This window comes from Anomalospiza imberbis, chromosome 12, assembly GCF_031753505.1.
Source record: "Anomalospiza imberbis isolate Cuckoo-Finch-1a 21T00152 chromosome 12, ASM3175350v1, whole genome shotgun sequence".
NCBI classification, from domain to species: domain Eukaryota; kingdom Metazoa; phylum Chordata; class Aves; order Passeriformes; family Viduidae; genus Anomalospiza; species Anomalospiza imberbis.
The window spans coordinates 9862037-10006215 of record NC_089692.1 but is presented as its reverse complement, the minus strand read 5'-3'; the positions used below and the strand labels follow the sequence as shown (position 1 = coordinate 10006215).

Genomic DNA, 144179 nt, shown 5'->3' with positions numbered 1-144179 from the left:
AGGCTTGAAACTCCAATTCTAAGACATCATTCCTGAGAGAAAGTGTCACACAGCCCCAGATATCACAGTGTTACTCACTACAGGCTGGGTGATAGTAAGGCTTGGCATTATCACCTGCTTGGCTTCTTTTATGTGTAGAGATATCCTGGCACCTGTCTTTTCACAGCTGCATGATTTGCTTCCCATCATGTCACGATAATACATTTCCCCTGCCCGTGTATATAATTATCTTTCCTAGTATTTGAAGTTGTCTAGTGTAAAACATAAAGTAGAAACACTCATATTGTGCTATCAACAATCTAGAAAAAATGTTTCTGGCAACTCTTGCTTAATTTTTAAGATGATTTTGCTGATAATTTACAGCCACTGACATGATTCTTTGATCCCTCCCCTTTACACAGACACACAATGCATACACCCACACATTTTTCCCTCTTAGTTGATGGAGGGCATAATTTTGACTCTGAAAATCCATTTAGATATAAACTACAGAGCTCTGTTCTATTAAGAACTGTGCTGGTAACAGTGAGTGAATTAAAAATTAATTCACGCATTCATTTCAAAAGAGTGTTTAATTAGTTGATCTTACATTATTAGCTATCAAAACATAGAGTATGAGTATTCATTCATAGCTACAGAATTATTGTATTTTGCCTTCTCTTTGGCAGTTAATTTTGAGATAACAGGTCAATGTAGGGATAAACAAGGGAACATATTTAAGGGATTGGTTTTTGGAATTGTAAACATTTATTTTTCTAAAAATATTTCATTATATTTAGTTCAAAATCACAGATGTTTTTTGTCCTCAGACACTCTAGTTTTCCACCCCAGCATTTCTGTTGTCTCAGTTTAACTGCCTGGGTAATTCTTAATCTTGCTGTGTTACATTCAAAATCCACAGTGCCCTTGAGAGTCTGTCCAAGTATATGTTTTTCTTCTAATATTGTAGGTTTTTTGTTTAATTGGTCTTTCAAGTGACAGATTTTAAATCCAGAACTTCAGGTTTGGCCGGAAAGCCCCTTCTCCCTGCATTCTGTATGACAATCCCAAAGAAAAACTGGCTGGCAGAGTTAATGTCAGCCTGGGCATACCAGTCTGTGAACATGCACCCATGTCACGACTGCCAACAACTCAAGCTTCAATTTTGCTTTATTTATCAATTCTACCAGGAGACAAATTCATTCCAGCACAAAGGGCACAGTTACACTGACATGTTTCCTGAATCATTGTGGAGGTTAAGTGACTCATGGACAATTAGGTCAATATTGTATTGAAAAATACTATTCTTTTTATCCTGATGAGTGATCCTATAATCATCTACAGAATTTTGAAGCCAGAGAAGCAGACAAAAATAGTAGCAGTAAAAATAAAGTAAGAACTTTCTTTTAGAAAGTTAATTCTCCTTCATAATTCCACTTCTACAGTAGATGCAGTGAGACACTTTTAAAATTTTGTGGGAAGGGTTAAGTATTTAAAATATCCTAATGGTACAATGAATGATCTCCAAGAAAAAAAAATGTAGAGAAGATGTTTTCCAGACCCGGCCCCTTTCTCTTAAATTCCACAAAGAGCACCACTGTTAGAATGGAAAATGAGTATTTACTTTGGAAAATTGCTTGCTTTTTGAATAAGTCATGTTGTTCAGGGTAGAATGGAATAACCTACATCATAAATTAATGCTGTTAAAATGAATACTTGATATGAATCCTGGGAAATGTTCTTTGCCATCAGTGTTTAGAAAAAGTAGGAGCTGTGCAGAGCCAAAGCAATTTGCATTGCTTGAAAACACATAGGTTTCCCACTACTGATGAATTAACAAACACTTTGAATCAGCTCCATCTTGTAGTGTTGTTAAAGTTTACCTAAAAAGCAATAGTGTGAGAAGGTACAGTATGTGATTTGGAAGTAAATCAATACTGAAGTTCAATGAAGAATTGTAAGTTAGAAGAGCAAAAAGAAATGAAATTCTGTGGATCTAAACACCTGTTGTATATCACTGAGCACAGGCTAACAAAGGTTGCCTAATATACAATTTCTGTATAATTGTGAGGAGATGTTTATTTTAGTTTGGAATGTTCTATATTCCTGCTAGGCCAAACTGTCATTTACAGCATCTCTCCAGTTTTGGATGTCCTTGCAATTTTTAGCCTTTTTTTTTCTTCTGATTCCATTCCATTTAAGTTATTTCTCATGCTCTTCTCTTGCTATTGCCCACAAAAGTGGCTCACTTCTTCCCAGTAACTGAAATGCTCTGATTCAAACACTTTTGTGTTTTGTGATAAATTATTCCAGCAGCTACTTATTGTCTTTCCTATAATAATTAGTGTTTTCAGAAAAAAATAGTCTTTAAGTTAACCACTGTAAATTGTGTATATTGGCCAAAGAGCATCCCTGAGCACCACTACTGCTGAAAAGAGACATGTCCAGTGACCTGTCTGGGCACTGTGACAGCTTTTAGGAAGGAAATGTAACAGACCTTTGCTCTCTGTGTGCAGGATCACATTTTTCCAGTTTTTAAACAAAGCAATCACTGTACTATCTAGTATGAGAACTGCCATATTGGACTGTTCCACAATCAGCATTTAAAAATGATCTGATGACAGTAAAAGTAGCTAATAAAGATGGAGGAGGTAAAAACAATCTCTGCAAGCTCCTTCCACATGGAATCTCTCCTCAGCTGTGGCTGTAAATCTCAAGCAGGTGTAACTGAGAAGCCCCTGAGTTTGCTCCCTGAGTTATCCCCTTCCCTTCAACTCCCTGACCCCAGACTTGTCTTTATTCCCTGGGCAGTGTAAACTCATACTTCCAGCTTTATAGCCATGAAGAGTAATGTTTGAAACACAAGTACGTAGCAATTACTGTACTGAAGGAAAGCTCTAGATTTGCTGTCCAGCATTCTGACTAATAGGGGTCATCTGTGAAGTGCTCATTATGTTTGTCTTAATATCTAAAACCCAGAGTTTTAAACCACTTCAAATAATTCTTTGTCAGCATTAAGTAAAATTCTTTGTTTCAACCCCAGAGTACCTCAAGAATTTATCTATGTGAAATCTATTCCTTCTGTGAATCTTGTTTAATTTATGGCCTTAGCAAAATGCCATGGTAAGGAGTCCCAAAATCTAATTATGTGTTGTGTGAGAAAAATTATTTTCCTTTTATCAGTTCCTAATTTGCCCCACTTCAATTTAATAACTAACTCATTTTGTTGTATTATAGAAGAGAAGAAGAAAAGCTCCCAGTTGACCTTCTTTATAGCTTTCATTACTTCTTAATACACTTTTTGTCATGCCTGTCCCTATTTGTCTTCTTTTCAAGAAAATAAACAAAATAAGTTTAAGAGGTAATTTATCCTTATCTAAGAGTTTTTTTTTTTTCTTCCATCATACATGTCCACTTCTGTGGGCCCCATTTCTTCAATACCCCTCATGAGATGCAGAAAATCTCCAGGTGTTTTAATGCACATTATTTCATTCTTTTCCTCATATAGTAAAACTTTCTTTTATTTGTATGAGTTTCCATTCCCACTGCAGGCATGCTTCAGGTCTTCACAATATTGGTTGGATGCCTTTCCTGGCTTATATCAGCTCAGAAATTGCTAAGATGAATGACTAATTCCCAGTGCCTCCCCTATGTACATTAATTTTCATTTATCAATATTGAATTTTTTTGCAGTGGCTTTGACCCACATTATTAAGCCATTTGAAAAACACCAATAGCTCTACCAAACACCAGCTTTTGTCATCCTTTAGCAATAGTAATGTTTTGTCAAAATAAAAAGACAAAGAGATTTGAATTGTGACACAGTTATGAAAAATTCTCAATTCTTTCATAACTTTTTAACTGAGACACAGAAGGAATATCTTTTGTGGGATTTGGACACCTGCATTCTGGGACTACGAAAAAGGGCTCGCTCTGGCCTTACAGTGATGAGATCCAATATGGACTTTCCAGTCCAATTTGGTTTGGTTAGAGGGACCCCAGGTTTCTAAAGAACCATCTACTGCCATGACCTCAGGATTTCACTGGAATGGCCAGATTGGACTTTATCTCTGAACTGTTTGTGAGGTAAATGAGCCATTGGGAGGTAGTGATTTATTGCATATTCCACCACATTTCTGTATTTTTTACCCCCAGCACAGTGGCTGACAAATTTTATTCAAAAGCCCTTGAAAGCAGAACTGGGAATTTGGTGTTGAGCTTTGAGTGTGTCCTGATTAAGGGCCCTTTCTGAGTTTGACATCCTCTGCCATTGTTCCTGTGTTCTGCAGTTGGAGTGCCAGGGGAAGGGTGCCAGAGTATCTTCAGCACGATGGTAGAAATTTGCTACAGCTCAGCAAGAAGGCACTGAACTGCTTACAAGTAGTCCAAGAGCCCCTTCCTTGTTCATATTTCATGTGACACATAGATTACCTTCTTGACTACTTATATTTCCTAGCTCTTAATGCTGTGCTATTTGTCTGATGTGCATCTTAGTCAGGATTCAGCATAATTCTTATGAATTGATTTAACAATCTTTGTCATGTGGTTATTGAACTTAAGAGGTTTAAATCTATCTGTCACTGAGCTGCACTGTTCCTTATCACTTAGCACTCTTTTTCTTCACCTTCCTCGACTCTCTAGTGTCACTGGTGCATTTTTGGCACTAAATCTGGCCCTGCTGCTCTCTCGACAGCCTCATTAACTTTACCCTGAGGTGTGGATTTTTGTTAGTAGCCTTTTCTGAACTCAATCTCATCAGTAGATCAATTGTGCTCTGAAATGGTGCTTGTTGTGATTATTAAAGCTGGAGTATTTATCCTTTTGGTTTTAGGGACTTGGGTGCAAGTAGAACTTGTTCCTCCTGCTTTACAACCTCCTGACATAAGCAGTTATTTTTAGGTGTGTAACTTAGCTTGTGAGCATCTGATGTATAAGAACTGCTTACAGAGCAGGAGTGTGTAGTTACAGAGTGTGTACCTGCAGTATATGAGTGCTCCCATGAATTCCTCATTTTATTCTTCACTGACACTGTATCTGCTTAGTTTCAAGGGCATTGCAGAGTGGCAGTGGGGGTGGGATGTAGAAGGCAGCTTGCTGCTGACAATTCTGGCATAAACATTCTTTGAAACAGACATTATTTGGATACCAGGCTGAATTTTCAGCGGTAATTAACAGGTTGAGTAACCTCAGCAGTTGTTTATAAAGTACCTGCAGAAGTTGTTCTCTAGAGGGTGGGCATTTTAGTATTGAGCAATTTATATTCTGGCAGATACACTCTGTGAACAGCACTTTACCTGATCCAAATTCACATTGAATTAAAATTGGGATAGGTACAAACAAGTTCCCCATAAAAGCATTAGAATTATTATGAAAGAACGCTCTCTGATAAATTTGGAACAAAATGAGAATGCTAAAAATTACAGGTTTTATATTTCACATATGCACTTTTCTATGGCAGAAATATTGGTAAAAATGTTTTAATTAATACACCTTTTCTCCAGAAAAGTGAACTTATTGCAAAAGAAAAAAGCATAGAAAGCATGTTTTGAATATATATAACTAGATACTATGAGCTCCAAAACATGCCAAAATTTGGCATGTTGCTAAGGGCATTATGTAAACATTTGTATATCCAAATCATGTAAATCACTACAAAAATAATTGTTCACCTTGTTTTTCTGAAACGCTTGAAGCTAGTTTCGTAAACTAGGGGGAAATAATGTTCTAGTACACAAAATGGTAAGAAAGTTTTTGGTATCTTTAGGCGAGATAGTGAAAGACTGTCCTAGTCAGTTTGTGAAATGTAACATAATTTTAATTTACTTCTCTGACTTCTCTCTGTTTGGAGGCAAGATAGTGAAAGACTGTCCTAGTCAGTTTGTGAAATGTAACATAATTTTAATTTCCTTCTCTGACTTCTCTCTGTTTGGACTCTGTTTGTGCAGGTGGAGGGAAAGTCTCCCTACAGTAAAAAACCCAGAACCAGAACATAGCAGTGGCTGCACGTGTGCTGTTGACACCTTCACCTGGCCTGTCCTGTGGGTTATTCCAATTTGAAGCTAAAAGAGCTAAAGCAGCTGGGTAATTTTAATGTAAGAGAAGGCAGCGAGGTGGAACTGCATTTTTAAATGCTAATAATTACATTTAATAGATTTCAACTACCAACTGGTATAAGTTAGGTACAGTGCTGCTGCTGCAAAGGAAAGAAGAGCTGGCTAAGTTACAGCAAACCAGGCACTATGATGTGTTTCAAAAGTGTTTCCATCAAACCATCCAGATGCAAGCAGATTTCACTATTATCACTTATTCTACCGTGAGCACTAAAGAAGATAGCCAAATGCTCCAAGATGCACCAAGAAAGATCATGGATTTTTTCTTTCAAGTTTTTTTGACTGGGAATAAAATGTACTTTAGTGTGCTTGTATGGAAATGTGTATAAAGGAAAGGAAATGGAGCAGGATGGATTTGTTCTCAGGAAATAAGGTTGGATGTGAAGTCTAATAATGTTTGTTAAAATATATAAAAGTGTAATGAAGAAGGTTTGAAAGCAATCAGAGGTGTTAAAACAAAGAGCTTTCCTATGCATGTATTCAGCAGTACAGAGGTAATAATATGAACATAAGTCCTTAAACCCAGTGGTGTTACTAGAGAAAACACTACAGTGTTTTCAAACCCTAAAGTTTAGTTTCTTGGTTTGATCTGTTGTGTTGAAATATCCTACAAAGGTGCTACACTGATAAAGAGATGCCCTATCTGTACAGGTAACCCAGTATCACTTACATGCTATCTGTATTAAAAGAAAATTATGCTGTGTGACGTTGCTGAAGTTGTATTGGTATAAAATACTAAGCATTTAGACTTAGAGCAGTTATTCAATTTTTGTTATTCTTGGGAATCAAAGGGAACATTGCTGTGTCCTACCTTAGGTGTGTCTGGAGGTATAACTGTTAGAAGTATCAAAAATCCCCATGCTGGTATGGAAACAGATTATAGTCACATCCTTGTTTACCCTTTGGTTCCTAATAGGGGAGAAAAAAAGGTTACAGTTAAGAGAATATTTAGCAATGAGTTGAGAATATGAATGGATGTTTTAATTTCATTTTATTGGTATGCAGTGGGCTGACAGAAAAGGATGCTGAGAAATACCCATTGTCACATCTTGGGATAACTCATCTCAGTCTATTATTTTTATATTCTACTACTGTGCTTTAGTCCTTGAGGAAGTGCATGTGCTGTGGGGGTCCAAAACATGTGGTTTCATACTGAAGTGCAACATGGCATTGTTTGATGTGATCTGTTTCTTCTTGTCATTCAAGCCCATTTAAAGAAGATGTGTAATTCTGCCAAGCCTGAATTGACTGGTAACACTCATGAATATTTATCATGTCTCTGATTTGTTTTTTTTCAATTTTATTCCACATAATATTGCTGCTTACCAGCTTAGTGGTGGTGATGGTGTTGTTGGCAGGAAAAAAGTAAAGACCAAATTATAGACAAAACCAGATTTCTGACTAGACCTTAGGAACTGTCTGTGTCCATTTTGGGCAATCTGGGAGGCCTGAAATGATAGCTGTGAAATACTAACATAACTTAGTGCAGGAGGGGCTATTGTAGAAGTCCATATATTCACCAGCAACCTAGAAGAGAGGAATAAGAATCAGTTCTTTCTGGCAGCATAAGGACTATGGTGCTACCCTATAACTCTGGTCAAGGGACAAGTTTAACAGAAGTTAAAGGAAGTACTCACTCATTTTATGAATGATCCACATGTAGAATTCATTAAGGTGTTGTGGAAACTAAAACCATAAATGGATTCACAAAGAGGTAACACAAGTTCATGACATAATGTCCAGCTGTTATTAAATGTGATGGTCCAGATTAAGTCTTCATCTGAGAAAACTTTGCTTGGGAGGAATACTTTGGAGAGGATGCTTCCATACAGCCCCTGCTTCCTGGTCTGCAGTTATTTCCTCCTGGTTAATGTCAAGGCCAGAAATACTATCCTAGTTTGCACCTGTAAAGATACCACTTTGGAGGTTACATGGCTCCTTTACTTCAGGAGGTTGCAAATTTGATAATCCTTCAGCAGTCACTGAATTCCAGACTCTTGGGTCCCAGGCTATTGTTCTGGAGTGTTTTAACCATGCATGTATTGTAAAGATTCAATGTGTGTGTTATCTCCCTCAAACATAGGTGCAGAAGCTTATAAACTGCCATTCTGATGTTCCTTGCCTGGGAAACTTGCCCTCCACTGCACACATTTGGTACTTGTACATTATCTTTTGGCTTCCCATGCACATGCCCATCTGTTCCCATGGCATTGTGCCTGCTCACAAGATGGTGTGCCAGCTTCACTAGACAATGATGCCAATCAAATAAGAGTTGCTGTAAGTGCTTTCTTTTCTAAAAGTAGCCCCTTTCAAGTGAAAGCAGTGCTATAATGGTGCCACTTGTCTCCTTTTTCCTGTTTACACCTGCTGACACTTATCCTCCAAGATAGTGCTGGAATAGTAAAAGAGAGGAAGAGATGCAACATGGGGCAGCTCAGGGTTGTCAGAAAATACAGAATCACCAGAGCAAATTCGAAAAGGCTTATTAAACATAGAGCACGCTGATCATATTGATCAGGGGGCAGATCCAAAAGAAGGCAGAAAACTGTAAAGAAGGGCTTGAGAATAAGTGTACTGCTGGCAAACAAACAAACAAACAAGCTTTTTATATGTGTTACTTGTGTGTGTGTATACACAGCTTTGCTACGATAACCTGTAAAGCTCAAAGGTGTAAATGTAGGTAAACCTCTTTATTCTGTTGTCTGTTAGTGACAAGTACCTGTTCAACTCACAAGAAACTGGGAACTAGACCTAGGAAAAACTCTGACATAAAAGTCAGATTGTTTGACAGTTTGTTATAAGATGTATAACCAGCTAGGACTGGAAAGAACCTTCGTTCTCCCATTTGTTATATAAGCCAAAATTAATTCAGTATTCCAAATCTGAACATATAATGCCACTTTCCATATTTTCTGCTTTCATTTGAAAGGCTATCAACCCTGAGAGAAGCAGTTTAGGCACAATGTAGAATATTTTGATATAGTCTGCAATGCTCTGAGAGGTGTCAGTATCCAGAAATTAATCTGAGAACAAAGCAATGATAAAGATTGATTTGAGGTAACAAATATTTTCTTAATTTTTGCCATTTAAAATGTTTATGGACTATAACTGGGTGTGTGTTAAGGTAGTTCTGAAAACTCTGATCAAATCATAACCATTTTTTAGTGTATCATCTAATTGTTTCTTTCAGAATGCTTGCTCAGCTTGGTATTTTCCCCATGCCAAAATAGAGGTAGTAGCACCTTATTTTTAAATAGTGAAGTCAAGAGTTAATTACTGAATTTGCATGGCATATGGTAAGAAACTGTGAAGCAGTTCCTGAGGTGCACAAACCTTGCATTATTAATCCATGGAATTACTTGGGAAAAATTAATCTTAACAGAAATAAAGAATGACTCTCAGTGCTTACTTATGATGATCATCTTGATACTTGAAAACCCCTTAATAGCCCATTAGCAACCCATTATAGTGATCTTTCTGCTAAGGTGACCATCTCCTGTCATGACAGATGTGATTACACACAATACATCTCCAGGCTTTGGGATTGGTTTGCACTGATCCAGGATGCTCACATCCCAGTGGCAGACAGACAAGAAACTTGGGTTATTGTTTCTAAGAACAAGCTGGCCAGAAACAAAATAAAAGTTGACTAAAGGACAGCTAACTTTCCTTTACTGATGTAAAGCACAGCCTAGAGAAAAATATATTTTCACATTCTCAAATGTATGAATAAAACACTGAAACAGAAGAGTAGTGATTATTACCAATTAGCAGCAACTGAAGATACCAGTCTGTGCATGGGATTCTTGAAACTTTTGAAATTATTTTCATACATAGTTTTGTTTCCTAATGGAATATTGATGCTGCCAAACAAAATAGGAGAGGTATTCATACGGAAAAAGAGAGTATTTTAGGGTTGACAGACAGTAATAAAGGTCAAAGATTAAACAGTCACAGAAGATGAAGTGAGCTGCCTAAAGTGTCCAGAAAATTAAATATCAGATCTAGGAAAATAATCCGGTTTCTGAGATACAAACATGTGTCCTATCTGGGTCAAACCATTACCTTTGGAGGCCAATAGCTTGGACAATGTCTAATTAGCTAATATTTTGAAGAGATTGGACATGAATAAGCAGTTATAGGACCTAACACCTGTACAGACATAAAAAGGTAATAGTCCATGATCTTTTACCAGCTCTGTAAAGAGAATTACTAAATTTTACATTCCTAGGGGGAATTTATTTTGAGGGTTCCTGATATTATATAAACACACTCTTCATGGCTAAAGGTATTTCATGATGTGAGAGTCCTCTTTAGTAATAGAAAATACATAAATCTCTATTATATGAAAAAACCTGAAAGCCAGCTTTCAAATTTCCCTCTTCAGAGAACAATAAAAGTCAATCATTGACCCAGAAAAGCTCAAATAAAGCTTTACTTAAAATTTACAACCAAACAACTTACATCAAACATTTTCTGAGGGTGAGAGATGTGAGTGACTCGTTGGAAAATGAAATCTAGACTAACCCTTGGCCTTTGCTCTCTCACTCGGGCTGCTGCTACCTGCAGCTGTTCATTTGATGCAGCAGCATCTCCATTCTGCAGGAGAGTTGAATCCATTGCATACCAGCATTATTGGGACATGGGATTAACACACTGTAAACAAGATTTGTCTTATCACAACTTGTAGCAAGAGTCTGCTATGTAGAACTGTAAATTGTCATGAAGCTGTCTCCTTAATCCTTTCTGCATTCATTTTTATTAGATTTCTTACTGCTTCCTTCAATCATGTTTGCAGATTATTAAAAGTAGGAGTTTGGGGGAAAAGCAGTCTTTTGAGCTGTCAACTCTGACACTGCTGCACAGACAATGCATATAAATAAAACCCCTCCTAATGTTTGCTTTGGTATATTCTGCTGTAGTATCATGTGTAATTGTGCTGTTAGCTGCAAGTTCCCAGGTGAGACTGGAAGTGATTTTGTCTCCTTTATCACGACTTGATGACTTTTTTAATACTAAAGGAACACTTGTGTATTAGCATGTCAGGCTGGAAAAACTATCAGGTTGATACTGAAATCACTTTGGTTTGTTAAATTCTTATCTTCATTTCCATTTTAACACTTCAAATTTTCGGTGTTTGTCAGCAATAAAGCACCTTCAGCAATGAAAGTAATGGAAAGAACAAGGGAATTGTGTTCAAGCAGGGGAGGAAGGGGAGGCTTGTTCGCACAGAGATAAGGGAGAGATCCCTGGGGTACCACGCTATGGTCAGGGTTCTTCTGTGTGAAGCTTTGGGAAGCCCTGATTTGAGTCAAGAGAGGAAACAGCACACCTGTGTCTCTGGCCAGCCTCTCTTAAGTTCAGCACAGTCACCTGGGTTTATGTCTGTTTGCCAGAGCTGTTCATGACCTTGTAGGAGCTCTCCAGGCACTGCCCAGGGAGAGCACCCTTCCCTCATTGCACCCGTGCATTCCTCCTGCCCAGTGTTGCTAGTTTAGCCTTTCCATTAGTTTTTCAGGACAACGTGATAGTGCTCTCATTTCAATTTCTCTGCCGCTTCAGAATATTTGCTTTTTTGATCAGATGGCCCAAGTGCCTTCATAGTGCTCATTTCCCACAGCAGCTAGCTAACAAAACTCCTCCTATTCATTATAGTTCTTTTTCTTTCTAATTCCTGCATAGCTTCTTTAGAAAGTAACAGCACCTGCAGCCCCCCTGAAACCTGAAAAAAGAAGTATTTCTTCTTATTTGCTGTTTTCTAAATGGGTTTCCCATTCCTGATTCACAGCTGTCCTTTCTCTAGGGTAGAAGACCACCACTGTAAGCACCTTTTCCTGCTGTGACTCCTCAGGCTGCATTTCTTTTGAGCCCTGTCAAGGGACTTATATAAACCTCCTTATGCTGCAAGTAGTTAGAACATCTTTTATTGTTAGCTGTTAGGAGTAATGTTTCAAAACAAAACCTAATTAATCACAGAAGTGAGTAAAAGTGAATAATGAAATGGAGATAAAAAGTATAATTCACAAAAATGCCTAATTATTGTCAGTTCATTACAATTTTCAAAATCTCGTATGCATCTTAATTCACATGTGAAAGTTGGGAATGCAGCTCCTCCATCACTTAAATAGTTTGGGAAATGTGTACCAGTCCTTGTTTCTTCCACTGAATTTATTTTATGCTGAATACTTTATACACAGATGTCTGTCATAGAGCAGACTACCACAGTGTTGGATTATTAAGTATCAGCCCAATGTTATTCTGGGCTGATTGAAATGCTTGACATTGCCTGAGAAGGGGGAAAAGAGGGTTTCACTGTGCTTTGCAGGTGTATGTTTTATGGTAAATGATATTCACATGATTTACATTAATTTATGGGTGACTGAGTGTGTCTAATGGTGTCAGGATAATTACAGGGAAATGTTTTATGGTTTGCAAGGAGCAGAGCTCTGTTTTCCTTCATGACTGAGGCCTGGGTATGAGAAGATAAATGGCTCTGGTACCAGAACACATCTGATTAGACTCATTATACATGGCTTTACACATCTTTGAATTCTGGCTGACTTTGCAAAACTGAAAGAGCAGCATCATGTCTTGGGGTGCCCTCAAATAAGGAAACCTTTTGAAAGAGGCATCTTTACCTGCCCTGGGGAGTTTGAGCAACAAGAGAACCAGAGCTTGCTAGTTTCACTCAAAAGGACATTTCTCCAGTGGTATGATACCTTCACTTTTCCTTGGTGCTTGAGATAAAAATTTGCCTTACTGCCTGGCTAGTTCCAAGGAGGTTAGTACAGACTAAACCAGGCCTGTTCTCCCAGGAAATAGCAAACCTCAGGCAGAATTTTCCGCCAGGATTTGAGGCTGGTGCCATACTGGATGGAAGAGGCCAAGAGATGGGGCAGGAGCTGGAGCAGGATGTTTTCATGAGCCAGTTATCCCACAGATTTGTGCAACCTCGCAGAGATCTAGGACATAGATCCTGGAGAAAATGAAGAAGAGAACAAGCACAGATTTTTGTCATCCTCTTTCTGCCTGCCCTAGTGTGCGGCCCAGGCTTTAGCCCCAATCGCTCTGTGGTCAGATTTAGACAATGTGCCACAATGCCTTCTCAGTGAAACCACATGGAACACATTTGAGAAGCTAATCTTATCAGAAGCTGCTTTTTGAAATTCATGTAATAATTGAGCCATTTGCAAACTTCCCCACTGGTTTCTGTTTGCTGTTCCACTCAGGCGCACTGGGATGGATGCCCTGTGGGCAGGTTCATCTAGCATTAATTCTGCAGTTGAGCAAAGGGGAATTCAAGTAATAAGGCAAGGAGACAAGGGACTTAGGCTAAATCAAAAGTAGAAGTGCTGTGTATAGATGTTAAAAAGGGAAACGCCGTGGTCTTCAGGGTGGAAGTGAAAGGAATGAAAGGACTCAGTGGCAAAACAAATATCAGTGGGAAAGTCTGACTTCATCTGATTGCAGTAGTGTTAATGCCAAATGTTCCCAAGACTCAATGCCAGTTAACAAAAAATAAAAATAATAATTTAAAAAAATAAAATCACACTCACTAAATGAAAAAATAAGTTCTTGTTTTCCCCCTATTTTCTTTTCATGTGTACAGTATAGGGACTAGTCCTGTCACATTTTTGCCTTTTTTCCCCACAGCAAGTGAAGTCCAGAAGTATATTTTCTCATTAAAGTAAGATCAGTGTGTGCAGCAGGTTCTTGTTGTGTTTCTGAATCTGCCATGGCCCTGCAGGGTGATTCAGATTAGCAGTTTTCCTGCACTTACATGCTTTGCAAAGCAGGTTGAGAGCTGTGGGTGTGAGGTACTAGAGACCAATCATGTAATGTGGTGAGCCATATCCAGAGGGCTTTCTTCTGTGCCAAGTCCCTGGTAGGTCCTGTTCTCTCATGTACACCAAGGAATCACAAGAAAAACTGGGTAGTTTTTACTCTCATCTCTCCTAATCCTTGGTGTCATTCCTCAAGCAGTCTGCACATCTACTGGCACAATGCATTGTTTAACATTTACCTCTTTTGTGTTTATATAATCATTATCTTGGCTTTCAGTAGAAGTTTATGCCAGTGCTCTGCTCATTTGGAAACTATTTTTTTCATTTCATTTTTCTTCTAAAATAATTTATTTTGAAAATGAAATCCATATTTTGTATTTCCTGGCTTTCTTTTTTTTTTAACTCTGCCCTGGAATATACATGCTCCTTCCTAGTATATTTGTGTTTTACTTTCTGTAATCTGGGAAGAAATTTGGAATAGTATGCATTCCTCCAAGTTTTTTCTTTTAAGTTTTTGCTTGGATTTGTTCTTTTCTTATCATGCCTGAAATGTGGCAATAAGCACTTTTCATAAGAATTTCAAAGAACACCACCTATGACTCAATAATATTATTTTCTATTCCTCAGCCTTTTCAAACTGTAGGGTTTAAGTTTTCATGCTGGAACTTAAATGTTTTTAATTAAAAGTAAGATATCAAATGTTTTTGAACCTGCTTCTTTAGTTCACTGATATTATTGGTGAGGGAAGGGCTTTGCTTCCAAAAAAGCCCTTGTCTCACCCTAAGTAAAATTGCTCATAGCAATCTTAAATGTGAACTACAAACTAATAGAGTTTCTCTGTAGCAACTGCTGTCTTTCCAGTGTATAAGCTGCATTCTGAGATTTGAATATGTAAAATGACTAGGTCAGGCTGTCTTGAGGATATAAAAATTATTGGATGAAGTAAAATTTTGCCTGAAATTAAATTTGCAGAAAATCAAATATCTGTTGTTTAGTTCTAAGCAGATGTTGAAAAGGTTTTCCTGGATGCCATCCTTCGTGATAGTATGTATTTTGATCTGAAGCCAAGTAAAAAATCTGGATGCTAGTCTGGATCTGGAAATTTTCTTTAAATAAGCATATTAGTTAAGTATGTAAATCTGCTTATCATCACTTAAGGAACGTTGCCAGAGTAAGAAACATCTGGAGCTCGATATCAGCTAACTTATTAATTCACATTTTTAGTATGTTGCATCCAGAGTATTGTAGGATTCTGTTATCGCAATTGCTTAAGTCAGCTTTATCTTAAAGGCAATTAGCTGTAAGTTCTGTTGTTTACATTTAGACTCATACGAAATCCACGGAGTGTAGTTTTATAGGCCTACTCACTCAGCTTCCCAGAGCTGCTCAGAAATAGAGCAATGCACACTGTGGTACAAGTAACTCAGAGCTAAAGTAATCATGGCTTTAAACACCAGTGCTTGCTTTCATGGGAAACAGATTCTGGACATAATTGTTACTGGTTAGCATTTTGAGCTACATGATCTGCTTTCTTTATCTGAACTCACCACAGTCTAATTCCAAGAAATGATTATTTGACCCGTTCTTGGTAAGAACATAAGTACAGATGTCAATAAAACCATGAACCTTACTCAGTTTTATGACTACATTTCCCCCGAAGCTCAAAAAAGATTCTCAGCTTTTAAATTTACAGCAAACCATTTGTATAATTTTTAGCATTTTCAAAACTAATGGACGCTGGGTGTTTTATAGAGTATTTCTGCTAGCTTAGGTGATAGGTTGTATTAACCCATGAGAGGTACCTTGCAGTTATTGAAGTGAGAATGGCTAATGACTGTCCCTTTATACGTGAAAGGTCTAGAAAATAAAGGAAGCATGTAGTTTAAGGAAATATTGTTTATTGGTGGTGAGAAAGTAGTATAAATCTCTACACAAAAAAAACCCAAACAACATTTTGAAGCTAAGTCAAAACCTTAGAACTGCACAAGCAAGATGGAATGTGCAATTCTAAATAATTATAGTGGAGTCTGCCTAGTTCACATACTCTTTAGCTATGCAGTTAAGGTGACTCAAAAAAAGTGCACATAATTGTGAAACTTAGCTAGCAACACGCACTTTAAGCATATAAATGGATATAAATACCCCTTTGTTTCTTTTTTTCCAGTGCAATTTAATGATAATGGTACTATTAAATTAGAATTCTGCAGACCTGATGGAATTCAGAAAATGCACCAGCTCCAATTAATATTCTAAACAGATCCAGCCCTTTCTAGGAACTTGGTAGCAGTCTAAGGTAATTCAGGTTTGTGTATCTTAAAATTAAAGATTGTCTTAGCTGCATCCTCCTGCAAGAGGATATTTATGTTTTGCATTTACTCCACAGGAGTCAGGCCCAAACCAAAGCATTCTGTGAATTAATTTTTCTCAAGTACTGTTCATTGCAGTCACAGTCCCTTAGCTGTGGATCAAAAGTGTTGGTCTTGTGTCCTTGAGCAGATTAGGTAACAATTTATGACTGCATACTGCTTGATGTGGCATCTGCTGATGAATTTAAATGCAGCCTTACAGACAGACCATAATGATCAGTATTACTACTTTTAATAATTTGATTAGATGTAATGGCTTTGGAGCAAGGATTGCTTCTCTGTTGTTTGTACTTGTCATTGTGGAAGGGAATACTGATTCAGAGTCTGATTTCCTTGGTGCTGCCATAAAATGAAAGCTACATAACAATATTCATAGTCATTTGGAAATATAAGGCAGATGGGACCTTCAGCTTATAAAGATGATTTTCTCTCTTGTTCTTGCTGTTGCTCTGACTATACAAAGTTACATTAGGGGGTAAAGATTTCAGTTTTTGATATATAAAAGGAAAACTAAAGTATCTTACTGCGATTCCCTGAAATAATTTTAATATTAACTAAGCAAACAAAGCCCGTGTGTATGATCTTCTGTTACCGTTTAAATTCTCATTATGTTTCAGGGTTTTAATAACCACAATGTACCTACTGTGTGAGTTAAGCTGTTCCAAATATTTTTCCTGACTCAAATCAATTAAGAATATTGTGTTTCATTGTGTACTTATAAATACAGCTAGAGTCTCCCTCTAGAGAGTGTATGCAATAGAAGAGACAATTTTTGGAGGACAAGAAATTACTAGCATAGTGTTGAAAAAGTGTTTCCTCCATGAAACATAGAAAATATAATCATTTTTATTATATACAGTAATTATACATTGCATTACTCAGCTTGTTGTGTACCTACTTGTTTTATGTCCTTATACTAAGTTATGTTTCTATATAATAGATTCTAATTTTCTACTGGTCAAGATAAGAAAACAACACAGGGAGTATAATAATAATAATATATATAAACTAAAAATAATATTTTATCATACAACAACGTTTCCATTCACTTATTTTTTAAAGGAATCTCAGTTTTGGGCTGAGAGAAACCTATCTTGTGTTATTTCAAAGTCTTTTTCACATGCATTTCAGCATTGGAAAGAGCAGTGGAGTCAAAGTAATCTTCATAGTGACTTGAATATATCCAGGCAGAAGATATTTAACAGGAGCATTACTGCTATTTTCTGTTGCGATTTTATTTAATTAATATCAGTTCATCTGTGCACAGATGACATACTGGGTTGGGTTCATAAGAGTCTGTGAATCCATTAACTTCAGGTGAGACACGGCAATAATCACAAGCTGAAACTTGTTCTCTGAATTGGATTACACTCATGTGTAGGCTTATTTCTACCTATGCTAGTTTGGGCCCTTTCCTCTGTCTTTTGTGTTCTCTTTCTTAAAAAAAAGTGAAAAATCTTACCCAGATTGTAGGGGAAATCTTCTATATACAATGTAAATAAACATCTGAAAAGAAAGAAATCTGTGATATAGTTCATGTCTGTTCATCTTTGAGTGAAAGACAAGAATTGAATGCTGCTGTCCTTGCTTTTTTGTTCTTCTGGAAGAAGCATAGTAGAAGGTGAGTCATGAGTATGCTACAGGAAACATGCAGCTCAGTAGTGCATTCTGTTTGGCTTACTGAAATTGTACTGTTAGGAAAATCCCTTTGCATTGGCAGAGAAAGCTCTAAGAATACTTTTCCAGCCCCTAAATGATCAACTGTGTGAGTGTAAATGATCACCAGTGTAGCTTTTAGGCTGAGAAGTTGTGACGTAGGTGTTCAAATGACTTCCATGGAGCACTCAAAAGACAATCCTTCTAATGTCATTAGGGGTTACAGATTATTTGCTGAATGAAAATGAAAACACTTTCACTTACAAAGAACACAGAATTTCATCACATTCATATACCTTGAATGAGCCATTGAAAAGAAAGATATTTACTGGAATTCAGAAAGAATTTTCTTGAGTTCTTACAGCGATAATATGTCCCCTTTCTCTGATGCGTCACTCAGCAGGTGTCAGCACTGAAAATGTGGGCCTAAAATTTTCACATGGACTTTTCTCCATTATACTATTATTTTTTAAGAACAATAAATAATGTTTTTTTGTCGAATCCAAAGAAGAAATTTGTTTTGACTGTAGAATGTGATTCTGGAGAGGAACAGCATGTATTAGCCAGTGAATCATACTTTTCAAACAAAAAGCAGCATACAAGAAAAGATCAAGGTTTATTATGCCTCACTTACTATAAAAGAAAAATGTAATGGCAGATGCAATGTTAGCAAATTCATGGTGCTCTGTTCACTTTTCCACAGCAGATGAATGACTGTAATTGATGGACTGGTCAGACAGACTAAAACAAAATAACATTTGTCTTTGACATATCAAGGATTCACCTGCTTTCTTTTTAGAGAAAAACATGAAAGCTGGAATGAAGTTTTATTGGAAGTGATGCACTTTCATTGTCAGTAACAGGCAAATGAGTAGTGGAGTGACAGAAGGTAAGCTCTATGTTCATATTTAATATTTTATTGCTAAAAGGCATGGATTTTTTCTGAGTAATTCAAAATTCTAAGAGCAAGATTGAGCAGGACCCAGTGTTTAGCAACAAGTGAGGAGGCCAAATGGTTTTTCAAAATTTAGTGTGTGGAACTTAACTGCTCAGTATACCTCAGAGTGTGCACTATGGACTCAGCAGTATGGAAAATAACCAGAAAGTCCTCCTTCTACCATATTTTCTCCTTCTTACTGGTTTGTATTTTTCTTTATGATATATCTGATGACTCCTGTTTTTTTTTTGAGGGGTATTCATCAATATGGTTAAAATATTCTGGAAAGCCAAAGGTTATCTTTGTACCTTAGGGGAGAAGAGCCCATTGACATTGGTAGACAAGATCTTTTGTCCATTTGCCTCCTTCCCATCCCATTTTTTGTCCCTTAAAACTATGTGAAACAAGCAGAAGATATGATTAGTGATTTTATAAATATAATTTTGTCTAAAAAAATTCCAGTTCAAAGAAGGACTTGCAGAAAAAAAACCCCCACTATTCTAGTCAATACTTATTCTTCTCCCCCCAAAAAATTAGAGTGCTTCAAAAAAAGAAAGGACAAGGTTTTGTTTGCTGCCATGCTATCTAAAGTGCATGGCCTTTGCAATAAAGAAATCCAGTATATAAAACAAATTTTCCAATGAAAGCTGAATAAACAGTATTGTGTTTAATTTGCAAACTATTAAATTTGTGATAATGCTATTTAAACACTATGGTTCTGTACTGTACTTATCTGATATAATTCTTTCTTTGCATATGACCATGTCCTTTCAATATGCGTTGTCACATCTTTGATAAAATGGAGTTGAGAGTCATGACAAAACCAGGAACATCTGGGAAACGAGAGCAGAAAAGCTGAGTGTCAGATAGCAATCAATGGATCACTTAGGGCAATTATGCTTAGGAAATGAAGGTAGTGCAGATGATGTAATTTGCACATGATCAGGCTGGTGAAGGGAGTCAACCCTGCTCCCCTTAGGCTGTTATGGAGATGCCTGTGCAGATGTCTGTCCTGGAAATGCCACAGTTCAGGAGGAGCTGTCAGCTCCCTGAGGAACCGCCCACTTCAGATGCGGCAGAACAGGGCAAATGCCCCCTGGCAGTGCCATCCATTAGGACAATCTGTGTAAGCCCCACTCTAAAGAAATGAGCGAACGGGAACAGAACAAAACATGAATTGTAAAGCACAGAGAAGTTCTCCTTCCAGTCAGTTTAAGCTTCCTGGCTCAGTCCACTCTTGACACCTCTCCAGTGACACATCACTTACACTCTTTTACCAGGTCTGTCCTTTCCCATTTGTCCAAGTGTTTTGGCTTTTTTTGTCATTTCAACTTAGCCCATTTTCCTTCTCTACATTTTCTAGTGCAATTAGTTGTGTGATTTTGCTGCCTTCCTTTTCACATCATGTCAACTTATCACTTGTCTATATTTCTCTTGCCTCAGCTGGGCACATTTCTCTTATGCAACAATTCAGCTTTAAGCTTCCCCTCCTCTTAGTGCTGCCCCCATTATTATTTATTAATGCTTTGCACAAGTCTTCACCAAGAACTTTGACTTATCTTAAAGACTTTCAATAATTAAGCCCCACAATAAGCCTATAAAGGATGCAATTATATTATCTATTTACCAGATGGCTAACCAGGAACAGACAGAAGTTAGCTAAATTGCCCTGGGTTAAAAGTTGGGGAAAGACAGCACTGGGAATAGAATCCAGTGTTAGTTGAGTTTCTCTGCCAAAAGCTTGTAGTACTACAAAGTGTGTATACCAGCTGTTGGGGAATCACTGTGCTGGCCCAGAATTGTCCTGCTCTAGCTAAGAGCTTAAGATCTATTATTGAATAGGTTTTCAAACTCAGTCTTTGCCCTTTTCTTTCCTAAGGGGACAACAGAAACATCTGAACTTGTAAACTTAAAATGAAACTCTGCTGATGTTTTCCCGTCCGTTCTGTAGTAGTTCTGTAACTGAGTGAGGTCTATGCATAGCTGGATTTTTTTAAAAGTATGTGTATTATCAAGAAAACACTCTGAAAAAGAGAAAGTCATTGTTTGTCTGTCTATCAATCTATCTGTCTGTCACAGTGCGAGCCAGTCAGACAGCCTGCCCATAGCACCAAAAAGCCATGCTGGATTTTTTATCTGTGCGACCAACCATCTGGACTACATACTGAATTCTCTGCCACCATTAAACAGAGGAATCACACTTTGTAAATAGTGAGTTTAGGAATTTTTTTCCAGAGCTACTAATTTGGTGAGGCTGGCAAATTCTAACCAGTCCTTGTAAGTTTAGGTCTTGATGTCCATGTTCATCCTACTGTCATGTGTATGATCTTTGATATGTAGAACATTGAACAGAATAAAACTTATCGACCATTCCAGATGCAGGGTTTGCAGTGTATTTATGAAAGCATTGACATGGTGCTCTAACAATTTTTGTGAAGTATTTAAGGATCATTTTAAGTCTTTGGGATAATTTTAAGTGTTACAGTGGAAACTGATAGTCCTTTCACGATCTTTTCACTGATCTTGAAATCTCATTTTAAACTAGACATGCCTAATTTTCATGCTGGGAATTAATCTCTGAAGAACAGTCCTTATGATGGACAGAAGTACTGATTCTCTGCTGCAAGAGCTGCAGCCAAAGTGTGATCACTTCTAAAAGGTTGGTCCCGTCCCCTGTGGAGGGAGAGCTGTTGTGCAAAATATTGTCATTAAGTTGGAAACATGAAGAAATACCTTTTGGTCATTTTGCCTTGAACTACCTATGGATTCCTGGGAGCTTTCCCATGTGAATGGGGAAGGCAGCAATCTCCAGTTACTCTCAGTACATTTCCAGATCTTCAGGCACGTATACATTCCAGTGCCCAAGGTGATACCTTCCCGTTGGACTAGTTACAGTGTCTTGCATAAACTCACTGGAGTTGCAGAAGATCTTTAAGGGCCATTTGAGATTTTTGTCATGAGGAAGATTAAATGCTGAAATCTAGATGGCCTTTCTACTTTGGGGAGGAAAAAAAGCCCATCCATACAAAATTGTGCTCATTACTGAGGAAAATAAATTCTTGTCTGTCAAGCAAATGGCCAGGCTTTAGAAATGGTTAGACTTGCACATCAATTACTAGGGAAAAACAACACCTGTGTACACTAATTACTTATTTAATGGAAGGTTTTCAGATATAGGGTCAAATTTTCCACTTGCATCAGTTGTATGCCACAGAAATGTCATTTTTTTCAATGGAAAAACCCGCTGATTTACACTGGTAGGTGTTAGAGTAAATCAGTTGAATGGGGTATTATGGTGCACAATAGGAGTGTCATTTTAATAAACAACATCTTTAACTTTTAAATGTATGCTTTATATATTCTTACATGATTGATGTCCCTTTAAGTACTGTTTGAGTTAATTTGAGTGCAGTTTTGTTTAGTCTTTATCTCATGTTTGTTGACTTTTTACTCTCCTTGCTATGTCAAAAACATTTTGATGCTATAAATAAGAGCATGGATTAAATACATTCTTTGTGACAAGCAATGTGCAGTGCATTCACTTCTTTCTTCTAGAAGATAGATTATCTTTTTCATTATTTTGAATCTGCACTCTTCCAGTATTCTGAAGATCAGTAGAAGTACATTTAGACTCAGTTATGGAAAAATTATGTTTTTTATATATATATGTGTATATATATATATATGTATATACACATATATATATATTCTGCTTGTGACAGATGTATGCTTGCACCTGAAAATATCCACACATACAAACTACAGTTTTAAGAAGTTGCAGAAACCATGGCTGTGGGTTTATTTACTACAGGAGTAGTATATGATGCTGTGGTACAAGAGCTTGTGTTATGATGAGATTGCATATGATTCATAGGTTAAATCAATTCGATTTAAAGTATTCCCTCTGGCTAAAGAGGTGGGTGTGCAAAGGATCAGACTGGGGAGGTCATCATGCATCAGCTGTAGCTCCCTGTGTCCCGGCACTTGGGGAGTTGTGTCCTAATTCCCACCCCCACCAAGCATTCTGAAACATGTCTGATGTCCTGGCAGGTATCTTTATGGTTGTATGGATTGGGCCAAACCTCTTACAGGTGTAAGTTGACTTGAATGAAATTGTGTGTTTGTATTAAGGGAAAATTTCATGGATGGTGTGCACTGCACCCATGGCAAAGGGAGACTGATGGAGTACAGTACCAGTTCACTTAAATAAAAGTAAGAATCAGACAGGAGGAAACATCAAGAGCAGTTGGACATATGGTCTAGGTGCACACAGAAGACCAGACAATATCATTGTATATTTTCAAGTGGTATTTTTTTACCAAATATCACATTTAGCCAGTGATCTGCAGGAAGGAGTAAGACAGGAAGAGTCTTTCCTTGTGTAACTGTCCTAGGGCTCAAAAAGCCCAGTGACTGAAGTCTAGTCTCATCTCAGGCAATTCTATTTGATATTTGTCTTCATTATTGAGCATGCTTCATATTCTCTTCCTCGGCTCACTGAAGCTTCATTGCTTCATTTTGTGTATCAGGAAGCCGGACAAAGCTCAACTGGCAGCAGGATTTAGACTTTTATTAAGTCAGATAGAAATCATCTCACTCAGTAATCTGGAAAGATGGTGAGAAGTCGTGAGTTTGGCAGGATGGTCTTTTTTAATTACTGCAGATTTCTGATCTACATTTCCCTGCAGTTTAGCATATTGTTGTGAACTTGCAATGTGAGTGTCAAACTCCCCTCTAGTGGTTGGTACACAGAGAATAAACATTGATTTAGCTTGATGACATGTATTTAACTCTGGACAGAAAAAGATGACAATTCATATGAGATTCTGATGGTTGTACATAGTGAAATTTATTTATTTGTCTTTCTTCCTCTTTTAATGATTTAGTTACTTCACATGTTGAAATACTGTAATTAAAACATGATTCATTGTCAAAGCAAACAAACAAACAAAAACAAACAAAAAGAATGATGGCATTATACTCTGCAAAATGCGAATGTGCCACCTATTGGTGATGCCTCTGCACTTCTTGATTGCTCTCCAGCAGGTCAGTGGCAATGTCACCACGAACAATGCCAGTTGTCCCATACCACACAAAAGGGCTACGCACAGCTCTGTGCCTGTTTGTATTAATGCAGTACTAGTGCTGCAATAATATAAAAGCAAGAATTGAGCAGTAAGTGTGAAATAAAGAACTGAGTGTTAAAAATGTGCAAAGAATAGAGTGACTCATTAAGTGTCATTATGATTAAAGAGTTCCATTTCTTGCTAACAGAGTTCTCAGCAGCAGATTGTGAAACCAGAAATACACTCTGCAAGGCAGAAGTTTTTTGCTATGTGTGAAGAGGAAAGATATGGTGAACTTGTATGTTTCTCAGCCATCTGAGCTGTAAATTTGCACCTCTACAATCCTCTCAGAGAATCTGTTAATAACTTTTTGGAAGCTATTCTGCTTGAATCCTATAAGGCAGTAAGATTGGATCCTGCCTGCACAGGGTCCATGCATGGAAAGGAAGAAGCCTCGGGACATCTGACACTGTAAACTCTGTTGTGAAAGTTTTGTTTCCCACTTTTCAAAAGCAGCCTTCATTCATCCTTTATGCATATTCAGAATTGTATTTCTGTTGAATAAATATTTCCTACAGGTGCCTCTGTTCTTCAGTAAGAGCCAGTGATTAAACCCGTCTATGCAGAAGTGGAAACTGTATTTTAAATATGTGGTCCTTCTAATTTGATTTTTCTTATAGTTTATATAGCAGTTACCAATTGTCCCACTCTCCAAGATAGTATTCAATCACTGCTTATGTTACAGTACCACCTCTACTTCTTTTCATTTAGTAGAAAAAAAAAAAAATCAATGTTATTAGTTTTCTCAGTCTAAAACCAGCAAAACCGGTATTTAGTAAAACATTTTGAAATGCATTTTTGCTCATAATCTTGCTAGTTCTTTATAGCATAGTTTTGGTGATGTTTTGGTGCAGTTTTTGTGCTTTGTCTTTTTTTTTTTTTTTCTCTTTTTTGTTAGTGGCACAGCTTAGTGAAAGGACTGGCTGCAATAAGCTAAGCACTGGTGTGTGACATTAAATGTACACACTAGAATGTAAGATGTCATTGAAAACAAAACCAGTTCTGGAGAGATAAGGCAATAGTGAGAGCTAGCATACAGCAAGCACAATTAAAGTACACCACAGTGTAATATTTGACTAATCATCTAAAAATATTGATTTTCCTTAAACTTGAGATTTGTCAGAATCACTAAACAATCCAGCAGCCTAGAAAAAAGTCAGAATGAAGAATCAAAAAAACACATTTGAAAATATGGGGTATGTTGTTATACCCATAAAGATTGTAGAGCAATAGCTGTGTCAGGTCCACTAAAAAATAATATGCTTTCCGCTTATGTCTTAATGTAAGAGCTTCTTTTGGAGCAGATGTTCTGGGAGTGCTCCCTCCCTCCTGCAATGACAGAAGCATAGCAATGCTCCTAGAGAGGTTTACCTTTCAGAGCTGACAAGTGTTAAAAGAAAATGGGGGGTGCGAACAGGTTTATAATCTACATCACAGATATGTGGGAAAGGGTTTTAAAATACACTGTGTAAGGAAGAGGAGAAAAATCAGACACATTAAATAAAATCTATATAAATAGTAACAGTGAAGTCATATAATGATCTTTAGCAAAATAAGCCCCACTAAAGCAGGCCATGAGCAGTGAGAGCTGCTATTTCTTATGGGATGCAGTGATAAAGAAATTACATACTTATTTGAGAGGAACATAAATAAAGATTAATAGGTTAATGAGTTATTTTCCTTTCATTACTATACTATTGTACTTTATTATAATTGCTTTGCACTCATTTAATTAAATTTGAACTAGGGCCAACACAAGATAATTTGTTTTCCCTGTACTAAACAATGAGTATGCAGATTGGAAGTACTGAAGCAGTAATCAGCCCTCTGTTTGCAACACTTTTCTACTCTGAGTAGACATTATAATTGATAATTTGATTGTTGCAGCACTCTGTGCAATATATTTTAAAGCAACATTAACATAATGGAAATTATGTTGTGTGCCTAATCCAAGCTTTTCACTGTGTAAGTGTATGAATCCCATTCTGTAATGAATTAGGGCACTATCCACCAAACATGCCTACAACCTTTGCAAGCCACATTTTGGAACAGAGCTATCTCCTTCTAGTCTCCAGTCAATGTCTTCCCTATCAAGTTATATCACTGAAGTTGTACACAAAAAGAGCTAAAATAGCTAAGCTAAGCATTTCAATGAAGCTTGATTTGTTCTGAAATAAAACTTTCATTAAAACTAAGTAGGTATTTTATAGTCCCTGTATAATTTTTGCATTATTTCCAAGGAAGGTGTTTATCCTGTCCATTAGATTTTATCTTTTCATTGTCTCTTTCCACCTTCTGAGAACCCCACTAGCAAAACAATGATGTGACTAAGAAGCTGAGGTAGGACTTTTCAATGCCTGTAATATAAACAAAAGCTACCTCATTACATTTTTATTTATATTGAACTTAGGAAACAAAGCTTTTTTTTTTTTTTTTTATTTTTTTTATTTTCTTCAAGAATGAGAGGAAAGACTGAGGTTCTGTTTGATCTTTTCTTGATCCCAATCACATGCCCACCATGCAGTTTTAATGCATTGCTTCCTGTTGTCCACAATCCCTGCAGAGGAGTTGGTGTCTGCATGTCCTGACCTGATGAAGTCCTGAGCGTGGTGGACAGTCCTGAGCACTTGTGTGCCACCTCAGCAGTCACCAAGGTTACCTTGCCTTTCAAGTTTGGGTCGTGAAAAAGAAGTATAAAAACAAAGTGAGGTGGACTCTGCCAACTTTAACTTTATTTGTTTTCTGTCAAAATAAGAGTGGTTTTGCTTGCGTAAATATTTGAGTCACCTCATTTAATATTTGCCTGAAGTGTCTCTATACTAGAAAGGTGAGTTGTGGGTTTGTAAAATAAGTTCAACTTGTTTGAGAAAAGTGTTGTAGAGGAGAGTATTTCACTTACTGTCTTTTAGAACTGAGCTTGCAAAGTCTCCTATGGTCTTCCTTATGCAGGGAATCCTACTGAAAATAATCCTGATTAGTATTTTAGAGAAGTCATGATGAGCTTAACTGTGCTGCTCACTGGAGAGCAGTGCTAATGAGTGTGGAGTGGCCCAGGTTGCCTGCACAGACTTCTTTTGTTCTCCACCATGTTTCCAAAGGAAGTTTTTGAAGGAGATAGGAAGCCTGACTGGCAGGCTTGACTTCCCTTTTTTCTCTTCTGGTGTGTAATTCCATTTCCTTTTGCTGACAATTCTTTAACATCATTATAAAGCCTAATATATTAGGAGAGATGCCACTATAATACTCCTGGAGCTGAAAGAAAATTAGAAGTACAGGAGAAATGAATGGTATTACAGATATTTAAAAAGGTGTCAGAGAGTGCTCCCTGCACCCCCACCCAGCTCTAAAACCACTGATCCTCTGAGAGTTTCTCTCTGTCTGTCACTGTGGTCTGACACTACGTGCTTCCACTTTCATTGTTTTGGGATTTCTGCGGCTTTCCAGCCATGTAACAGCACCTCGGCGAATCTGGCCCCAGATAGTTTCTCTCTTACAACCTAGTTTTCACTAAATAGGTCCCCAAGATCTGTTTGGGGTGCAGAAGTAATGAAGTGGACTTTGTGTGCATGGAAGGAGATGGAGCTGGCTGCCCATGGTGAGGCCCTGTGTTGGGAAGGAGCTGGGACTGCAGATCCCTGCTGGAAAAAGGGTGTAGGGCAGTTCCTCTCAGCTTCATTCAGAGCCTGTAGGAGGTTTCTTTCCTGCACTTAGTAGCACAAAGACAGAAGCCTTTTGTAACTTGTCTACTGTGAGGCCTAACCAAAGTCCCCCGAGTCTTAATAAAGGTTGCAGTCATCCTCAGTGTGCTCAGTTTTGCAATAAAGGTTGGTGCATTCCAATAACTTCTGAGTTTTCCAGAGACAGGCTTTGCCTGAGCAAAGAGACACGGGATCCATGACAGACAGGGCATCATTTAGTGTTCATATCAAGGAGTGGTGGGATTTTTCCACACCACCTTAGAATCTGTTACGGTGGATTATGCCTTCAGAAAAACTAATTTATAATGTCTCAAGTAGAAAGTGGATCATAAGTGCTCTGTCTTTTTATACAAAGCCACTGCTGTCAGCCCATAAGGCAAATCCAGGGAGGCTTCTGTTTTCCATTTACTGTACTTTCCAATTGATTGGTCAGTGGTGTGTATCCTTTTTCAGTTTCTTTATTCCCTCTCTTTCAGACTTGGGATATCATTGCCTGAAATCCTTAGGGTAACATTATAGATTTCTTTTTATTTCACACAGAGACCTTTAAACATACAACATGCCTGAATCGCCCCTCCATCTAGCTTTAAATCAGTCTGGGTGTGTAACTCAAATCACAGATTGAATGCTATAATATTGCTTCTTTACACAATTTAAAAGCTTGGACTAAAAAGGGAACAACCCTTTTTGTAGGTGTGCATAATAAATTTAGCATGACTAGAGATGTAAGAATGGGAGAATATTTTGGTATGAGGTGTTTTAACTAGGTTAAAAGCTGAGCTAGGTTCATAGTGAAATAGAAAAGTGCAAGAAGAAAGAAAAGCTCTGAAAAGCATGAGGGGATCATGGAAGGGTATGGATGGAAAATAAAATAGGAGATTTTCAAAGCTGAAGTTTTGCAACTAGAGAATTCTACCAGCCATCCGGTGTGGATATTTATTTGGGATAATAAAATAGCAGTTGAGACTGTTGAAATGCATATATCAATCATCTGTAAGACAAAGCAGGTGGGAAAGATTGAAAGATTACAGAACAAAGGGGAAAGTGTAAGTAAAAGGAAGAAAATAAAAGAAATCTGTGTGAAGGCTAAGATAAATAAGGGATTTTCTGAATACACAAGAAATGAGGTCACTGGAGAATGCAGCTGAGTTTGAGACATTGCAAAGGTAACCTACCTTTGGTTGAGAAAAATATATTTTTCAGATATTAAATTCTTTAAGTCAGTTTTCTCAATGAAGATAACAAAGGAGAGACACTGAAACAGAAAAAGGAGTTAATATGGACTCTGAATACTGACAAAAATTAGCACTTTAAAAATCAACCCAGAATTCTGGGAGAAACTGAAACACTCAGGAGGAGACATGAACATGCTGACCATGTTATCAGAAATAGTGCCTGGCTAGAAATGCCTGAAGAATTGAAGTGTGGTCCTGGATGGTGAGTTCTTACCAGATTTTAAGTCATGATGTACAGTTTGGATAGTCTGTGATTACAAGAAAATAGTTCTGTACACAGTAGTTTCTATTATCCTTGTGTTCTGCGGACTTTTTTCAAGTTTGCAGTAGGTAGAAGGGCACCACCAAAATGAGACCAAGGTGAGGTTGATGTGGAGGAGCAGTGGTGAGAGGCCACATCCTCACTCTGAGTCAGGCTATTTAAACACAGTGAACTCTACTTAGAAGAATAGAAAGAGCATGAGGCAGATGGGAGAATGGGAGATGTATAACATGCTTTCAAAGATAGCCCTGAGCAATGGAGAGCAGTAAGACTAAAGAATTCTCAGCAGCAAAACAAAACAAAAAAAAAAACAAAAAAAAAGGAGAAGTAAAAAAAAAAAATCAGTTCATCAAGGTGTGAAATACAAATACAGAGGCTTCATGTAGCCTGATACTGGTGAGGCATGACAGTAACATCATAATGCTCAAAAGACCAGTTTTAATTATCTTTTAAAAAAGTTATTGTACAATTGGAAAAGGTTCAAAACCAATGCTAGTTTGGTACAAGGGCAGAGAGACCTTAGTTATTTGTTAGAGAAAGCAGGTCTATAGAACAGAGGAAATTAGGAGGTCATCTCATTGAGTCAGAGATAATTCTGAAGGGAATAGGCAGGATAAATGCTACCAGGTTAGTTGAACTCTTTTGAGATGCAAGAACAAAGGAGATGGACTAAGAGAAATCAATGACCACTGTATTTATTTGGAATTCCTTACACAAATCGGGAGCAATTGTATATATAGAATATTTCACTAATGGCAGCAAGAGGAAGAAACAATTGAAAAAATAATGTAAAGGGTTAGTGTATCTAAAGTTTAAAAATCATAGATATTTAACATTAGCATTTACAATGAGCTCTTTTCTTTGCAAATAATTAAATATAACCTTTTTGCAAGGCAGCTCTATTGCAATAAATAATAAAATAAGGCTGAAAACCTTCAAAATATACATTTTAATTTAGAGGTGGTTATATCTCTGATAATTGGAAATTTTCCTGCAGTGATTCCCCACCAACACAAGTAAATTGTGTGTTAAAAGAGGGAGTAAACACTACTTTAGTATATATACTTCTATGTCTACCATTTATCCTGTTTGAAAACAAATACAGCAGAAGGGATTGTGTCATCAGAGGAGTTACTTGATTTTTGGTTTTGGTTGGGTTTGTATTTGTCTTTTTTTTTTTTCTTTAATTAATTTAAATTTACATCTGTGCAGAAGAGTACACAAATGCACACACCACACACACACACACATATATTTTTGTATATATATACATATACACACACACACACACATATATTTTTGTATATATATACATATACACACACACACACACATTTTATATATATATATATATATATATATATGTATATGGTATCATAACACAGAAATTTTCATTCTGTAGTTCTGAAGTAAAATTGTGAGGGCCCTTCAGGGACTGATGCTTCCCAAGAGCCTCCCTGTTTAATCAGGAGCTCCCCTCTTCTCTAACACAACACTTCATGGAAAAGTGCTTACTGAAATGTGGGATAGAAAGGACACAGGAATTTTTTTTGCCAGTGATAAATAAACTCCTGTTCAAATGTAAAAATGCAGCATTCTGTCTGTACATGGACTAACAAGTGCTATATTTTGTTATATTAGGACTCCATCAAAGGCTGAGATGAAGCTGTAACATCCTGCCTGGAAATGAGAGCCTTTCAACCAGAGTGATGATGGATCATCAGACTCACTCTATCAAATGGAAAACTTAATCTGCAATAACTGAGGCTCAGGTATGATGCAGACCACGTCTATTCACCAGTGATGACCGCCTCTATAGAAGCTGTCAGCAGAGGTCCCTATGGTCTGCTGAAACCTGGAGCTTCCCTTTTCTTTCAAGGATATGAACATGGACATAAATGTAAATTAAGAGTAAAAGATGAAGCACGTTGAAGGGTGGAGAGCGGTGTATGGTTGTGAAGGTGAATGAATATTGAACTGCTGTACATTGAAGCAGTTAGGAACATTAATTACTCTGGATTTTAAGTATTAGAAGGGGAATATGCACTATATATGTACTTCTAGGATCTGTGTCTGAGAAATTAACATATATCTGCATAACCCTAAAAAGCCCCTATAGATTCAGAACCATTCCTGAAACTTGCCTGGTTTGTGTTTTGCTTCGCTAGGCATATAGAAAAGATAGGATTTTCCCTTCTCTTTCTCAGGCAAAGTGGGTTCCAAAGTGGTTCAAATCCAGCCTGAAGAATGAAATATTCCTGAAAAGAGAGGGTATGCTGTCTGAAGAACAGATCTCTGCCAGGGCTGCTGCTCTTCCAGGCACATCCAGGCTGGCTGTAAATGAGGTTGTTCAGGCAGTAATGTAGCCACAGCAGCTCAGAGCTGCACAGGGCACGCTGTTTACCCAGTTTTTCAGCCATGGAACAACATTCACATCAGTGAATGCAGTGGGGACATACCCAGAATAAGAATGTGATTTATTCTTTCAATGTGAGAAGCAGCTATATGTTCAACAAAGGCTTTCCTTAGACTAATGGCCAAAGTAGGCCTCAGTGCAGCTCCTCTATAGACTGAGAAGAAAGGATTGTTTGTTGAGGCCCAACTGTCCCCAAAAACCAGTCTGCTGAGTGGATTCTGTCATGTATGAGTTCTCTGCTCGCTTCATTGTCACGGGTGTTTCCTCAAGCCTGCCATGCACAGCATAACTGGGGAATTTGCTGCAGCAGTTGCTGATAGTGCAAATAATTCAAAGTCCTGTCACAGCTTGGAAAGAACAGATGACTACTAGAGAACACTTTAATATATATATAAGATATTGTTTACCAGTGGAATACAGGATAATGTGATTTTTCTATAGACCCTCTCATTCTCAAGGAATGGCAAAGCATTTAATGAAGGAATGAGTTAGAGTAGTGGTTGTTCAGTCCAGAGCAATGGCTGGTTGAGCCTTTCAGTGCAAAATCATTATGTGCTCAGCAGTAGCTCACAGAGCCATGGCCAGTAAGGGCTCTCGTGCTGAGACAGGGACACTGGCCCTGACACTCTCTTTGTCCCCTCAAGCTGTCTGTGGTAGTGCTTGCTGTCTCCTCAGATGGGTACCAGAGGAAGAAAGAAGGAAACTTTTGTTAATTCTGAGGTTTTCCCCAGTGCCAGTGCCAATAACTTTGACCATGTGGCGCCTTAAATTGTGAATTGCAAGAGCTGCAGTTCGGCGAGCCCTGTTTTTTTGTAGGAACTCTGTTCTTCACAACTATTTTCTTGGTCAGCATGTATCTCCTGTATTCTTGGGAAAAAAATATGTGCTCTCCTACTCCAGTGTGGGTAGCTACCCTTCCTGAATTGGTGAAACAGCCAAGGAGTACAACTACACCATTTGCTTTCCAGGGAGACTTGACTTCAGCTGAATTTCAAAGCCAGTTACGCATGTGCTTCATGTAAACTAATGCTCCTGAAAATTGCTGCTTTTTAAATCCAATTTACAATATCACTCATTTTGGATGCTGCTCATTTCAAGCCTTTTGAAGTGCTGTTTCTATTTGCTTATCTCTAGCACTGATTTTTGGATGTAACACTGCTGTGTTCTTTGTCTTTCTTAGTATTTGGTTTAGGTTGTCATTGCGAAAAGATTACTCCTCTCAGCAGTGAGGTCTGTCTCACCCAGGTATTGCAAGGACGTTCAAGGATGTGGTGCAGAGCAAATGGTTGTGCTTGAACAACCCTCTTGCATGTTAGAACTGCACATTAGCATGGTTTTGGTGCTTGTACAGTTTGCAGTAAAAATAAAGGTGATCAGCTGAAGAAGGCAGTGTAAGCTGTGTGTAAGTCGTGCTCTAAGCATGAGCCCTGTTAATGGATCCCCAGCTCTGCTCTCCCTTTTCCAACCCTTGCACACCATACAGAGGTGGATCAGCACAGATCCACAGCCCGTCTCCAGCCTGGCTATTTGTTGGACCATGTGGAGCCCCAGAGCAGGGCAGAGATTGTGACTTCATGCTCCACAAATGCAGAATTTCTGCTGGTCGGGCTCAGCTCTCAGAACCTGTTTGTCATGCGGGTTTTCTCAGATGGAGCCTGTCATACAGGGCCTCCCAGCTCAGTGTTTAGACACGTGAGTGCTCTGGTTTCAATCTGTGTGGACAAATGCAGATTGATTGAGAAGACAGTACCCCAAAGGTCTCTGATTCAATCAAACACTTCAACACATCCCTACCTTCAGCCATGTGGAGTATTTAGTTTTTAATGATACACACATTTGGACTAAAGCACAAGCTGCTTATGAGACTACATGAGTAGAAGGAGAGGCTGTGTTGATCAGCTCTTTATCTGCTGGAAATGATTCATTCAGGTCACCCTTTTACTGTAAAAGTTTGGGAGCAGGAGTGAGGCATGCCAAGAGTTTAAAGGGCTGGAGTGGCTCCATTGGATGCAGAATGATGGAAGAAGGGTGAGAGGGTGGGGAGGAGAAGGGCCACTGTCCTCTCATGCTCCTGATCCTGGTCATGGTCCTGCATGAGGTGGCTTTTGCTGCTCTGGCTGCTGCTCTCCTGTGTGTGAGACTGATTTCTCAGTGCCTCTCTGTGACTGCCATGCCTCCTGTGGCCCTGCACTGGTGGCTGTCTGTGTCCCTGGGCTGTGGCTGTGGCTGTCTGAGTCCCTGGGCTGTGCCCATCACCCTGGGCACTGCAGGGAGAGCTGCCCCATCCCCACTGCTACCAGTGAGCTCTGGGCAATAGAGGAACTTGCAGAGCTGAGGCTGTGATTGCTGGGAAGGGTGTTGCTGTACCTCAGCAGCTGGATGGATGTCATCGAAAGTGAGAGAAGGGGAAGAAAACCCACAAAAGAAGTTTTGGAAAAATCTTTATCAAACAATGCCTGTTGTGGGAACTGCTTTCAGTGAGATGCAAACGCATTTTCCTTTCATTTCTGCAACGGTTCTGAGCTGCTTCACTAATAACAGACTTGTTTGGGAGACTGACATGATGGGAACCAGCACTGTAATTACACACTGCTCTTTTTGTGAGGGCTGCCATGAAAACAATGCTGTGTTCTCATTTTCTCCAAAGACAAGCAAGGAAACAAATTTCTAGCACCTTGCCCTCTGTTGCAGCTGGACACAGTTCCAGACTGACATGAATCAATTAAAAGTGAAAATGTAACCCATAGAAACATTATTCAGTAAGCTTCATATAAAAGAAAGCATTTCTACTTGCCTAATTAAGGGATGAGATAAAAAGTATATATTTTTGGCAGTAGTTGTGGAAGTACTTCGCTTTTTTTCAAAAGTCAGACCATCATAGCACAAACAATTAACAAAAGAAAAATGTTTCCTTTTCCTGGAGTTGGCTAATTAAAAACTTTCTCCCTTATCAATTCACTGAACACCGAAGGAGACATTTTGTGGCTTTTTAGCACCTGGAATGCCATATTTATATTTCAATTGAAGAACTGTATTATAGTGAACTGCCATACACACAGCTTACCTGGATTCTCTAAATAAAGCAGTGATAATCATAATCATTGCTCTCTTGACTTTGTTTCAACATTCTTTTTAATGCAAATTTCCTAATCTAACTTGTAAAACATTTAATATTTAGAATATACTCCTTTAAGATCCATCAAAAGAGGCAAAGCCGCACAACAATGCCTGGTGCTGGAGCATTGTGAGTCTGCTACAAAGGAATGAGGTGATTCTTTCTTTCAGGTCAGAAGGTCAGGCTTCACTGCATTAATTTTGCTGAGTCTCTTTGTTATTTATAACAAACAAGGTCATTTATTTTCATTTCCTTGTTTCTAATTGCATGCATCTCCTCTGGAGTATGAACTCTGTAAACAGGTGGCTGAAATGCTGGGGAAAATACTTGAAGCTGTTCCAGAAAAAGGGCATGTCCCACACTGGTAAAGCAATTTGATGAGTTAGAGATTTAGTCATAGCAGGATGTGCACCTGCTTGAAAGCAAACACACTTCTCTTTGGCACACACAGATACATGCAAATTAAAAGAGATTATTTCACTCTGAATGGTGGGTTGATATTTGATCAAATTTAACACTGTATATTTTAAATAAAGCCTTGGTGTATATTAGTGAAATACAATCTCTTTTCAGCTGCTTTTGATTTTTTTTTTCAACTTCTCTTTGAGTATTACAAATGAAGGATATTTCTTCACTAGCTGAGCCTACAAAAAGAGTATGTCTCTGGAGGAGAACTTTATCAGGGGATCTTTATGATGAGAACTACCTACATGCACTGAAAAAATGGGATAATGAAAAGCTAGGATGTTTGACTGACAAGGAATAAACCAGATCTTAAATTTTTTATTCTAAAATGAATTCTCACAAATTAAAGGGCATTCATTGGATTGATAGCAGTATGTCTTTTTAATCCTGTAAACCCCACGTTTCCAGGCAGCCCAAATGGAACTCCTAAATATATTCATGGGCAGCTTTTGCATAGGTAGTTATTGAATTTGCATTTCAAAATACTGGCACTGCAGGGCTAAATCTGTGTCTGCTTTGTCCTGAAAGATGAGATACACTGTGGACTACCTTGATTTTAGGGGTATTTGAGAATATAGCAGGAAGCAGTAATTGTCTGCCATGACTGAGCTTCTGTTGGTGGTTGAGAACAGGTCCAGGGCTGAATCTGTAAGGGAAACAGAAGGAGATTTCTCAGCAAGGTCTTCCAGTTCCCCAGAGAATGGGAGGCACCATGCCCCATGTCCACAGGCTCTGCACTGAGCTCTGGAGTTTAAGAAATGTCTCTGAGCAAGGGGAAAGCGTGGGAGGAAAGCTGGAGAGAAGGATGTGCCATGCCAAGAGAAAACTGTTTTGTCTCTTTTCAAAGATTGGGCATAGAGGGGTTGTTTGGAGGAGGCTCTGCAAGGGGCATGTATCCTTCTGCTTAAATTGCCCTTTTCTGCAGATTGTTTCCAAAGACTGGGGCAGGGAGGGCAATTTGGTTGTAAGGACTATGCTAGAGCTTTCATTGTTTAGGATGCATACTGTAGCCTTTCTATAAGAAGATTACTGTCCTGGGCTTTTCTTTCCATGCATGTAAAAACATACTTTGTAATTTCAGGGACACAATATCATTAAATGGTATGTTTTAAGAAAGAAAATATTTTTTATCTCTAAAATCAATAAAAATCCAAATACTTTCTTTAGCAAAATATTTGTTTCTTGAATGTAATTATAAATGTCATTGTACATTCTTCCTGACTTCAATGCTTATCTTGAGGAGTTCAGTGAAAATAAATTGTTTTCATGAAAGCAGAGAAGCCATTTGATAAACACACTGTCTCAGAAAATTGTTCCTGAAGCAGAGGTCATTCTCTCACTTTAAAAGAAGGAGAATATGTTTTAGAAAACAAGCTAGACAGCAGAAAAAAGCATTTTTTGTTTCAGACAATTCATTTTAAAAAGCAATGTGTAAATCACATGGAAAATTCTGCATTGATTATTTTGACTGCTGTAGAACCATGGAATAAATGAAGTTGAAATAGACTTATATCAAAGAACATTGCATTTAGTAGCAAGTCGGAGTGTTATTTTACTACTGATTTTTTTTTTTAGATTTGGTTTTGTGATCAAATGTTTTATTAAATATTAGTTATTCATGGTAATGTGGACTGATTCTTTAAGACCAGCTTGGCACATACTGTTCATGAGCTTCAGGGAATGGTCTTGAAAACTGGTATCTGTCCTTTCAACACTGAAAACTTGGCCACTGAGGCATACAAAAAAAAAAACCCAAACAAAATCCCACAACCAACAACAAAACAAACAAACAAACAAGAAACCCCTCAACTCTATAACTGAACATAAATCCCAAATGAAAGCATAGCAGTTCATTTAGATATGTTATTGCAGTCCCTAATTACACCTTCAGAAATCTGTTCCTTAATTTTCAGTCTGATGAATTTATGTATGTGTCTAAGTCCCAAGCTCTATTGTACAAGTACTTATAAAATAATGCTTCATTTTTTAAATTCTCAGCTAGAATTATGCTGCTATTAATATCAGAGTTATTAATGTGCTCTCAGAAGACTACATCATTAATTAGAAGACCTAAAGGATAACTAATGGGTCCTTTGGAAGACTACTCCCAGTTATTGTATGGATCTGATCTATCCAAATAAAGCAGTATGTCTACAGCCCTATTAATTTTATTTTTAATATATCTTCACATTCCCTAGCATTGGTCACTAATTATTTAATGTTATAACCTGTGCTAGTAGATGGTGTGACATTAATACCATTGTAAGTCACTGTAACATTTGAAAGGGCTTTGATGACAGCAGCATTTTTAAATAATTACTTTTGTTTTTAAGGCATGACTGTGAAACTGTACATTGCTTTTACCTTGTACCTTGGCTGTGTCTCATCAAGTCCTTCACTGGCTTCCAAGAGATGACCAAAACCCACCCCTTCCACAGCCACCAACAAAGGATGTGCATTGTGGTCACTGAGGGTGGACAGAGCCACCTCCCCAGCTCTGGGGACAGCCACTGCTGCTCACCTTCCCCACAGGGAAGCTCTCAAGCATGAGTATGCCCTTGAGTTGGGGATTGTTGAATTAAGCTCACAAAATCTCAGAAAGACATGTCATTTATTGCTCCAGAAACATCCCCACATCCTTCTTTAGGTGCTTTATATTGCATGTATATAATACATAAAGTGTGCACCTGAAATGTATCAGAGGTCGTATGTGTGCATTTTGAACCATTGCCTAAAAGAACATTGGATGAAATTAAAACTGAGAAATATGCATGAGTGAATTTGTTGCAGATACAATGATTAAATGTAATCTTTCTTACCTAGAAAAACTCTTCAGTATATCTCACTAAGACTTTTTCATTAGTTCTTTCAGTAGATTTGGTTCTACTGTAAAATGAAAGTTTCTGCCTATCACATTCCTCTAGACTAACAGAGAGATTTAGAGAAGAATTTGGATTGCTCATGGTGAGCATATTTTTCTTTCTTTAGACATTGTCCTTGTAAATTCCCTGTAAAATGTAGATGCCAGTGGCTTTTTTCCCCTCATAATAGTTCCAGCAGTTTATATTCAATAAATGTATGAATGAGCTGGAGGAGAAAACCAGAAACATACCGCACAGCTTTATATCAACAGATGATATAAATTATATATATGTACATATAATTATATATATATGTGTGTATACAGCACCAACTCTAACCAAGTTTTCCTGTCTTGCTTTAAAATGGCATCCCTGAAAGAAAGGAATGCACTGCATTAATTTCTTCTTTTCAGTTAAAACTTTTATTCTTTAATGCTAATCTAGAAGTGACACTGTTCCGGTCATTGTTCTCCTAAAGAAGTGAATTTTCATATTACTAGACAGTTCCTTTACTGTTTTCAGTGCTGCAATCAGTTTGTTTTTCAACGTGGTCTTTATCCTACAATAACTGTGTACTAGTATGTGAGGATACTGTAACACTGCAGTCAATAGCAACAGGATATTCCCTCTGCCAAAAAGTAATCCTATATTGTCCGTTACACACAGGTTTATTTTGGAAGGTTATGGAATACTTTCTTTAAAGCAGTAGAAATCTTTTTGCTGTAACATAGTTCAACAATAGTAATGATTGTCTCTGCTCTCTAAACAACTCAAATATCTGGTTTTCTGGTAGAATATTATTTGAAATATTGTATGTGATTTGAGGTGGTAAAATACTTCAGGTAAACTAACAGACTTCAGCAACCCACAGAAACATCAAAGAGGCACGTGTAAATCTTTGAAAAGTTTAATAATTTTATTTTAGTCCCAGTTTCACAAAGTAATGTATTTCCTAATTTGGGCCTGAAAGAATTTTCACAAACCAAAATCTTGCAGTTGTGATTTTTTTCCCCCTTGCAGCAATCCATACTTGTATTTTGAAATAATCATTTGTATTTTAAAGGAATGATTATAGTTTTTAAATAATCCTTTGATCTGCTGTTCTCTAGATGTGGCAACTGAGACAATGAGAAGGTAAATGATCATCTGGCAGGCAAGCACTAAACTCCAGCTCCCCCAATTGTTTGGCTTCTCCGATCTGTTGGCTGAAATTCCCTCCTTTACTGCAGGAAATGTAGTCAGTGACTAATAAGTGGTTATTGATCTCTGCTTGAGATACTTGCTAAGAGATGTAGATATCAATGAATATTTGATCTGACTTAATGTTAAGAACAAAAGTCTTTTCTTTATTGCCTCACTTATATGGATATTCATGCATGTGTGATCACTTCCAAACACCATCTGACTCTACCACCTGATGAGAAGGGGACTTCAGTGAGATAAATTCTAATGAATTAATATGCTATTAATTGTACTTTTTCTTAGACAGAAGTCAGTAGTGTAGTTGTTGCTTTGAAGGGTTAGTCAAAATATTATTGATTCTCAGCAGCTGTACTTGGTAAGTAGAATATGGGTCTAATTCAGAACTCATTGCAGTCAATTAAAGGGACTTTCTATTGATTTCAGGAGGCTTTAGACTCTTTTCTAAGCCAGACCTGCTTGGTGCTCTTTCTTTTCTCCTTCTGTATTCCATCCTTTTTGTTTTGTGCCCTTCCATCCTTCACATGTGCTCTGGGGGGAAGAGGCTAAGACAGTCTTAGCAGGTGACAGTAGAGATGTCCTATTCCTCCCTTTCCTCTTGTTCCTCCCAGTACTTACAGAAGCCAAAAGACAGTGTAGGAGACTGAAGGAATAGTGGGTTCTAGGATGCTGAATATTTACCTTTCTCTCTTCCTTTCCTTTCTCTTTCTCCCTCTTTCTTCTACCTTCCTCTTCTTAAAGCTGAACCAAAAATTTCCAGCAAGTACCTTATTGTGTCTGAATAGGTTAAAGTTTGCTGAGTTAGAGTTTGTAAAGTGCTGTACTTCACCTGGATTTTTTAAAATTTGCCAAGCACCTTTTTCTACTTAAGAGTTCTAAGGTTTGTGGGTAAAAGTTATTGAACCTCCTGAGAATTTGTGTGTTTCTTCCATTCACTGCCCAGGGTAAATCCAACTACCTTCCCCTAAGCCTGTGGAGAGGGCTGGGGCAATAGATGTGCACCCTGCACTGTGCAAGCGAATGTCAGCACTTTGTAATGTTGGCTCTGCATTGTAAAACTGGAGCAGAGGGTTTCAGTCCAGCCTTGGTTCGTTCCATCCCTTCTGCCTCATTTTCCTGCCCCTCCCATGCTTGCTGTCTTTGCCAGTGGGTGGGAACTGTGTGGTCAGAGACAGGGGGGGTTGCTGAGGTGTGGTGCTTGTGCAGGACTTGGCTGCCTACCTGAGAATTTGGGTGTTAAGAGATCTGGTCTGTTCGCTCTTACCTCTGAGGTTTCTTCCTGACCCTGTGGTTTGCTGGAGTAAATCTTCCAGTGCCTTTGTTACTGAGCCTCAGATACTATTTCCATGTTACTGATCTGACACAGGGTTTCCAAATGCTCTAAGGATACAACATCTGGGGGAGGAAAAGAAAAAAAAAAAAAAAAAAGTTGCAAGGCTTGTGTGGGAATCAGCCAGGCTTGGAAAATTAATATTTACCTGTGCAAGTTGAAATGTTTCTGGGCAGCAGTGAGAATTTGTGCAGGCACTCTTTCAAGTCTGTATGTGACTGATTCACTCAATACAATTTCTGTTCTTACATCAGAAAAGCAGTTTGAGTGTTCTTAATGGCTTTTAAAATTGAATTGTGATGATGAGTCAGAAGAAAGTATAGCTGAAGATGGAACAGAGTCACCATTTCTGTGTTGCTTCCTGAATCATAATTGTTGGCATCAGTAGGCATACATTCAAACTTTATGAAACAAGGCTTTTGGAAAAGTTTCATTGAAACTGAGGCTACTCAGGACCAGGGAAATTACTGGAGTACCCCACTTACTGTAGATAGATACTTGTTTTTATTAAACCAGCAGGGAAAAAAAATACTCAAAATTGCAAATACTTCATACTTTCATCTACTCTGAAGCAGATGTTTCAAAACCATAGTTTTACCAAAGGACCTTTAATAGAATGGCCTGAGAGAAGAATTTGTTGGACTCCTTTCAAGCATCATGTATAGAAGGTTATAAATACTTTGGCTCATTTTCCACCTTTAAGGTACTCCTGAGATAAATACATTTAAATGAATTGTAATAAAAAGAACATAATGACATCATGTATACGGATTAAAAGTGTAGCAGAGATTGCTCAAGTTTATTTATTTAATATACTACATTGAAGAGATGTTGAGAAAGAAAAACACACACTTGCCTAATTCTTTAGTTGTACAATTCTCTCTGGTACAGTATCACATAAACCATAATATTTTATTTAAAAAGAAAAATAAATTAGCATATATATATATGTCAGTTTCTCTTCTTTTCTTTAGATAATTTTAGATCACTTATTCATTTCACTGCAGTCATACTAGATCTGCTAAAGACTTACTTTGGACACTAGGTAGAGGTGACAAAGGTAGATTGTAACCAGGAATTGTAATTATTTTATTGTTGAAAATATTGAGGTTCTGCTTTAGTTTCATGATAGTATAAACAGAGCTTTTCACTGAATAATATTTTGGGGGTATTTTGCCTAACATGAATGAAATCCCTTTTTTTTTTTTTTTTTTTTAATGCTGACTGAGTCTGTTTTGATTTACATTCACTTTCTGAGCCAGTGATGTCAAAACAGAGTATTTTGAGGTATTACTGTTGTGGGTATTACTTTCAGAAGGAACTCTGTTGGAAACAGCAGAATACTTAAAATCATCACTACTTCCATCACCATTATTTGCTCATCTCCTGACCCCAAGTCTCCTGACCAGTGGCAGTAGGTGCCATTCCCTGGAGCCCCTGCTCTGCCTCCCACTGCAGCTGGCCCTGCAGCAGAGGCTGCTGCTCGAGCAGGGGACAGGAGAGGTGAGCGGGGCTGTGCCCAGGCAGTGCCCCTGCACTGCCCATGGATCACACAGGTCTGCAGCCTTGCAGTGCCTGCTTGCAGTGCAGCAACAGGACCAAAACCAGACTTGGAATCATTTGCTGTTCATTCTTCACTCATGGAGTCTTCCTCTGAATTCAGTGGAAATATGCATTCAGATTTCATTAGAAGTGTAGTGACCCAGAGCTAGGCAGTGGGAAATAGCTGTGTTCATAGAGGAGAGCAGTCAAGAACTTGAGGGCAACAATCTGTTCCTACACCTGAGAGTCTGCTTAATGTAACGTGTGCACTTGGTTAAAATTCTACTTTTACTTTCAGCCTCAATTGAAAGATGTTTGCTGTGCCTGTACACTACCGCTTTTCCATCACTGTGTTGGAGAAATGCTCTAATGTGATGTTGCATTTTGAAACAGTTTCATTGTCTTTTTCTGAACAATTTGTTTCTCTCAGGAGCATAAGTAATTTTTTGCCACAGATATGGGGTGTGCCTGTGGGAATATTTTGTGCTGTATGTGCCTTAACCACTCCTCTCCTAGTAACACAGTACATTTTGCAGTCTTTTCCCTTCAGTTAAAAACAGTTGCCATAATGAATATGAAATTGGATTAGGTATTTGATAGTGTATGCCTGTTATCTTTGCTATCGAGGCATTTACTCATTCATACACAGTTTTCTAGAAAGTTAAATTCTGAATACTCTATGGAAATACAAATATGTATCTGTACTATGTTGAATTCTGCTCTTAGTGCAAAATACCATGCTAGAGATGTTTGCTTCAAAGTGTGATACTTCAGAATCAATAACCTGAATAAGGGTGATCTGGCATGTCCTATGCAACCAGGAGCTACTTTTGCCACTTGTGCCACAAATATTGAACATAAGATTTCTAGGAATAGAATTGGGAAGGTATTCCTTTCTACATGATGTAGCTATGGAGTGTTTTACAGTTTGCTCCCATTTGCACTGTTTTTAGACAGTGAAGAATCATGCCTAGAGATGAAGTATGGGGCACTAAGCTCCTGAGGCAGACATCAGAAGTGGGACTGAGCATGGGCCCAAGGATGTCTGTCCTTCAGAGAAGGTCTTGCTGCTGTTGTACAGTTAGACCTTGTATACTTATATATACCTTGTATACCACAGCTATTTTGCAGCCGAATGGAGGAAACTTCATGTGGGGTGTACTTTCAGCTGCATGAGAACTGCCCAGGAATCCAGCCTAGACCCAAAAGGCAATCCTCTCCCTGTCACAGAAACCTTGACTCCAGGGCATGTTTCCATCCTTCTTCCTTGCACCTTGTCTGCAGGGCTCAAATTGTAAGATTAAATGGCCTTGTGCTGCTTTAGTGTTTTCTCCAAAAGTTCTGGAGCAGGTTTACAGGTCAGCAAAGCTCCAGCAAGGGACCAGATACAGCTGGGCTGTGCCTATGACTGACAAAACAAATTTGGGTTATTAGCAGGTTGCTTTGACTCATCACCTGGAGACTTTGAGAGTGTGAGGAGGTTTCTGTGAGGCAAGCTACTGTGTTTTAAAGTCTTGCTCTTGACAGCAGGTTAGAAAAATCTCGTTTCTTCTGCTACCTACATAACGCAGCAAGGCAGCGGTGTGAATCAATAAAGTGCATTATCCAAAAAAAAAAAAAATTAAAAAAAAAAAAAAAAAAAAAAAAGGCGGAAAACTGGTGGAAGCGGTGAAAGTTACTCACCTGGAACCTTCCGGGAGCGAGGACAGCCATGGGCAGGGCGGCTGCCGGCCCCGCTCCGGCCCGGGCGGGCGAGCGGCGGCGCGGGCGCGCACCGGGCGGGGGGGGCTGCGGGCGGCGGGAGGGGCGCGGCGGGGCGGGGAGGGGCGCGGGCCCGGCCGCTCCGCCCGGGAGCGCTGCCAGCGCGGCGCCGCTCGCTCGGCACTTCGCCCCGCAGCGCGCCCGGCCAGCGCAGCCCTTTTGCACCGAGTCCGGGGTAGCCGCCCCCTCCTCGGCAGCGCGGGGCGGCCGCGGCCCCGCCGTGCCCCGCTCCTCCAGCAGTGACGGTCCCCCCGCCTTTGTCGGGCGGGCAGCAGCGGCGGCGGCGGCCGGTCCGTCCGTCAGTCCGTCCGCGCCGGGCGCGTGGCTCCTTTGTGTACAGCAGCTGCTCCTGAATGCGGAGGCAAAGCCTGTGGCTTGGCACTGAGCTTTTAAAAAACAACAGCCCTCCCTCCCTCCTTCCCTCTCCCCTGCCCTCCCTCCTTCCCTCCCCTCCCCTCCTCCCGCCGAGGTGGACGGGCATCCACCTGGGGTCCGCTGCCCACCTCTCCTCTCATCCTCCTCTCTTCTCCTCCTTGTTTACCTGCACTTTTCCGCCTTTTCTTCCCCGCTGTCCCCGCCGCCCCCCGGCCCTCGCTCGTCTCCGCTCTCGGGCAGGCTCGGCGCCCCGCAGCTCCGCTCCCTCGGCGCTTTGCCCGTGCCCCTACCCCGGGGAAGGCACTTGAAGGTGGATCTATTAAACCTCCCGGCGGTCTCTCCAAGTGGACCAAATCTCCAGCATGGATGTAAGATTTTACCCGGCTGCGGCGGGCAGCGCGCTCCCCGGAGACCCCTCCAACCTGGACTTTGCCCAGTGTTTGGGTTACTACAACTACAACAAGGTGATTATTCCCGCGGGTGTTAATTCCTCGTGCTGCTGCCCGGGCCGGTTGCCCGCGGACCGGACCTGGGGCTCCGTCGGGGCGGGGAGGCTCGGGGCTGGGGGATGCGCGGAGCCCGGGGCGGGTGCGCCCGCCGCTCTCCGCGGGGCCGGAGGATGCCCGGCCCCGGAAAGTTGTGGTCGGCGGGGCCGGGCGGCTCCTCCTGCCGCGGCTGCCGCGGGGCTCGCCTCGGGGAACCTGCCTTCGGGCCGGTGCTCGGGCGGTTCAGAGGGGTGCGAGCGGCAGACAGCTGGGAAGAGCTCGGGCAGGCGATCCTGCTCCCCGTGACCGGCGAACAAAGGCGCGTCCCGAGCGCGCAGCGCTCGCGGTGGGCTCGGGACTTGCCGAACTTTCCCCGGGCGGCAGCCGCGGCGGCTCCCGGCGCATCGGGCAGAGCGCGGTGGGCTCGGATGGCCCTGTGAGGAGAGGACGGAGCCTCCCTCTGCTCTGTTCTCTCGGCTCAGCGCGGCTCTGTTAAGGCCAGTTCCTAACTAGAGGATTATCCAAAGGGGAGGATTATCTAAAAGTGCATCAGCTGCTGGTACAGGAGGGGAACTAACGCTCCGCTTTGGCGAGGGCTGTCACAGAAGTTGCAGTACCACTTCTGTCTATTCACACCTCTGCGGCATGTGCAATGTTTGGAGTAAACGTTACAGTCAGAAGCAATAGTCATTTCCCAGTGCCTTACCTTCATTTACAGATATATGTTTTAATAATATGGGGATGATTTACCACAAGTTACCCAAATCTGGGAAAGGCAAAGTTGAGAATGACACTGAGAGTCATGCTATTTTGAAAAAGACTTAACTGTTTGCACTGTGATGTGTCAATAGCACATTGAGCTATTAGCACTGGGCCCTCACACATGCACATAAAGATCCCTTTCACTCTGTGTTTTTCCTGGTGCTATGTTTGTCCAACCTCTGGGGCCTTTTGTGAGGCACTGTATGAGATGCTGGGGAAAAGAAGGGTGCTGCATGCAGCCTGAACTTACGTTAAATCCTGGTTTTTTTTTCAACAATCCTTTCCAAACGAAGAGATGAACTTTGCTGAAATACAAAGCTCACTTTCAGAGAGAGAAGTAACGTGCGTTCAAATAGATCCAGTAGCTGAAGAAAACTTTCTCCTAGAGAAATCGCGTCTGGGTAGCAGTCGTGGGTGCAGCCCTGTGTGGCTCTGCAGGCTGATGTCCATCGGAGCGGCGCTGCAGAAGTCCGGCAGGCGGGCGCTGTCCGGCCCGCGTCCAGCCGGCCGCGCCGTCCGGCCCGTGTCCACCTGGCCGCGCCGTCCGGCCCGTGTCCACCTGGCCGCGCCGTCCGGCCCGTGTCCACCTGGCCGCGCCGTCCGGCCCGTGTCCACCTGGCCGCGCCGTCCGGCCCGTGTCCAGGCGGCCGCGCCGTCCGGCCCGTGTCCCCCTGGCCGCGCTGTCCGGCCCGTGTCCCCCTGGCCGCGCCGTCCGGCCCGTGTCCCCCTGGCCGCGCCGTCCGGCCCGTGTCCAGGCGGCCGCGCCGTCCGGCCCGTGTCCAGGCGGCCGCGCCGTCCGGCCCGTGTCCACTTGGCCGCGCCGTCCGGCCCGTGTCCACCCGGCCGCGCCGTCCGGCCCGTGTCCCCCTGGCCGCGCCGTCCGGCCCGTGTCCCCCTGGCCGCGCCGTCCGGCCCGTGTCCAGCCGGCCGCGCCGTCCGGCCCGTGTCCCCCTGGCCGCGCCGTCCGGCCCGTGTCCCCCTGGCCGCGCCGTCCGGCCCGTGTCCCCCTGGCCGCGCCGTCCGGCCCGCGTCCAGGCGGCCGCGGAGCGGCGGCGCCGCCGGGCGCGCGCGGCCCGCGCATGCGCCCCCGCGGGCGGGCGGCGCGCGGCTTTGTTAGCGCGGTGCGGGAGCGCACTGGGCCGTGAATTAGAGATGAAATGTCAGCCCCGGCTTCGAGTGCTGCTAAGGACTCCGGGAGCTCTAAAATGCCTCGTAAATGTCCCCTGTTGGCTGATAAGCCGGCTAATTTTGGAAACTTGCAGCGCTTACTGGCAGCCGGCGTGTTTACTGTAAATTTCACTTGTTCTGTGACTTTCCTGTGTTGTGCACGGCGAGCACTTAATTCAGGCTCAGGTACAGGTTCCTCTATAGGCTCTTTCTGATTTTTTTTTTTTTTTGTACGTCCAAAATTTTTAATATCTTCTGAATACTGGTAGTTTCATGTGTGCATTAACTTGCTGCTAGTGCACAGTTATCTATAACCTTTTAACTGTATTTCCCATCGTTGTACAATGAGAACAGAGTGTGCATTCAGAAAAAGTCAAAAGTAACTTACTTTTGGCCTATTCAGAAACACATTTCAGTCGCTGTGCTCCTGAACATAATTTTGGCAAGTACCTTGTAGGCCAGGCTTCCAGTCTGCAGCAGAAAATATTTTAATTAGCAGAGTACAGCTCATGATGCTTGTGTCTTATAATAGATATATTTGTATGCAAAAGGCCTGATCAGGAGCAGGCTGACACACGCAGAATTGTGTTGCTGTTGCTGTGAGCTCTTCATTGGCTCAGCTGGGAAACCAGCAACGTGGTGCACAGGTGTTTCAAGGACAGAAGAAGAATTTGTGAATGAGTTCCTAGAAAGGATGGTCCTAACTGTGTTAATCTAATCTCATTTTCTGCGTTGTTTATAATCTGTAATAGGAGTCATTGTAAGTTTGTGGGTTTTTTAATTATTCTGATAAAGAGAGTACATCTGTTTTGATATCTTGTCTCCCTGCTTTGCTTTCCTTGTCATCTGTCCTTTTCCCTGTGTTTCTAAGGAAAATGATCTGTTAGGTACTGAGATGACCAGAAGGCACTGAAAAAAAGGGCTGAAATATTTACTCTGCTGAAGTAAATGTGAGAACTGCTATTGATTTCACTAGGGACAGTATTTCACCTCAAGTCTTTCTGAAACTCATTTGAGTGTCCTGCCCACTCATCCATGCCTGCTTCATTGTTAGGGGCTGAATCCGTATTCTCCTTGTGACAGTGACATTGCCTGTGACAACTGCCGGGAAGCAGCGTGATGGCAAGAGTAAACAGACTACGTGCTTGTAGATATGTGCAAAAGCAGAATTATTTTTGTGAAAATATTCTCAAGATCATTAAGATATAGAGTTGATGGCATATGGCCTGCCTGTGGAAAATTGTATCTTGCATCATAGTGTCTAAAAATATCAAATACAAAGCCTTTTAGTGCAAATACATTGCAGCCTGTGAGACAATGCTACCTTCCACCTGCGTGCTTTAAACAGAATTTCCCAGGACTGTAGGGTTTTTGTCCTTCAGTGGATGCAGCACTGAGAGGAATGTGGCAGACTGACCCGTGAGCCCCCAGGCTGGATCTCAGGGTGCCCTGTGAGGAGGGGTCAGAGGTGGGAGGGGAACTGTATCCTGAGTCCTGGGTTTGGAACCAGGCATGCTGAGGAGCTGTGCTGGCCCTGACCTGCAGGCAGCCTTTGGCTGGATTTCACCCCAACTGCTTTCTAATTGCAACGCCGTGCTTTTGAAATTGGTGCTCAATACTGGATAAGAAGACCTAAGGGTGAGGGATGTCATCTTGGGGATTTTTGGAGAAGATTTGGTGTTGAGTACATGACAGGTGTTTGAAATGGACTGATGTACGTACACATCCCTGCCACCATTGGTAGCACAGCAGTTTCTAGGAGGTTCATTGGGCTTGCTTTTGGTGAGGTGGTGCAACATGGCATGGACATGTAGAGGGCAAGAGAGGAAACACGGGCGCAGAAGTGCAGTGATTTGTCCAAGGTTACACAGTCGGTCACTGACATAATCAGGGCCACAACCAAGGTATTCTGAGATTCAGTCCAGTGGTTTATGCTGAATCTCATTTACTCTAATAGGATTACTTACATGTTTAAAGTAAAGCATGTGCTTAAGTGCTTTGCTGGATCAGGGCCATTTTTGATAAGTTTTCAGCCCTGATGTGAGAGTACATTACTTGACCCTGCATGTGTCTGGTGGTAGTTCGGGATAACAGTGATCCACTTCTGCTTCATGGAATTGCATAAGTGAAACCATGGTTTGCCTGCTTCTAGAAGAATCCTGCTGCAGTATACTAAAAAAAAATTCACTGAAAAGGAGCTATAAAAATTACAGAAAGTTGAAAGAGACCAGCTGTTGTAAAACATTCTGCTTCTGTTTTGAGCCCTTTTATGGTTCTGCAGATGGAGAATGATTTTGGACATTCAGTACAGTTGAGTAGCTTTTTCTAAACAAACTTTTTCACTTATTGAGTAAATTATATGTCTTGTACTAAAAATATTTAGGGAACTAGTATTCATCCTGGCATACACTTTTTTTTTTTTTTTTAAGGAGCTGTAGTTCTTATAATGCCATTTGGAAAAAATGAAAACTCCAAAACCTAAATACATACAGCTCAGTGCTTGAGTTATCATATTAAATTCCAGAATCCTTACTTCATTATTTAGCTGCCTGCATTTTATAACGTTTATCTCTACTACACAGATTTTTCTTGAAGGATACAAATTTCAAACATACATACCTTAATTTAGGCACTACCATACATATGAGATTGTCAGAGCTTGATGTTTTTGGCTGGAATATTTTTCATTTTACAAAGGAAGCTCAGGAAGTTTATCTTGTTCTTCCAGAGGTAGAGCAAAGACAGCAGTAGTTTAGTAGCAGCTAAACTGGGGCTCTAAGTCATTCCTATTACAGTGTGTTGTTAGGAAAAAGTGGATTACAGTTATGCAAATAATTTAAAACTACTCTTCTTGCAAATGTAGTGTGGCTCTATATGCATAGGTTTTCCTCTCCTGCAGCAGATGGTGAGAGACAATGGGTGCATGTATGTTGCTAAGATAGAAAGCTCCATGCTCACTCATCAGCTGCCTTGCAAATATGCTTGTTTACATCTGGGCTCTGCTCTGGTGCAGACGGGGCAGTCTCTGCTGCTCTGTGCTGGGCTCGTGTGTGTATCCACAGCCTGACCATGACAGAGGTGGCCCCAGCTGATGGGAGAGGGCCACAAAACACCAGGGAGCTCCCAAAAATTAGAGATGTGTAGCAGAGACACAACCACTGGTCTTGTTGGAGACAGTTAAGGCAGGGGATTGTGAACTTTCTGTTGCAGTATCGACTCAGTAAATTACATTTTATCACCAGTATTTTCCACTGAGCTTCTGGCACATGTGGCAAGTGTGCTCAACTGCTTCTTTCCCAGAACAGCCAGCCCCTGCCTTGGATACCTCAAAACCTCAGGACTGTGTAGGCAACTACTGCTAGGGAGCAGAAAAGTTCCCAAAATATTTGTCTGTCTAGTCTAGCACGAAAATTGTTGGATATATAATTTCTAGTCCCTGGAAAAGGAAGTGAAATGGTCATATGAGTATGTCCACCAGAATGAAAATTACAATTTGTATCATCACCCCACCTTACATTATGCTGTTTTGGAGGCAGAGTCACTCCTGAGGTTTTCTAAGAGCTGGCTGTGAAACAGGAAACCCCTGTATGCCACACCTGTGCAAGAACCTGTGGTGCTCAGAATGAACACCTGTAATGGGGATACTGATTGGATTGTGCAGTGTACAATTTTTCTGTTGCTCACATAATGCAGCTCCTATACTGAATGTACCATTTGTTGGTTGAGAGTTGATTGTATAAAAAAATATACTTTGTAGAAGTCAATTTTTAGAATTTTTTTCCTGATATTTTCATTACAGTGGTTTACAACCATATCAGTAAGATGCTTGCAGTAATGTACAGTAATGCATGAAGAGTTTGAATGTAATGCTTAGGAGATATTTAGAGTACTTAAGGTATGTGTGGAAATCATTAGTGGGTGGAGCTTTTAAAATAGTGATATTTTGTAGCAATCACAACTCTGGGGTGCATGGGCTATGGACATGGAGCTCCACTTTACACCTCTGGCTCTGGAGTGAGGAAACATTGACCAAATCCACTGGGGTGACAAGAACCTCATTCCCATAGCACCACCCATAGCATACCACGTTGTACTTCACAGACAGGTACACAGTCCAGCCTTATAATGAATTATCACAAATTTATAATAAAATCAAAAATAGAAGCACAGGAAATAACAGCCTCTATCCTTTGGCAGATACTCAAGAGGAGGCTCTCAATTGTGTGATTCATTTGTTGCAGTTTTGTGCAGTGTCTGACAAAGTGAGGTCAGTCGAACTGTGACTTGTGGTTTGTGCTGCAGCTTTTATTAAATTTACAGTTTATGCATCCTTATATACTTGTTGAATTCTGATACTCCTTAAAAACCTAAGTAATGCTATTGGACGATGATGATCAAATTTAAGAGGAGAAGAATTTGTACAGCACTAATCCTACCTTTTTATCTGTAATCACTTTTCTACTGCCATAAAATTGAGTACTGTTATACAGACCTAATGGCAGGGTTGAATTTTCAAATGCTTCACACTCTTATCTGATAGCTGTTCTGTACTGTTACCTGTCTGTGTGATGTATTTATAGAGTGCCAGTCACCATAGTATCTTTGTGATGATTGCTACCAAAATTGAGAACTCTGAGGTGAAAATCTAATCAGGACTTTAGATAACAATGTCACACAAGAGCCTTCTGGTCTTTGCCTCTGTGCTCTGTTCAGATGAAGACTTAGATGAGATCATGCTTGCTGCCACGTTATTCATTATTTATTTTTGTAAAAAAATTTCTATTTCACATCTTTTCCACTGATGTTAGCATGTGTCAAAACAGTCCAAATCCTGTTTTGAATGTATTCTCTCTGTTTATACCTGAAACAATGTATTCAAAATCACAGGCATTACAGGGCTGCTGAAATATTAAAAACAAAAGGGGAGACTCTCATTACACAGCTGCTTCTGCCATGGGTAACCTTGAATATCCAAACAGATGTTTTCATGAACTTCTTCATTCACTTCATGGTAATGGGCAGATTAGCTGAAAATATTATTTTCATCACATTAAGAAAACCTGAGTCTTATGAGCAGAGTGTTGGAAGTATGATTGACCAGTGCTGCAGACTGAGTTGTGCTGGAAAAGGTGTGCTACTGCAACTAGGCAATGTTAGTTTATAATTGAAAATTAAAACTGTTTTAATCCAACAGTTCATCTAGTTTTCAGTTTGTTTGTATAGTTCGTGTTCCAGCTCTTGGCATCAGTGTTTGCTGTTTATTCCTGCACAACCAGTTTGCCCAGCAGCCACATTTGGTTGAAAAGCTCCATATCAAGAGGGAAAATAAAAACAATCCATTCTCAAAAACTGTAAGTTGGAAGTATCCCTTGTATCAAAGTAGTTTTTACATCCATAGAAGACCCATTAAATGTGGCCATCTTTCACTTACTTACATGTGCATTAGATCAGGCCTGACCTTGGTATTTCATGGAGAAATTTTTATCCATTCAGTGTTTTATTTTCACTGTTTCAAAGTAACAGCCCTTCTTACTGTCTGGGTCACTAGAGCCACATGTTATCCTTCCTGGCCAAAGACTTGTGAGAGCTGAGGCTAACATGGAAAAGAGTGGGTTGTGGCACAGGTTAAAAACAAAGGGTGTTTTGGGATGAAATAGCAGGACTTGGACTGGTAACCTCTGAAATAAGGGATCAGAGGTCTCAGCTACTGGCTGGGATGAGAGCTGCAGAGGCAGCAGTGCAGGGATCTCCTCACTTTCCTGATCTGCTTTACCACGTATGTAAGTGATGGTTAGGTTAAATCATTATGTTAAAGCAGAACATTTCTCAGACAGATACATTTGCATCTGGATTTTCCTTCTCTACAGTGAATATTCTGAAGAGTTCTGATCAACTGGGCAACCTAACCAAAGGTTGGAAATACATAAAATTATCAGGATGGTAGGATTTCTGGAAAATGAAGTCTATGTTCAGATGGGTGAGATCACTTGAGGTGAGGTGTCTTCATCTCTCCCTTTGATTTCCTTAAGAAATTTTGTCAAGAGAAGCTCTGCTGTGTTTGGCATTCCAAGTGGTTATAGTTAGTATTGTAATTCTCTAAGCAGTTAATATGAGAGAAATTAGATGGGAACCTGAAATCTAAATAGTTTTAAACATCCAAGTTAATAAAGTAGGAATTTTTTTTTGGTTGTTTTGGGATGTTTCATTTGTTTTTGTTGTTGTTGTGGGGTTTCTATATGTTTTTTGCAAGGAAACAACATGAGCTTTATGAATCATCCTTTCTATCCCAATGGGACAATGCCTGTATTCAAAGTCACTGAATTATATAAAGGCTTGTAGGTTCAGGACATATTTAAACACCTCAGTATTGATTAACTGTCTAATTTTGATAAGAAAATGGTCTTAAAAGCATGCAAAAATCAATTGCTGAATGTTGGAGTAGCTTATTTTCAGAGCAGATCATATTTATCTGCCATTCTTTTTATGCTATTCTCTTTATGGTTGTAAGGCTTACACAAATAGTTGAATTTGAGAATGGTTTGGGATGTGTATCCAGTACTTGTTATTAATAAAATTTGTTATTAATAAACTGCTTTTGTTAAACTATACTTTTATCAGTGAACTGTTTACCTGATGGGGATTAGCATTAGTCCTCTATTTGCATTCTTTAAATAAAGAAGAATTTTATTAGGTAAAGAAAAATAATAATTTTGTTTGCTTTAATAGGTTAATGCTGCTTCTTTTGTGGTTTCCTGAAAAGCATGTGGCTGAAATGATGATGATGACAATAGGTGGTGACCATGTAAATATGAGGCTATTGTGCTATTGATCTTTTGTAGCAAAAAACTTGGTAATTGTGGTTTCCTACCACAACCCAGCATGGTTCTTTTTTCTCCTGTTGTTTTGCTTGATACAGTTTGAAATGCATTGTATACATTACATTTAAAAAAGCCTATTCTGTACATGCAGTAGAAACCCCTGAATTTTACTATGCATTCTCTGCTCTTTTTCACAGCAGAACTTGAAGTAAAAACAAGACTGATCTCAAAACTACACTGGACCATAGATGTAAATACACTGTGAGGTACAAACACAAGAGCTTAGTATGGATTTGCACTACAAAGCAATCATGAGAGTAAATAATCTGTTTATGCCTATGTGACTTTCTGTTTGTGGTTTTATGAGAGTGTCCAATTGCTGTGTTGCAAATGATAAGATGAAGTCATTTGTGTCAATTTATTTTGTCCTTCCAAATAATTTGCAATTTCAGGATATTGTTAAATAAAAGTATCTAACAGATGCTTCTGCTGTCCTTTCCTCCTGACGTTTTTAAATCCTACTTAGAGCTATCTTTATGCTCCCGTGGTGGTGCAGCTGAGACCCAAGGAGAGCATGTGGAGTGGTAAATCAGATGTTATGTCACACAGGGCAGCCAGGCTTCCTAAACAGTGGCTTGCATCACTGCTTCCATGATAGAGATCTACCTGCTGTTTATGACAGAGCAGAAGTGCCTTTGTTTCGTTCTCATACCTTCATCTAAGCCTCTTTTAACCTAATAGCTCTGTGCTGGGGTCTTGGATGATGCTGGTAAGGTGCTTTGGGTATTTGTTGTATGGCTTCTGTAATTGTTGTTCCAAGGATGTGACAAGGCCTCGGTGTGTGCAGTCTCAGTTCTCAGGGTTGTCTCACCTGGCTCCGATTCCAGCACTCTGAGTCAGCTGTCCCTGTGTGTCGGTGGCTGCGGTGCAGCGGTTCAGTGCTCCCTGCTCTCCCTGGCCTGCCTGATGGAGGCAATGGCTTGTTCTGAGATCTTCCCTTCCTGGAATCAGCTTTGTGGGTGCCTTTGCTGTGCGAGGGCTCTTGGAGTGTGCTCTGCCTCAGCACATTCCTTGGGTGGCTTTCTGATCTCCCCGTGGCTCTGCCGCCTGCTCTGGCTTGGGCTGGCTGACTGATGGCACGTACCAAAACCCTGTGGGGCCACCACAACTGGGACAGAACCACCACTGTATATGCAGCTCAGACTGAATTAGGTGAAAGACAGGCAGCTAATCTAGGGCTAAATATGACTCAGAGCAATTAATCAGCAATCATATGAAAGGAAAATATGTTCATGAAATAGCTACTCAAGCAGGCAAACAAACAGCACTTCAGTGTTGTGCATACACAGGTGTGTGGTATGTCCAGTGTGCTGCTTAGAGATCAATCTTGCTCTTCTGCCTGTGATTCTTCACAACAAACAGCTATAGAATGGTAGTGTGAGCTTCTGTGTTTATTTTGCCTCAATCTGCAGCTATAGCTTGCCCAGTTTAAGTAGAAAACTGTTTTTCTAAATTTAGTTGGCAAACAACTTGTGATAGGATAGCAGCCTTTTTCTGTCTTCTCTGCTAGAAAGTGTTTGAGTAGGGATGGTGAAGATTGGCTTTGACTTCTATCAGCACAAATATATTTCTGGTGATAACATATCATAGGAGTATGCTGCCTATCTCCTGTATTCTTGTCTCTAGTAAATAGCAATTTTTCTAGGGAGGTTTCAGAATTTGCCCTTCTGTTAATAGTCTGGTGGAGAGTTTACATACCAGAAAATAATCCTGATTCTTTGCTTGAAGACATATTAAAGGGCTTGGTTTTTTGTTTTTTGTTGTTGTGTTTTTTATTTTTTTTAAGGTTTGTGTTGGGTTTTATAAAGAAAATTGGCAGCTATTGCTTGTAATACATGTAACTAATAAATGTGAAATTGAAAACGTGACTCTTGGACAGCCACACATTTTTAAAGCTCAGACAATGTGTATTGGTTTGCCCCAGTTCTAACACAGTTCCACTGCTTGGAAAATGTGGGGAGGGGCACGTTGCTCCTGCACAGAATACCTACATTAGGATACAAACATCTTCTTTGGAGATCATGGGGCTCCTTATGATGGCATGTAACATTTGGATTGCTAACTAACTGAGTTCCATTATAGTGCATTCTGCATCATATTCTGTGCCATTTGTGTGTTTATGCAGAATTATTTCTAAATAGAAGCTTTTAAAGTTATTCCATCATGAGGCATAAGTGAGAGACAGTGATAAAAAGCTTGATTTATTATGACTAACTGCAGGTGAACACTGTTGTTATTCCTCATTCTGAGCGTTTCTGTGACTCAAAAAGAGCTCCATTAAAATACCATGACATCAATGGAGTATTTTAAATGCATATGAAAGGATAAAGTCTAGAAATCATAATAGTATCTATCCATATACTTTTAGACTAAATAAAACATTTGTAGATCTTCTGAATTTCATTTGTTCTCTGTGTTGGTGAGACCTGATATCAAGGATACATTTTGCTTTCTGTTCCCCCAGATGTAACCTTTTTTCTTTTAAAATAAATGTGAACATAGAAGAAGGAACAATATCCATGGAGGGAAGTTATTCTGTACCTTCAGGCTCATGAAATCAGATTGATACTTTGCAGCTGCACTGAGCAGAACCAATGCACCACCAATCTGACACAGAATTTTAACAATTAGAAATCTTTGAACTTCTTCTTTTTAATGTTTTTTTTTTTTTCCCAATTCTTCTTATTTTGCTCATTCTTAGAGTTTTGCTTCATCTTCCACACTTCTGTGGTAGGAAGCAGTCTGTGCATTATATGTTGCCAAAGGAAATGGCCATTTGTTGATTTAAAAAGATATAAAAAGGGATGTGAAACACCTTGAGGACAAAAGGGAATAGTGCCTTGGGAACACTGCTAAATATTTACAATTGGAGGATCAAGTGTTTTCAGTCTTTCTGAGATCTTAAACTTCTTTCTTTTGTTGGCAAGAAGCAGGAGTAGAAGGGGGTGAAAATACATGTTTTTCCCATTTAAAACTTTCCCCTACATTTTAAAGAACTGATCTTGCCTTCTCATTTGATCAAAAGAAAGAGACACGTTCATCTTTGCTTCTCACTTCAGTTTGTTTATGGCATCCAAGCAAAGGAGCTTGTATCTGCAGCCTTTCCCCCCAAAACTCAAGTATCCAGGGGTCTTTGAATGCAGAAGTAAGAAATAAGATTTTAGATGATTAATCTCAGTATGTATGCTAGAGCAAGGCCAGTTGCTTATTGATCCCAGCTACTGAAGTTTTCCCTGTGAAGCTGATTTATGTTTATCTGAAAAAAATAATCAATCAGTGAGACAAACTGAACTTCATGTAAGAACTGATTTAAACATACTCAGCTTTTTCTTTCTCATCCTTACTTTGTAAGAAAATCTTCTGTGGACTCAAAAGGAGAGGGTGCAATCCTGCTTTTGCACATAGGAATGTACTCTCTTTAAACAAGACAGTTCTATCTGCTTTTGAATTGAGCTTCATAAACTTGCTGGGAAAAATTCAGCTCAGAGGGTGTATTTTGAAATAGTACTTTTTGGGCACTGAACCACTCATTTCCTGAAAAGATAAAGCCAGTTCTTTGTACCTGCTGACAAGACAAAGGAATCAGTGCTGCTGCTGTGAGGACAGGCTGTAATGTTGGTAAGTGTTAACTCTGGCTGGTGGGAAGCACCACTTCAGATGGGCCTCTCACCCTTACCAGAAGCAACACATTGGCTTCACTGGTTTTGTAAAAACATAATGATTATTGTCTTTTCTCTGGCTTAGATACCAAACATAAATGAAGGAAAATGCTACATTCAGCTGAGAAGGTGTAGATAATCTTCATGTCTGAAGCATGAAAGAACTGACACACAAGATTGCATGTCTGGCAGAAAAGTTTTTTTTTTTAATGCCTTATACTGGAGAATTAATTTTTCTTACGAGAAGAAGACAAGAGCCAGTATCTATGGCCTAACAGTAATAATGGAAAATGAAGGGTGAGAAAGAAAATAGTGTTGTTCCAAGCATGGCTGTATAAACACTGACCATGAGCTTAGATTGAGAAGGAGAGGAAAGCCTTTCTTTCCAGAGGGCTGAGCTGCTGAGGCAGCCTTTGCATAGGGAAGCAGCAGCAGTCACTTTTAAGGCTCAGGGTTGATGCTGAATGTCATCTGGCTGGGTGAAACACAAGCCATGGGGTTGGCTGTACTTTTAGTCTTGTTTAATGTTGTTTTAGGTTTCATCTTTACATTCATCTTTACATTCCTAAGTATGTGATACTGAATTTTTCTTAAGCACTCTGTGAGTCTAGAGTGAGTCTGTGAGACTGGACAAGGCAACCACAGATGTGATAGTCACTTACACACTTAATAATGACTTCAGAGAATTGCATAACAGCTAGTAAAGAAAATTCATGTCTGAAGTCTAATTGTATAGTGGAAAACAATTAGAAATGAGATTTATAGATGGTGGATAGTTATCTAGTATCTCTTAATGAATGTGGAGAGACTATTCAGTTCTTCCTTCAGAAGCAGTGAGCTTTTCCTTAGTGGTGATGAGGAGGGAGGGAAAGGCCTTTAAGCATCTGAGGTGGTGGAACAATCCACATCTGGAATCTTGACAATCTCTAGAGGTGTGGTATTAAATCATTAGATAGTTTGTCTTGATGTGCATCTGCTTCCTCACCTGCATGCTCTGCTAACTGGTAGCTGTCTCAGGTTTTTAGAACACAGCATTCCCAGGAAATAAGCTTTGTACTGGATCCTGTGGTGTTGATTATTATTATATTTTTAGTTCAGTGTAAAAAAAAAAAAAACCAGCATACTTACTTATCTACTTTTTTAGGGAAATTTCTACTGTCCTCTATTGCCATCATTAACATAATATCTTTCTAATTGATGTAATAACCTTTTTTTTTTCCCTGTATGTCCTTTTCCAGGCCTGTTACATGATAGAAAAATGTGGGCATTGTGTTTTTTCATTTCAAACAAAGATTATCTGTTGGCTTCTTGAAATGGTCCTCTGGTTGGAGTATATAAAATTGAAACTTCAAGTAATTTTCTTTGAAAAATCACATGAAATAAGAGTAAAGCTGCAGAAGTTGTATGTCAACAAACAGTATCTTGAGAATTTTTCAGCTGGAGTGGAATCAGTTTAGTTATTGTTTCCAACAGAGAGGGCCCAAGTGTGTGGCACAAAGAGCTGGTAGAGCACAGATCTCTTTGAAAGCCTCTCATTCATAGCACTGGCTGTGACACTGATGTTTTTGGAAGTGATCATTTGGCTGAACTGGTTTTGTGTTTCAGACTCAAAAAATCTGTAGATTAATCTTAGAAGTTCAGAAAAAATTAACAATAGGAAATATGTGCTAGTTGTGAGGTGTTAAGAATTAGATGGCTCCTTCTGAACACTGGTAGCCTCATGTTTAGGTAGCTGATTATTTGCATTTGCAGCATGATTTTGTGGGAATTACTGAGCTCTGAAACATAGTGTGAAGATGTGCTGCTTGGTTATAAGGCAGTTTAATTGCAAAAATCTTATTGTCAAATTTCATTGCTGCTATTTCTTAATATGTCCCAAGCCAATTATATTAATTTTGTGCTATTAAAATGTGATTAAAAACCAGTGTAGATTTTTTTTCAATAAGATTCTAACTTTTTATTTTTTTGAGGAGTAGGTTGAAATAGTTGAAAGGTAAACTTTAAAGCAAGTGACTGTAGCTGATGTAAAAGTTTTCTTCAAAACCTCAATTGTCCAAAGTAATTATTCTTCCTGCTTTGGCTGCTAAGTACTAACAGTGGGATTTTATTTGTTTATGCTTGTGCATCAGCATGGGTAATGAAGTATTTTATCGGGGTGAAAGAAAGATTATTTTTCTTGTTAAGTGGACTTTAGAAAAGGGAATACATGGGGCTTTTGTAGCATCCCAGACCCCTGAAGCTCGATGACAAAGCATTTATCTTTGGCCTAATGTGTCAAACACTGATTTTACTGTAGTGGTTTGAGAGATATGGGCTGGGGTCTGACTGGCAGGGAAGCGCATCTCTTAGCAAAGACCAGTGGTAGACTGAAACATAAAAACCTAAACATAAAAACAGGTGAGAGCCTGCACAGTGGTCAGTACCTGAAACACTTGCCCTGTGTGATCAGGAGCTCAGGGACCAGGGCTTGACTAGCTTGGAGAAGGAAAGACTTCAGGGGACTTGACAGCATCCCCTGTACCTGAGAGGAGGTGAGGCAGGCTCTGCACAATGGTTCATGGTTGGAGGTTGAGTTGGTAACAGGCACAAGCTGAAATGAGAGTTTCAGGCTGGATGAAAAGAGAAAAAAAAAAATCACTTTGAAGATAACAAAGTATTGGAAGAGGTTGGCCAAAGTCCTGGATGGTTCTTAAGACCAGACTGAAGAAAAGCCCGAAGCAAGAAGTTTCTCAATTTGGTGTGGCTGTACTTTGAGCAGAGGTCAGATTAGAGATCTCCTGATGTTCCTCCTAGGGCTGCACAAGGTGAATAGGCAGCAAAGATCAATTTGATCCTCCTTGCACTGCTGTAGAAAAACAGTTCTGGAAGGGTGGCATTGCCTCAGCCTTTGCTTGGCAGGGCCATGCAGTGGGAGAATGAAGCACTTGTTTCACATCCAGGATAACCATCTCTGCTCTTCTGGGGAGGAGTTGGCTCTCAAGGAGGAGTCAGCTGGTCACTGTGACCTGTCAGACCATGGTGATTTAATACCGCTGCCTGGATTCCCCTGCCTTTGTAGATGCATATTAACTCATGACATCCTAAAACAAACCACTTTTGTCTAGCTCCATGTAACCTTGCTGTAAGGGATTTCTAAAATGGAGCCCATCAGTTTGGTTTGGCAGTTATTAGTGTCGGAAAAAAGTGTGTAAAGACTTTATTTGAAACTCCAGTCTGGAAATGGTGTCACTGGTACCCGTTAGCTTTTCATATATGTGACTTGGCTGTTGCTTCTATAATAAAGTTTTAGAGTTTCTTCTTTCCTTCTTCAAAATTCCATCCACATGATAATTCAGTTTTTGTTCTCTATAGTACTCTTTAGAGAAATTCATCCAAAGGAAGGTAGTTCAAATATCAGAATTTCCTAGAAACCCTGTTGCTTTTGATACCCAGAAAAACAAATCACAGCAGCAGCACAAATTTAGAGATGTAAAGTAGTTTTCCTAGAAAATAAAACTTTGTTGTGCACAGCATTCTTGGAAGAAGGTTTTTGAAGGAAGCTTTTAACTTTAGTAGATGTTAATTACTGCATTCTACTTTTCTACTTCCTCTGTAGTTGGTGCCAGGTGCTGGTTGCATGAACTGACGAAAGTGCCCGTGTGTGAGGGGAATAGGGAATGTGCTGAACTTTAAAATCATATATTGGAAAATTTGGTATTTTTCAAAGTCCTAGTTCCAACCTAAATGTTTGTGGTATGTAGTGGTACCCAAAATGTTCATTGTAGAATTTTTTGGATTTTATATTTAAGACTCTAGAAAAGAACCTGATTTTCAGAGGATGGATGTTACAGTTATGGCAATGAATGAATAAAATGCCACATGCCAAACCCATCCCCCAGTCACCACCTGTATTCTAGCAAATTAAGCCTCGACCGGTTGGTGCAGTCTGAAAATAGGAAGTGTGAGAATCATCATGGTAGTGATTCAGAACATTACTGCAAGAGAGTGGCCTAATAGAATTGCTTTGTTGGGTAGGAAAGGACAGAACCTTAACACTAAAATGGAAAATAACTCATGGTTGTCTTCACTGTCATTAACACCTGCTCCAAACACTGAAAGAAGTAGTAGGTTGAAGAGAAAGTATCACCACCTTTATATCTTAGTACATTTCAAAGGAACTTTTTTATTCTTAAGAAAACCTTTTATAATCACATCAATTTATTAATCAGAAGTGATTAGCTTTTGCAGTTTTAGAGATTTTAGTCACAGAAATCCCATACCCTAGAGAACATGGACCAGGAGTTTTTACTTATGGCAAAAATATGGTGCTGCCTTTGTGGAAATGGTGCTTTCCCTGTGTTCTTTTGTATTAGTTAATAGAACCTCCTTGAAAGAAAAAGGATACTCATCAAAGAATGTTTTATGAAACAGAAAAAGAGAACTCATAAACCCTGTTGGATTCCAAGAGTTATTACATTTTACATCATATGCAGTTTATTTTTCCAGATGCCACAGTTAAAAATAATGTATTATTAATATTACTTGAAGGAGTCTACAGATTCATAATAGCACGTGACATGTTAATATCCTCTGTGACATCCTACTGGTCATATCCAACTGTGATAAACAGTTGTGTGTGCTATAAAAGTGACATCTATTATAAAAATAAGGATAATGCAAAAGGATACAAACAATCTCTTAAATTTGTAAAGACTGTAGCAAATCTTGAATGTTAATTTGAAGAAAAAAGTACATGCTAATGCTAAGTTTATGCCTTCAGTTAATAGTCCTTTATTCCTTCAGAAAAAAATCAAGCAGCTATACTTTAAATGAATTTAATGAACTGCAAAGTCTGACATTTTCACTATAAAAGTCACACTTCATTTAATGAAGTAGTTAAATATTGATGCTATATTAAAATACAGGCTGAATAAAAATGACAATATGGTTTTCAAAATAAGAATTTGAGCTGTTTTTTCTTGTTATATTGAAAATTTCATGAACTGAGAAAAGGGAAATACAACAGAATATCTCCATAATAAACACAAGGCCCTTTGTTGAAACAACATTAAAGTTGAAAGACCCAAACCTGTTAAAGTAAGGAAATCAAGTCACCATACTCTGACATCAGCATCTCTGTACTTAAACACTGACTGTTTAAATGAGTGGAACCAACAGTATTTTCTAAAATTTTCAAAAATTCTTGGAAACAAGGCCTGTGCTACAGGTGATACATAGAAGGCCTAGACATGTGTTTACCCAGGATCAATAGTTGAATTGAGATCACACAAGATCACAATATAAAGTAATCATGCCTTAAGTGCTATGATTTTGATGGCAGTGTTCTCAAAGCTGCATTTCCTGTGTTGTGGCTTCCACACATTTCAGTTGGTATAGTTTGAATTTTCAACCTAATTTTTATACCTGCACTTTCACCATAACATTGACTAAAGAAGTATTGCTGACAAACGTGGCTGGGGTGTTTCCCAGCTCCAACACTTACATGGTGGTAAGGGAAAAAGAAAACAAGAACGAATCTTAGCATAGATGTGAATGGGACCAATGATTGAGTGATGGTATGATTGTCTTCACTTTGATGGATGGAGTTATTTTGTAGTGTACTTCATAAAGCTATACCAAGTCTGACATCAGGCTTCTGTGTGTAGTAAAACACTAAGGATGACATCTTTGGCTCATTGAAGTCAATGGCAAAACTCACATTAATTTCAGCCGTCTGTAATTTCATTCTCAGTAGCTGACTTATAAAACAATGGCAAATTGATTTAGTACATTTTTTTTTCCCCTTGGGAAAGAGCTCTACTCTATGTAAAATGATTTGTCTTTTGACTTTCATGCTCTTACTCTGAAAATACGAATTTTAATTCAGGATAAATACAATCTGATTTCTTTCCCATACCTGTGAGCATGTAAACGTCAAAGGTGATAAGAGAAAGTGGAGCTATTTTGAAAGTGGTAGGTTGTATGTATAGTTATATACACAACTGCTAATTGAAACTGATGATGAGGAAGGCAGATTTCCAGTGGAAGACTGGAGAATTCTTTCTGTGACTAGCAGTTATCAGGTGTGGTCTCTACACGTGTTAGTGGAAATCTGGTTTAGGTGTTTGGGTTTTTTTTTTTTTTTCTCCTTACATGCAAACAGTTTTTTCCTTAAAGCAAAAACAAAGAAAACACTGCAATCTGAAGTTATATAAATGTATTTGTATTTGGAATACATGCTGTATTTGTGTTTATGACAGTGATCTTCAAAATTCTTCATAAGCTGCTACATCAGCATGTAATAGCATAGTTATGTGTCCTGGTGTTTTGGCACAGCAGGTTCTGAAACATGAGCTATTTAATAGAACATGAAATTTTGTAGCCTATTATATAATAACAGTGAAATTTACCTAGAAGTAATAGAGCATTGAGAATTTCTTCCTTCTCAAGACATCCTTCCAGAAAGTGGAAGGAAATGGATGTCAAATACATGTTTATGCTCTTCATTGTCTTAAAGTAGTTCAGGTTCTGCAATAGCTGTGGCTTTTGGTGGCTGATCTGCTTCCTGCCTAAGGCAGTGCTCCCAAAGAATAGAAAAGAGTGAAGCACAGCCCCAAAGAGAAACCTTTGGTGGCATGTTTAGGAATCTATGTCCTTATGTAGGTAAATCTTCAATGGAAGATCTGTAAAAGGTACTTGAGAAGGTACTCTCATTTTGCTATACTGCAGAAATTCAGTAGTTATGTATTAGAACCATAATGCTAAAACTGTGGCAGTGCTGCTGTCTTTAACAGTTGTATGGGGAAAATGTTTTATTAAACACTAATTTCACTAGTTATTTAAGAAGTAGCTGGCTTTGCACACATTAATCTCTTTTTCTTTTTAATTCAAGGTTGATGGTCTAGGTCTTACACATTGTATTTATGAATAGGGCACTCAATAACTATGCAAAATATCTATTTCTCTCATGGGAATCTGTGCTTTGATATGTTCTGATCCTTATTAAATTTAAACAGGATCAAATTTATACAGCTTTGGCAGAGATTTATTAAAATACACTGAGTGGACAGCTTGTGGGAGTGCAGTGTGCTGTAATAACATATGCCTCTTACCAGAGAATAGTAATTATTGAGAATCAAATAAATCTGTAGGAGGTTAAGTATATATGGAAAAGATATCAATTGTAGTTTTCTGCAACCAGACACCAGTACTGTCTGAAGATTTGTTGCTGTATAAAGAAGTGAACCACCTTTATAAAACCCTAAATATTCAAAATGTCATTTACCAACAAAGCTAATGTTCATCCATTCTTCAAAAAGCATTAATGACATTTGCTCAGTAGCATTAAATTCATTATTTAATGCTCTTCATCTGCATAAGAAGCTGTTCACATTTATACCAAAGATTTATTAAAGGTAATTGAAAACTGTTTGTAACAAAGTTCTGTAAATTTCTTTTCTTAGTCAGAGTCATCATGCCCTTGGGAAGGAAATATAGAATAATAATTGCAGATTAAATAAAGAAAAAATGATGTTAAAATATATTATATCATGTCTACCATTCATCCAGAGTTCGACATTGGTTTGTTTAAGATTTGATTTAAATTATTGTATGTGATAATTTCACTAGGCTGAGAATTGAAAAATTTACAGGTGTGCCAGAAAAAGGAGTATTTTCTGGCATAGCTTTGGGTTTGATGAACCTCCTGTTATTTTGTGGTACAATTCTTTGGAATTTCAAAGCTGGAGACATGTAAAAATGGTGATTTTTCTCACTAAGCATTGAAAAAAGACTAACCAACCATCGGGTGTGAGGGCAAAACCAAATATTCTATCCATCTGCACTGCCACCGTGGAGAAGATTTCTGATTATGGTTAAAGAGGAGAATTTGGTGGAATGTGTCCTAGTGTGGGTCATGGGGAGGTTGTCCTCAAAAACACAGCAGGCAGAGGGCTCGAGTCTTTCATGGTTTGGTTCTTCCAAACAATTTTCCTTTGGAAGACCACAAAAGAAGTGTCTGATGCTCCTCTGGTTCCTTAAGTTACATGTGGAGTTTGCTACCTTGTTGCTACCTGTACTGATTAATTTAATGGAAAATAGATTTGCTTTTGAAGCAGCAGTTGAAGATCTGTAGTTTCTGTGCTGTAGTAATTAGTAATGAGCCATTATCCTGATTTTATGGGTTAAGGGTGTTTGAAAGGCAGCAGTATCCAAACAGACAGTTCTGGATGTGCATGGGTGTGAGGCAGCACTAAAGTGACCTTCGGGCTCTGGGCTTTGCTAGTCATGGTTTAAGCAAATAGAACTTCATTTGGACTGTTCTACTTCCATTTCTCCCTGTGGCATGAAAGATGTGGAGTAATTTTAGCAGGAAATGTATTTCTGAGGGTTTATTGTGTGAAGAGAGGGACTTTTTAAAAGAAAATGCATTTAAATAGAGATTATATTTGATTTAAAACTACTACCATCGGAGTCCCTTTGCATTTTATTATGAACATCTAGTGAAAGCCGTCTAGTTTCTTGGTAGGAAATTTAAAATATATTAATTTTGGTAAAACTTTTTGTAAGTCTTCATGCTTGAACAATGGTATCTTTTTAAAAAAATTCTCTTACATTGATGTGGATGTGATATAAATCTAGCTCACTCCTTATCAAATTCATGGTGGTTCTTTTATTAGTCTTTTGTCCTGTTCTTCTTTCATCCTACATTTCCAAATGGAGTTTAAGATTTTTCTAAGTAAACTTATTAAAGCTGATTACTTCAAGCTAGGAAGTGTATTCTCTTAAAATAACACATGTTCTGTTTCTGTCCTTTACAGAAGTGAAGAAACACTGTGTATTTGTTAAAATAAAAGGTTATTTGGGTTCCTATTAGGATCCTATGGCTTGGGCACTGTTTGTGGTGCCTGTCCCTCACTGACTTGTTCTGTGAAAGTAGAGATGATGATGATGATGATGATGATGATGATGATGATGATGTATAGGGACCTGCTGGTAGTGTTTTGAAGCTCAGTTCCTGGCTGTTATGTTGGGCTCTGCAGGCATTTCTACACTTTCATGCATATTATAACTGTGCATAATATATTTTGGCATAGATGAGGGATATATGGTGTGTTATATCAGCAGGTTTCACCACAGTCCTGTATAATTATAGTTCACCAATGAGGCATCTTTTGACACTACTGAAATTTTTGTTTCTATTTGTGATTATAGTAGAATAAATGTGTAAGGAGTAGGAGCAAATTCTTTTTCTTAAATTCACGAGTGTTTTGACTCAGGACGTTTATTTCTGTGGAAAATTTTCATGTTTAAGTCTGTATGGAGTCAAGTCATTGTGGAAGAAAACTGGGAATCAGATGAGCTGCAGCCCTAAGAAAATGTTCGTCTTATCTGTTATATATGTATAGGTCATGCTCTTCATTGTCTAAGCCAATTCAAGAAAACACAATGTTTTGCAACTAATTCCTGTTGTGTTTTCTTTGAAATGTACTGATTTCCTTTGGTGTAATATAGATGGAGATTTATTTGCTTGTAAACAGACATAAGACAGTTTCTAGCTCAAGCACAGGAAATTTATTGTTATAAAAGATAGCTTTATTTGTTAAAAGAAAGCAGCTGCATTACACTAGTTTGTATTTACTTTTATTAAATGTGATACGTGATACAAAAAAATTTAAATATTCCAGAGTTTAAACTCTTTTTTTAAGGATGCTCACCTCCTGAAATTATTTCCTCTTTTAATGTCTCAAATCAAATGTATAGACAGAAACTATTGGGCTATGATTTTGTTCATTCATCACAGTAAATCAAGTTGACACGGTGGCTTATAAAAGATCTTCATCTATATTGATATCTTAAGGGTCAAATAGTCATATTGCTTCTTACTTTGAATTGTTGCTACTGGCTATATGCTCTTCTGCAGGCCCTGATAGAGGGGAAGATTCGTGATTGTATTGAGGGGATTATTAAGGATTTAAAAAAATGTACTTTTGCATTTTTGACTAAGATTTATCTTGACTGCAATAGTTAGATGTTTTGTATAATGCAGCAATAAAATTTGTTTGGAGATGTAAAACAATTTAAGTAATTTATGCATGTCATGGATTTGTGTATGTTCTACGAAGACAGTGTAAGCTAAAGGCAATAGCCTTGTGCTGTTGGAAGACAGCTAAATAATTGTTCTGAAATGTCAGTGGCTGTGACATTCCAAAAACACTGACATTCTCTTGAGTGATGTCTATTTCATCTCAGATTCACAATGATTAATTAATAGTGCTGAGCAAGTGAAAGTTTTAATTTGAAGATAACATATGAGGTACAAGATATTAATTGCTCCAAAGATAACATGCTAATTAAAAGGTTTATGCACAGTCATCTAAGGTTAACTGTGCATTGAAATACTTGGAATAGAAACCTAATTATAATCTCCTATCTGAATGGTGCATTTTTTGCAAAGGTAGCATCTTTTGTGCTTTCTGATTTGTTTTTCCTGGAGAAGAATTCTTAGTGCAATGTTCCTTTTGCAATGAAGGTAGTTCAAAAAGGGAACAGGCATTGTAAGCCAAGGATTTAGAGCAGTATAAATAGTTCTGTGTAGAGTATTAGTTCCAAATGCAGTTGGGAAGATTGTCTCCAAACAAATAAAGTCAGTTTTGAAGGGAAAACGCCAACTTCTCACATCTTAAAACAAAGGAGTTGTTTTTACCTGTTAGAGTCTTCACATTTAGATAAAGGAGTCTGTCTGTACTGCTGTCTCTTGGGCCAAGCTCTGTCTCATTCTCTTAGCAAAAAAGGGAAGGAGAAAAATGCAACTCCTGTGGCTCTCCTATGATTTATTCTGCTGCAGTGCAACTTTCCAGCACAGCAGTTTCTACTGTTCCTTCCTCTGTCCTCAGCAACCTTTTGGAAGTTTCAGCATCACCCTATCCAGCTGACAGGAGTGAAAGGGAGGCTCCTGGCCTTGGCAAGCTTTGGCTTTCATCTGCAGGAACGTGGCATGTTGGAGCTGGTCCTGGCCTGAGGAGAGCCACTGTGCCAGCAGCCATGTCAACAGATAACACATGTCATGCAAGTGCCATGGCTTTAGATACAAACATTATCTCACACTGAACGTGCACGACTTCTTATGTGCTCTCCTTGCAGGGCTGTGCAGTGGAAATAGACCTTTTTGTTCTTCCTGGGTTCAAATAATGCCAGCAGCTTCACACCAGAATAAAAGTAAGTGGTAGTGAAGTGAGCTTGGAATTCGTGCCTGCATGAAGTAATGGCTGTGGACATTGACTGTGGTCTCACACCAGTGTTAACATTCATTCTTTGTTGGCTTGAAGGGAGCAGCCATTCTTAGGCCCCATAAACTATTTATTACATTCACTAACTCAAAGTGCAGAGGTAGTATCACTTTTATTTTAAATCATCAAGTTGAATAATGGCAAAAAGTCTCTGTTCAAGAGAATTAAGCAAATATTTAAAGAACATAAATCTTCAGTCTTGGCTTTCTCCAGTGTTACCATAGGCAGCAGCAGCAGTTGCTGCTCAGTGCATATATATATATATATATATATATACACACACATATATATATAGGGAGATATTGAATTGCACATGAATACTGCATGTATAGCTAAGATAGCTTCATATTCCCTATATCCTGCATTGCACAACCATCCTTGTACTAAGGAAAAAGAAGTTTTAACTTAATTGAGGCAGACAGATCAGTTACTACAATAAAATCCATTAGTTGCTTCTTATGAGTGCTGATTCTGTAGGGCAAGAACTAATTAACCAAATAATTTTTCTGCCATCTAGAAAGCTAAATGTTTTAAAAGTTTATATCCTAGTATGTTGGACTGAGGTGTAGAGAGAAATTGTCTAAATCCAGAAGTATGAGCTTTTAAATTCCCTGCTTCAGTTTTCTTTGCCCTTCAGTCCATAGGAACCTGTAATTTTTCTCAAAAATTTTATACTTAGAAAAAGTTTCTGTGTTCTACAGGTAGCCAGCAATGCCACCTTATCCTCAGAGATTTTGGTGCTTTTGGCTTATTCCCCTTGCCTTTGGAGCAACAGTCCTTTAAGTTTTCCTATTTACATTTTATGTAAAATCTATACCCTGTGATGTTAGAAATGTCACTGTTTTCATTAATTGCTCAGGGCCAAGAGTCACAGAGAACTTAAGTAACTTGATCAAGGTCATGCAGACTCAGGTGGCAGAACCAGGAATTGTACATGTATTTCTTTAGCTGTAATTCCATCCTTCCTTTCCTAGTGAGTGTTTCTTAGCAAGATGTAGAAATCTGCAGGTAACTCCACTGAGATTGTTAAATGTGTATCAGTGGCTTCCAGAGAAGAAATTAAAAAGCTGCCTTGGACTGTAATCAGTAAAAGTCCCCAGGCTGGTTACGGTTCCCTGGGCTCAGGAGATTTCACTGTGGTGTTACAACTATTTTCCCCTGTCCCTTGGCACAGGTTGGGGTTTTGCTGGGTTACCCCATTTGTGGCTCTGAAGCCTCTCTAGCTCTTCAGGGAATCATGTCGAAGAAATAAATAAAATAATCTGTCTTCCAAGAGTAGTGATTCCAAATCAGTCCTCACAGATGTGAGAGTACTTCTTGTGCCAGAAAAATTAAAAATGCATAGGAATATGTTCCTTTTGGTTATTGCTCAGGGATAGAAACACTTTCAGATATGATTTTAACTTAAATGGCACTTACCATTGTTTAAAGAAAAAAAAAACACAAAATGAGCGTACATAGACATAGAGATTCAAATTATCAATGTTATGTAGGGTTTCTCATTGGGTATTTGTACTTTTAGTAAAGTGCATTTACTTGGACTGGACATTGTTTAGGTGCTTTTAATATTCTTTTTTCCTTCTGTTTTCAAGAACAGATCTTAGCATCTAATAAGTTGCAAATTAATTTCTTCCAAAATAAAAAGAGAGCTGAACTACCAGATTTTTTGTTGAAGCTGTAGAAGACAAATACGTTACCCTTTCAAAATAAAATTGTTAGTTTATGCAGTTTTTTTCTTATGTAGACTTCAAAATACACTAAGCCCTATTAGAAAAGGTAATGTTCATGAATGTTTTCTTGAAAAAATACTGAGGTGTGTGTTCTACTTCACATTGCATTAAATTGATTTCTTGGCATTCAAAATACCACTTTTTTTCAAAGCAGCTTATTTGTAGCATCTGGTTTTTTAAAAATAATCCATATTTCATACTCAATGACATCTTGGGCCTTTTCAGCCTGGAAATAGCTGAATAATAAAAATTGTATGTGTTTGATGCTTCAATTCGCCAAATGCCTTAATTTTCCATCACTCACATTGATTTTTATTTTTTTTTAAACAGAGTCGTTCCAAGTAAGAAAGATGCTATTCTGTAGACAGTACTTACCATCTTTGCTAGAGAAATGAGTGTAATGACTTTTGAACAGAATGCTGAAAGTGCTTATTTGAGTGGAATGGGTTGAATTGTCCTATCCCATTGAGCAAGTGATGGTGAACACATCGTCACCAATTGTGGTGTGGCAAATTCCAGGCTTTGAAAATGGAGTCTTTAGGGCAGTTTACTTGATTGTGGTAACAGTAGATGTTGAGACATTTACTTAATGGCTCAGTCTTTCAGTATTTCACAGAGGTTATTATTTTGGATTCATTATCTCAGAGATCATTATTTCATTGTAGCAGAGGTTCACATTGCATAGTTTGGGAGATGATGCTTCAAAGTTACTGTCTTGGCAAGTCATAAACAGGTGTTTTGGTTCAAAGCTGGAGGTTGTGCTGCATGAAGACACCAGTCCAATTCCCTGCTAACAAAATATGCAAGGGACAAAGGACCTTTTCTAGCAGTTTTTGATCAACTCCATCTAAAGTGCTGTTATGAGAGTTACTGAATACACTATGTCAGTGACAGCCCTGGAAATGATCACCAGCAACTCCTAGCACAGCATGTCATGTTAAAAGTATTCTACAGCTAGTGTAGAAAGTGTTAGGTAGGAAAAAAATCTGAGAACAGTTTAAACAAGCTGTAACAAGAGCTAAGACAGATTAAGCTACTACAATAAACGAGGAAGAGATGCTCAATAAAATTTTATCCTGAGGACAACTTGGTTCAGATGCTAATATATTACTGCCTCTAAAGGGAAACAGTGTATTTTTTTTTTTTTTTTTAATTTTGTTTAAATGTAATAAACATTTGGCTTAACTAACTGGATTGGCGATTCAGGGCTGATTATTGGGGAGGAAAAAAAGGAACCTGAATTTTTAAGTGTCATTGTTACAACTCAGTTGTGTAGACAGAAGGTGGTGTGCACGTGGAAAACATCATTGCTACTCTTGGGGAGTGCAGCAATGCCTGCCTGCAAGCAGTTGAAATAGTGGACAAACAATTGTTAATATCTGGGCTTCTCTAAGCCATATCTGTGAATGAGACTGATGCAGATGGGCTGAATTCACTCTTCCTTGTAGCCCAGGTTGTTCCAAGCATGCTGAACCTAACTTGGAAAGAATTCTTTCCTTTGCAGGAACTGGAAACATGCTAGGTATAGCTCTCATGAAAGTCAATGACTTTCTAGGCACAATGCTATGAAAGTGCTTAAATTTTGAATGTGTCCATTGAAGTCTTTCCTTGCAGCTTTTTTTATCGATGCACATTTCATAACTGATTGGGTTCAGTGTCATAATGCAGTATCACAGTATTTTCTAAAAGAGTTGATGTGTGAAAGGCCAATTTTGAGGAAGGAAAGGCTGTTGTTGTGCATACATAATGGTTTGAAAGTCCAAGACTTCATGATATGTGCAGTTTGTTCTGACAGAAGTTAGTATTCACTAGGTGACTAGTTTGCCTTTTCCCTTGAATGTGCTACTTTTTCTTTCTAATGTTATAGTTACTATTAAATGCTCTCCTAATGACCACTTCTGATGCCCTGCTAGCATGGCAAGCAGCTCTATAGTCCACTTTAGGTATAAATGAGTTTTCTGTGCTTTTTCTCCTTGATGTCAGCTCGTGTATTGTAATGATAAAAAGGAAGAAAAAAGCCATGACAGCTTATGTTTTTCTGCTACCTTCTGCTGAATAGTGCTTGAAACATTTTACAGAAGGGACAGGAAAACTTATTCCTTTATTTGTACTTGAATTTTCTATTGGAATATCTGTGTTGGAAGGGGACTTCAAGGGTCTTAATTTTAATGTCTTCTCCAACAGTAATAATTTATCTCTTTGAATTTTGTGGAATTATTGTAATAACGTCACTCCTTGTCTAAAATTTCAGATTTTTGCCATTGTTATAACCTCTGCTAATAAAAATGTCCATTAAAGTGTCAGAAATATTTTAAATGCATGTTCATGCTGTGCTTGAAATCCTGCACATCATTTTCTTAACTAAGCCGTTAACCTTGATATATACTGTTTCTTTGCAAATCTTCACTTCAGCAATTTGTACATGTCAAGTTTAACCACTGCACAGTACCTAGGAGTAAGAAAACCATCTGAGTTTAGTGCTGTCTGTACACACAGCTCTCAGTGTCTCTTTTGACACTTGATAGCAATCGTGCTGCTAGATATGTTTTTCACTGTATAATGCAGAACACAGGTCACCTATTCTAATCATGGCTTCTCAGAACACAAATCCATTAACCTGTAGTGATAACCCTGCTGCAAAGACTCGACACAAACAATGCTGCACTGTGAATGATAGAGTTCATGACTGAACTGCATTGGAACGGCATTCTGAATAAAGTTAAGAAAGTAGCTTAGAAAAAATTCATGAAATTTAAGATGAGTTGCCTGTGGTCAAGGCACAACTGCTTACTGAAGTTTCTACTCAAAGAAAGACTTAATTCCAACTAGAATATTGTGCTAACGTGTGCATAGCCTAACGCAATGTAGAATACTTTTGCTTCATTTTCCGAAGGTCTTTGGCAAATACTTTTACAGGTTGCTTCAGTGTCACTCAGTCTTGAAGAATTGAAGATCTTCTTCATCACCAAGAGCCAGGGAATAATTCTGGCATGACAGATGATGGTGTTGGTAAAGCTGACATTATCATAGCACATTGTCATCACTTTGGTTAAGACATTCCCCAGCACACACCAGCTACAGATGAAACTATGCTTCACTTCTTTGACTTTTCTTCTTGGAATATCTGTTGTTTGCTTGTTTGCTTGACTTTTTTTTTCCTCTCAACTCCAACAGATAGGAATTCTCCATCTATCTATCTATCTATCTATCTGCCTATCTGTCTACCTATATCTGTCTTCTTGGTAACAGATTAATTGATTGTTTTTTTTCTTAAGTCTTCTGACACCTAAAGTTAGTTTCCCTGGCATACCTTAGACTTTCATATACATTGTATCTCTTGCTACACATAGGATCATCTTTAAAGCTGTGTTGAGATCTCTCTCACTTTTTTGTTAGGAAGTTCTTTGAAAACTGCCTCAGTCCCCTCTTTTCCCTTGTATTGTGTTTTGATTTTTATAGCTCCCAGCTTTGGCAAAACAATTTTTTTTCAATCTTGTCACTATCAGGCACCCTTCAGGAACTGATTACAGTAAAATATTGAAAAGTCATTGTCATCCTGTAAACAGAAACTCCATTTACAGCAGTTTGTTTCATTATTTACTTGATATTAATCTTTTGGAGGAAGTCAGACAAAGAGAATTGGCAGATAATGGACTCGTGGGTGATTTTGAAGACCCTTGGATTTACAAGCTCATCTTTCCAAGTTGCTTTGTGCTGAGAATCAGCTCTCTGCAGCAGTTATAGACTGACCCACTTGTGAAAACCCCCTGTGTAGATCTCTGTCATCACAGAGACATTTGTTCATTCTTGGGAATAATGTGTTCATTCAGAGAAAATGACCGAGGCCATGTCATCAGTGAAGGAAACGTGACAAACCTTGAGCTTGGAATTGATGCAGTGCAGCTGAAATCTTCAGCGTCTCAGACAAGCAAGACAAGAGCCCATCCCATTATTTTCTTTCCAAAGAGAGGCTCAATGTGTGTTGATAAAGGCATTTGCAGTCACAGATGATAAGGCAGATAATACCAGTACAATGTAATACTGGCTCAGGTGAAACCTCATGCCACTGATGGCTTTCTTGTGAATTGTCTGTGTCTCAGAAAAGCCTGGGGAAAGTCTTGCCAGGGATTGTTGTGCAATTGCTCTAATGCTGATGTAGGAACATGTAATAGTGATTAAAAAGAAGCTGAGATCAGCATTCCAGCTTAGACTCAAGCATTCCTTGTATGGTGCATGGAAGCACAACACCTTATCAGCAATTACTTATTACCTGTAATGTCTTTTGTGGTCAGGAAGACAAATGTACCCACCACCAATACACCTGTGTGAGGCCTTGATTATAAATGGCACATCTCTCAGTAGTTTTTCTTGTCCATACTTTTGGCAAGATTTTCAGGTTGCCAGCAACATTTCTGATACTTGCAGAACCCATTGAAATTATGACAGAGGATAAGATATTTGATTGCTTTTAAAAAGATAAGTAAAAATTGTAGTGGTATAAATCCAGCTTAGCATGACTGAAGTACCTGTCCATGAATGCACTCTATTTGGTTTGTATGAAAGTAATTTCTGTTCATGTTTTGGTGATCGCAGTGAAATCCATCTCAACCCTGTATCAGGAGTACCTATCTTCTGTTTGATTCTGCAGTCTTTACTTGAACTCAGCAATGTGTTCCTGGATGAGTAAGTCCCTGGTGTGCTTAGCAGCTGCATGGAACCACTCATGTAAGACCTGATCAACATGAAAAAGGGTTGAAGAACTTACTGCCTAAAAGAAATCTATGTGGGTATATTTTAATTGCTACATTACCATGACAGTTTACAATATTTATAATTCTAAAGACTTCTTTGAAACCAGAAAGATAAGCTGCTTGTATGCAATAGAAAAGAGTCAATACATCAGATGCTTGTCAGATAAACATTGCAGAGCTACCCTAATGAAGGTATTGCAATTGCATGAATGTCTGAGATAGTTTTAATGTCAAAAGCTTAATGCCTTTTGGTGCTTTTAGCCTTTCTGATTTCCCTAAGTGATCATAAAGTTATGAAGTTTTTTGAGGAAGTTGCTAAAAATCCTGTTAGGAGCTTTTTATTACACTGTCAAATTCATGTTGAATTGGTATTCATTTTTACTATTACAGAATAATCAAATTTGTGCTGTTACAGTTGAAAAAGGAAATAATGAGGATGTAATGTAACACTGCTAATGTGATGAAGCTTTCTTACTCTGCTGGGTAAAGGATGCTCTGGCTGCCTGTTCCAGCTTTCTTGAAGCAATGATTGAGGGAGGAGGTGGAGGGCATTCCATTTGTGTCATGAGGTTACACACATTCTGATTTCAACATGTAATTGTGTTTTGATGGCTGAAAGGGTGATGGTTTGCCCACTTGTGCCTTCTGCCAGGCTGTGGTTTGGTTCTGGGCTGTAAAGACACAACAGCCAATGTGTTCCTGCTTTACTTATGACAAGCAGCTCATGGTTCTCTCTCCAGAAGAAATGGCTCATATATTCTTTTATGTTCATCTGAGGGTTTTTTCCAGAAAGGGAGTAAAGCTTTTAGAGTGCATTGTTAAAAACTCCAAGCAGCCCCCTAAAGGTTCAAATCTGACAGGGATGTTAGGAGGCAGGTCAAGTGACTGCCTAATGAAGATGAATGGAGAAAATTGCTGGTACAAGAATCACGTGGTGGGCGCTTAGCCCAGGTTGCTGAAAGTGTGATGGAATCTCACAGCTTCATTTATCAGTGTCATATTTGGGCTAAAAGTGAGCAGTATTGTTCTCATTTCTTCCAGATGGATAGGTCAACTTTAATATTTATTGCTCTTGTAGAACATTTGTTTGATGTATTTCCATTAGCTAGGCAATAATAGAAAAGCAGTGGAGAGAAACATAAAACAGCTTCCTTCCTCTTCAGCTGAAATATGGCATACCCTAATGTGTAAATATTTCTGAGACTGCCACAAATTTTTAAATTTTTTTAATTTATTGGATGACATGATCATATATATTGAGGAATTAAAAAAATAATAGAAAAACCACATTGAGGAAATACAAAATATTTGACTTCTGGTTGTGATTGTTAATCTTTTAACATTCTGTAAGCTTATAGAGCCTTTCAGGAGAGGCTTTTGCTTAAGAATGTCAACGAGGGGGAGAGAGAAGGCACAATAACACTGTGTTGGAAGGACTGTTATAAGTGTAGTCTAGCAAAATCAACTTAAAATATTTGATTTTTAAAAGGGAATATAAAGATGTTTCTTTCTGTCATCTTTTTTTTCTTAATTTCTGTTGTTAATTACTTTCTCTATGATGGGAAAAGACTACCTAGTCTGGGTTGGTATAGAATTTAAAATAAATAAGGGATTTAACCATTACAAAATGGTGGCTTATAGCTGATAGTGGTACCCTGTAGTTACTGCTAATTTTTTTTCCATTTATAGGAATTGGGTTCAAGGTGTTTGACATATATTTTTTTATACTGTGGAAGAAAACTTAGCTGTTTGTGAAGCAGGTGTTGTGTTAAGTGCAGTGCAAACATCCTAGCCATATGTTTCTATAATTTAAATTAATTTGGTACAGTCATACTGTTAATCTTTAGTGACTTGTTGATTGGCATTTTGCAGACATATTTCTGGAAGGCACCCAATACCATTTTCTGTAGCCTTTCTGGCAGTAGCAGAGAGTAACATTTCCACAAATTGGAATCTTGTACAGCTCTGGGAAAGGAGCCAAGATTTAAATTAGACAATAACCTCTGCTCTGTATATAGCTTCTATTCTTCAGCTGTAGGGAAAGTGATTTGTTTAATACAGTCAGCTCTGTAGCATATAATAGACTGATATATGAGTCACTCCTTGGCAATGTGTGTTTCTTAAATTTATATAGATCGAACAACTAGTTGGTAATGTACTTAGTTACAGTTGTGCAAACAATAACTATTAGCAGAGCTGAAGAGACCTAGAAAAAATTGTGTTTGCTTGGTGTTTGCTGAGGATTCTGCAGAACTGTTGGATTTTAGAACAATCCTTCTCTTCAGATGCAGATGATACAGTTTCATAATCATGAGTATTCTTTGCGCTTTGGAAAATCAATAATAAAGCTAATAATAAAGATTTTATATCAGAGTTTAATATTTTTAATGTTTTGTATATGGACATGTGTTCCTTAAAAATGAAACTTAGCAGCAGTCTGTTACAGCTACGTAATTACATTACATTTTTGTTTTGCCCTTGTATATTTTTTTTCTCCTTTCATGTAAAAATCTGTTCCTGTCAATTGATACCTGTGAATGCAAAGAATTCTTTTCTTTCCAAACAGCAAGAATATTTTCTCAAAAGGAGAGCTCTTTACACCATTCAGTTCATGTTTATTTAAAAGCTTAAAATCTTTAGAGCAAATCTCACTTTTTGTCCAACAGAAAATTGATTTTGCTAACAAAAGTGGTGTGGGCCTGTAAGAGAATATTCAGAAATATGCAAATAAGTACAGATAGAAATCTGTGTGAGCAGCTGAACAAAGCAATCAAATTTTCCTCACTGAAAGTTTGTTTAGCTCTGCTGTGAATGTTTTTGAACAGAATTATGAACTACTGTTAGTGAAATACTTCTTTTTGTAGGAAAAAAAGGGGCATTCTTTTAAATCAGAATTATTTTTAATACTCTACAATTTTTCTGCCAGGTCTTATATTTAAAAAATAAAGCACATTGTAAATATTGAACAATAGACAGATATATTTCCTAGCAGTTTATAATATGCTGCGTATTCTGGGTGGGTTCCAAGCAGTAGTTAGTATAAATGATATGCCAATCAAAATTATTTTTGCAACTATAACCTGTTATAATGCAGTCTCTTATCTGAAACCTCAACTTGATATAAGCCAGATCTCTTTTCTTAAGCTTTAACTGTTACATGAATAATTTCCCTTGTCCTGAACTAATCCTGCTTCTGTCCTGTAAGATTCTTGCTAGTGCATGACAGTGAAATATGATTTATCTAGAGATTATATAAATCTTAATAATCACTACTTGCATTTGGTCACGTGTGTTTCTTTTTCCTTATTCAGGGCTCAGTTGTACACAGAATTTTTGATGTACTTCAGTAAGTCAGGTTTGTACATCCAGCATGTCCCTTCCGGGCCATCTCTCTAATGCTTCAGCTTCTTCTCTAATGATTCAGCTTGTAAAAGATGACTTTTTAAAAAAGTCCCCTGATGGCAGTGAGATGAATATTTTAAATTTTACCATTTCTATTGGTGAATAGGTGTGTGATTTCACAGTGTGCCGTGTTTGCCACCGCTGTTAGTTCAACACATTCCTTCATCTACTCTTCATTTCTGCCCCAGGTGAAAAAGAATCTTTAATTGCATTTACCTCCCCATATTCTGTGTTTCATTTTTTGCAGTGGGACCTGAAATAAGTTGTATCAGCATAAGCAAAGGTGTACTGAGTTATAGAGCAAATAACTAGATAAGCAAGTGGGTGGAGGTTTGAAGCATGATGCATGCTGAGATATTCTCTGGCACTTGAGGTCACTTAGCATCATTTCTGCTGGTGGCAGTGCTGACATCAGGAGTTTGAGTCACTGGAATGTCTTTTAGTTTGATTTCCACTGCTGCTGATACAACCATTTTATTGTTACATGGCATATTAGCCTTTTTTTGGAAGCAGAAAATGCTGTGAATCTCCTTTGTTGATGATGGCCATTCTAAATGTTGATGATTCTGTTCATATGACCCAGGAACTTCTGGTGTGGGGACTGTGTGAAATTATCACTTTAAGATTTTGATAATAAATCTATTAATGAAGTTGAAGGTCTGTGATATTCTCAAGCTGAACACAATTTCATATCTTTGAAGCAAGCAGGAATTACTGAGCCAGTAGCATGGGCTGTGCTTCTGAGGGGAGGAACAGATTGGAAATGGGCCTGAATTTCCCTAAATTTACGTTTATGAAGGAAAACACAGGAAGAGTGAAGACTATAGAAACAGAATTTACAATTGAGAATGGTGAAGGGTTTATTCTCCTGAGCCCATTTTCACACATGCACGGTGTAGCAATATGCAAAAACTTTTTCCTTGTCTCAGAAGATGATATATTTATATGTTGACATGAAAATTGATAACCCTTTTATTTTCTTATAGTACTCATTTTAGCTACAGCTGATAATCCATTTAGTGGAATATGGCACAAAACCAGCACTACCATCTGAATCAAATGGCACAGCCTGATTTATGCTGGCAAATAAACCTTCAGTGTTTTTCTCCCTGGTAAATGCCACAGCAGGTTTCTGTTTTTCCTAGATAATTCTTATTCAAATTATTGTTTGAATTTTGATTTGATGAGAGGTGTGAGGGTTTGGGGGTTTGGTATGTAAATAGAAGCAGAGGGGTTTCTTATAATCAGTGCTTTGTAAGGTTGGATTACAGCCCTGAAGAGTTTCCTGTGTCCCTTGGAATCTGTTCTTGGTGGTTTGGGTGGTGCTAAAGAAGGTCCCATGTGGAAGTGTGTGAAGGGTCATCACAGCATGTTACCCAGAATTTCCCATGGCTGTATGTGAATTTAGACATGGGAAGCTTCCATGTGCTGAAGAAGGAAAAACTGTAAGATTGTGTGGAGGACAAAGGAAAGAGACCTCTTTGCTCTAGACCTCTTTACTGGTGGTCTGGAATTATGAGATTAATTTAAAATTCATATTTGCTGTTACAAGTTCTCCATTTTTTCAAAATATGAAAAAAATGGCATTTATATGAAAGTGTGTGTAAAAATATGTCCCTTGAATTATTACTAGATGCTCTCACAATCATGCTTAACAAGGTATTACAAAATACTATATTTTCTATTTAATTTTGAAAATACTTCCTGTCTGTGTTAATCTTTCTTCAAGTTATTTTAATCTCATTTTAATCTCTTATGTGTTTCAGTTTATCTTTTCCTTATCTATCTGATAAGCTAATTTTTATTATCCTGCTCTGATAATCGTCTTACTATGCTTTTCTATGGGTCTTTATTCCACACTTTATCTGCCTCCTAGTACCCAGCACTTGCACAGCATGTCATACCACTTGTATATGTTTTTATTCCTCTACAAAGCATATTATGTATATTGTATTTGACAACTCACTTCTTCCATTAAAATACATTTATTGTTCTTCACCAGTTTTGAAAATACAGTTGAGCAACTTTGTTTTGATTACCAAAGGAAATCTCTTTCACTGGAAAACCGCTATTATTCCAAGGCAGATCAGGCAAGCAATTACAGGCAAAACCATTAGTGTGAGGATGGCTTGGTTTTGGGATTTTCTAAACCTAAAATCACCGGACAATTATTATCAGAAACTGTTCTAGATGCTTATACAAATGAAAAGAAGTTATTTTTCCCAACCTTTGTTAGTATTTTCCTCTTTTGATAGCAAAAAGCTGCCAGAACATCACATGCTTTTGCCTTCTCCATTACATTAACACTGATACTGTGCAGCATTTCCCAATTCAGGTAGAAAAAGTGACTGAGGAACTCTGTGGTAGAGCAAAATCACCCCAGCTTGGCAGGTGATGGAGCAATCAACTGAATGGATTTCCTGTGATTTGTTCTCTCTGTGAACAGGCAGAGCAATTTGGATGTTTTGTGCTTCCTTGCATGGTTTTGCATTGTTTCATTGGCTCACTAGAACTGGACATGGGATTTGAAATTCTGGACCTTCACACAGCTTTGATATCACAGAAGCAACACAATGTCTATGTTGTAAAACTTGGCTAAAGTTATTGTGTGATCCAAAATATAATATGGTAATGAAACAGCTGTAGCCCTGCGTGTTTGGGAAACAAAACCCTGAATATACAGGATTTTGTGAGAGAGCCCTGACTCCAGGACTCACTTCTAGTGCCCAAAGATTTCTCATCTCTGGGGAATTTTCCATTCTAAAAGTAGGATGGAGTGGTAGGGTTCAAGATATAAAATAAAATTGAGAGAACTCCCAGGAGTTTGCAGTTAGTTGTAGCAGGCATCTGCCTGGTTACAGTGCAAAGTATTACTTGGTTCTGTCAGAGTGGTTTCTGTATCAAAAATACAATCTCAGAGACACTCAAAGAAATGTTTTTGGTAAAGCTCAGGTCATGTCATCAGCTGACAAGAAAAAAAGTGCTACATGTATATAAACTTTTGACTTTTCTGATTTGACATCCAGTTGTCATGGCTTGGAATTAACAGGTATCCCTAGGAATATGTTGCATAGTTTCTAACATTTAGACAAAGGAAGTTCATGAAGAGATTACAGCTTTTATGCATCTACTGATTATGATTACAATTCATGCATCTACTTTGAATTCAAGCTAAAGCTACATCTGATCATTTTAAATTCAACTAAGAAGTGTTCAACTTCTTGCACATCTTTGATATGAATAGCATGAGACTGAATTATCTCAGTCCACTAAAGTAGGAGAATATATTCAGAGTGTGAGTTGTGAGCTGTGGAACAGCTTGGCAGCAGAAATGCCACTAGGATCTGGTGTCTCTCATACTTCAAGAAAAGACATGCAAGAATTTGCATGCACCAAAGCTCATGCTTGCTTACATCAAGACATGAAGGGTAGTGCTTGACTTTTCAAGTGAGCTTTTATTACCATTTTAATTTTATATTTAAAAACTTTGGTTTTTCTATGGCATCTGAAAATTATGAGAAGGAATTACTGGTGTGTTTTTTAATATGCACTTAATTCTAACACTAATTACTCATTAGTATTTTGACACACCAATGCTGAAGATCACCTGAAGACTTGAGAGGCCTGGTTTTGTGATGGTGCCAGGTATTTCCAGCCCGGCATATGTGAGATGCTTAATAGAGAATCTCCATATTTTAACATCTGGAATTTTCCTAATACAAAGGTTTGACTGGAACTTTATTCTTTTTTTTTTGTCATAAATGGAATTTGCTGTGTATCCTTTGTGTGTCATCAACTCTCAGCTGAACCTCAGGGGGTGCAATCAATATCAAAAGTAATTTCTGTGCCCACTTTCAAGAAGAAACACAGTGACCCAATTAAGTGAAAAAATGCTACACTGTAGTAATGGATGAAATGCAATTAAAGTAGGTTACTTACCTACAAAATAAAGTTTCTGCTGCCCAAAATGTTGCCTTTAGGTTGGAATGAAACAGTGGGAAGCTAAAGATGGATAAATTAAACCTGATTAGTCTCTGTGGCATAAATTAGGAATACAAACCACCATGAGGGATTATTCCACTCTTAAATTTAATTCTCCTGGACTGTTATTTCAGAACATTGCATCCAATTCCACCTTGAATGTTTAAATAAAGTCAGATACTGCTGAAGACTTTCCAGAGGCCTCCCTGCTGTGGGACTTGTAATGCTACCTCAACTAAAAATAGTGGAGAAATACTCCAGGTTTCGGGTTGATGTGAAATAAAGGAACAGGAGGAAGTGATGTGTTATGTGCCTGTTTACAAAATACATCAGTGACCTATGTTGTATTAACACATGTAAGTTTTCCAAACTGAAAAATCTCATCACCTGAGGAACATTTGAGGGTGACTGACACCATCTCTGGTGCTGGGGTTGGGGCATTTCTCAGTGGCTTTCCTCAGTTTCTCCTTGGGGCACGTGCTTAATAAGAGCAGTTACATCCCACAGGCTGTCTTTGCAATAGACTTGCTTTGTACAGCCTTGCTCATGGTGAAGTAGAGTTAATGGAGATTTTTAAAAATGCTATTTATCTATTTGGTTATGATTAGTGCTTCTAAAGTGGAAAGTATTTAATTTCATTAAAAAATGCAGGAACTCATGGTATCAACATGGCTAAGAGTTGAAATATTTAAGATTTTGTACATGTACTGATTTTAGCCTGAAAGTATCTTGACTGATCCTCCATTATGATTATTATAAAATGTCTGCATCTGCTTCACCCTTTCTCTATCAATTTTATATTTAAAACTTGATATAATTTGCTAGTGTAGTAGAGCTGATTCAGTCTAGAATGGAATTTACAATTTTCACTGAAGTGAGTGAAATTTGATAGAAGATTGTAAGAAAAGCTACTTACAGCCCGAATTGCAGTATAATCAGATCACTTTAAATTCGTGTGCGAAAATGTTACAGTAATCTTGAATATAGTGATGTAAAAGTATTTCTTGGGATCCTAAGTATAAAATGCTGTCATTATGCTAGGAAATGCTTAGGTTCAATGCTTAGACAGTTTATATGAAATAAAGGGGAGGTAGACATGATTAACAGCTTGATTGTATGATTTTAATGCCTCCAAGAGGGAAGTGAAACAGAAATGTTAATATGGCAAAACCTGTTCTGTGTTTATGCATTTACCTCCTGAAAATACCCAACCAAACAAAACTCCCTGTAGGAATATCCCTTGCAGCTGTTGAACTGCTGGGGGTGAAGGGGTGCTCAGAGGTGTGGGAGGGGAGTTGAAGAAGGGCCCTTGATGCTGTCCTTGGTGCCTTGGGGCTGCTCCCTCAGGACCTCGTTGGCTCTCAGGTCCTGGTGGGGGCTGGAGGACTCCTGTCCCTGAGCTGGGCATGAGGCAGGGGCTGCAGCCAAGTCACCAGGGCTCCACGTCACCAGGGCTCCACGTCACCAGGGCTCTTGCCTCAACCTCTGTGGGACTAGGGGACCAGATAGAAGGGGCAGCCCCAGCATCAGGGCCACAGACATGGTTTGGGTCCTTTTTTCAGATTATTTTGTGGTTGTGTTGGGGGCCATTGTGAGAAGCTGTTGATCTTCCATTTGGTAAATGTCATGGAGAAAAGAGACATTTCCATCTTCTCACAGGACCATGAAAAAGCTCAGTTGTGCTTTAGCCTTGCGTCATTCTTTAGAGCAGCTGTGTAAAAAGAGCATATTGTAACTGCCATATGTCCTCAGATGTCATCAGAAATGAAATCTTGTGTAGAATTTCAGCTGTTTAAAATAATGTAAAATGGGTGACGTGAAAACTGCATGTGTAAGAAGTCCTTTGCTCATGTGGAATCAAAATTGCCACAAAATTGTAGAAAAATACATACAAACAGGAGCAATATAAGTTCTTTTTGCATCTTAGCAATATTTCCCTTCCATGACATTTATGCCTAATCTGGTTTATTGTAGCAACAAGTATATGCTCATGAGAGTGGTTGGGAAAATAATTTTGTAGTTCATCACTGCAAACACATCTAGGTTAGAAAGCAAAGCAAGAAAACACATTCCTTAAATTCTTCAAATATTCATATATTTTTAAACAAAGACTTAAACTTCAGTGGCCTCTTCTTGGCTTTATAACTGAGTATCTTAACATCTGGTATCTTTCTGTGTTTCAAGCTTCAGGCAACAACAGGGTGTGATAATAGGGAATGTACTTCAGAACTATGGGAAGTAACATCTGTAGATCTTGTAAGATCTTTTTAATGTGAAACGCAGTGGGTTGGTCTCAGTTTGATATTTGTATTATCCTTGTACAGAGGAGAAGTAGTCTTAGCATATGTAGGAAGACACAGAGGTATACCCAGAATCTATGTTTGAGTGTCCATTTTGTTATCTTTGAATGCACAGCTGCACAGACTGTGGACAGACATTCTTGTCTACAAAGAGTCAAAATAGTAAATTGAAACTCTTTGAACATGTAACAGCAAAATTGTTGGTATGTTTGTCTTGGAGAACACTATCAAGATTCAGACTAATTTTATAACACCTTAATCTTGTATTAATATTAGGACCAGGACTGCTCCTTGAACCATCTTTTAATATGCATGCATTTAAATATGGAATAAGTAGCATTAAAAGTCTGGCATACATTGAATTGCCTTGACTTTCAGTCAGCAGAATAATACTGTGCATACTCATACAAAGTTACTTCTGGCATATAAAGGCATTTATAGAATGTGTCCTTTTTAAGAGATCTGAAAATGTCTAACATGAGACCATTAAATATTCCTTTCACTACTGTTCCTGAGACTCGTTCAGTATCACACTTTGCAAAATATTATTCAGTTACAGCTTTTGGCTGTGGAATTCACTGAAGGAGTTCATATTAAAGTGTTTGGCTGGAATCACAGAGATTAAGTCAGTGCTTTTTATTGTTATTGTCAAAGTTTTTATTTGCTGGCTGAAAGCTTTTAAAGTAACTTCAAATGTTTCCATTCTAATTGCTTTCCAAAAATTTTAAATCTGTACTATCTGCAAACAGTGTGTCTGATGGATATTGAGACTATATAAATAAAATATAAATGTCTGTTTTTCTTTCGGATCTTACTCAAGTATTTTATCCCACTAAGAATTTTTTTGGCTCTAAGCAGTTAGAGAATGTATATGTGTACATATATATACAGGCATAGCCTCACTTATATAAGGAAATATATATAATAATTAGTGTGGCAGATGTTTGAGACTCAAAAATTTGAATCTAAATGGTTCCCTGAATTAAAAGCTGTAAGATTTTAAATATCAAAAGATCGTCACATGTATCATTCTACACATGATTATGGACAGATTCAATAATTAATAAAACACTAATGAGATTATTCATTTGCCTAAAATTCAGGATTGAGAATGTGACTTTAAATTTTTGTGCTCCTGTATGTTGGCTTGTTGATCATCAGTGATGTAGTTGTAATTAAATGCAGCTTTCTGGCATGATTCCCTATAGGAACTCCTTTGGTTTTCTACAGGGCCTGCAATCCCTCCAGGTCATTGCAGGATCCTGATATGGTGTGATAGAGAATCCTGATGGGGAAGAAATGGTGAGAAATAACTGCTGTATAGCAGGTTCTGGTGGCCAAAGTCACCAAGGCTGACACTTCTTGGGTGGCTTTTCACAACTCCATGAAGACATGTCCTAGCAGATTTCTAGGCAGAACCTAGAAGGAAATTAACACTCTTCCAGAAGACATGAACTACTGAAAATAAGAAAACACTGTAATCTGTCTCAGAAAGCAGATTGATACTGTACTAGTCTATAAAAATAACTAATTTTAAATTTGTTCTAAAATTTTGAACAGAAAGTCCCAAGTATAAACTTGGCATATATAGTACCTGTTACTTAGTGGTCCAGTATTTCATGAAAGTGTTCCAAAATGGTATCTCTTGCTGACACAAGCACTGTCCCTACCCTTGTGTGTTCACACACAGAGCAGTTTGCTCTTAGATGAACTGGGATACCTTATGTGTTCACTGACATGTGGTCAGAGGCTGACCCAAATGTCTTCTGCCTGTATCTGGTCCAACTCTCTATCTCCTTTATGCTCAGTGACTCAATCCATAACCTCCTAGAGCTGCCTGTTGGTGAATTGTTGGCATCCTGCCAGAGGAGTGAGTCCCAAAATTTCTTTGGGTACTGATGCAGTGTCAAAATCAAGGCTACCATTTTGCATTCATCCTGAGATAAAATGTCTTCTTCATTTGCAAAGGTTTAAAACAATGCTTCATTCACTTACAATGATATGAATACCTAACAACATTGCTGGTGTAGCACCTCTCAATATTGTGCCTCATTTTTTTCTAGCAGCAAAATCAAAATAGAATGCTTGTATTTTATAAAATAATATGGATACTGTCTACTGCTTCTGAAGTATTGAAACTTCCATGAATGACTTGCTCTTCCAGAAAAGAACTCCCTGCTTCTCCTATGAACACATAGTAATTTAGGAGTAAAGCCTCCACAGAGATTAGCTGGATATCGATCTAGAACAGAAAGGATTGGAGAATTCTTATATGTTTTTCTATGTTCATTGAGAAAATAATTTGTGTTTTCTGATGAGAACACCCCCAGTATTTAATTTAATACATCTGGTGAGGACACTGCTGTTCATAGATGGTGATAGTTAATACTATAAAAAAAAAAAAAAAAGAAAAAGTCCCCTGTCCCAGCCCTCCTCCCACTCCTTCTACTTCTGCCAGAATAATTTTAGTGTATATTGTTTTGTTTGGAATAATCAGGCTGAAGTAGCATTAGTCCAGCTTCTCATCTTTTAATTACAGACAGTTTATTGTCTATGCTGTCCCACTTTCTGCATGGTTCCCTACCAGCCAGCTAGACTTAGCAATCTCCATTAATTTAATTTGGCATTTCATTCAATCAGACAGGCTGTGAACATGATGAATTTTTTTTTTTTTAAATAACACAATGCTCATTCTTAATTGATGTCCTTATCAGACATTGTATTTGCCAGAGCTGTAATTATTGGTCAGGCAGCAAAATCAAATCTGCCCAAATGCAGTGAAGATGTTCTCCAGTGAAATTATTAAGATACTGTACTTAGACCTGCAAAGTAATTTAGTTTTGGTCTGTAATTACATCTTTTGGGATTGTTATCTTTCATTTTACTCATAAGGGTAGTGTAACCTCAGAGGAATTAATTTGCCAAATATGAAGATAAAACTGAGATTCTTGCCATAAAATATATTTGTGCTAGTTGGTATTTGAAAACCACAAATATGCTAACACCATAAAAGAATGATTTTATTAATGGCTACATTTTTAAAAATATGGGTTTTAATTTTACTGCAGAAATACTGCAAGTGTGATCATTTGAGGGTGCCATTTTCCATAAGCAGTAAATTGGCATCAGAAATAATAGAATTTGGATGTGTAACTACCTAAAATACATACAAAGGAGGCCATGTAGTGCTGTGACAGAACTGGTTTAGAGCTTGTTCTACAGGCAGTGAGAATTTTGACTACAAATACTATCCTGACAGACTTTAAATGTGTATTTTGACTAGACATTAACTAATAATTATGAAGGGATGGCTGGTGTCATGATAATTAAGTCCGAATTCTGTTTTCCAGGAATGGTTGGGATAAGGTTTCCTTTACTTTAAAAAAGTAAAAAATGCAGCAGGGAGTGGATTCTGTCATAACTGTACATTTTTTAATTTATCCTCAGATATATGATATGTAGTTTTTCTTTGAGTATAGAATTGCAGTCCTTCCTTTTAAGCAAAATTTAAGTTGATGGATTAGCTATGAGTAGATGATAAAATGTGTTTCATTCCTGTTTTGGATATATTTTAAGTTTTTCATTTGGGACATTTATTCACGTTTCATGGTTTTGTTATCCTGTGCTGGGATAATAATCTTTCCAATTGTGTTTCTTCCTTGGGGTTGCACTATTAAACAGCAGTATTGTAAAAAGAATTATTTGGCATATTTAACAAATTTGCCTGCTGAACTAAATTTTCTTTATGACTGTAAAAATATTATTTTAAACATTCACTTTTGTTCTGTTGAGATGCTCAGATAAACGTCTGTGCTCCTTTATGTGTGGTTTTATGTAGCTTATGTATTTCTGTATTTGACTTGAGCAAATGAATAGTTGGATGTGAGTTCTAACATTTTTCAGATTAGAATTCTGCCATAAGTCAGTCGATTTTTAAAGACAGGTTGTAAAAAATACTGATGACTGAACATTGTAAGTAAAATGATTTCTCCATGAAAATCAGTAGCAAAATTCTGATTAACTTTTATAAGTTCAAAATGTTATTCTTTGTGTCCATAATAATAACACCTTCAAATGTTATTTGCTTTAATCTCGAAGCTTTTTTTAAACTATTATAGTTTTGTGGTGTGAAGTTCTCTTTTGTCTGTTTTATCTCTTGCAATGATGAGTCAGTCACAGTTGCCAAAGAGCCCAGAGAGTGGCCACAATTCAACATTTGAGATTTTCTGAAGACTTTTTTAGACTCAGTGGACATTTAATCACTGATTTTTATCCCAAGCTGCCAAGGGTTTTCTGTGGCATTCATCGTATCAGAATTCTGCCTTAAAACAACTGCTCATTAATCTCAGCTTTCATAACCAACCACTTTTTAAGTGAGTACAAAGGGTAGTTTGAAAATCCAAATAGCATTGTGTTGTGCCAGTTCCAAGTGCGTTATTCCTTGATTTACAAACAAATAGCCTAACATTTGCCCCCAGAGGTTTGGTCTGAGGAAACACACTTGGTAGAAGTGTGGCAGTGATACAGTTTTTATATCCCCAGTGCTGGGCAGGAGTTGATTTGGTCTTCATTAGGGCATGTGGTGAGGAGGGAGAGGGCATGAATTTCCCCCTTGCATTACAGATATACAGCCTTGCTAGAGAAGCTGAGTAGACCAGGTGTTTGGCTTCAGGTCTGGCAAAGAGAAGAGAAGAGCTTCAACCAGCTATTTTAGAATGAATGAGTTTCCTGGACATGCTTTATACAAATCGTTAGTAAACCAAGCATCCAGTCTCATTCCAGTCTTCCTGTCTGTCCAGAGGGATTTCAGCAGTGCAAAGATTCAGGTGCCCTTCCAAAATACAAGAGCAGGGGGTTGAACTGTTGTAGTTTTAATGCAGTGATTTGCATGAAGCATGGAAGCTGTGATTCACAGCAAGTTCAGAAGAGGCTTTGTTTGTGTGCAGTTCATTTCCTGAAATGGGCAGATGCGTGTGGTTTCCATGGGTTGGTGGTGGCAGTCAGCTGGCTACTCCCACTTAATGTGTTCATCAAAACTGAAGAGAGAGTTTGAACTGGAACCAAATGAAAAAAAAATGTGATGCAATGGTGTGTATTGCCAAAGGAAGCTGGAGACATTTTACTCTTTCCTAGTTACAGAGCAAGGGTGCTCTGAGTTCTTTAGATGAAAAAGTTTAATCAAAACCTTGCTAATTGCTCTGGCAAAGTTCTTTGCAAAGCATCCCAACACCATCCCAAAACAGAGACAGCTGGACTAGGTGCTGCATCTTACTCTTCTTCTGTCCCAGGGAAACTCGACAGGTGGGAGCCTCTGGGAGTCCACCTGGGCCGGCCAAATTGCTCCCCTTTAATTTGGATCCCTGCTGGCAACCATATCAATGCTCTGAGTTGTTTATGTTCCTTAAGAAAATAAATGGAGAAAAATATTGTCTGTAACATGAATCTTTTCACAAAAAATTATTTTGCTAAAATAGGCAAGAACCCGTTGTTCTATTTAGAATGATTTATAACTGTTCCCAGTTGATCACAAAGTGTTTCTAAATTAAAAGCCATTAATTATAGCCTTATATAGATACAAAGATATGCAAGAAGTGCTTTGTAATTCCAGCTCTGCACTTCAGGTGAGAGCTTTTTAAATTACTTGGACCATTGGAGCCACCTGCTTGACTAAATGCTGAGGGCCCTGTGTTTCAGTACTCATCAGTGCATTGCAGTGTTAACATTGTTACTGATTTTTCTTATTTCTCCAGGGCAAATACTAATTAATGGATACAATTCACAGCTGATTAGCTGTAGTTTCTTCAGTAATTACATTCGCAGACTAACTGTTCAGAAGAGGATTTCTAACCCAGTTCTTATTTCACTCTAAGCTTAATTTGTTTTTTGAATTGTTTAGGTCCTTAAGATAATAACCATTTTATTTTCTTTTGTTGTTATAGGTACCATTAGATAATATGAAAATTTAATCTTAGAAATACTCACTGATAATTGTTATGTGCCTTCAATGGATTTCTAGTTTACAGACAAAAAATAAATGTGAAGAATATTAGTTGTGATCCATACCAACAAAATCTGTAATATTCCAGTTTCTGACATCATTGCCTGAGTCATACACAATGGGGTCTTAAATATTGTAGCCTAAGAACAAAATGACTTGAAGGATATGTACCTGTAACTTTTAGCTTTGACATTTTTTGTTATATCATTTGCTTCCACAGTCTTAATAAAATGGAAAATTAAATTGTCACTCTCCCTTTGTTTTACTTTAATAAAACAAAAAAGAAGAAAACCACCCTGGCAATCAGAAAGCCATAGCTGTGCTGTGAGCAATATATGTCCATCAAAACAATGTAGAATTTTACTCTTCAAGGAAACAATCAGCCACTTTTCTGTTTTGAGGCACTGGAGCCCTTAGGATGCTAAGGTCATGAAAATAGGGTAGGGTTTGTCTCCAATTATTTATCCAGTGTTAGAGTAATGCTTGCCTAATGTACCTTTGCCCTTAGGTGTCCTTTGAAAACTTAATTTCTTTTTTATTTTTCTTTTTTTTTTTCTTGGTTTTTTTGGTTTCTGTAGAAAGAACAGCTCTGTTTGAGCCATTTGAGTTTTTCATGTAAGTCATTCTTATTTTGCGACTAACTGACATGAAAAATTCTATCCTGTCGATCGCACTGTTGAGCTGAAGTAGTGTCTTTGAGCAACAAATCCACACACACATCCCCAAGTGCCAAAACAGTCATTTGAATGTGCAATTTTACTTGAATTTTTAAATCTCCAAACATGGGTGACATCTGGGCTTTTAAAAAATGGATGACATTACTTGAGTATCTGCATAGCTGGGGATAACAGAGTTTTAATAGCTATGAGGCAGCCTACATATTGTGCTAAGGCCTCTGTTGCTTAACATGTGTTACAGGTTGAAAGATTCAGAATGATAAGTGCAGAAATGGAATTTGTTACTTCAGAATAAGGGATCACATCTTTTATTCCTTCCCTCCTCTGTGAGTGTCTCCTAATTTGGTTGATGTCCTCTTTAGTCAATCTGACAATTCATCAGGTACACAAGACTCCAATTTCTTTTTTTTTTCTTTTTTTTTTTCTTTTTTCTTTTTTCTTCTTTCTTTTTTCTTTTTTCTTTTTTCTTTTTTCTTTTTTCTTTTTTCTTTTTTCTTTTTTCTTTTTTCTTTTTTCTTTTTTCTTTTTTCTTTTTTCTTCTTTCTTTTCTTTTTTCTTTCTTTTCTTTTTTCTTTTTTCTTTCTTTTCTTTTTTCTTTTTTCTTAATCTCCTTTTAACTTTGTCTTATTGCCAGAAGTGGATGTTTGAGTTTTCAGGGTAAGAGCCTTTCTTGAAAGGATCACTGGTCCCTCCAGTGAGAAACTGGAGAGTCTGAAACATTTCACTGCTAAAAACAGTCAGGCAGAAGTACAGCTGTAGCAAATAGAGCTGCAGCAAAGTGGTTTTCCTTTCAGGACAGATTCAGCTGCTCTGAATGCACACCAGAGTTTCTTGCTTGGAAAGAACAAGCTGTGCAAGTGCATGGTCACCCATCCCCACGCACTGGTTGCAGAGCTTGTGTTGGGAGTGTTTGCTGTTGTGGGGCTGAGGAGGGGGGGGCAGGTCCACCAAGATCTGGCAAGATAAGATAAAACAAAGCCTTCCTAAAAATATTTGTTTTATTAAACTAAAAAATGGGCGTTAAGGGAGGAATGCTCAGTGTGGCTTTGGCAGCAGTGATGTGGTAGGGACAGCACGGGGGCTTTTCCCTCCCTCAGCACTCTGCCTTGCGCTGTGCTCTGTGCCTGGTAGCAGCAATGTGCACATGGGAAAGCCTGTTTTAGTCTAGGTGCCTGACATGCCTGGTGTCTGTTCCTTGAAGCAAAGACTTTGGATGCCTCCCTCCTCTGGGAACATGTACAGGACTGTTTATATGCCTTTGGAGGTGCTGTTCAAGGGCATAAGGCACAGTATTATGCTGATAATCTCTGTCTTGTCTGTGTTCAGTCTGTAGAAGTAAAAGTACCTGTCTTCCTCAACAAATGTTCATACTGGAGAATTTGGAGGAAATGACTGGCATCGAAGGAAATGCCTTGTGATCACTGGCGTGTGGAATGAGAGTTGCTCTTCAGTGGGAAGAAGGGGCACTGGGCACATCTCGGGGTCTCAGTGTCAGACAGTTTCTCTGATTTGCAAAATGTTCTGGTGTTAATGTTCACTGGGAGAGTGGGAGCTCCACTGGAGTGAAAGATAAATAAAGGCGGATTGTTTGGCTTTTCAATTTTGTGGAAAGAATGGGACTTCAGGAACAGCATTGCAGATTCTCATTCTTCCCCTTACTGGCCTTCAGCTCTTTGGAGCCAAGTCTGCTTGGAGTAGGAACACAGCAGCTACAGCAATCCTCCGGGTCAGGATCACTGCCAGAAATGTTATAATGTGCATCAAAAAACATGTAGTAGAGTAGAGATGTCTTTCCTGGGGGTCTCTTCCTAATGGATTCTTAATTTCCAAAGTCACCTTTAGGTCTTTGGGGTGGCTTTGCTGCATGGGCAAAAAAGTTGGAGAGATACACATGAATATCTTCCTTGTAAAGACTGGGGGATGCAGAGTATGTGTAACAATAATAATAGTAATAATAATAATGTTGTTGAATCCAATTGAATTCTGACTTCAAAGAATATCTGCAAATACTTTTTATCTGTTTGTTGTTTTGGTTTTGTTGTTTTTCTTCCCCCAACCTTTTCTATGCCAGTGATGGGGTAAAGAAAAGTTTATCATGGCATACATTAAATCCAAATATTTATTTTTCTTTCAGTTTGGAAACAATAACAACTACATGAACATGGCAGAGGCAAATAATGCATTTCTTGCTGCAAATGAGGTAGATGTTTTTTTTTTATCTATGCTCATATTCTGCTGTTTGCGGTGATAATTTAACAGACTTTGAATGGATGAAGAGTGAAGTGCCGAATTTCTGTGTGTTTTATGGAGCACAAAATAAAGACTTTAATGAGAAAGAAAATAACCTGACAGCTCTCCATTACTAGTCAATTTAGCTGTCCATAAGGCTGTTACTTACATAGCATGTCAATAGAAACAAATCTGCTTTATGTATGGAAAAAAAATATGAACAGAAGGAAACAAATAAAAGGCACAGTAGGTGTACACTTTGAAAGCAAGCTTAGTAATAGTCATTACTAGCTAATGTTCTAATTTTTGTTATAGATACAAATGGTTTAATTTAGGTTCTCAATACTTATACGAGATAGAAAACCTAAGCCAGCTCTGTTGCCTGAAGTTTATGTGCTACATCAAGGAATCTTTTGGAAAACCCAGAGGCTGGGCTGGTGGAGGCTGGCTGGATTGTGGAGGTGATGTATTTGATCACTGCCTTTGAGAATGGGAACCAGAGAAAGTGTGGGAACTCCAGGCTCCATGTATCTGCTAGGTGGGGCCACCTTATAACCAGTTAAAAGACAATGAACACACTAATCCTGACCCCAAGTGCAGACAGAAACTGCCTTTGCTCATCCTTGAAACCCAAGCTCTTACTCCGTGCACTGTCTGGTGTGTACACAGCAATATGGAGAACAAGAACTGTTTAGAGGGTGCATGTCATAAATGATCTTCCCAACATGAGGAAAGTGTAGAAAACCAGGCAGCCCTGATTTTTGTGTTGTAAGTGGGGACTCACTCACAGGTATTCCTGTGCACTTCTAAAACAGTAACCTCAGAGAAAATAAGCAGAAAGGTGTAACAATGAATATGAAGGTTAGAATTAAGGGTAGGATTTTATGAATCATTTATACAATGGTCACCATCTCTTTTTACCCAGCAAGACTGCTTAGATAAGGGAATATTATTTGGCACTAGCTCCAGTGTTATTTGTGATAATGAACACAAACCCCATCTGTAATGACAACATGATGTTTCTTTCTGTAGAATTTCTTTCCTACATTTGAATCAAACATTGATGAAAGCTCTGCTGCCAGCAGCTGTTCAGAGACAATTTAATTCCAGCTGTGATAATTCACCGTGTCAGACATTGGCTGTTATATGTTGATACAACAGTTCTCCAGATTTGCATTTTTATCAAAAGGAACAAATGTTTTGAACATTTCAGTACAGATGGCATTTAACCATGCACACAGTTTTTTTTTTTTTTAATATATGTGCAAGATATAAATATTTGAAAAGTTAATAACTTTAAAAAATGTGATTGGTAAGATAAATCTCACAAATGTTATACCATCTTTTGGTCATAACACCACCTTTCTGCAGTCCGAAATTGCATACTATTCAGGCTCTTTTTACAGACTGAATAGCCCAGTGATTTGGATTTAAGGCTATTTCACTAAGGGGGTTGCTTTCTTCTTAGATTACATCTATTTCATTCTCAATCTTATTTCTGTTACATGTTTGGTTTTTGTTGTTTTTTTTTTTTTAAGACATATACATATTTGGATAAATTATACACTCAGAATTAAATTCAGATTTAAAAATGTTAAGCTATTCATCAATTTACTCTCCCATTTGTAGCTATAAGTATTAAGATGAATGCTACTTTTCTAAGTAAAAGAATGTACCATTATCTAGCTGTGTTATATATTTCTGCAGCTGTCCTGGAATTATTCTGTTAGATGGAGAAAAAAGATCCAGTTCTTATAATTACTAATATCTCATAAATATGTCAAGTAAAGAGAGGTTCAAATGTACTATAATAATACTGATTTCACTGAACCCTTTTGCTTGAACAAGGAATAAAAATATGATTAAGTGCTACTGTTCGTATTAAAGCGTGAACCTTACTTTGCAATTACTGCATTACAATGTATTAATTATAGTGGTTTTGCATTAACATGAATATAGCTTTCTCAGTATTATTTTGGGCCTGAGCACTGCTGAGCTAGAATCCCATTTATTTCTGTAAATAATGCCTTAAGAGTGTAATCTTAGAGCACATTCAGGCTTAGAAGCCACACATTTGCTTTATGTTTTCTGTCTCTGTGTCATGATTACTACGACTCATTTTAAAGCACCTTAAATATTTATTGAAATAATATTTCAAGTGTTAATTACAGTGGTAATGAAAACAGCCAAATGCCACATATCAAGAATGAGTGTTTATCCGTATTGTTAATGTGATATGTTAGATTTCATTAAGCAGTAATGGGGTAGCAAATGAGTCACAAATTACAGTTGCATCTGTTACTAGACCACATTAGTGCCAAAATAACTGCAAATGCAGCCATAGGGTTATGTTCATTAGCCAACCACTTCTCCTGGCCAATCCATCCTTTGTGTTTGTGAACCACAGGGTCCATGAGAAGAAAAATTCACACCTTTTGTAATACAGCAGTAGGGAAGTCAAACATCTCCCTAATCCAGGCCCAGCCTTCACATCCAGAATTGAGTTACAGCCTTGCAGTTGGAGTGAGATGGGCACAGTCTCAGCAGACTCTGACAGTGCTGCAGACTGCAGCAATCTGGGACCCCATCATTTCTGGTGTGAGACCAATAATGACAGCTGACAGGTTCTATATGCAAGCAAAGGTTTTTCTTGTGTTTCAGTTTCCATCTTCTCTCAAGCGGTTATTAATTTATATCATCATTAACAGTTTGAAGGATGACAATTTGCAGCAGTTAATGAGATCTTTCACTGAACTTATCATTTTAAAATTAACTGGCATTAAGTCACTCTTTCAAACAATGTAATTAATACATAAAACAATTCTCCCTTCCGCCCCAACCTGAATCCTGAACTAATGCAAACAAACAAATCCCAGAGCAGCCTTGCATGTCCAGAACAAGACAAGAGTGCCTATTTTAGGATTGCCAACTGCCCAATTTGATCAAGGCAGTCCTGATTTGGGTACATTTAAAATGGCCTAATTTCAAGCATTGAATTTCTATTATTAAGTAGCAGTGGACCTGAAATAATACATGAAAGTTCATTTAACTCTCAAAAAATTTGAATAAGCGTAGCTCATTTGTTTTCCAAATAAAAGTCAGCAACGTTGAAGCCAGATACAGACTCTGAATAAAGATTATATTTGACAGAAACATGCACACGTACAAACATGCGCAAACCCTGAAGATAACTGGCAGTAAATGTTTTGCTCAAGGCATCTTAACAGGTGTTTAGTTCATAACAAACCTACTGTTCAAACAAAGCTGGCTTGCTTCAGAAAGCACTGGAAGCTGCTATAATCACCCTCATGCTTTCATATGCCTCTCCTCCAAATTGCAACCTCTGTTTAAAAGGCTTCACTATATTTTGGGGATGGAAAGGAAATAAAGAATGGTAATATTTAATGTTTGTTAGTGGATAAAAGCAAACAAAAGATGTGAAATGGTCAGTGCTGAATTCCTGTTGTGTGTGTGCTACAAAATTGTCAGTGTTTTATGAAGCGTGAGAGTAATGTCAGCTGTTTGTGCTATTTTACTAACATATCAATAAAGCGGCAGTTTGTTATTCAGCCAAATCCAATGTAGCTGATATTCGGACTAACAACAGACAGATATTGCTAATTAAGTGCACATTAAAAAACTGTTAATACTGATACTCCATTTAAGCCATATGATAATGAGACTTAAATCTTTAATCAGAATGATCCACAGACCCATTCAGCATATGAAACTTAAAAATTTTGTTGGTTATTACAGAGTTTGCTTTTGAGAAAAAACTAAGATTTGGACTTCAGGTGTGGAGGTGACTGCTGAGCCCTGTGTGCCCTAACACTGTTTGCCTTGTCATGTCCTTTTCCAGCAGACGTTCCATACGCCGAGCCTTGGGGACGAGGAATTTGAAATCCCACCCATTACCCCCCCACCTGAGTCAGACCCCTCACTGGGCATGGCAGACATACTGCTCCCCTTTCAGGGCCTTGGTGACCAGCTGCCTGCACAAGGAAATGAATTTACGCCTCAGTTTCCCCCCCAGAGCTTGGATCTTCCCTCTATTACAATATCCCGGAATCTCGTGGAGCAGGACGGCGTCATCCACAGCAATGGATTGCATATGGTAGGTCTGGTTCTTTGTGTGTTCCCATTGCCTGACGGTGTCTATCACATGTAGATCTGGGCCATCTCTCAGTTTTCATTGACCCCTCAGAAGATCTGTGTGTTTTCTTGGGTGCCTAACCAAGCTTTTGCCAGTGTTCTGTGTCATGTTACAGGCATGTTCTGGATGAACGATGACACAAGTGTGGTTACACAGCAAACAATGATTGGCTATTACTCAGCTCCCTAAAGCAGTTTCCAAATGGTTAAGGGTTAAATACTGGTGGATTCAGCAAGATAAACATGTTTGTTAATGTACAGTGCCATGCTATACTGTTTGTGAACAGATCTCTTGTGAAGAAGCAGACAGGCTTTAGAAACACAGAATTTTCATTTTGGGAATGGACTTGGAAGCCCATATCCATTGGCATCATGTGCATCCCAAGTGCTCCTAAAGTTCAAAAATGTGTTATACATTTGGCACTGGCATCGAAAATTGAAAGACCATAGTGTTGGCCAGGGTGAACTACAACATTTAGAATGAATTGCTTGTCTGTATTTGAAGTGTAGGACCCACATCTGACATCCATCAGGATATTTTGAGAGTGCAGTATTGAGAGTAGTTCAGAAGGAGAGCCAGACACAGGATGGCAGCAGGAAAAAAGCAGTGTATTTCCCTCTATCCTGTATATTCCATAGGCTAAATCTTTATAAAAGGGAATTAATTAAATTTTTTTGAACTCATAATAAAAGTGACAGGGATGTATTGCCTTGACAATACTCAGAAATATAGGGCCATAAAAAGGCTTTGTTTTGTCCCGTGCTCTTGCTGGCCATAGAGGCTGGGGCAGGGTGGTCTTCTCTTCCTGGGCTGTGTCTGAGTCCTCAAGAATAGGGAAGCATGATCTGGGTGTGGAAGAGCTGAGTGATGGGGACTGGGAGGCTAATTCCAGAGTTGATTAGAGCAGTCAAAATCAGGGATGTGTGGAGTTTCCTCCAGAACCTCTACACAGTGTAGGGCTGCAGTCTCCAAGGGAGGTGCACGGGGCAGTTCCCATGTTATTGCAGTGTTTCCCTTTGGGCTCGGGGGGATCTCCCAGTGTGGGTTTCTGAGAGCTTTGTGCAGTAACATCCGCACTGCCAGCCATGAGACACAGCTGTGAGCCAGTTTATCCTACTCAGCATTTTAAACACAGTGCTTACAATTAGAATTAGTTTCTGTGTTGCATATTGAAGAGCTAGTGAATGTTTAGATTGAACAGATATTTTGCATCAACTGTATTTTTTTCTGATTAGCTCTTTTATATAGGACCTTTTGCTGAACTTGACATAGTGAAAATACATATTTACTGCTGGACTGTAATAAAGGTTGTGTTGTTATGTTGTGATTTCTTTTTTATTATTCTGGCAAGTGAAAATTAATTAAAGATTTACAAACCAACAGGCAGTAAATATTTCTCTGTAATTCTACAGGCTGCTGACTTCATTGCAAATTTTAATATTTCTTTGGAGGTCATAAGGAGTATCTAGTACTAATGCAGAGTGAACCACGAGCTGCTCACTACTTAAGAGATACAGAATTTAGTTATTCTGTGGATCCAAAACAGGCGGTGCCTAAAACAGGCCTTGAAGGATGTGGTGTTTGTTTTAGATCTCATTTTGCACTGTACATGTTGGGTAACTTCTGAAGGAAGATCAGATTAATAAAACCTGAGAGTTAGGAATGTTGTGCCTGAAAACAAAAGTAATGGAGTGTGTATGCACAGAATACAATGAAACTTGGTCAGAAAATATTGTGGGCTGGATTGGCGTTATGTGTCCGAGTATCCCCTCAATGTTATTGAGAGGTTTGTAACCTGAACCAGTTTTTCCCTTTAGTTTTGCAACCTTTCACTGAATGTGATTCTTCCATAAGTAAATGCTGTCACCTTAACACTTCCAGCCAGAAGAGGCCTCTAGATTATGTATTCCTTCACTCTTCTCTTCTGGTGCTCAATGGGAGGTTTCACATCTTTGCCTTTTCCCTTGACTGTGCAATGTAGAAATTAATGGCACAGTTTACACTGACTCAAATGGTAAGATTTGTTCCCATACAGGTCAATAAAAAGATGCAGAGAAGCTCCTGCCTTTTACCCCAGTAGTCCAGTGGCATTTTTTAGGGTGATTTCCAGTCCAAAGCTATAGATTGGGAACTTATGTGCTACAGTTTTGCTGCAGAGAATTGACGAGGAATTGTGTGATTGGATATGGAGGAGGCACATAGGGAGGTTTGTATGTCAGACATTGCCCACAACTTCTTGATTTGTTTCATGCTGTGAGATGGAGTGGCCCCTGACATTGTATTCTACTCAGCTGACTTTTTCTCTTCTGCTCATAAATGCTAGGTAGCTTTGGGAAGTTTAAAAACATTAACATAGGGTCCTTAGATAGCTTTCCTCTGAACTCACATAGTTCTCTTTAGTAGTCAAATTTTCCAGCAGTTAATCTGTATTTCAAAAATAAAAAATGAAAACATTATATAATATTTTATGTTGAAAATGTGCACTTTATTAAACTGGTAAATATTTATTAATAATATTAGAATTTATCCTTAAATTAGACATTTCATGAATTACCTTGCCTTGGAGCTATAAAAACTTTATTGCAGCAATAAAAAAATGTAAAGGAGGCATTTTGACTATGAAATTTCATTTCATGGTCAATTGAATTTACTATATCTGAAAGAACTAAAGATGGGGTTGTAAAATAATTATGATGTTCGTATACACTTACAGAACAATGTTCTTACCCAGCGATACTGGGATAGTCTTATTTAAACGCTGTATTAATGGTGTACTGCTAATCACTAAAGCTTCTTGAGCTGAATACAAACTTAAATAATTTTAATATTAACTGCATTGAGTTTATTGCTTATCTCGTGAAGCATTAGAGAGCTTTACTGTAAGCAATATTTAATTTAGGTAAATGTAGTCCTACCCTGTTGCAAAGCCTGGTACAAGAATTTCACCTTGAGAAATGTCATGAGATTTTAAATCACAAATGTTGAAAAAACAAAATGGGCTTGGACAGAATTATGATTAATACTGTGTGTCTTTGGCTTTTTTTCTATGTACTACCTGACATGTTCACCTATAAACTTGAATGCAGAATTGCCAGAGGCATGGTTAAAAATAGGTTATGTCAAGGTTTTCCTATGTCTCCCTTAGGGTATGGAGTTGGCTAGGTACCACATAATGCTTCTGCAAGGATCTCACATATTACTCACAGGAAGACACACACATGGAAAGCAAAAAAGAGAAAGAAAAAAGATTTAACATATTCTTTATGTACTATTATATTGAAAATAGCATTCATGGTGCAAGAAAGATATCTATATATTTATTCTCAGCATAAATGTGACTTAGCAATTACTAAAGATTGTTATTGGTGAGTTAACCATTGTTTATGCTATCACAGTATACATACTGTGGAAAGAGTGACAATTTGTCACAATGCTGATTAACTTCATTATTATTGGCAACAAACACAGCACATTTATCTTTACAGCATTTTTTAACATTTAAAAACAGGCAACAGCAACAAAAAGAGGAGATAAAACAGAGGCAGTTTGATTAATTTTAATATTTTAATAACATGCAAATAAAATTCTGATGTTCAAAAAAGAGTCACTGAAAAATGGAGTGTTGATGTACATTTGACTTCAAATAATGTGTGGATTTACATGATGCAAATATTATCCCTATAAATACTTGAATATAAATAAGCAGAAATCAACAGCAATATCCTCATTAAAAATCAACCCCCAATATTTTATATTAATGCTCTGTTTTCTGTTGAGCTGCCCATAAAAAATTATTTTAATCTGCAAACTGTGGCAATTCTATAAAACTACAAGTTTTGCTCCTGAGGGTTCCTTTTTTTAACACCTCTCTCTAATCTGCCCAGCCTGCTGAGTAGCATTGACATCAGTAGTACATCAATTTCAGAAAGTGGATTATTTTTACTAGACAGCTATTGTGACATATTGGGTCAGTCATAAATGAAAGATATTCATGCAAGCATGCAATACTTGTAATGAAGTCTCACTCTGACCTTCTGTATGATTGATTCTGTAATTTAGTTTTCTCAGGCAGTGCCTGAAATGAAATGAAATCATGTTGAACAAGTTTTGAATACCCACAGTGCACCAGGAGAAGAAAAATCTGCAGCCCCAGAGGCTTGAGAGAGAGCAGCTGAACGATTTATCTCCATGCTATTATAGCCTTTGCCAGCATTCAACATTTCTTTTTTTTTTCTTTTTTTTTTTTCTTATTTGGCTTAAGTACTTAATTCTGCAGGTAGCTGTAAATGGGAAAATAAAATGCTGTTCAGATTTAAAATGACAGGACAGGAGTATGTGCAGGGGACTGATAAAATATCTTGAATAGAACTGACCTTTCATGTAGCTGAAAGTTACTGGGGGATTCATCCTCATAATTACCATATAGATTATTTTTATTTCTTTCCTGCAATGAAACATTTCAGAGAGCAGTAGTGCTGATTGAATGAAAATTGAACTTGTTAACATTCTTTTCAGCTTAGCCTGTTGTACATAACAGAAGGTTAGCTTTGATGAATTTCAAAATTCGCTTTCTGATGTCTAAGAAACAGACAGTAAAATAATTGTCTTTTTTCAGTCTGATTTTTTCTTTTATTCAAAAACATACAATTGTTAGAAAAACAGACTGATAGTTTTTTATATATTGCTCTCTACATTACTTATGCTGCTAGAGAAAATGTGTTTCCTATTAGATGAAGATTTGAGCCTGTTTATATTTTATAATTGTTGCAGTGCTGCCAGCGCAGTCAGGATTCTGCACAGATAAGGCTAATTCATAGTGGAATATGCTCATCTTTAATTATATTACTCCTTAGGAGTGGCACTGTGCTCAAATCAAAAACACAATGGTGACTATGGCTTTTATTTAAGAAGAGAATTTTAAAATAAATATCTCAAGAATGTGGCTTTAAAGAGATGAGGTGCAAATTTGAGCTTATTAAAGGCTGCATACAATAGAAATATTATTAATGTTTCAGAACAGTGGTGCCTTTTACTGACAGCTCAAAAAATTTCTAGTAGTTTAAATTCCCAAATTACTAATGAACTTATTTAAGTGAATAGATTAACATAAGATTGGAAGACTGAAAGTTAAAAACATTGCTTTGAAATTGGCAAAAGATAGTTATTTCACTACTCACCTGACTGGGTGCCTCTCATTTATATGTTTCATTTTCCTTTACAAAGAAACTTATTTCTACATCTCTCTTTTAATATCCAGTCAGTAATCTCCTATCTGGAGAGAATGGAGTAGGTTTTCAGTTAATAAAATGTTATAACAACATTGTTTAATGTGTTGCAGATGAAACAGTTATTTCATGGGTCATTAATGTGTTTAACGCCTGGAATGGTTTATTAAACAAGCCCTTGTTATTGTTATGAATGTGTTTATTGTCATCTGTGATACAAAATGTACAAGAAATTTCAGAAGTTTCTGGGTATTAGTTTATGGAAGTAGTAATTACTCCTATCAGAAAAACAGATTCTCTTCTGTTTTTTCTTAGATTTCTGTGCTGAGTTGCTAAGCTCGGGCTTTAAATCAGCAGTGTTAGTCTGGCTTGTATTGGCCTTTCCCAGCAGAAATGGCAGCTGTTACTGCCACTGGTTTGCAGAATTTGTGGGACCAGGAAAAATTAATCTCAAGCAACCCTGAATTAAAGGATGCTTGGGTGGCTCCGAGCAGTGACATTTGGCCATGTACAGAACAAGAGGGATGCTCTGGAAATTGAGACCTTTAGGACTCAGTTGGCAGCTCTGGTGGCTGCTCCCAGCTGGTCTGGAACACAACTCAGACCTAGGTGCTTTGTGGATGAACTTCCAAGTCTTTTCAGAGTACTTCCTTTTTGTTTTGTGTGGAATTAAATATTTTATTCTACGTCTGATGAGGTCATTGGGCATTTTGAAGTTACCTTCCAGAGCTGCAGGGCCCTGGGGGCAGGAGGGTGACAGGCTGAGAGCCCTGGAGGCAGCAGTGGCTCTGGCACAGGGCCATGTTGTGGCTTTGGCCTCTTGGAAAGATGGTGCTGGCCTGCTAAACAATAGTGTGAAGATTTTCATATCCTCAGTGTCATCATAATTCTTTGTGGATGATATAGAGTAATTTTTCTGAGACATACTCACTTCTCATTGCTCATTGGTACAGACCAATAAATGGGCCCCTGTTAATGAGAGAGGGAAATGTCTTCTGCTCTTCTTAAAAATAGGCCACTCATAGTAACTGCTAGAAAGGACCTGTCCATAGGAAACAAAGTGGCAGCAGTTGCCAAAGACACCTGTCTGAATAGCAGGCACTAAACTAAACTAAAAAATAATAAAAATTGAAACAGGTAGGTTATTGCCTATTGAGGTCATGTTCATGCTTCCTGCATGAAAGCACAGTAACAGGCAGAACAGTCCAGGAAAATTGACTATGACTATTTTATAATAATAGCACCTAAATCAAGATCCATCAGCTCCAGAAAATATTGTGAGATGCCATATGAATCTGGGGGAAAGGCTATAGCTCACTGGGAAAGCTGTCAGGAATTGGAATGGCAGCTGAGTGTCTGATATTGCTAAGAACTGAGCTCAGAAAGAACTCAGATGTATGTGGCTGTGGACACCAACTGTGCATTAGGCCTAGGCCATGGCTGTAAGCTATTCTGCCTCCTGAGTTTAGACTCTAAAATCAGGTGCTGTTTTCATAAGCCAGCAGAATGAGGCAGATGCTGTAGCTGGTCTGGATGTGCTGTACCTGGCCAAAGGCTTAGTTGGGTCCAGCCACCCTTGCTCTTGGGTAATTTGAAAACTTTGAAATTCCTGCTATTCTCTTCTGTTACCATTCATGTTTTCCCTTGGACAGCTTACCCAATACTCAGCTTCCACTTCAAGTTTGCAAGTGTTGAAGAAATGTGAAATCTCTTTAGAGTTTTTAATTACTCTATGTTGTCAGGTAGCTGGAAGAAAAACATACCTGGGTCTGGTATTACAAAACATAATGAGACCTACTTTTCTGATTTACTTCAGAAACCAGCAAGTAAATGAACAAACCTCATAGAAAAGAAAAATCCCCCAAAACCTAAAGAAAACTTTTCCCTGAACATAGCTACCAACACCTGTAGCCATTTTTAAACATAAAAATGCCATGTAACCCCTGAGTCTGTCCCTCTGCAATTCCTTGCACAATTCTTGTTACCTTTGATAATGTTTGTTAGTTGTCATGCTCCCTCACACTCTCTCGCCACGTTCCTTACTGCATAATAAGGAACTTTGAAGTCTGCCTTTGATTTGGGAGCTGAAGCACCTGAGTTGTGGAGGTTGTAACAAAACTGCTAACAGCGTTTATCTGACGTTCTGGGACTTAATTTCAACTATCCAGGATTTGTTTGCAATGTGTTGTCACTGTTTGCATACAGCAGACCTAAGCTTGTACTGCTAATTTGGAGAGAAGCTCCTCATGCCAAGAGACTCATCAGATCAGAGCCCAGATCTGTGATCTGAGTCACACATGTATTGTGATCATGCTGTTGGGTGCCTTGTCCAAGAGGAGTGTGATTCAATATGCTTTAAAGTATGGTAGAAGCTTGGGAGGAATAGAGTGGAGAGTCTGGTTTAAAATGCCTCTACAAAATGGTGTAAAAATTAAATTATAAAGAAGTTGTGAATTAGGTGGTGCCAAAACAGCAGCAGCAGCCACTGTGGGTGGGTGGAGGGGTGTGACCAGCCTGTCCTTGTCTGCAAGAGCAAAAGGACATGCTAGCAAATGAGGCAACCAAGAAGTGTGACTTCTCTGGCCTGCACTGGGGATCATATGAGGAATTTGCAGGCTCACAGGAAAGTAACTGGGTAAGAACAAAGTTCCCAAAGAGAAAACACTCCAGGACAGGGTGGTGAGGCATCTCCAGTAAGAATTTGAATTTGAATAAAGAATTATAAGCATTTCAGAGACAAGTCCTTGTCCCTTAGTTTGATAGTTGTGTGATCCTTGCTGTGAGCTTTGTGTATTTTTTCACCACGTGACACGGTGTTTTGTTGGAGATTCACAGCTGAGCATGCTGTGAAGGACTGGTTCCAGCAGAGGCCACAGCCCCACACTGCAGAGGTAGTGAGTCCTGGGACCTGGAGTTGTGTTGGTCTGGCAGGTACCTGGGTGGGTGGCTCTGGCACCTCCCTGTTTGGAATCACATCTCTGGGTGGTGCTGCACTGCCTGGTGTCGCTGTGCTCCTACTGCCTGACCCCTGAGTGTGCTTCCACAGAAGAGATCTTTGCTTGTGGTTTGCTGGTCTCACATTGCACCTCCCGCCCCTGTCAGTGGTGCATTAATGACATTTGCAGTATGTGCCTTAAACAAGAGCTCAGTGCTGAAAATTGTTGCAGGAAACACCCTGGGTGCCTATGCACAAACCACAAAGGGGCAAAATTTTGGGCCTGGGGTAGGCAGGAACAAAAGTGATACTTTGTACTGCCAGGTAACATTATATATGCAGTATATATATGCAGTAGGTTATGCAGTATGTTATACAACAAGTCTGTGCAAGTGGTGCCACAAATGAGTGACTTGATTTTGAGAATACCTGTCTTGTATGACCCTCATAGTAGCCCCCGATAACCCCCAAAATAAGTTGCTCAGTTTTAAGGAACAAATCAGTGGGCCCTCATGTTCGTTGGGTTTGGGTTTTGTTTTTGTTTTTCTTTTTCTTTTCATGTCTCTTCTGTGGTTTATGTGTGAACAGAAGAAAGTAGAGGGACTGGATGGGCACACAGGCCAAAAACTGACATGTTCTTCATGTTCTTCAGGCAACAGAACATGTGTGAACTTCTTGTCACCAACCCATCTCTTAGATCCAGATTAAGACAGGATTTTTTTTTTATGAATTGACATGTATTGTTTCTTATACACTTTTTTGGGAATCAAATTAGGTAACTTTTCTATAGAGTGGAACATAGGAGTTTTTTCACTGCCGGAGAAAAGAAGCTGCTGCTTGTAGGATCTCCTGATAACTGCAGTTTGACAGCTCTATTAGTGATGATGGTGTGTGTGGAGGGGAGAGGAAGGACACTTCTTCAATGGTGGCAGCGCCAAGTGCAACTGTTTTGTATTCTATTAAGTAGGGATTTAATCTCTGACAGAGAAAAGCATCCTGTTAGTTTGATTTGTTTTGATTGGCAGTGAAGTCCAATCCTGTAAAAATTTAGATTAATGGATTCTTTTATCTATGCTTTACTTGTGGAGAAAAAGAATATTGAGGATTTCTTTTAGAGATATGCTGACTTGACTAAAAGTAAAGGGAGTAATTTACAGTCAGGGACAACTGAGGATTTCACTCTTTGCATTGAAGTGCATTTGCTTCAACTTAAATACATCCTTTAAAATATTGCATCAGCTTATGTTACATTGACAGTGATGAATTCCTCAGGCAATAGAATATATAATAGTTTAAGTCAACTTCTGAAACCAGGGCACAGTGAACATAACCATAAATGTTGGATTTTGCTTGGTTATTCCTTAGTTATTTTGGTTGGCAGATTTCTCAATTCCCTTAATATCTCATGCAGTGTGGGGTGAGATCCCAGCCCTACATCCTCCTGTAGGCACTTCCATCAGTCCTGACATGACCAGTCTCACTGGAGGTATTGCATATTTAAATGATGGAAGGCTGTAGACATTGATTTTAATCAAGACTTCAGTATTGCTCAAAAATATTCTAAGAAGTAATTTCCTAGTTATATTTTTAAATGTCTTGTTGAATGTTCCCAGAGATTAAAATTATATCAGGGTAGGAATTCAGGATAGAATTACTGTATGGAAATGATTCTTAAAGTGCAGGGTAAGTAAGTGGAAATTAGGACATCTCTCAATGTAATGGCTGGATGCATTTATCTGTCAAAATAAATACTAACTCTATTACAAGCTATACTAAGTACTAGATGCTTAATGAGTTGCTAACAGAAGAACAAACTATCTTTTATTAATACAATTTTTTCAGTTAGGTACTCCATGATACCTCAAAAACACCTTTGACCTTGGATAAAACTGTATAAATTAAAGCATGGGAGTTTACACGTTCCTTTCTTTTTCTTTTTTTTTTTCTCCTTGTTCCATTATTTGCTTTCCAGTGTCTGTTGATGCATTGATATTTTATATAGCTTTGAGAACTTGTTCTTTTACAAATCAAAGTAAAATAAGCTATATATTTGTCATAGGCTGTGAGACGTGTCCTTTAGCAATAGGACTAAATATGACTTTTATGGCATGACTGTCTAAAGTGATTAGCATTGTTGAGAGTAGGACAGTTTGATGGACAGATATCTTTATGATTCCTTTGATGAGGCTTTCTATGAAGCAAGTGCTGAAAGTCTTTATAATGTGTGCAACAGGGTGGTGACAGCTGTGTAAGAGATTGTGCCTGCACAGTCACTATAAAGTTGTTGTGAGAAGGGGAAGACATTTTGGATAATATTTTGCTTTTTTAAAATCCAGGTATATAATTAGAATCATAGAAGGGTAAAACTTGTTTGGGTTGGAAGCAACCTTAAAGATCATCTCATTCCAACCCCCCTGCCATGGGCAGGAAACCTTCCACTAGACCAGGTGCTCAGGGCCCCATCCTGCCTGGCCTTGAGTGTCTCTGTCTCTGTCTTCATCACCCTCACATTAAAGAATTGCTCCCTAATACCTTATCCAAACCCCCTTGCTCTCCGTTTAAAGCCCTTCCCCCTTGCTCTGTCACTGGAGAGCCCAGAGAGGTGGCCAATGTTCCCCTCAATAAATGTCTCTGTACCTGAGGGGTTTGTAGCACTCATGTAGGATGACAACAGATTGATCTCAGTCAAAGCCATTTCAGCCTGCAGAAGAGTTAGACAAGTTATTTCTCTTTTGGTTTTAGTTCCACACATCATGTCCTTGTTTGATTGTCATGCTGAGTAAACCAGTGGTTGAGCTTTGCCTGACTTGTTTTAAGATCACCAGGTTTTGCCTAACTTCAATCTAAGGCTGTAAAAGAGATCAGGTTCAATCAAAACTTGTTACTGTCTGCTTGAGAAGTTCATGAATTTTTATCAGAAATAATCTCTTGCTTTTGCTTAATGTTACAAAAATCTTGAATGCTTTTAATACTCATGTATCACATTTACTTGGGGTAAAGTTTACATAAAAGAGCTTGTGATATTCTCTAAAATTCTCCTAATACTCTCAGTGGATTATTTTTGGATATGTGAGCTTTTCAGTTTTCATATTGTAATGTTATTAGGATGTCATGTGGGTGCTTCAGTGCACTTGTATTTCCATGTGTGCCTCTAATATAGGATGATTTTCATTGTTAAACATTTCTTTGATAAACATCTCAAGCATAATGAAATGCTACTGATCCTTTCAGTGTGGTATTGGCCTTTGGTAGTATCAGGGAAAAAATAAGAGTAAAGATAATTGATGGAAATTTTGTTTTCTTGATTTTAGCTCCCTTCTCAGAAGACTTTCATTTGCTCAGAAGCTATAGGAAAATGCCATGGACTTTAATATTGCTATGAACTAGCCTCCCTGCCTTCTTTCCAAACCACTGTACACACATTAAAAATGGCTTATACTTCTTTGTTTGAAAACTCTTGTATAGGTACCATAGGTTGTTCAGGGCCACAGAACTGTATCACAAAGCAAAGAATGAAAACCCTGTTCCTTTCTTTTTTTTTTTTTTTTAATATTGATCAGCCATATAAGTTAAACTAAAACTGCAGAAAATACAGAAAATACATTGTTTTTTGTTTTGATATGGACATATAATATGAACAATAAGGGATTGGATATTATATGAAACATTTTTTTTCATATAATATGTCTTATCAGTTTAGCTCTAAATGGCCAGTTACAAAATATTGTTGTTGCCATTCCTAGATTTTACTGAAGCTCTTAAGACTGAAAAAAAAAGGCTAAGAAATCAGGAAAAGATGCAGAACAGACAAACTGAAATTAAGTAAGTGGATGCAGAAAACCCACACAAACCACACAAGCATCAGATAGTATCAGAAAAAGGGACAGTTAAGAATTCATGGGCTTGTGTATAAAATTAGATTCTGGGGCAGTGCAAGTCAAGAGAATTTAGTCTCAATAAAATCATAGATGCAACCGAAATGACAAGACTTGGAGTAAGTGGTTTGTAACCCTTGTCATCACATTTTGTTGCCTTCAGTGTAAAGTCCAGAAAGGCCTGTATTGTGTAGCAATAAAGGGAGAACAAAAGCAAGGCTTTTAGGGGTAGAACACCTCCAAGAAAGTACGGTCTGCACAATTACGAAGAAAGTTTGTTTTTATGAGAAAAGGTTATTCTGATCATCTTCAGCTTTGCTGAAGAAAACCAGCAGAGTTTTTCTTCATGCAGTAAAGTAACGTCTGTAAGCTAAAATGATTGGAGTAATGGGCAGAGTGATATCGTTTCACAAAAGACTTTGAATGACTTCCAGATGCCACTGCCAATACAAGTCACAATCAAAATGACCCTGTAGTTAACAGCAGTAGGTTTTCACAGAGAAGTGCCCTGAAGCAAATGGGTATTTCAGCCAATAAGTCTGATGTTTTGATCTTTCTGTATGAAGTGCTCCACTTTTGGCACACACACTCATCTCTAAGGAACTACAGTCCTTTACTGAAAATATTAAAAGCATTTAAGAAGTAGGAAAAGCAGTGTGGTACAGTATGGATGATGAGCCAAGCTGGCAACGGCTGAGGAGGCAAGGGGAAAATGAGGGTGAGCCCTGGGGCACAGGACCTGGATCGTGAGCTTGTGAGGTTAACTTGATCTGTAATGGACCCAGCTGCACGTGCATTTTTATGCTAAAGAAGGATTTGATTTTACTGTATAGACTTCAGCAGAAAGAGACACAACTGTCAAATTCAGAATTAATATGATTTACTGCTGTAGGGAAGCAGTGAGCTGCAGTATTTGTGTGTAAAGATCCATGAGGCAGGGTGTGCATCTTCTCTAACACATGTTGCTTCTTTGAATGGCCACCCTTGTCCCAGCCAAGAAAAGGCTTCCAGGAACACAGAATCACTGCTTCTGTTGAGGGCAAAGTTATAAAAAGTGAAGGAAAGTCATTTGGGCCAAACTTTTCCCTCCATGCTGACACAGATTTTTGAAAAGTGGTTTGTACTTCTCCATACTTAATAAAAGAGTACCAGGAAGGTCAGACTCTGCTGTGGAAGTCCAGTGGGCTCTCACAATTGCTGTTTTGTTCTGTGTCATTTCATTAAGGATCATTGCACCTGCTACTAATTCCAATGTGGCTTATTAATAATGAAAGAGCTTTCAAAATCTAATTTATTTCTCATGTTTCTGGCTGTTCAAACAATGACTGTAGATTAATCAGGTTGCTGAATCAATTTGTGAGCTATTTATTCTCTTATTAACTTTTTAAAAAATCTTCTTTTCTGTTTACATGTTCCTTCATTGTGTATTGATCTATGTGTGGTCAAAAAAAAAGTTTTCATAGGCAGATTGCAGCTGACTTTACCTTCAGGGTCTTGCTTCTTTTTATTTACAAATGTGGTAAATGTTGTGCAGATGTAGGAGACACAGTTTGTGCCCTCAAGAAACAGTAGAAACCAAACCATGCAAGTTCTTGTGTTTCTGAAATGTGGAGTACAAGAAAAATAAAGTCAGTGATTTGTACATCGATTGCTACTTCCACACATTTGACTGTTGGATTAAAGATAAAAATGTACAGTTTTATGTGGTACTTGCCAAGAGGGATCTTTAGGAGTGTTTAGGATTACTGGACTGGTTCTCCAGTCTGCTGCAGTGAATGCACTCCAGACAGGCAGGGCAGTGTTCTGTGTTTAAAACAGCTTTAAAATCCCACCCAGAGAGGACTGGTTCATACCTACTGCTGTTACTTGTGATGGCCAAGAAAAATTGAAACTCAGTGAAGGAAGATGCTTTTCTCTATATATATATATCCCCTCATCCCACCCCAATTTTATTTACTTTCTGACTACAGTTTGTGTCTCCTCATTTGCAGTGTTTTCCTGAATCCTCAACCATCCTGTTTCCCTATTGTTTATGTGGGTATTTCTCACTACATCAAGAGAAGAAATGTTTAAAAAAAGATAAATGTAATTCTTAGTCAAATAACAAAATAAGCAGCCCCAGTCGGGGGAAAAGTGAAGTCTGGGGCAATTATAGTAACTGCTGCTGCACTTAATTTCTTAAACATATTTTTAATTCATTAGAAAGGACGGAAGCAAACAGCATGTTGACAGTGTTACTTCTGTAAGCCTGTGAAAATAACTTCACCTGCTACTGCTGTATGGTAACTGCTAATATCTAACCAACATTTCCATCTCTTTTAGGATCAGAGTCACACCCAAGTTTCCCAGTACCGCCAGGATCACTCTCTGATTATGAGATCTATTGTCCACATGACTGATGCTGCTCATTCGGGAATTATGCCTCCGTCTCAGCTCACCACCATTAACCAGTCTCAGCTGAGTGCGCAGCTGGGGCTAAATTTAGGAGGCACTAATTTGCCACACACTTCTCCCTCCCCTCCTGCAAGTAAATCAGCCACTCCTTCCCCATCTAGCTCTATCAATGAAGAAGATGCAGATGAATCAAACAGAGTAAGTTATTCCATGTGCTGCAGCGAGCAAGCCTCACACACCCACACGCTGCATTTTCATGGATGTGGCAGTATCAGCTCAGCTGCAATGTGGTCATTTAAAATACAAATGTTACAGCAAAGATATGATTAATTTGCTGATTACCTTCTTTACTTAAGAAGTTTCCATACTATCCTCATAATAATGAACCTGAGAATAGGCATATATATATATATATATATATATATATATATATTTATTTATTTTGGTCTAATTTGACTCAGATTTTCAGATCTGTTGAATCTCTTCAGGCATCATTCTTGGACAGTTTTGTCATTTTGGTATTCTCTGGAGTCATGCAAAACATAGATGTGTTTAGAGAGAAGTAAAATAAGCTTTCTTCTAACTGAAAGTTTAGTTAACTTATATCTTCCTTTAAATAAATATCTTATAAAAGGAAAAAATATTGACCAAATGAAGAACAAATATTGTCATAGCAGTATACGTAAAAGCCTAATTTAAGACTGTTCCACTAAACGTTTTCTCATTAAGTTGATGGAAGTTATACATGTAGAAAGCTCATTGTACAGGATCCTCAAAATATCAAAGTAAATTACTATCATAGAGATATATATCATATTACATATCATATTAAAGCCACTTGATCCCCTTGTTGCAATAATCTGTGCATAGTTCAACAAAAGAGGGTCCAGGGCACGAGGCACACACAGGGGGCAGAGCTGCTGGGATCCCCATCCTGGAGGGAAGAGAGGAGCTGTCCGTGCCTGGCCAGAGCACAGAGCTCCCAGTGCTCCCCCACGGGCACCTGCCCTGCCCTGGGGGCCTGAGGGGCACAGCCAGTGCTCCTGCACGTGGGCACACACTGCTGCTGCTTTTTGCCTGAAGGGTGGGATTTTTAACCTTTGGCCCATGTCTAAGTTGCCAGTCTAAGCCTGGGAATTGGGAAATGTCTCCAAGGTTTTGCCTTTTGAGTCTCAATTGCTAAGATTGTATCTTAATAGAAAAATATAGATGGCCTCTTCAAAAGATGCTATGAACTACATCTTAATATTTTTTAATACAAATTAGCATTAGGGTGTCCTTTTTCAGGTCAAGCTTGTAAGATGTGACTCTCAAAGCCATGCTTAAAATGAGTAGTAACTACTCATGCATTTAGTTCCAGTAGATCCAATGAGATTATGCTGAGACTAAGTAGAGAGAAGGGGCTGCACAACAAGACTCTCCCAAGTGTTGCCTACATCATAGCTTTATCTATATAATATTAAAACTGACTGTAAATAATTTTTTGCAATTTATCTGACTTACTTCATGCATTTATTTACTGTTTCTTAGGCTACTGGAGAAAAAAGAGCTGCCCCAGATTCTGGCAAGAAGCCCAAGACCCCAAAGAAAAAGAAAAAGAAAGACCCCAATGAGCCACAAAAGCCAGTGTCAGCATATGCCCTTTTCTTCAGGGACACACAAGCTGCCATTAAAGGACAGAACCCGAATGCTACATTTGGAGATGTTTCAAAAATAGTGGCATCTATGTGGGACAGTTTAGGAGAAGAACAAAAACAGGTAAACTCATGCAGGCTTGTCTCACAAGACTATATTAATCCTTGTAAAAAAATCCTCCTACCTCCACTCTGAGTGGACCATGCTAATTGCTGATGTAGAGCTCTGCCTCTGTAGAGCTAAACCTAGGTTTGAACTTGCTGAAGGCCTGACATATAAAAATTATTTTTTGGTAAGAGCCAACAGGTAGTGTTAAATGCCTGTATATGTCTTTAAATTTTAAAGGGCAGTTTGTAAAAGAGCTCAGGCTATAGTGTCCTAGAGTCCTCTTAAAACCATCTTTTGATGATTTCTATTTCAAAGCCCTTGTTTCCTATTAATAAGTTAGAAAAGAGGAAGGTGCAGCATATTTACCATTTCCTTTGATCTGCCTTATGAATTTGTTACAAAGCATGTTGATTTCTAACCTTTGAAGCCAATCCTCTGAGTCTCATTACAACGTTGTGTGGGAAATGCTATCTCCAACTCCAACTGGGTACAGAGTGATGAGTTTTGTACTTCCTTGAGGGTTATTCTTCTCCACACATGGAACTGCTGAACATGGATTGAAGGGGGTTAAAAAATACCCTTGTTTGTCTGTTCCCAGTAACAGTTAATAGAAACTTGTATGGGAGGACAGATTCCCACATTTGGCATGAGATGAATGGTACTTGTTACTGAAATACATTTAGAAGCTTTTAGTCTGATCTAAAAGATGATAATGAGCATGATTTAAAGGTGAACTTTAAATTTACTCATGATTAAAAATACAGATTTAGTAATTTTTTCCTAACTGTTCTTGTTTAACTCAATGGGATTATCTCATGCTGGCTTTGGGACAAGTCCAAGGTCTTTGATCCACCTTTTTTAAAGGTGTGCAGATTTTTTTATATGTAGTTCAAAAATTTGTTTTGAAAAAAAAATTGCACAGCTGTATTTCGCTATTCTAGACTACTGCCTGATACATTTTGGCATTTGTAATGCCCAATTTTCTAATATCCCTGCTACTTAGAGTCAATAAAATATTTTTTTCTGGGGAAGGAAAGAGTGCATAGGTAATCTTATCAATCAGTTGGCTGCTCAGACCGATGTCAAATAGCAGCCTTTTGTTATTCCTGATAATCAACATAAACAGTACTGCAAGTCCAGCAAGTAGGCCAGAAAGACCTTCAAGAATATTTGGAACTTTCAAGGAAGAAAAAGCACATCTAACAGTACAGCATTTTCAGGGATTTTGGCCTATGTTTTTTGTTTCTGTGCAAGTGATTTTGAAAGCTTTCTGGCAAAAACATCCTTATAGTTGAATTTGGTGAACTTGTGGTCTCTTTTAATAGGTATATAAGAGAAAAACTGAAGCTGCCAAAAAAGAATACCTAAAAGCACTTGCTGCCTACAGAGCAAGCCTTGTTTCTAAGGTAAGCCTAATATTGCCTTCGATGTAATGCAAGTGAGCTTTTACCAATGATATTGAAATATTTGGGGCAAGGGGCAGATGTTATGCACAATAGAAGTAGAATCCTAGGATTTCTGTAATACAGCTCTACAAGATGATGTGCTGCTGCTTGAACCCTGCTTAGTCTCTGCAAAAATAATTTCATCTCTCTACTGGCATACTAATGATTACCAGAAAACATCTTTGTAATTGTACATTTTCCTTGAGCTGCAGAGGCGAAGTAATGCACTTCACCACAAAAATAAAATTCAGTCATGAAAAATATACTGACCTTTTGACATCAATATTTGCAAGCTGTTTGCAGAGGTTTGTTTTTCCTCAAGTGCTGCTTCTCAAAGGACAGGCTTGCTTTGCGTGGAGTTGGAGAGCAGTTGTTGTGTGACAAAGCTTAAGTATTCTTGCAGGTGAGAGGAAAGAAATGCGTGGTGGCTCTGAATTTGGAGAGTACTAAAACACAGACTAGCTGGCAGTGAGCCACAAGGAATATTTTAGTGGATCCTGAGTTAAAATAAAACCTGTGAAGAAAACAAAGCTCTTCTGTCTTAGTTGAGAATTTACCTTTCTAGAGAGCAGCGATATGCAGGGTATAGTTCTGTTGCATCTGAATAACATACATGGAAAATGTGATTATAGACATCTAAAATATGGGTTAAACATTACCAGGGTGGTTATTTATCTAATAATATTTTATAAAGATCAATTACAAAAATATATTCAATCACAAAGAAGCAAGAGAGGATGATGATGTCTTAACTCCTGAGAATATTTATTTGAATGTACAACTGCAGAACATTAGTAAATCATATGGAAAATTGCTGTGTATTTTAATTAATGACTACAAATACAACATCAGAAATTATACACATGTTTTTGAAAGCTGGAAGATTTCTTTTTCTTGTGTTAAGAAGCTGTGTTTTTCTGTTGCCTCTGGGACATAGGTAATATTCTGAAAGCCTTTAGTATCACAATGCTAAGTGCAAGATCAGCAGGATTTCTAAATACCTTTGAGGGATATTATTTTGTGAATCTTAAATTCTTTTTCAAAACCATCAGCAATCATACTTTTTTTCCTAAATCCATGGGACCAGGACTGCCATGTAACTTCTGGGTAGATTGCAGGTGGAAATGACACTCAAAGTCATTGTATATCATCTCCTCTAAATTAAGACATCCTTGCTGTAGCTTTTTCACACGAGATGCTCGCTCAGGGTAGGGATGGGATAGAGACTTGTGCAGCACAATTTATTACATTCTCAGGTAAATGTCTAAAGAGTGTCAGGTAATTGCTCATTGGTTGATAACTCATGGGGTGGGGAGTGTGTGTGCTGCTCACTCCCAAAGAGCAGGGATTTTTTAAAAACATGTGAACATGTTGGGCTTTTCTAGCTCTCTCAGCGACAAAATGTATGTGACATCTGTGACTTTCTGGTGTTGATCAAGGGCACAAGTTAGATTTTATCCAAGTAAGAGCTGAAGGTACCGTATAGGGAGGCAGATAAAAAGGTGATGCAATGTATTGCTGATCAGTGATTGTTTTCAGACTGCAGATTGATCTTTTCTGATAGAAAACAAAAGATGGCAAAGGTCTCTGAGTAGCTGTTACTTTTATTACTGTGTAAACAGTAACAATGTTTTTTCTGTTGAAAAGACAATTAATTTCTCTTCCAAACACAGGCTGCTGCAGAATCTGCTGAGGCCCAGACAATTCGTTCTGTTCAGCAAACACTGGCATCCACAAATTTGTCTTCCTCCCTCATTCTGAATAGTTCTCTTTCTCAACACGCAACGGTATCAGCATCTCCCCCAACTCTTCAACAGCCTCTTTCCAGAGCAATTGCTCCAAAACCCTTGACCATGAGACTACCAATGAATCAGATTGTCGCTTCTGTTACCATTGCCCCAAACATGCCGACAAACATTGCAGCTCCATTGATAAGCTCGATGGGCACAAACATGGTGGCAACGCCGTCTTCGTCTCAAGTCAGCCCGTCCATGCAAAGCCAGCAGCACCAGATGCAGCAGCTCCAGCAGCAACAGATGCAGCAGATGCAACAGCAGCAACTACATCAGCATCAAATGCATCAGCAAATACAACAGCAAATGCAGCAGCAGCATTTTCAGCACCACATGCAGCAACATTTGCAGCAGCAGCAGCAGCAGCATCTCCAGCAGCAGATTAATCAACAGCAGATGCAACAGCAACTGCAGCACATACAGCTTCAGCAAATGCAGCAGCAGCAAATGCAGCATATGCAACACCAGTCCCAGCCTTCTCCTCAGCAGCATTCCCCGGGAGCCCCGCAGATCACTTCTCCCATCCCTGCCATTGGGAGCCCTCAGCCAGCACCTCAGCAGCACCAGTCACAAATACAGTCTCAGACACAGACTCAAGTATTATCGCAGGTCAGTATTTTCTGAAGATAAACGATCTTGCAACATGGCTTTGTGTTGATGGAGGGGGTAGGGGTAAACCATATTTGGCTGAAAACTGTAAATTGTTGATGGTAGTTATGCAGGGATGCATAACAGATCAAATGATCCTCTAAAGTGTCTATTAGATAGGCAATAAAGAACTACAATGTAGCTGTGTATCATCTTTTAGCTGACTATAAATCATTTTGTTTAAAAGAAAAAATGCTGTTCTCTTTTTCATGTGATGCCTTTTTAATTTATTTAAGCTTTACCTACAATATGTGAATCAACTGGCCTAATAAATACCTGGACCTTATGACTGCAAAATGGCCTTTCAGAGTTATATGCTATAGCCCTTCTTTCTCTAAAAGTGAGTAATGCACTTCAAGGCAGTATGAACTCATGAAGCCCTTAAAGCACAGTTGTAACTACCTGTAAAATTATGATTGGATTTCATACAATCATACTTGTATGACATGAGTTAGTTGATGGCATTTTTTGTCATGAAAAATTAGAGTAAATCACAGATTTTTGCCAAAGCTCTTATTTTTTTTTCTTTTTCTCTCCTAAATGTCTTCAGAAAAACAAATGCAAGTAACTGGACGTAAATGTTTGACCTAACTTTTCACTTCATTTCTCCAAATAAACTTGCCATAGTTTGTAAGAAAATATATATTGACATTTACCCTCTTACGTTAATTCCAATTACAGAACAAATGTGAATATTATATTCTGTGTCGCAGTGATGAGTTTCAGATTTAATACACTGTATTTTTAAAAGGGAAATGCACTTAAATAAAACTGTTATTACAGAAAGCTAAGATGAGAAATGCAAGTTATTAATACGCTGTAAAACCAGTAGAATATTTAAATGAAACTCCACAACTGAATAATCAATGTAAATATTTTCTTTAAAAGTTGTAAGTTTTCATATCATGTGTTGTAAAGTTTTCATAAATGAGGCTTTAATGTAAACACTGGTAACATGAATTATTAATTGCTACATTGCTTATTGTGTTTTTATGCTGTTTTATACTTTTTTATGAGTTATGATAGCAGCAATTAAGTTGTTTGTATTTTGCTTATCTAAAATAAATGCTTTTATCTTGCTATAGAATAAACACATTTCAGTAAAACTGATGAGCTGTAAGTCTTTGACAGAGAAACCAGAAATATTTCCTTCTGCAAATGCTTTCATGGACTTTTTAAAACTCTTTTGGATTTTTATCAGACATTCTGGGTGAACAGGTACCAATGGGAACAGCGCAAGCACTTGGCTCTCGTACCCTCCAAGATGCTCTGCTGAAGAGTTGTGGGCAACTTCTCTGAGGTGTCTGTGACTTCAGAGGGAGACAGCAAGTGCTGGAGTCACAGAACAGTCATGGTGCCCTGTGCTGCTGATCTGCAGGAGCAGGGAAGTGAACCTGTTTCTCAGCTGTAATGTTCAGAAATGGAAATCAGCACAAATTGTTTTTTTGTATCTGAGAGTTGAGATGTAAACGCAGCTACTGCTGTGGGCTTCCCTGTAAGCCTCCAGCTCTTGCCTTGGGCTGGTCCTGAGTTGGCTTTTATTTTCTCGTTAAGGCAGAATGTGATGGAGTGGGGAGGATGGAGGGGGCAGGTCTTTCATATGAAGGCTTTGGAAACATTAACATCCAATGTGTTGTCAGGTTATTAGTGCTGTTCATATATTTTTGCTCTGAACAGAAAGGAGAGAGCCTCTATTTTCTTGTTTCCCTTCTTCTCCTGCAGTATCTGTGCTGCAAGTGCAGTCTGACCACTATCCCCAGTTGTCTGGCATGATTAATTACAGCATCTGTCCTGTCAGAAGCTATAATGAAGAGGTCTTGATAAAAATTGCAAATTACCACTGGCAACAATCTTAAACTGCTTATGATAAAATGAAAATTAAAAACAGCAAGTGTCAAGCCTGAGCAGAATCCTAATCCTGTTTGAGGCATGGCTACCATGCTCAGAGTACAACCCAAAAATAATGGAATACAAGTCCCCAAAAAGTTGCAGGCAGACTTAAGGGAAGAGGTACTACACCATGGGAGTTTCTTCATAATGAATTCAGCTTTCAATATTTCATCATCCTCAGGTACTCTGCTTATTATGTACAAATATTGAACAGCAAGAGATTCTAATTATAAATTTATAGATTTCTTGGAGCAGAAAAAATCATATATAAATTGAATCTTTTCATAATAGGTGTTAGTTGACAGTTACCCATGCTCCTAATAGCCTTAGCATGATATCTAATAATGCCTGGGATGGAGGGTGTTTATCCCAAGTGCAAGGAAGCCTGTCTGCATTAGAAATGGCATGACAGAGGCTGGTTGGGAGAGATTTTGTGTGTGTCAGTTTTAACCAATGTTACGTAACAAAGGAAACCATTTTATAGTCATTTTTGAAACCTTTAGACAAATGTCTTCAGAAATAATTGCTAAACTGCATGTGACAGTAATTGTGTATTAGTTCTATAATTGTCATTTTGAAGACCTATGAAGTATCGTTGGAAAAATGTCACAAGTGATAAGAGTTAATTACAACTGAAGTCTGTTTTCAACTATTTGCAGCGAGAAGCAGGTGTTATTACACTCATTAAATGGTTTCATAAATCCTGGGTTTTATCACATTTGATTAAGAGCTGCTGAACTACTGATGTTCAATTCCAGGAAAAATAGTTTTAATTACTGCAGCTGAAAAAAAAAAAAAAAAAGAAAATTAATCATCAAGCAGGACTGTACATTTTAAATATCAAAATTTGAATCCTGAAAAACTGGAGCATCCCTCTGCTTGCCACAAAATTATATTTTGCATTACCCACAATAGCATATTGCAGAACATCTTGTGTTTCAAACTGTGCAAGTTTGTGTTCATGTTCCCTAAATCTAAGTGAATAACTGTGCTATCATAGGTCATAAATAAAACTGTTAGTTTAAATTGCTTGATATGCAATTTATACAAGAAAATGCAATAATCTGTATGGCTTCAGCGTTGTGCATGGTTTTTAAGAATGTTTTTCTTCATAGCATTTACAAGCACTTAACTGCTCCCTTCTTTTCCCAAGGTTTCAGATGCTTTATCACCTCGGTTAACCACATTCTACTTTCACATTAACCCAGGTTGACACATGATGAAAGAACATAAGGAGGTTTAATTTTTAGCTGACACAGGGTCATTAGTTTCTAACTTGGAGAACAAAGCCTTTAAATACCTCTGTGCAACATAATCTCAATTTTATATTATCACCTGACCATTGTGGTTTGCAGGACAGATGGATTAAATATCTCAAGTTTAACCACAAGACTTGCACTGACTCTTTTCAATGGGGATTCCTATTTGAATGGCTCCTTTTTCATTTCTCACTTCATGGAGTATTTTGCAGCACTGGACTGCATTCTAACCTTTCCCTCCCCCCTTTGTTTGGCTTTTGTTTTGCAACAGCTGTTATTATCGTTTTTGGTCAGCTGTGATTGCTGGAGGCAAAATAGGACCAGATGGTGTTTTGCTATGCATGAATGGCGAGTTAGAGGAGTTTAGATTGAATAGGCCAAGTTTGAATGGTGTCTATGCACCACCTGCCCTCTTCAGCAGCAGCACACACATCATAGGAGCATGATCTGTCTCAGACCTACTAGAATTGGATGGGAATGGAGAGCGCCTCGTTGGATTTTCTCCATATTTATTGATCTTCCATGCACTAACAGCATAATGCAGTACACAGTCAATTTGAGTTAATTGGATATGACACAGCATGTACATGTAATCTATCACTGGAGTCTCCTGGTACACTTTAGGGTTTGCTGCCACAAGAACATGCAGTATTAGCCTGCATTAATAGGCTAAGTGGATGGAAGTAAACCAGGATCATTGTAGGGTTTGATTTGATAAAATATGCTGAAGTTTTACAATTGTACCCTTGAAACTGCCAGAAATGCAGTTATCTATGAACATTTCTGATTTGATAGAGACGGGGGCTGAGTATTTTGTCACAGAAAAAAAATATATGTCATTCCCACACATTTCTGTGAGGTTTGCCAGTGAAATTTAAACAAATATAAGGAGCAGCATCCATAGGGATGGGCCAGTACCATTCAGAATAATACCAAAGGGCTGCTTTGGTGACCTAAAACTGGTCAGAGGAGTGGAATTTAAATGTTACATAAATATAAGAACTATTGTATGCTCTGTTAAGGCTGACTGAAAGACATGGGGTGTGAAAGACTTGTGCCTGGACGTTACAGAAGAAAATACATAAGTTATGAGTAATGAAAAAATATATAACAGTAATATATAATATATAAATTACTTGCATTGTTACAGCAATTGGATGTTTCAAAGCCTACTTAATATGTGACTGAGGGTTGTGATCATGCTCTAAGTTGGCAGGAGCTGCTCACTCGGCGTCTTTGTCTGTGGTGTCAGGTAGCCAAGTGAGCTACTTTATTATGAAAATTGCATCCAACTGAAAAAATGCTAAATATTTTCAAGTGCCTGTGGGAAAAGCTAGGTTTGTATTAAAGGATTTGGTTCTTAAAGTCACCAAGAAGTTAATGCTTCTCAGGTGCATCGGAGGGAGAGAATTTTCGATTATAATACGAAAATCTTTGAGAAGGGAATGTATTGCTTTGAACGAGCTGCTGTGACACTTCAATAGCCTGCATTGGAGATTTAGAATGCATTCTGTTTACCTCAGTTAAAAACCAGAAGTGGTATTTTAAATAGTGGGTTTTGTCCAAGTTCTTGGAGCATTAACATCTTCAGCCCCTAAACAAGCCAAAGCAATAGGGAGTTTTCTTAGAAGGTTTGAAATTAAATTTATTTTAGTCTTCTAGGTAAAAAAAAAAGTTGAACAGAAAATTATACTTGTCTGTAGTTATATGGATATTTCTTCCAGGTATCATTTATTCTCCTTCCTCTCTAGGAATATCTTTATGATGCAGTTACCATTGATCTGTTATTTTTCTCCAAACTGGAGTTGCTACATCATTGTAACTCAGCTGCTCTAATTGTAAAAGAGAGGCTTTGATCCAGAAAATAATTTAAAATGAGCTGATAATTCATGTATAAAGGTAGTAATTTCACTAAAGTGACTACTCATATGCTCTGTTACACAGTTGCTCAAGTGCTTTCACAGGTCAGGGGTCTAATTGCAAAACATTATATTTGTTTTCCAAACAGATCCAAGTATTTATAATAATAATCAGAATCTAAAAGTAATCTTACATTTTCTGCATTTTCTTTTATTAAATTCTATTCAAAACAAGTCACGGGTCTCATTTTCAAGTACAGGTATCTAACCTTAGTGCTGGTTCAATGACTGAATCATCATAAATGTGTAAAGAATTACCCACTTGACGGTGAACTGTATCTGCAGTCATTTAGAAGGGATTCTACTGTGCACAGACCTGAAAAACCTCTACCTGGATCAGCAGTCACAACTCTTGACTGAGCAGATGCCTTAACCAAATATTTGTATTTACAAAACAGAGAAGTAAATGCAGGCAAACAAAGTGCCAGGGTACCTGCTGGCAATATTTTGAAACCTAAAGGGTGTATTTACTGCAGGCTGGTTTATTTTAGTGCTACAGCCCATACTGTACTGATAACAAACATATTCATTGCATTAGCACATACATAATAAACAGTAAGTTAAGTATATACATAATAAACCCCTTGTGTTACAATTTTCTTGCTGGTAGTTAAAGGTACTTAATATTGGAATTGGTTTTGATATTCCAGGAATCATAAAAATTGACCATTAAATTTAAAAAAATAGTAAGTAGCTGTACCATTTATTACTTTCCTCTTCCTAATTTTGGAAGTGAAGAATATTCAGTGTCTGGAAATCAGAACTCACTTTGGAAAATTCTGCTGTATTGACTGTTGATCAGGGGATTATCACTGCTGCCCTGATGTGCATATTTACATATATATATATATATATAAAATAAATAAAATCTTGCACCCTGCTCCTATCTGCTCACCACCTGTGGAAAGCTTGTCCTGAAGAACTCCTCTTTCAGCCCCGCTTCATGTTCCTCCTGTTCCTGTGGGTCACAAGGAGATTAATAGATTGTGCACATTCACAATACATATTTGTTTTACTAAAGACATGTCCAGATGGGTGCACTTAATTGTATGTGGCAAATGTCTAAAATATACATAAATCTAGGCATGCATTTGGGGATTTTGGGGTTAACATGTTAGCTGCTTTGCTGCACGGACTGTCAAAGGATTTGGTTACTGCTTAGCATGCCTTGGCATTGACAGAATATAGATGAAGCTAGTGATAATTATCATCCTTGTGTAAACAGACTTTCTCCCTTATAGAACAGTGGCAGATAAATCTATAAGAGTTTTGGTCAATTACAGCAGACAAGTACATTACAGCAAATCTTGAGCCTGTGGTGAAATACATGTAATTCTGAGTGTCAGTTTAGATACTTGTGTTTCTGTAAAAGCTGGGCAATCTCCTTTTTTTTTTCCTTTTTTCCTTTAACCCAAGGCAAATGAAGTTATCTTTCACTTCAGAAAATGACCAGAATTTGCTAGCAGGCTAGACAAATTAAACATCCTTGACAAAAAATCATGATACTTTCACATTCATTTCTGTTGATGTTTCCTGTAGCTGTACTTGGCTTTAAACTGAAGGTGGAGTTTGTTCTAATTATTTCTTTCCATTTTCGAAGCTGCTGATCAGCAAAAACAAGAACTGATGCACAATTCTGCACCCCTGCCCGTTCAGCTGCACAACAGGGAATGGGTGCTGGTCGCAGTGCTGCCAGCACAGCAGGACGTGGGTGCAGCACGGGCTCCATGTTCATCTCATTTCGTCACTTTGGTGTTAGAAGGCAAAGCAAGGTATAGCTGATCATTTCAAAGGGAGCAGAGCAGCCCATCGTGGGCCACTGCATCCCGTGTTCCCCATGGCCATCGGGTGTGCAGCTGCAGCCTCTGGTGGGGCAGGAGCTCTCCCGGTGCCGTGGGGCCCGTTGGCAGCAGCACCACTGAGCACCGCACTACGGACAATTGACACGAGCTTCGTGGTGTGCTCAGGGCTAAATAAGAGCCCATGAAGGCTGTAAAAATAACCCCAATGATTTCAGGATACTTTGGACCAGGGCTTAGCTGAAAATGGAGAGAAATGCAGCCATTATGAGCATGATTGTAATTTTTTCCAATGACGTAGGAATATTTCTTGGAGAAAGAGAATTTGAAGGAGAGGGAGGAACAGCAATTTTCCTTCTGAATTGAGAAAATGAAAACTGTTGTGTGTGTGTTGCTATCACAGCAAAGTGTTTCTATCCAGGCTCAGTGTTTCAGCATGTAAACAACTTCCACTGAAATCTGCAAAGTGCCTGTGCAGAGCATCTGGGAAAATATTTGTACTTTAAATGCATTAAGCAAAATGATAATGTTATTTGACTTTGGTTAATCAATAACAGAGGAGAAATATAATGCTTTAATAACCTTCTGCCATACAGTACAAAGTCAGTGAAATAAAAAATACTTTTTTTTTTTTTAATGTGCATTTTTGGGGTTTCGTTTTAGGGAGTGTGTGGTTTCTTTTCCCCTATCATTATCTGTATATTTTATCTGCAATTTGTTGCTTTAGAACAACGTATTTGTCCACTGTAGACAAAATATGCACTTTGTTCAATTCCTTACTTGAGGTCAAATTCTCTTGAGGAGAACAAGTGTGGGTTGTGTAGCTGTCAAAAGAGGGTTTAGTGCTTGACCCTAAGAAGCATTCAAAGCCCAGATCTTTCTTTTTTTATTGCTTTTCATTTTCATTGTTTGTACTTTATACTTAAGAAGGGGCCTCTGCACAGGGGAAAGCCCCTGCTTTCGTATTCACAACCAGCAGCCTTCTACTGAAACACCTCAAAAGCTTTTCACAGCAAGAATTTGGAAACCACTGCTCTGTGTCAACTGCTGGTGCATAATCAGGCTGCACATGGAGGGGCTGGGGCAGGATGTGAGGTGCGCGTGCCGGATGGAGCCCAGGGAGGATGGGATGGAGGTGCTGTAGGGATTTGGGGCATATGCATAAATGCTCTGGCAATAAACAGAAAGAACAGAAGGTCTGTAAGCTTGGATGCAATAAAGCAGGAGTGTGACTCCAAAAGGTAAGTTGCTGAATCGATGTCGTTTAGAAGGTACAGACAATAGTTGTTTAACTGGACGCTCACTGCAAAGTTCATCATACACTTTTATACATCTGTGCTGCAACAGAAGCTGTCTTACATTCTCTACAGATGGTGTTTATATAGAGTGCATAAGTTCAGGGTTAGAATTAGCCATAAAAAAGGCCAGAGATTTTTTGAAATTATTCACAATTACTGCTGTGTAATTGGAAGGTGCAAGTTTTGCATTACACTTTATTTTATAGAACTACAGTGCAATTGTAATTGTAAAAGCTTTTGCCAGTATGAGGTACCTTAGTTGTAAAAAATGCAAAATGCTTGTAAGTGTTCCTAACTGAACAGGGGTTTTGGTTAACATACAAAAGTGGTAAAGGTGATTTCAAATCCTTTCCATCCACACTGGTAAGACTGCTGGCCTTATCTTTTTTTATCTTGGGTGGTAACTCAGTTCTCCAGGGCCATTCCAAGGGAGCCAGGAGCACAGGAGGACCAAACAAACAGATGGACTGAGAAGCAGAAACCTGAGCAGTGGAGGAAGGTCACCTCTTTGGAAAGTTACACAATCCCTGTGGGAGCCTGGCTCCCAAGTAGGGTGATTTCAGGTGCTTCCAGGTGGGAGGTGGCCACTACACAAACCCTGCCCCCTGCTGCTAACGGCTTGAAACAGATTAAAAGGAAAGGAGATGACAAGAGAATTGGTCATCTACATAAATTGAGACAAACTACATATACTATGTATTCTGGACAATTTTCACCCTTAAGAAACCCTAACAAGGAGCAGTTGCTGACCTACTCAGAACAGAGACTCCAAATGGGCATCCATGTGGGGAAGCATGGTTTAATTACACAGATCTCCAGTCAATATCTGGGAGCCAAGGAAATGCAAGGGTACATAAGCACTCTGTATCAGCATAATCTGCTTCAGCCAACAAGGAGCATTTCATCGACAGCACAGGAAAATAAAAGTTGAATAAGTCAAAAAACCCTACAATGAAGGAATAAAATAGCATTCAGGTTGAGAGTATCAGAAAAAAAAAAGAACAAAAAGAACAAAACAAAACAACAAAACAAAACAAAAAACACCTCCAAAAAACCAAAAACAAAATCCCCACAAAAACAAAACACAAAACCACAAAAAAACCCAATGACAACACTCTCAAAATTACAAATTGTATGAGCTTTCATGTGTAGCAAAAAATTCCTCCAGAATTGTATTTGTTGCTCATAACAGGCAACTGGGAATAACATGACAGGTTTGCAGAGTCCCTGCAGGGCACAGTGCACATTCAGGCAGTGTCCAAGCCTTGTTCTTGAGGGCAAATGTTGCTTTCTGCTTGTTGCCACTGGTTCAGGACTGTCATTTTTATGCAGACTCGAGGCCATGTCATTAGTCTCTGCTTCTTGCTCTCAACAGCCAGCCAGTCTCAGCCCGCCAATGCAAATGGTAAAGTGACTTTCAGGATCCTCACAGAAAATCCCTGAGACAGGAGGGAACCATCCCTGTGATACGGGGCTCGGTGGGCTCGTGCAGGCCCTGCGGAGGATCAAGGGCACTTTGCTGGCTGCACCAGGCATGAGGAAATCAAACTTATGGATCCTCCATCCCTGGGAGTGTTTCAAGGCCAGGTTGGATGGGGCTTTGGCCAGTGTGGTCTTGGTGGAAAGTGTCCCTGCCGTGGCAGTAAGACTGGAACTAGACGAGATGATCTTTAAAGTCCCTTCTAACCCATACCATTCTATGATTCTATGATGCTGTGATTCTTTTGCCTTCAAACACCTTCACTGGACAATCCTGAGCTACAGTCAAAACTAATTTAGGGAAAGAATTATTTTAATGCACATGCAAAAAATCCTGTGTAAGATTAAAAGCCTGGGGAGAAGGAGAGGGCAGGAGAGATGATTTCCAGCCTGTGATTCTGCATGCTTGATTGTTTAATGTTTTTCTGTTTCTGACACGAGGCTGTTTAAATTGCAGCATCTTGGGGTCAAGGATATAGTAACAAAAAACCTACTGTTCTTGGGATGGTAGCTATTGTAACATGGCACTGATCTGTTTCTGACCTCTGGACACCACTGAAAAATGACTGGAATCAAAGCACTGAGGAGGAAGGTGGGCCTGGTGTAATGGATTGGAAATGCCCACGAAAAGACAGCAGTTCCAGGAGTTCCCTGCCATTCTCCCTGTCGGGGTAGTTTGGTGGGTGAGAAGTGCAGCATCCCGACAGAGACGTTCACCTGGCTGATCTTGTGATGGATGCTGGGATTGGGATTGGGTGTGGGCACAAATCCCTGTGGACTGACCTGATTGTATTCCAGCCCTCACTGTGCGCTGCAAAAATACATCTTCAGGCCCACTGACAGTCGGACCGTACTGATTCAGCACACGTTCAGATGTAAAAATCTGCTTAAATTTCATGCATTTTAATTACAGAAAAATTAAACAACAGAAAAATAAATACAAAAAGACCAGGTAAATGAAACCATTCTAAATCTCCCAAGTGTAAATGGCCTCTGTCAGCCTGGAGATAAGCTAATGATACCTGTGGCCTGCCAAGAGACCACTTCTGGTTACCTGCATTCTTACACTTTGCCTTCTTCTCCTTGGATTCAATGGCTCTTAAGATCATGCTTAAAGTTAAGCTCCTTATGAAGTATGTTGTGGAGTATAAAACATAATTAAGATTTAGGAACAGTAGAAGAGCCTGTAACTGCTCATAATCCATCTCTTCTTTCTCCAGACCTTGAAAATAGAAATAATGAAGCTTCCCAAAGTTTTGATGTTTTAATTTTATTTTGTGTTTTGGTTCTGTTAAGGATTTCACTCTATAAAAATGGAGTAAGAAGAAAAGTTTGTTACACTGGTTTTTGTTAAAACTGAAGGAGCAGAATAAATAGGTGGCTTCATGAAAAGTTGAATCAGGTCACTATTATTCTTGGTGATTAATTAAGATCTGAGATGTTTAAGCGTTGATAACTGCACCTGTTTCTTTAAAACATCCTCCTAGGTTTTCTGTGTGGAAAAGCAGAGGACTGATCATCTGCAGCTCAAGACAAATACTGCTGTGACTAAGATTTGCTGGTCAGGTGCTGTAAGAAACTGAGTCCTTGGAACAAAGTAGATAGATGATCCCTTTGTGAATTTAATGGCACTTGAATAAAAAGGAATTAGTCCCTTACAGTATCATTTGTAGAATTTCCATCTCATACTTTTTGTTTAGTATCACTGGGATTTTAGCCATCACCTCTTGAAATCTCATTGTAAAGCTTGTGGTGGCTTTGGAGGTACTGGACCAAATCTTGACAGAGCAGCTTTGGTACTTTTTTATATAAAAGAGTTATTATAACTCAGAGCTGTGCTTATCTTCTTGCTGGCAGCAAGGTGAAGGCTGTTTGACTCAGAGCCCAACACAGTCCTGTTCACCTTTGCAGCCCTATAGGAATGATTGTGAGCAGTACTGACAGTTGGGCAAAATTTGGGGCTTCAGTTGGTGCTGAAAGAGTTGATACTGTTTCTCCTTATAGAGAGAGTGAAGTGCCTTGCTTTCCACACTTAGGCATTTAAGCAGCCAGTAATTTGAAAAAAAGGTGGTGCCTCCACTGTCCCAATATTTGCTCACAAAGCAACATCAATATTTTCCATCTTTACACAGAGGTGGGATTAGATTTTCTACCCTACTCCTTTCCTACTTTTAGTACATATACAACTCTTTTAAGCAATACAGATTTGATTTAAAAAAACCAACCCAGCAGCATAAACCAAAATCAACTGTGTTCATTGAAGCGTTTTGTACATCATAGCTGCTACTTACCATTCTTATTCATCTGGCGTTTACAGAGAAAGCCTGTCTTGATATCTTGAAGGCACTTTTAATGAGTACACATCATGAATTTTCCAACTGCTTTTAGATTGAAAATGATTTCCTTTCTATTTGTCAGAGAATCATGTTATTTTACATTTTAAAAGGTTCTTGCACACCTCCACCAGCACCTGGATTGTAAGTGATTATTGGCTATTGTAGTTTGAAAATGAAAGTTGGTAGAACTTAATTCAAGCTGGTTAAACTAAATTTAAAAAGTTAACTTCTGCCTAAAATAAAAGAATAAAACTGCCACATAGCTACTGTACTCTCTGCTAAATACCTGCTTTAATATGTTCATACAAAAGGTTAAATCTGGCACTCCTTCTCTGTACAGCACCTTCACCAGCCATCCTATCCCCTCTTGCAGAATATTCAACCTGATGCTAAAAGTTTATGAGGGTTTAAAGCATGGACTGTAGGCAGACAGTTTGTGGTGATTGGGATGGGGCTGGGTGAGCCTCATCCCCAGTGGGCACAGCTGTGAGAAGCAGGTGAGCAGCACTGACAGCAATGAGCCATGGAGTGCCCAGGTGCTCTGAGCAACCACCAAAGGGAGCAGAGGGCACACAGGTGCCATGCATCAACGTGAGGGGTTAAAAGGTTGGGCTAAAGAACAGGAAGGGCAGATGTGTGAAGTCTTTTGGTGAGGTGTGGTGTTGCTCTGTATGGGTTGAAGCTTTCTGGTATTGTATGCTGACACTGTGTGTTGTGGCTGTCTCAACTGTGACTTATGCTGTGACAGGACTGGTCAAAATTATCAAGGAAAATCATTCAGGTTTCTTCAACTCAGACATTATTTCTGGTTTGGGAAGCCCCCTGATAAAATTGGTTGGAGACTGGAAGGCAATCTGGGAAAACAGCCTGCTGTGTGCCTCTTGTGCTCATCCTTGTCCTAGAGCAGCTCATCTTGGATGCTGGGGACCAGACTGGGTAAACTTCTGCAACTTCTATTTTTAAGTCTTATATTACATGGACTTTTTAAATGGAGTTTTAAAACCACTGCAAAGGTTACTGTGGCTTTGGAAAGTTTCAGAATGGGGAAGGTAAAGCTTACTTTCATGAACAAACTCTATAGGCAAAATTCACAAGAGTGGGAAGGCAAGTAAGTGGGAAAACTTACTGTATTGGGTTAAGTCAGTCTTTTCCAAGCCCTAAGCCTAACTGCCAAACACTGAGCAGTAACTGATAATTTTCTTCCTTTCTCAAACTGTAGATACATTAGAAGTGTTTCCTTATTTTATTGTTTGAATACTACTAAAGAGGAGTACACTCAGCACTGACCTGCTCTGCCACACTGGCCGAGGAACTCTCAGAGGGAGCAGATGGAGGCTCCTGCCTGTAAGTCCATGGCTGCTGTTTGATCACCATTGACTGGGCAGTTTGGTGTAAGAAAATACTTTAGTCATAACCTTGTAAAACTTCACTTTGCATTTGAAAAGGTTTTGCAAGAGAAATAATGACCTATCTCTATCCACATTAAATATATAATTGAGAATATGAATATTAAGAAGCCCAATCTAAAGAGTAACTGGTTGATTTGCTGCAAGTTACTGTGAATTAGTCTGCAAGGAAGAAAACATGATTACAATTTAAAGATTGTAATTCAATGGCTTAGAATTTGTACCACTTCCCATTCTCATTACATTTGCAGGAATTAAGCACTTCTGTCACAAAAATTAGCATTAACTAGGATAAAAGAGATTTGTTGTTTCTATTGTTATTTTGATCTTACAGTCAAAGGCAGAGAGAAGTCAAAACCATCATTATTTTTAATGTTGGTTGGTGACATGCATTACTGTCTGGGCAAACATGTCAGGGAGTGGAAAGGCCCATACCCCATGGATGGTCTGAAATGAAAATCTTGCTTTGATGGTCTAGCAAAGCCATAACTGCACTGGCAAGTAGCCTGCTTCCCACCGTGACCCCTGCAGAGGGAACATCTTTCCAGTGTTGCAGGGGCGACAGAGTTAAAGGCTGCTGGTTCTCTGTGGTGTCGTTGCCCACACTTGGAGCACTTTTCAAGTGTTCCCACTCCAAATCCAGTGGTTGGGTTTGTGGTCAGACTATTAATAGTGGCCTTTGAGTGGATTCCTTGAAACGGGAGGCTTGGCAGAATCCTGGCAGTTCACTGGGCTTAGGCAATTTAATGCTCATGCCTGGGATTTAGCATACAGTCTGTTCAGTGCTCATATTTACGGACAAATTTGCAGACAGGGAGCAGAAAAATGACTTGATTTCTAGCTAGCTATCACATATGGCTGTTCAGTTTTTGTGTGAGATCTTTGCAGAGAGATCTAAGACTTGTTTTCCAAAACTCACCAGCAGAGAATATGATGGCAGTTTTTATGCAGAAACAAACAAGCTCTATTTATGCAGGAAAGCTGTTTGTTTGTTAATGATCTTATGCAGGTAATAGCTAGTAGTAGTGATGGTAATTCATTACTTGGAACACATTTACCCAAAGTACTTGTATTTATTTTTGGGTAAGATGACATATACTGACTTCTTCAGTGCAGATATAAAGAAATATCTGTTGTGTTTTACAGAACAACTGCCTTTATTCTCTCTTTTCCTTTGTCTCTTGAGTTTTAGAGTATGACTACTTAATTAAAAAGATTGAATGAGAGACCAAGTTTAATTTTTTCTAAACAATAAACTCCAACATACTCAACAATGTCTCATGCCTTCCTGGCATTTTGACGTACGCCTGCAGCAGAGTCTATTGAATTTGGTATGTGACTAAAAATCTAACAAAGAACACTGTCTACTGAACTTTAAATCTGCTTGGTTAAATCATTCAATGTGCTGTACAAGTTGTACAGCTGAAATTGAAAATAAGCAGAGCCCTTACAAAACTTGGCCAAGAAGCAGCTTAGCTAAAATTCTCAAGATATGACTTAGGAGTTCTGGGGTAATTTTTACAGTAAAAAACTCACTGAAATGATTGCTTTGTATGAATCTTATTTTTTGCTCTTGTTATTTATTCATACTCAATTACTACTTAAATTAAAACTGTGAGAAATGTGCTTGGCTGGACCCTTGAAACCAGTTGCCACAATGCTTGTTATCAAATAAGCAAAATATGAGACAACACCTACTGACGTTTGAAAGATCTACAGAGACCAGATTTCATGCTGGATAGGTCCCAGAGAAATGGGCAAGAGGACACGAGAAGACTCTTAGAAATCTGATGAAGTACTGTTTGTTATAAATCCTGGGCTAAGTATTCAGCTTTGGTCAAACTCTGTTGAAAGTAATGATTGGAAATAAAAAGTGAGCATATTTATGAGCTGTTTAATACAATAATCTGAAGCCATGTTAAACTTAAATGACCAGTTCCACATGGAGATTGCACTCTGAATTATATCAGGGCAGTTATAATGAAAATAGCATGTGTCCTATTGCTTTTTGGTCAATTACCACAGTTAATGAATGAAGCAAATTTTTTATTACGATTTAATTACCCAAGATTGTTCAGCTCACTAGCAGCATCTGTTTTTTTAGCAAGAACCTGCGTGTTGAACCCATTTTTTTTTAAATTAGGTCATCTAGAGCATAAAGAGCTTAATCCAGCACTGTGCATGTCTCTACCCAAAGGATGGGAGATGAGCCCCAGTGTCAGGGACTGCATCCCCTCTTACATTTCAGAGTAGAACTACTGCATCCACCTTAGTGCTGGTTTCCCTGCTTTCTCACTTTTTGCTGGAGCTGTGTCTCAGCACTTCATATCTCAGCATCAGTGACAATGACCAGTAACAGCAAAACAGTGGGATTTTTATAACTACAGTCTCTGGTTTCAGGCTGTGACTTCTGCACATGTGGCAAATCAGTTGCCTTAATTGTTGAGGAAAGAATTCCTCTTGCAAACTTTCCTTGCATGTCTGTCCTGATGTTCCTTCTGATGCTGTACCCCAGCCAAAATGCTCAAGAGGTACTATTAGCCTGGACACTCCCAGCCTGGTGGGCTCTAGCCCAAACAGAAGGAGCTCAGCTCTTACAAATGGGATGTCTGGATGCCACAAGAGCACTTCACTGCACTGTGCTGCCTTGGCATATTCATTGCAAAATATCCTCATGGCTCACTGGGCAGGAAGTACCTGTGGTACTGAGATGCTCTCCTGCTACCAGAAGACATCAACTCAACAAAATGAATTATTGAGTAAAACTCTATGGTCAGACTAAGTAATCACAGGGATCCCTTCTGCCTCTAAAATCTATTATCTTAATTCTCTTTTACCCTAAGGCCACTTTACACCCCTCTAGCAATGTAAATGGACCTTAAGGATTGAATATTTATATCCCCTTGGAGGTATTTTTATGTTGCCGGAGTGATGCATCAGAAAACCTTTGTGTAAATGAGAATGAGGAGCTCTGAATCCCTCAATTGCCATGCTGGAAGTTGGCTCAGAGGCTGGGGTTTTGCTTGATTCTGGGGTTTTCCATGTCTGATCAATAAATGTAGACTGTTTGGGAGTCCTTGTTTTAGAATCTCATTAACGTTGATTGATGTAACTTTGTTTATGCCTTTTGTACTGGGGAGTGGCTACTTAATGACATAACCAATTAACCACCTGCCTTTGGCATAGTGCTAAAATCGAGGTGTATATTTTTCCAACATGTGCTGCCAAAACATACCAACCTGTAGAGATGTGAAAAGAAACCAAAGAGTAAATCTAAAATGGTCTGGGCAATAATCTTGGAAACAAGTCCCAATGGCTCTCAACCAGACATCAGATGTTTCTGGGGTGTTGGTGAATCTCTGCTGGTGAGAATCTGAGTGGCACCAGGAGCTGAGTTTGAAAGTAGAACTATCTGACCTAGGGTTGCCTATTAGTGATATTGTGGTTATGTGTCCAAAATGGGAGTTTCTCCATTAAAACCTGCAGTAGGATGGCCCTGCTATGTATTATACATGCACACTCTAGGAGCAGCTTTATCTTTCTTGTGGCCTAAATGTAATCCAATAGTAAACAAAAATTCCTGGTGGGTTCTTGGATTAGATGAACATCTGCTCACTAATCTGTTTTTAAACTTCATAGTGACTCTTTCCTGTAAGCTTTTCATTTGGATGAAAATATAGTAATAAATAAATAGAAAAATAAAAGACTCAAAAACCAGAAGAGAAATTCAGGTGTTCCAGATTCCTGCTGGATAAACATTGACATTCAGCACTTCCTGGAGCACAGCACTGCTCCCTGCACAGAGCTCTTAACTCTGTTACCAGCAGCCCAAATGCCTCCTACAGTGAGAGCTCTTTTTGTTTCACTGGGCATTGGATGTAGCGATACCCGCCATGACACATGGCAGGAGAAAAGCAGGCACCCGAGGACAGATTCTTCTGTTGCATTATTCCACAACTGAGAAATGTGCCAGGGAATGCAGAATTATGACCAAGACTTTTCCAGTTTTCCTTCTCATTGTCTTCATGGCACGGTAGAAAACTGTGACAGCTGGAAATGAGGGAAAAAATGGAGCTTTCATGCTCACCATGCTTATGAGATGGCCTTCAGTAATTATTGTAAGAAGTGAGAAGTGCTTCTTTTTAATGGATCTGTTGCAAATCTGTGGACCAGGGCTGTATTTCTGTAGGGATGGCTTTTTAGTCCCAAAGTGCTCCTGAGCACAGGCAAATGTCTCCAAGATGTTCCCTCTTGCAAATGCAGAAGTGCAGCCACTTCTGCAAATGCCCAAGCTATTGTTATGCCTTCTCTGGGTAAGGAATAGCAAAGTTGGACAAGCTAAGCTTAAAACTGAAAACAGACCCCAAAGTGGAAACTGCTCCAAGAAAACAGCAGGGAACAACTTTTTTCTGCTGTTGGTTCTGGGTTGGCTTGGTTTTTTTTTGGTTTTGTTTTTTTTTTTTTTTTTTTTTTTTGGTTTTTTTTTTTGTTTGTTTTTTTTTTTTTTTTTTTTTTTTAATTTTGAAATACAGGACATGTCCCCACATACTCTGGTGGCCCATGGCTGTTGGGGGCATGTGGTGGCAGCATGGTCTGGCCACTCCAGTTTGGAGAGAGGTGTGGGGCCAAAGTGAGGGGAGGACTCAGCAGACCAGGAATGTTGATCACAGCACAACCAGCCTTGTTGCACAAGTGCTTTAATGAGGCATCAGGCTCCTCAGAGCTTACTGCTTTGGATTACACCATGTCACCTTCTGTCACACTGTGTGAAGCCCTAAGCGAGGCCGACGTGGTGGAACCCAGGGGATCCTGATGTGGAATGTTATTACATGCTGCAGTGTGTGAGAAAATCAAAGTTTGTCTCTCCTGGCATCAGGTGCTCGCTCCCCACTTCTGCAGTGGCCCTGCAGTCCAGCTTCCAGCAGGTGGTCAGCAGGGTAGGTGTTTGGAAGAAATGGGATATTTTCATTAAGCAATTTCAAATCTCATTAGCAAATTTTCATAAAGTGATAATGCAGTGGCAATATTAGCTGTATTAATCCAATATGAAAGTCACTCTCATGCTAGAGAAAAGTGCTAATAAAAGCCTTTCATTTTATACAGTCTAGCAGCACGTGCATCAGTGTGCTCTTAATAAAACGTTGCAGAATTTTAATCTCCCAGAATCAGTTCTAAGCTTTGGAATACACTGAATTAATACCAATTGAAGGTTTTAAAGTTCATCTTTACCTTCACAACAACTGCCAGCTCTTAGTAAAACCAATTTTTTTTTTTTACTTAAAATCCCCCAAAAAACTGAATAAAACCCCAAAAATTTTCATTTAAGCCTGACAGAAGGGATTTGTGTTGTTGTACATCACCAGATAAAAGCAGCATCTAGAGCTGTGTTTCAGTTGCCAGGACGACAAACCACTGCCACACACTCAGCCGTGTGGACTGTGAGGGAGATCAAACCCTCTGTGATGGATCAGCTCAACCACCAGCCCCAGGGACAGACAGCAGGGCTGTGATGATTTCTGGGTGATGCTCCTACTTGGCCAATACTTGATTTGAGCGAAAAATATAGGGCCACACCTATTTCTAATTTAATCTTTAGATGTTAAAGCTTTTTGTAAGGAGATGAATTACAAGATGCATCCGAATGTTTTTACATTTTGCAAGCCACTGGCTTTCCTCATGCTCAGCCACTCTGCTCATGCTATGAAATCTGTTTTGTAGACTAAACCATCTAAAGCCCATCTGAAATGAGAAACCATGTCTTGCTGAGTAACTGGTTGCAGGGCAGCACTTGCCCTTCTCCCATCCCCCAGCCGGTCCCATCCTGGTGGGTCACAGACAGACCAGTCTTATCAGCAAGTGGGTGAACCCCCTCTGCCCCAGTGTTCTTGTTCATGCTGTCCCCAGTGCAGATGTCAGGCCATAAACTCAGGCTCCAATACAAGCAGACCCTCTGGGGAAGGTATAAAAACTGTTTAATTCCAGGCTCAGCCCTGTGTCCTCTCCATGTAGGGAACATCAGCTGGTGCTGAGGCACAGTGCTGGGTCCGAGGTGGGGTCACTAATTAATTCCAGCAGTGGATGCTGCTACAGATCAGACTAGTTTATGCACAACGAATTTAATTAGGTACTGGTTTCTCTTTACTGTTTCATCAATTAGTGTGAGCATAAAGTGGTTTGTAAAAGGATCAATAGGGTGGGGTTTTAATTACTTAGAAAACATTGTTTACATTATTTATCCCATGGTCAGTCAGGTGGTTTTTGTTTGTAAAAGGGAGTTGGAAGCTAAAGGGCTGCTGCAGCAGCTCTGCTGAGGCTGGTTAACCTCTCATTGTGTAAGGAATGCTGCTCACGTGAGTTAGTGCTCTGTAGTTTTGTCAAGAGATGTAGATAAATGCTGCCTAGAAGTAATCAGTTTCTTTAGTTTCATTCTGCATAAAGAGTTTCTAACTTTAAAGACTCTTTTCATGAATGGGAAAATATGAAATCAATTCCATTTATCTGACTGAATCTTTCAGCGAGCTCAGGGTTTAGTGTGGGGGCACTGCAGGCAAAATGTAACAAATGCAGCAGTATAAAAATGATTAAAGCATGATGAGCAAGGTTATAGAGATAAAAATGAGTAAAAGAATTGGAAAAGTGCAAACAAGAAATCTGTGTTATACTAAGGGGTTTGTCTATTTTTCATGTTTACTTCTAGAGTGTTCATAATTTTTTGGTCCATCATCAATCACTGTCAATTTGAAAAAGTGCTATACTTAAGGTCATTTATTCAGGGCTATTGGAGGCTAAAATTATGCAGTTTCAGTCAAATATATGTGAATAAAGACTGTCATTTCTGATTAATGACATGTGACTTCAGTGTCTTACAGAATCATCTTGCCATCCAAGCTTTACAAAAAGGTTATTATGTAAAGCTTCTTCCACAATGTATCTACTTTTCCTTTTAGAACACTGCAGAAGCCATTTTGCTCACATTAATATCAGTGCAGATATCCCTTATGCAAGTGGTAATTACTCCACAGTTTTGGAGTTTGCCGGAACAAGTAAATTTCTGTGGAACTCAAAATTGCATTACTGAGAATGATTATAAAGCGTGTGGGTTTTACTACTCTTTCAGATTTTGCTTTTTATTTAGCTTTAAGAGAAAGCCTAGTCTTTTATTGGGAAAAAAAAAATCTATAGTAAACACTAATCTTATGCAATGTATTTAAAAACATCACCACATATGGCATTTTAGCATTAATTGCTGTTTTTCATGATTCACCATTTCCCTTATCTCCCAGTGCATAATGCAGCCCTTGTGTGTGTTCCTCTGAGGGAGGAGAATGGGTGAGCTTAGAAACTTCAGGGAAATGTCAGGAAAGGAGAGGCACCCATGCCAGGGGCTGCAGGAACTTTCCCTGTGCTCGTCAGTGCTCCAAGGAAGATCTCCCGGCTGCCTGGGCAGCAGTGCGGGGAAGCACAGAGCACACTGTGCCATATGTGCTCTTACTGCTGCTTCTCACTCCTGCACTGGACTCCTATAGCAGCCGTGGCACAGGCTGGCTCCTCTCAGAGCTGTTTTCTCACCCCAGGACAGACCATCCCTCTTGCAGTAAAGCTTTGTTCTGAGGGAAAAGAGAGGGGGTTTCTTTTTCTGCTGTTTTGCCTTCTGTTGCCTGTGGCAGGGGCAGAGTTTGAGGTCATGCCGGGAGCCTTGGTGTCTCTAGGTACCCAGAGAAGGTGCTGCAGGAAAACCCTGTGTCTTGCTGTTAGGGCCCCTATCTTCAGTGCTTTGTGGTATCAAGAGAAAAATTAACAGTTTCAAACCTCCAAATTTCCATTTCTACAGCAGATGTGATAGTGGTAAGGCTGCAGCTATATTTATTAGCCATCAGAAACTTTTATCCTGGTGGTGTTGCTGGTAAAAGTCACTGCTCCATCAAAATATTTAAGGGCTTTCTCTGAAGTCTGGTTCTTGCATAGAAACCTGGAATTGTTTTTCTCTTTCTTGAATGGCATTAGAAAGGCACACTTCTTCACTTGAGTAGCCTAAAATGAGGGAAGTGTGACAAAGATGGGACGATCAGAGGAACTGGAGCTGCTGCTGAGAGCCCAGTTGCCCATAGAGCTGAGCAGGAGGCAATGCAACTCCCACCCTGGGCCATCTTTTAAAATCATCTTTTACTTCCCCTGGTTAGAAAAAAATGTGCACTGAGCAAGTATTCCTGCCAAACACCCTTCCCTGCCCCTTCTTTTCTCTGTGTGCCTGCATGTATGGCTCAGTACCAGCTAATTAGATGATCTCAGGTGCTGTATGGGCTTGCATTTTCTAGGAGGAAAATTTTCTGGTCTTGCCATAAGCCTTCAGTAGCAATCCCCAGCTCTGCTGGGAGGGGGCAGGTTGTGCAGGAGGCTCCCAGTGCTGCTGCTGCCGGTGCAGTGCTCACAAGCCTGGGACTCCACACTGCTGCTACTGTTTGCTAACTGTGGTGAGCCCTGTGGTACAGCTCTCTGTGTCTGTGCACACAGTAATAAAAACTGACTTGGGATAATCCAGTAGAAAGGCCTAACAGCCCAGTGAATCGATATTTATCATATCATGTCAGAACAGAGCTATTGGTCCACACTCTCCTCTTGAAACCTCCTAGTTTTACTGCTTATTGCTTTTTACTATGGTTTAAAAGACTAGAATGTGTAATTAGTATGCATTCCATACTATGAATGGAGGAATGACAATATTAAGTACAAAAACTAAGATAAGGAAAATAATTATTTTTTTAAAGTAATTATTTCTCTAAGACATAAATTTTTATATTTCTCAGAATGATTAAGGTAAAATTTTGTGTTGCTGTGTTGATGCACAACACATTACACGTCTACCTTTCTATTTTGTTTGTTCCGGTTACTTTAGCTTCGTTTGGAATGTCCTTTGACTTAAATAGAATCAGATTTTTCAGAGTAATTGTTGAGTCAGACAGAATGCTCCTTAGAAACTCTTTTTCCAGTCCCATGAGGTGCCAGTGCTGGTGAATGTGCTTGGAGCTGAGTACTTGGGAAGTGACTGATTCCTGGTCCAGGACAAACAGCTTTTGGGCGGGACGAGTTTGAAGTGCACAGCAACTCCAGGAGGCTCTGTAAGCCAATCTCATAGTTGCCCTTTTGTTTCTAAATGCTTATTTTGTAAAAGTCTTCTTTTGCTTTGCTTGCAGCAATGTTTGAGAAGTTGCTCAGGTGCTGTCCTTTACTTTCCCCTTCCAACCAATTGAAGGTTTAAGTATTTTCCCTGCATGCTGCAAATTTTGATCATTATACAAATGGTAAAACAGAGTAGGTTCAATAGAAACTTCCCTAAAATGAATGCTACTTGTCTGAAAGAAAAATGCTATTTAGTTCCATTTCTTTTGTATTTATTGTTCATGGTGCTGTTACTAGAGAGACCCACACATTTGGGTAGGAGTGTTCTGCAGTATTTAGTGGTGTAGGAGCGACACAGAAAATGAGCTGATTCAATAAGCTGTCACCTTCTGCTGAATAACTGATGTGTGATTGCACAGGGCCTGAGTGGATGCAGAACATCCCATCCCAAAGCTTTTTTCTGCTAAGGCATAGTAGTGTCTCCATGGCTGGCCATGCATTTTGGGGGTGTACCTCTGATGACTTTGGAGACTGTCACTGCTTAAATTTATGACCATGTTTATTGTGATTTTGTCAATATGATATACATAGAATCAGTATCTGTTAATATATGTGTATTAATGTCAGTGAAATATGCATGCACACATACTTATAATGTCTGTTATATGGCTTAGTGTTAAATTAATAGCAGAATTAATAGAGAATTTTACCCAATTAAAAAAAAAAAAGTAGTGCTCAAAATGTGAAAGTCTTGCTAGCAAGATGAATTACATTGAGGCAGATAAGATCAAGAGGAAAAATAAAATCACATGCGAAGGGAAAAGATGTTGGGAGATAAATAGATAACAATAGTATGAGAAGTAAGAGCAATGGGAAAAACCTCCTATTTGCATTGTATAGTGTGACATTACCCTATTTTATGCTGTTTTTTCTCTGCAAATCAAATGGTATCCAGAATCATGCATGATATAGTTGAATCAACTCTCATCAATTTTGTTTAAGGACTACAACACAGGACATCTGTAATATAGGACTGTTCATATTTCTTGTGGTTCTGATACTATTAAAGCTACTTTAGTGTCATGACATGTTTATTTATGAGATCATCAAAGCCACTTAATAACTTTCTCTTGGTAACTTGTTTACATCTGTGTAATACAGAGCCAGATTGTGCAGCCCACAGCCACATCGGTGAGCACTTTCTCATGCAAGTTGTGCCACTGACATAAGGGTTTCACAATCTGGTCCATAATGTATCAAAATACACAAGGCCAAGATCTTATCACTTACAATCATGTAAATCTGGCTTTAATCCATGTTAGCTCCAAGTTAGGTACCTAGATATAAATCAGTGAAATTTCGTTGGCCTCAGTATTTGTTTCAGCAGAGCTGCTCTGATTTACACTGGGGAGATCTGGCCCATTAGATTTGCAATTCAGAAATGCATTTGCTCCACTGGATGTGTAAATGTTGCGATAGCCAAAATTAACATAGCCACAAAGAAAGATTATTTTCAGTGCTGGCTGTTTAAAATATCTCTTTGCACAATATAAACAAAGAGAATTATGTCAGAGTTAGAAGCAAGAAGGTTTACGAGTCGCATATGTCTTAACCTTTACACTGGCTATGAGTACATCAGTTCCTACAAGATGAACTGCATTATAAAGTAAATAGATCTGCTTTAAAGAAAGGTCAGGACACATGTTCTGCTAAAATCTAATTTCAGTCTATTGCCCTATAACCTATTGCTCTCTTGAATACAACAGATATAATAGTAAAGAGCCTGCATTTAATTATCTGTGATATAAAGCCTCCTTATCCTCCTGAGAATATTCACAGGGATAATAGAACGTATTCTCAAAATTCTCTATTTACCTCTGTATAGTGAGTGCATTCTGTTTTAACTGTCTTTCTTGCTTTCTGAAATGTTATTTTAGTACCTCTTATACCCTTATCCAATTTAATATTACTTTTATGTCCTAGATTGCCTAGAAAGCCTAGATTGTTTTACAGACCCAAGCAAACCCTATTGCAGTGCCATTAGCTAGTGGTAGGTTCCTGCAAGTGCAATAAGACCAAGCTTTGCTCCTCATCCTTATATGCACTAACTGTTAGCAGCTGCCTGTTTTTAAGATTAATTACATTAGAATTCAACAGCTTAATAATAACATTAATTTTGCCTGGTAAAAGCCAGAAGAGCTTTAAAGTGAAGGGTACTTGCCACAGTGACAGTGTTAGCGTGACAGAGAAACACCTACAGATAATATGTAGAGTTAAGTAAAAGAATAATTGAGGTGGGCTCAGTCATATTATAACTGATGTACCATGCGGTCCTAAATCAACATGTCATTTGGAAAGGAGATTGATGGTAAGTTAGCTTCCACTGGTGATCATTCAAGCACTGGCCTAAAATATTTAAGCAAACTTCAGGAAACAAAAGATGAAAACATCTGTCTATGGTTCAGATCTACATGAGGACATCTTTGTCCCATGAGTAACAGTGCAAACAGGTATGTGCAAACTATATTATGAACTGGTATTAATTGGCCTAATTACTGGATAAATCAGAGTAATTCCATCAAGATCCAAGAGCAGAGGATCAGGCCTGAACTGCCCAGAGTGATTTTTCTCAGCTGGATCCCAGGAAGGACTGTCCTGGAGGATGCTTTGAAAGTAGATGACCCCTAACAATTACCATTTTAGCAGGGTTTGAGGTTGCTAACTTGATTTTTGCAGATGGGTAAGGATCCACTCCCTGTAGTTGTATCCAGGAAGTGACTGAGCTGACCACATTCATAGCACATGTTTCTGCCTTCATTCTTCCATCTAGCTCCAGCTCCACTGTCTTAAGATGGTTGTTTAATATGTAGGTGAATCAAAACATCATATATTTATAAATATACTTCCCTGGAGTCTTTTCCATTGAGGACAGTGATAATCATTTAAGGTAATAGTCTGTCATCATTTGAAATTCATCATTCAAGGACTTTGGAAAAAGAAAGAAACTTGGAAAAAAGGAAGGGAAGGAAACAGGATGGCTTCTCAAGCTGTCTCAGGGAAATCAATAGCCTGAGTTCCTACATCTGTCAGTAGCTTGGGGATTGGCTTGGACATACCTGTGAAATTCATACCCAAAAAGATATGACATTCTCTTTGCTTATGGAGTGGCCTACTGTGTTATTGTCTTGTTGGAACATGCAGCTTTGGTAGAGTTTATGGCAGAAGATCCTTGTAAGAAGCATGTCACTTTGGGTGTCACTGCACAGTTGATGCTATACCTGTGAAGGTCCTCCCTGCTGCCAGCCCCCGTAGCTGAAGCACAGGGAAGGTCTTGCAGGCACCAGATGATTAAGTCTTTTCCTACAGGATCTGTGTGCTGATTAGCTTAATAGCACTGTTTGAATCTTTCAAAGAAAAAAAAAACCCAAACTAACTAAAAGAAAAAAAAATTGCAAAATGGTAAATAGTTATGTCATCTATTTCAGTCTTGCTGCTTCTCAGTTTCCTATACATTTATCTCCAAAAAGGCTGCACACCTGGTGACAAGCCACAGCACAAAATGAGTTACTGGGACACTGGCACCTGCATATTTATTTATGTATTTATTTATCCTCCTGTGTCTCTTTCAGGGTTCCCCATGGGTCCCACATTCAGTCTGGCATTGCTCTGATCCCTTTGTGGAAGAAAAGGGCTGAGATGACCCACCTGAGGTGGGAGCAGCAGAAGAGCTTCGAGTGACCTCCCTTGTGGGTGTGTGGTTGTTGTGTTTGGCAAGTCCATAGAAGTGTTGCAATCTGCTGCAGTTTAGAAGTAGAAAAGCTGTGGAAGCATGTGACTGTGCTGGTGGAGCTGCCTTAATCATACCCAAAGGAGAACAATAAATTCCACCTAGAAGCAAGAAAATGAGTCTAATTCTCCTTTAGGGAGAATCTCTATAACTAACTTTCCTATTCCAGTGCAA

The 144179-nt window shown here is 38.7% G+C and overlaps 1 protein-coding gene across 5 annotated transcripts; it reads left to right on the top strand.

Annotated features, from left to right (window-relative positions):
- Nucleotides 1-44187: 44187 nt before the first annotated feature.
- TOX3 (TOX high mobility group box family member 3) lies at nucleotides 44188-118821 on the top strand. Of its 5 annotated transcripts, none has more exons than XM_068202697.1 (7): nucleotides 44188-44682; nucleotides 93410-93475; nucleotides 97367-97618; nucleotides 112015-112284; nucleotides 113617-113844; nucleotides 115155-115235; nucleotides 116948-118821. In XM_068202697.1, the coding sequence occupies exons 1-7, from the start codon at nucleotides 44581-44583 to the stop codon at nucleotides 117689-117691; spliced, it is 1743 nt and encodes a 580-aa protein (XP_068058798.1). In that variant the 5' UTR covers nucleotides 44188-44580; the 3' UTR covers nucleotides 117692-118821. The 5 variants fall into 5 exon arrangements, with proteins under 5 accessions (XP_068058798.1, XP_068058797.1, XP_068058801.1 ...); XM_068202696.1 differs by having other exon boundaries at nucleotides 97364-97618; XM_068202700.1 differs by lacking the exon at nucleotides 44188-44682 and adding an exon at nucleotides 46639-46824.
- The last annotated feature ends 25358 nt before the right edge of the window (nucleotides 118822-144179 follow it).

Coding starts and splice junctions, on each gene's coding strand:
- TOX3 (XM_068202696.1), top strand. CDS start 44,581: ATGGATGTAAGATTTTACCCGGCTGCGGCGGGCAGCGCGCTCCCCGGA. Junction 97,619..112,014: donor ACAGCAATGGATTGCATATG/GTAGGTCTGGTT, acceptor CATCTCTTTTAG/GATCAGAGTCACACCCAAGT. Junction 112,285..113,616: donor ATGCAGATGAATCAAACAGA/GTAAGTTATTCC, acceptor ACTGTTTCTTAG/GCTACTGGAGAAAAAAGAGC.